Source organism: Coturnix japonica, chromosome 2, assembly GCF_001577835.2.
Source record: "Coturnix japonica isolate 7356 chromosome 2, Coturnix japonica 2.1, whole genome shotgun sequence".
Classification (NCBI taxonomy): domain Eukaryota; kingdom Metazoa; phylum Chordata; class Aves; order Galliformes; family Phasianidae; genus Coturnix; species Coturnix japonica.
This window is the reverse complement of record NC_029517.1, coordinates 57,728,267-57,872,445: the sequence shown is the minus strand read 5'-3', so window position 1 is coordinate 57,872,445 and position 144,179 is coordinate 57,728,267. Positions and strand designations below refer to the sequence as shown.

The 144,179-nt window shown below is 34.3% G+C and overlaps 1 protein-coding gene across 10 annotated transcripts; it reads left to right on the top strand.

Moving 5' to 3' along the window:
* The first annotated feature begins 39,112 nt into the window (after positions 1–39,112).
* Positions 39,113–129,048, top strand: CDH10 (cadherin 10). 10 transcript variants are annotated; one of them, XM_032442478.1, is made up of 15 exons: positions 39,281–39,671; positions 59,181–59,250; positions 65,928–66,022; positions 67,510–67,812; positions 75,587–75,964; positions 95,430–95,724; positions 101,882–102,001; positions 102,561–102,728; positions 108,328–108,515; positions 110,817–111,070; positions 114,221–114,357; positions 116,686–116,807; positions 124,972–125,080; positions 127,031–127,282; positions 127,970–129,048. In XM_032442478.1, exons 5-15 carry the CDS (start codon positions 75,734–75,736, stop codon positions 128,461–128,463), a joined length of 2,370 nt encoding a protein of 789 aa, XP_032298369.1. In that variant the 5' UTR covers positions 39,281–39,671; positions 59,181–59,250; positions 65,928–66,022; positions 67,510–67,812; positions 75,587–75,733; the 3' UTR covers positions 128,464–129,048. The 10 variants fall into 10 exon arrangements, with proteins under 10 accessions (XP_015709944.1, XP_032298368.1, XP_015709947.1 ...); XM_015854458.2 differs by lacking the exons at positions 59,181–59,250; positions 67,510–67,812 and adding an exon at positions 39,113–39,274 and having other exon boundaries at positions 39,449–39,671; XM_015854460.1 differs by lacking the exon at positions 59,181–59,250.
* Positions 129,049–144,179: the final 15,131 nt, after the last annotated feature.

Here is a 144,179-nt window from a genome sequence, read left to right as displayed (position 1 = left end):
TTAAAGATTTTAACTGAATTGTTATAACAAAAAAACTCAAAGAAATCATTAGATGTCTGCTTCTGGTTCCCAGCTACTCAGCATAGTAATGTTAGCTCCTTTCTGCAATATTTAATTTTTATTGTTTTTTAAATATGAAACAGTTTTCACGGTTTGAAAGAGCTGAAAGAGCTGATACTAAAAAACCTTCCAAACCCTAGATCAAGTTGTTTAAACCTCAGAGAAAATCTGCATCAAACAAGATGAATCAACTTTATAGTTACAATTTTCTTTGTTACTATGGTAATTGGCTCCCTGTTAAAACTAAGGATTTCTAGAGCTGTCATGTTAAAGTCTCTATCACTATTCAAAGATAGTGTAAAACCTGAGGAACTTTACTCAAGGTGGTTTACGCCATGACGTAAAATAACACTGGTCATAAAACAAAGCTGGAAAAAGTGGCTGACATACCAGAAGACTCTGCAATCAATCAACTAGACCTGGACAGGCTGAAGAGATCAGTACATGTTGGGGTTTGACATGCTGGAAAGGAGCTCTGCAGAAAAGGACCCAGGGATCCTGCTGAACAACAGGCTGACCATGTGTCAACAGCTGGTCTTTGTGGCTCAGAAGGCCAACATATCATGGGGTGCACTAAAAATGGTGTGACCAGCAGGGAAAGGGAGGTGATCCTCATCCTCTATTCTGTCCTGGTGAGGCCACATCTGGAGTACTATATCCAGTTCTTGTCTTCCTACTTCAAGGCAGGGAACTACCAGAGAGAGTATAGAGGAGAACTGCAAAGATGATTAGTGGCCTGGAGTGTTTCTCTTATGAGGAAAGGTTGAGAGATCTGGATCTTATCAATCCTTATACATATCTAAAAGATTTTCTAAAGGGTTTGAATCAAATGTATGGGGACAGACATTTTTGATAGTGCCCAGTAACAGGACAAAGAACAATGGGCACAAAGTGGAACACAGAAAGTTCCACTGGGACACTGGGATAAACTTCTTTACTTTGAGGCTTACTCCGGAACAGGAGCAGTGTTAGAACAGGGTGCCCAGAGATGCTGTTGGAGTCTCATATCTCACCTGGATGCTTTCTTGTGCAACACACTGTAGGGAATATGCTTTTGCAGGGAAGTTGTGTCCTCCAGATATCTTTTCCAATCTCCACAATTCTGTAGTGTTAGATTTGCACATACAGTGAAACTGACTGGCTTAATAGGTTTTTATATAGAAAATGCTACCCTCTATTTCAGAACTCTTTCATATACTGATATACTTGTTATGGTTTCTGTTGTGATTATTTAATTATTGCGGTCAGCTGTGATTTGGAGTTAGCTCCTGCTGGGGGTTGGGGTAGTAGTCATAATCTACTCTTGGGACATAGTTCGTACTTTTAATATAATAGTTGCTATTCTTGTAGAACTGGGTTTTTTTGTTTTTTTTTTTTTGTTTTTGTTTTTTTTATTTTGTTTTTGTTTTGTTTTGTTTTTGTTTTTTCTTTTTCTTCTTATTACTAGGTAAAAGCAGTGGGTTGATGCTTGATTTATGGATATCAATTTGTGGGGGGAATTACTGAGATATTCTTTTATTTTAAGCTGCTTACTGAAGTGCTAAATCATTTGATAGTTTTATGTTTGCTACAGAGATAAAGTAAGAAAATAAGATTTCTTGCAAGTTGTCTTGCTTTTTTTGTCCTTACATCTCAGTGTTTGGTGAGCTGAGAGGTTAAAATCAGATCATTGCTATGGATTTGTGCCTTACCTTATTACCATTTGAGTCAACTGAAAATTCCTGTGGGAGTTCCAAGACAGAAGAAAGAAATTATTGGAAGAGATTATTTCCATTATTTTTATAATCTAAATTATTACTCTATAAAAATGTATAAGGGAGTATTAATAAATCCCAGTCTGTACTGTTCCCTGGTGGCTATTCTCTGGATGCTGGATAATAAACAGCAGAGATAGGGTAGCTTTACAAGCTCCTCTGTCACAATCCAGAAAAGACTGATTCCTATCTATTTGGCTTTATTTATTTATTTATTTGTTTATTTATTTATTTATTTATTTATTTATTTTCCTTTTACTAACTTTTAGTAACCTAATTTTGCTGAAATGGCCACTGAAATTTTTTTGTTTGTTTGTTTTTATGTGTTTCTTTGATTTTTGTTTGTTTACTGTGAAAAGTTATTTCTAACAGCTGAAGAAAGGAGGTCTTTGAAGGTGTGATTTTCTTCTTCCAATTCCTTTACATTCCTGGGTGATCTGCGAATATGGATTATTCCTCGCTAATTTTTTTTACTGCAACTTTTACACACTTGTGTGTGTGTGCATGTATGTTTTTATAGCCTTGTTAAGAATATTGCAAACTGACTGAGCTTGTTGAGATGAAGTTTGGGGTTATTAGTTCGAGATATAAGGCAACTAAAATCTAACTTCTCACTGTAGGACTATTTATTGTTTGGTCATTTGTTTAGAACATTATTGTGCAAACCTGAAGTTGCAGTGTTAGTCTGTGCAGCACAGCCCTGTACTCCCATTACCAGAGTGGCCATGTAAGTACAATCCTTTTCTGTCCCTGTGTTGAGTTACATTGGTGAGATGAGAGTTCACCATACAGTTGTGATTGCACAGAATCCAGGGTGGTACTAGGACCAAATAATCACATAAGTAAAATAGCAGTGTCACACAGGAGTGTGTGAAGGAAAAGCTTGCAAAAATTAAGCTATAGTTTTGGCTAACTTTCTAAATAGGTCTTCCTTTAGTTAATTTGTTGTCCCCTCAGTGTCTCTCCTGGCTCATGAAACGTGAGGGCTTGTGGTTGTAATTGTCAGTAAAGATTTCCAATGTTTTAACTTTTTTTAAGTACTATCAATCACTTGGAGGACTACTTTGAGGAATATGTAACAATGCCTAAATCCTTCATTCAAACAGAGCACATAGGAAAACCATAATGAAATGAAGTTACTATCAGGTTTTAAATGAACTTAAAAGGTGCATATGATATCAAGGAAATCACAAAGGTAGTGCATATGATTTTCTCTTGGCTACTTTTGAGATTATATTTAAAAGTTAAGCATTATGATGGCTCAGTATTGGCTCTGAAAGTATGCAAATGCAGATAAATAGAAATGTTGTTAAGAAAAAAAAAGCGGTCCCGTGACATACAGCTCAAGTTCAGCTAAGTTATAGTCTTGTTATAGTAGATTTCTTTCAGTTGAGCTAGCTTTCATTTTTCTGTTACATAACAAATTCCATCTCTGCTACCTTCCAAATAAAGATGTCCCACTTATTTTACAGATATCTAAGGAGAACTGGGCAGTAGCACAAGTGTAAGCTAGCAGTACAGTGCAGCAAAAGAACTTGGTTTGCATCCTCTTCCACCATTATCTCCACATGATGTAGGAAGTATTTTACTATATTTTTAATTCTATCCTAATGTGGATGGGTACTAAATGTGTGATTTAGAGCTTTTCACTACAATAATGCAGTTTTAATCATGTCACGTGGTCTAAATGCCAGTTATGTGTCAGGAGAAAAGAAAAAAATCTACCTGTGTGTTTAGTTGGTTTTTGTAATTGTTTGTTCTGTTATTTTTACACTGAGCTGAAGGGGGTGTATTTTATCTCCTGAAGCATCTGTCATATGTCATTCTCAAAGGCTGTGGATTATTACTGACAATATGCAGCTAACTCAATATTCAGTTTGAAAACAGCAGAGAAAAACCTGTTTACATTTTCTTTTAAAGTTTTGAACTACTTATAAACAAATTTTATGTGGTGTTTTTCATTTTTGCAATCAACAAATTTAGCTGTCATAAAACTCAAATTAGACTTTGGCTATGATGTTTAAACTAGCGTTGGGTTTATCATAACCAGCATTTTTACCGCACTGTTTTACTGTAGAGGTTTTCATTGTTGTTTTTTGGCACATTGGATATTTTCAATATGTTTCTCCAGGGTTTCCATCAAAGAAAACATTCTGATGAATTTTGTCTGGATAAATGTACAATGTAGATCTTTGCATTAGAGTTTGTAATACTTCACCTTCATCTGGAACTTTCAAAACATAGAAAATGCCTCAAAGGGAAATATTATAGAGAAACAATCATGAACACTTCTTAATTTGTTTCTTTATGAATGAGGCTTTCCACATCTGCTTTTCTCCCAGCTGTTCTTTACAAATATTTTGAAGTCCCACAACAGCACAGCTGATCAAACTGTTAAGGGGCAGCAAACAGGAAATGAGAACAAAGCAGAGAGTGATAGGATGTAAATGGGGAATACTGAGATGAAAGGTGACATTAGCAGAAATAAAAAATATAAAAGGGGAGCAAAGACTGCAGAACCTCCTTTTTCCAGTACTAATGTTTTATTGTCACTCAATATTCTTTTCATATCACAGGAATATAAGAAGATGAGAGGAATGCTGAGTGTCTCTTACATGCCTTGCACAATGAGATCTGTCTCACAGGCAGTTTATCTTGATGTCGTGATAAAATAGGAAAACTCCAGTGCAAATGGGATAAGTTGCATTTCTCAGCTTCATGATGTCACAAAGTTTTATACTTCTCCTTTTCTAATATTTTTTGCTCTTTCACGTAGATTCAGAAATTCCTATGCGTATTACAACAGTTATAAATCTCACAAAATGTTTTTCATTTTAACTGATTGCAAGAGAAAAAATGATAAGAGTAGCTGCAGCTGCTTAATGTCCTTCCAACATTGTAAGGGTACATTTTAATTCAGATGAGAGTGTAAATTATTAACACAATGAAACTTGATAGGTATAGAGAAGAAGCCATTTGATTTTGTTCTCCTTTTGATAATGTTAAATGTGTTAGATTTACAATTACATAAAAGAAATGACTATCAATATTGAGACGTCCTTGACATAACTTTAAAATGTCACAGATATCATATCTCCTCGCACAACAGACATTCAGTCTGACTTCATAACAAGCAACAAAATACTGTAATTTTATGACAGATACTTACTCTGACTATGTGCTCCTTTTTGAGTGAAAAATCTCAGAATGGCATTTGGAAATACATACTACATTCAAGCAAATTAGTCACACTTGAATATTACTGTGAAGCAAAGGAAAATAAGTTTCGATATGTAATGAAATTTAAGTTTCATTAAAGTGTATTTTTTTTCCTTTTTTAATATGCTAATTTTCATTCAGTACTTTCTTTTACTTTATTAACTTAGAGAATTTTATCTGGAAAGTGATGAGATGTTATGAGGTGTGGACAAGTAGGAAATAGTTGCATTTCACAGAAGCTCTGTGCAATCTGGTACTGGTACATCTTTATAGTCGTATGTTCATGCATAGGTCTGTTTGGTTTGTATCAAACTATAGTTCAACTTACTTAGAATCTGATAATAAGCAGGAATTATACAATTTTCCATTATGTGGAAAAATTTTCTCCTGAGGAAGAGTTACTGATAATCCTGAGAAATCTGTATATAAAATGGCACGAGAAATCAGAGAAACATATTTGCATTTGTTTCAGGCTGCCACTTTTTAAAGCTATAGATTATACAGGTCACTCTATATGAAGAGAATAAAATTGCCAGACTCATCAAGGAGATAAATCATGATGTTGTAGGAGATCAAACACAATTTGAGATTCTGAGAGAGAGAGAGAGAGAGAGAGAGAGAGAGAGAGAGAGAGAGAGAGAGGAGGAAAAAAAAAAAAAAAAAAAGTGCAAATATGAAAATGGTATAATTAAGTCTTCTTAAATCAGAAAATAACAGTTTATTCCATTTGTAAGTTTTTTTTTTTTAATAATGTTTGAACTGACATAGTTCAAATTTTTTGAATATTTGATTGTGGCTGATGGGCAAAATCTATTAATACACTTACATAATTAAAGGTGTGTCAAGACTTAATGCAAAGGCAAAATATTTTGTGAACTTTTTCCCTGTCAAATTTGCTAATGAAAAATGTTTCTGATGATGCAATCAGATTTCTATTTCTATCTGATGGAAGTAGCTAACTGTATTAATCCAATTTCATTTTTAATGCTTCAAACAACTGCTGCCTTTCCAAAATGTTTATTACTTCAAATATTAATTCACAGAATGAAAATAGTTAACTTTTGTGGTCCAAGTTGGACAGAAAACATGAGTTCTTTCATGCAAGCCTGAACTGAAAATGCTTGGTTAAGTGATACAGGAAGTGTCCATTTGGACAGATGCTCTGCTGATTTAATATATCATCTGCGAAGAACATTTGATAGATATGGTACCAACATTAGTTATGTTTTGCACTGCACTCTCAAAAATGTTGTACTGTCTCTTAATATATAAAATGACTAGATGGAAAGAGCAAAATTAGCTCTACAATTAAGTTTAGACTATCTTTATTAGACATTAGGCAATTGAGTATAAGAAAAATAATAATCCATACTGTTAATAGGTGCTAGGATGGGATTTACACTAGCAAAATAACTTATTTAGTATACTGAAGTCGTATGCAAAACACACATGTAACGCTCTGACCCAGTACATTTCTAGCTGTTTATGGTAATTTCTCTGTAGCTAATAACTAATCCTTTCTTATGAAAGCAAAATCTGACTTCTTCATAAAATGAGAGCTGTCAGGGAAAAAAAACAAAAACAACAAAACCAACAAACACAACCAAATACTGATAAGCTTTGAGAATGCATAAATCTTGTATTTCAAAGATGTGCATTGTATTTCAAAAATTTGTTATTGCATTAGATGATTTTTTTTTATTGTGCTTAATCATGTTAGATACATAGACTATAGAAAACTTATTGAAATTGCTCTTCTGGAAAACAGCGTGATACATTTATGTTCTTTTTGCAAGGATATTGGGAAGATATTTTTAAAATGTATATTATGGGGAAAACAGAAATTGAAAACTAGGTCCTTCTATATCTAAGTTATTTTTGGTAGCTACTGACTTCTAAAGACTGCAAGATCTTTCATCAGACACCTAATAGTCTTGATAGAGAGCAAATACCTCAGTTTGCCTATCCATGCTTAGAACTTCCAGGAAGATCTGTACATCTGCAAAAGTCTAGGATTATCCATGCTATGTATGGGAAACTGTTGATCACAGCCTGAACCTCTGACTGATCACCTGAGGCAAACAATGTGTCAGCTGTGGGAGCACAGGTGAAGGTAATTCAGCTGTGCTACTGGGAGGGATGGAGCTTGGCTCCACCCCTCCCAAATCGCATTTAAGGGCTGACTGACATTGAGACAGGTTCTCTTTCTTTGGAGATCAATCCTTTGTGAAGATTACTGTGAGCCTTCAACATCAGTAAGTGTTTCCCATTTATCATAGGTAGTCTTTCTATCATGATAATCTTTCATACAAAACATCTTGTTTAACCTGTCAACTGTACACAGCACCAATGGCTGGCATGTTGTGCTGGTGTTCTATGGTGGAGAACAACAGAGAAAGGAACCTAGATGTCTGCACACATTGCTAAATTGAAAAACTAAAGTACTATGAGTTTCACAATGTACAAAAAATGTTTCTGCAACCTGTCACTTGGAAGATTATATCAAAAACTGTGTTATCTTAAAGTAACAAACAAGGAAGTCAAATGGGAAAAGTGAGAAGATTAGTTGCTGATGATAAAGTATACCTTGGCTTATAATAAATAAATAAAATTGAAAGATGAGTTTGCTTATTAAAGAGGTTATGCTCTGTTCTCTTTTAACAATGTATCAGTTAATTTCTCTGTCTGTCTGCATCCTTCTCTTATAAAATGATAATTGCATTGAACTCCTTTGACTTTCTAATGTATCTATACAAAAAAAGCTTCTTAAATGCAAGGAATTGTTATGCATAGAGATGATAAGGTATGCATTTCTCTAAGGACAGAATACAAAGTAATATTGCAAGTACTTTTTTTTTTTTTTTTTTCAGATCTTTGTGGTTTATTTTTGTAATTGCTAAACATCCTCCACTTTCTTATGCATACACCCCAAGGGACAAGTAAAGAAACCTTGAATACCTTATAATGTCCCCTATATGTCAAATAAAGACTACAGCTACAATCAAATTCTGGTCTAACCTTTAAAGATATTATCTCCATTGTTTCTCTCTAGAAGTGTACTTTGGCATCTGCCTACGTTATCTCTCTGTGATAAACCATATCTCTCCTGTGTCTTTTCCAGGTTGATGTTCTTATCCATCACTTCATAAGGACGATAATGTGAGAACAGGATGTGAGGTGACAAAATGTACTCAACTTCTGGAAAGAGATTCCTGCCAGCACTGAAGTTGGCTAAGGCATGATGTGAGTCATCGAGCAATAATTTTAGTGTAGATTGGATTAGGAATGATTTCTTGAGTGATAAACTCATCCTGAGTAAATGGCAGTCTGCTATGAGAGGATTTTTCATCGTTTTAAATACAGTAGGATGTTTATGAACTCCTCTGATTTTATAGAAATTTAGTGTATTTCCCAGACAGCAACTCTTAAAATTGTACAGTTCCATAGAAATATCGAGGTTTTTCTTATCTATTGCTGTGTACTGAAATTCATTTGTACTAATTTTCTTACTGATGATGGAATATGAAAACTTGATTATATTTTTATTTGTATTTTTTATTCTTTTCTATTGTCTATGAAAGACTCAGGAGCCCAATATGCGTTCCATGCAAAAAACTCAGGTTGTAGAAATAGCTAACCAGTTGCAATAAATGAAGTTGCAATTTTACTTGGTTAATACTGTCTAGATAACTCTGATATAAACTAGCTATGTGACAATGTTCTTAAATGAATCTCAAAAGATATGATTGGAAGATAATCTTTTTGTTTGTAACATAACAGTAAAAGGTAAGCATAGGAATAAGATCCTGATTTTATTTGACAGAGCCAATAGCTACTTTCATTTATTTATTTATTTATTTATTTATTTTATTGTTTGCTTTACTGCTGGTTATGGGTGTTTAAACAAAATAATCAATATATGCAGGTTAATTATAGATTGCATAAATAAAACATGAAGATCCTAGGTAGAATCTTTGCATTTTCATTCAGACTGATCTTATTTTCTTTTTACAATATACTGACATTTATTCTACAACTCAGATATGGTAAGAAAGAAACATACAGCACTCACCAGAAAAATGTACACATGTTAACTGCTAGGTATGTAAACATCACAAGGGGGAAGAATTTGAGATTATTTTCTTAAAGTTAAAAAGCTTAAAATAAAATAATATTTTGGAACTTTCTTTTAACTTTTTACTTAAATAAAAATATAAATAGTAAACATGTTATGCTGGCATTGATCATGTATAATGACTAAGGGTTTACGTTTTGTTGTTGAGGTTATAAGTAATATTAGCCTGAATTTTTTGTCCCAGTCTTTTTAAAATGATTTAGCTAAACTGATTTCATAATGGTCTTCATGTCTTTATTTTCCTGGGATGCTTTAGTGATTAATTTAAAACTTTGTCACGGTGATGTATACTAAAATAAGAAGTCTGCAATTCAAAAGTGAATTATTTCAATTGACACATGGTATTTCATGATAATCAATATCTGCAATATTTTTATACAATACTACACAGCACAGTTTTGTTGTTGTTGCATATTGCATACAACAGGTGATTCTTCATGCTTTCCTGGTTATTATGTAAATAATAGCTAGGAAAACATACTGGTGTGGCAACAACTATTTTTATTGAAGATCATCTGACTAGAAACTATAAGGCAAAAAGACTTCAGTGTGTCCTCGGAAATGCCAACAACTCAGTCTTCAAAAAGTTGTGTATTTTACATTTCGTCTAAGTCAGACCTGTGAGACAACAAGGCAGATTTTCCTTTATTCTAAGCATCCTTTCTACAGGAAAGACAGGAGAGTTTGTGTCAACATTTTCTGTACATCCTCCAAGTGTTCTTCCAGGCCACAGTAATCAATGGATCTGTGATTGGGTTTGGTTGGTTGGTTGGTTTTTGGGTGGTTTTTTTTTTTTTGTTTGTTTGTGGGTTTTTTTTAGGCAATAACATAATAGGCATGAATTATCCTATGAATTCCCTTGGCTAGATGTGTATTAGACTGAAAAAGTCTCTGGAGGTGGTATGAAGTATTTTGCATTTGTGTATTCTGCTGTTGTTTCTCTCTTCATTCAGGACATACACATATATTTTTTCACCTGTGATGTTTTTCTTTTTTTTCCCAATTGAAAATTCTTAAGGCTTATGATACCACTTTGCATTCATCAACATGCAACACTTCTGCAACCTCAGTTGCAAAATATAACTGCAGTTTGAATTGGTAATGGGGTATTCAATCAACCTAAAACAAATTCTTCCTACACAGAATATATTATAAAAAGCAAATGTATTTTGAAGTCTAATTTCAACTAACTTTTTTCTTCAGATCTGTTTTTGAACTATGCTTACTGCAACAGGGTTTTTGTTTTTGTTTTTTTTTGGTTTTTTTTTTTTTTTTTGTTTTCCCTACTGTCTTATGTAGTTGGTAAAGATAACGGAACTGTCTAGCACTTGTGCAGAATTTATTAATACAGAAGGGAAAAACAAATCAAATTCTGCTTCTTGATTTGAAAGGTCACTTGAGGATAATTGTGTCAATGTTTGAGGTCTATTTGTTTAGTACTAATGATACTCTGTAGATTTGCAATTATTGTAAGACATACTTAGCAGGTTACTGAGCATGACTGTATCTTATATAAAGGAGCGATATGTAGATGCATTATTCACTAGAGAATATTCTATAAAATCCTGCAGTATAACTGTTTCGTCTGAGGCAGGATAATATTTAATTATTCAGATTCCTCTTAAGCACTCAGGAAAAAATGTATTTCTAAATGTTTAGCGTAAAACATATGTAGTGTCATTCCAGCTGAAAAATGATTCGTCACTCTTATGTGTCTTCTAATATTTAAAAGACTTAACTCTTTATATACAGATTTGAAATTCTGTAGTGTCTTAACTATTGTACTGTGAAGTTTATTTTCAAAGTGAGAAACTAAGAAATGATGGTATGCAAATAAGATAATACAGATAGTAATTTCATGTTAAAATATTTTTGTTGTGAATGTGCTATATGTCGCTGTCTCCTTCACTCTCTCCAGCCTCCAAAATTTATACTTTTATGCAGTCTGGGAGCTTATTTCATATTGAAAATATTTGGAAGGGCATAGTAGTGCTTACATTTTCATCCACCAGCTCAGAGCATGTTTCTCTGAGCATGAAAAGGTAGTTTCATCTTCTGAATAAATTGTCCAGCATAGCATAAATAGTTATCACTGTTCTACCATTTCTGCCTTTCTGTCCTTTTTCTTACAAGTGTATGAGAAAAATGCATGAGTGACCACAAAATGGTAGAGTTCTTGATTCTTCATGAAGTCAGGAGGGGACCAGCAAAACTTGTACCTTGGACTTCTAAAGAGCAGATTTTGAACTGTTCAGGACATTAGTAAGGAGAGTCCCTTGGGACTTAGTTATGAAGGGTAAAAGGGTTCAGGAAGGTTAGCTGCTCCTTGTGAAGAAAGTCTTGAAGGCACAGGAGCAGGTTATCTTCCTATGCCACAGGATGAGGGGAAGAAGACAGGTGTGGGTGACCATGGAGCTTTTCCTGAAGCTCATGAAGAGGAAAAAAAACCAATTTACTTCCTGGGGGAAAGGACAAGAAACTTGGGAAGAGTACAAAGAAGCTGTTAGGATATACAGAGTGAAAATTAGAAAGGTTAGAAAGCCCAGCTTGTATTCAATTTGACAATTGGGGTATGAAAGAACAAAATTTCTTTAACAGATATATTAACAATATGAGGACAGCAAAGGATAATCTCCATCATTTACTGGATGCAGTAGGAAACACAACCAATGTGGATAAAGAAAAGGTTGAGATTCTCAATGCCTTCTTTACTTCTGCATTTAAGTCAGTCCAGTTATCATTGGAAACTACCTCCTGACCTGGAGGTCTTGGATGGGGAGCAAAATAAACACCCTCCACAATTTAGCTGGAAACAGTTATAGACCTGCTACTCCACCTGGTCTGCCACAAGTCGATAGAACTGGATGGGATCCACGTAAGGGCACTGCAGGACCAGGCAGAGGTGGTTGCCTAGCTGCTTTCCACCATCTATCAGTGTTCCTGAGAGTGGAGAGGTCCCAGAGGGCTGGAGGCTTGCCAATATGACACTCATCTACAAGAAATATCCAGTGAACTACAGGCCCATTAGTGTGACCTTGGTGCAAGAAAAGGTTATGGTGCAGATCATCTTTTGTGAGATCACATGGCACATGTGGGACAACTGAGATATCAGTCTCAGACAGCATGAATTCTTGAAAGATGGATCTTGCTTGACTAGCCTGTTCTCCTTGAGTGATCTGCCCAGTAGATGAGGGAAAGGTTGCCTCCCATAGTGTTCTCCTGGAGAAGTTGGAAGTCTGTGGGCTGAATAGAAAAAGTGTTTGCTGGTTAAAGAACTGGATGGATGAACAAGCCCAGAGAGTGATGGTGAATGGAGTTAAATCCAGATGGTGACCAGTCAAAAGTAGTGTTCCCCAGCAGTCAGTACTGTCCTGTTCAGTATCTTCAATTATGTGCTCTAGAGTGATGTGCAGGAACCTTATTACCTTATCAACAGAAAATTGTGGGAGAAGAATGTGGAGGAGATGAGCTTCCCCGTTTCTGTTCTGTTGATAGGATGGAAATGGCAAGCACTGACAGAGGGAAAATATTTACCTCCACCCACAAGTGTCCACTACCAGAAAGGCTTGCCCTTCACTGGAGGTAAAAGCTGCAGCCACTAGGTTTTTCAAGGAATACAGTGCAGGCAAAGTAAGTACTGCTGTGCTATTTTGTTGCCCCAGGTAACTGACTATATTTCATGTTAAGGTGTTAAAAGTCTCACTTTTAAAAACAAACAAACAGTAACTCAGTTAAATCTGTGGGTGTGTGGATGTTTCATCACGAATCACCAGAGGATATTTTAGCAAATAGTTTGCTGCTTTCCAGCTAGCACTTATAAGAAATATAATTCATGATGCTGTAGCACTTTCACAGAACCACAGAATGACCCAGGCTGGAAGTGACCTGAAGGATCATAAAGCTTCAGCCCCCCAGCCTGGCAGGTCCACCAAACTTCCATGTTTACTAGAACAGGTTGCCCAGGGTCTCATCCAACGTGGCCTTGAACACCTCCAGGGACAGAGCATCCACAGCATCCCTGGGCAGCCTGTTCCAGTACCTCACCACTCTCCAAGTAAAGAACTTCCCCCTAACATCCAGCCTAAGTCTTCCCTCTTTCAACTCAAAACCATTTCTCATTCATTCATTCAAACCATTCTCTCTAAGAATTTAGAGATTTGGATCATTGCAGAAAGGAATTATTTTCATGAATGACCATCATAGCAGGCTTTCAAAATTTCCAAATATTTCCAAATATTCTCAGCTTGGACGCTACTGCCATATACATAGGATTTATTTTGGAACATAAATAAATAAATAAGATGAAATTACATAATAAAAAAGATTATGGAATGATTTTCTCATTTATGATGATTTATAAATTAGTTGGTTTACTTTTTTTTTTTTTAAGCTTAATTTTATTAATTACTTATTATAGTGGAAAAAGAAATAATCAGGCCTGTTACATACAAAACAACCTTATTTCTGACCAAAATGAAAATGGTAGCTGAAAAAATCAAACAGTCTTTGTTTGCTTGTATAGAATAAATTTACTCCTTTAAATCTCTAACTTCTAGATGCTTGCAATCTTGTTTGTGCAAAGATCAAGGAATTTCCTTTCTTTTCAATTCCTTCTTAAAATGTCCTAAATATCATTGGAAAACTTTATAATAATAGTAGCTGAATCTTAGTATTTCACTGAGAGTTTTGCCAGTATTGAGGCTTACAGTTTCAGAAACTCTTTCCAATACTATAGGTTGCTGTTATTGCTGTTTTCTGTAGAAAGACTTCATACAAATTTTATCACAAAATAATTGATTATTTGATGTAACTTTAATTACATCCTCTCCTATAGTTTACAGACGCTCATGTAGTACCGGCATACTATATTGTGTGACTGCTAAATGAACCGTCTGTTCTACATTTCCTTTTGCCCAGCATGGCTTTATCTTTACATTAGGTCAATTCCAAAGCTCAACTAAAAGATTTATTGACCCTTGCCAGTATAAGGGAAATAACAACTAATTTTTATTTCTTCTTCTTATTATTATAATGGTGAATCTACCTTATAAAGAAGAAAAAATTAAGTGAGTATTTCAGCAAAGGTAATGTTGAAGTAGTAACACTGGCAAAGTTGCAGGAGTGCTTATAGATGATTTTAGAGGAAAAGGTATTGTAATCTGATAGTCAGTGCAAGATACAGATAGAAAATGCTATACAACAGGTAGACAAAAGAGAACTGTCTTGAATATGCATTTCTTGTTCTATGGAAATTCTAGTACATCATAAAAATGTCATAAATTTAATTAGGAAACCTTGTGGAGAAAGAAATTCTGAAATGTTTCACATGGAAATTCTTCACTATAAATTAGGAAAAGCAACTGCTACTGCTGTTTCCAACTGCTTTTAACTGTAGTGTGTTTTTAACTGAAAGTGTGGGAAAAATATTCAGACTACTGAGAATTGAACTTTCTGTGCTGTTAAGAGGAAAACATGGCCTGAAACCAAGAGCAGCCTGATCAGATGGGACAGAGAAGTGACAAGAGGGAATTGAAAGTATCTATGAGGTGAGCCAAGAGGGAGGGTGTTTTTTTTGGTTTTTTGTTGTTTTTGTTTTTTTTTCCCAGAACTGTGGAAACTGTAAGGTAGGATGGAAACTGAAGACAAAAGACTCAAGAAGCTTTTTTTCCTTTTACTTGATGAGATGAGGAAGGACTTGTGATTAAGTGAACTGGGAAGGAAAAAGCAGTGAGAAGGAGAATAATTAATGAATCAAATACTGATTCACAGTGGAGGCAGAAGTTTTTTAGAAAGAGAAGTGAAAAACAGGGTAAAGAAGTGAATCCCTTCATGCTGGCAGTAGAAGACTGAATTACTGAAGATTTAATATCTTTGTGAAGGGGTTGAGGACTCATAAGGTTTTGAAAAATAGAAATTAGAATGTATCTCTCTCAAACTGTCACTAGAATACTTAAGTATAATAATCTGGTACACAAAAGCTCCCTTAATGCTCAGGTAATTTCCTGTATTATTATTTTCAACTGGTTTGATCCTTTAACTTCCTTCAAAAATACCATTCAGTAATGTAGCGAGGCAACAAGATCAGTATTACCAATGTCACTGTACATTTGATTATGTAAAGTCTTGCCTGGCATATCATGACAAAATGCTGGATTCTCATTGCTAGAACTTAATTAATTCCCATTGTTCTAATTTGATTACCTCTGCAAATTGAGTTTGCATTTTAATTGTGAGTAGTGTTTCAGAAGATAAATGCTGTCTGGATTTTCAGAACCTAAGAGATTTGTAGTTTAGTTTCCTGGCTGTTTCATTTTTTATTATATTTCTGTATTTGTTTTCCTTTTGCTTGTAGAATATAATGCATTATGTAATGTCTAATTTCTATTAGGGCTTAAAGGCTGAAAAGATTAGATAGTTTGATAGCTTACTTGTTGAGCTTTTTAAGTTATGGAATCATGAGAAGTTCAGTTTTAATTTGAAGCTTCCTTTCTGTGGTAAAATGGCAGGTGACATTTCTCTACCAGTTTTCTATCTTTTACCTTATTTAGTCTATTAAAGGTTATCAGTTTAGGGGATTGTTTTTTCTTTCTTTCTTTCTTTTGTAACCTACAATTAAATCATAAAAGAATATTCTTTTTTATTTTCGATTATGAAAGATTTATTTTTATTTTTATTTTTATTTATTCATTTATTTATTTTGCTATGAACAAATAAATGTATTGTATTTGACCTTTGAATAGTTCTTCCAAAAATCAATGCAATTTCTCTTATTTTAGAAAGAAGCCTATAAGCCAAATTTTCATATATGGGTGCATGGGAAGAGGGGTAGTGTACGGTTGAGAAAAGTTATTCAATGAACTAATAGCTGTTAGCCTAAGGAACAAAACTTAGGTCTTATTACCTGAATGCTTGGATTTACATGGCCAAAAAATCATGGAGACTAAAGCTTGGCATGCTCCAATATTAGATTATTGTTGTATATATATCATGGATACTGAAATTAACAAAGATTAAAACCAGGACGTGCCATCATGTTCTGTCTGATTTACAACAATTTTCAAATTGAATTCTTACAGTAAAAATGCTGAACTTAAATCAGTTCAAAGAAATTTTACCTTATTTAACACCAGGAACAGTGAGAGTTCCCTATCTGACTTAGACAATAAATCATTGAAAATAGACTTAGTTCAAATTAAAGAAAAAATGATTTCATTTTTCTATAACTCTGTATGTCTCTGTGTGACATGTTGCTAAACCTGTGATCTAAAGGAATAGTTAAGTATCTCTTGTAAATGGAGACATCATCAATGTCGTTAGTAAAATTGCTGAGGAGGAAAAGAAAAAAAAAAAAAATCAAGAGTTGTGCTGAAGTAATCTGGGACAGAAGATCATAAGAAATCTCAAGAATTTCTGAAAAATGAGGTAGGAAGAAGTTGAAGCTCTCTCCTCCACGGCTTCTAAGCTCCTGAATATCTTGAAATATCTCTGACATTGAGGCCATTAAAACACTTATTACTCTCTCATTATGTTCTGTCTTCCACACAAAAAATGGATCTACTGATGTAGAATGTATCTAAGGTATTTCCTAATGATACTTCAGAGGAAGTTTTATTTGCACAAATGAGAATTTTGTGTTGTTTGGAGAAATGTCACTGGTATTTGATGTTCCCTAATCTGGAGCCAGTTAGAGGTCAGAATTTTGCTGTCCATTCACTGATATTTTTCGTATTTCTAATGTTATTTACTGTGTTCAGGTACCAGTTGGGGTCCCTGGGTTTCTCTGGTGCCAGACACAGACATGACCAGTGAACTCCAACAGCACCACCTCAGACTATTGCCAGGTGAGATCCCATCTTCTCTTTGGGTATATAATAGCACCATACTGATACTTTATAACTTCATATTTGTCTTTAGCTTTTAAAGAAACTTAGGCTATTAAATTAGCTTTTAAGAAGCCATTCAAAGTGAATGCAACAACTGAAGAGCTATAGATCTTAGCAATATCTTTGGTAGCTTTTGAATTACCAAACTAAATTGACCTTTTTTTTTAAAAAAAAAAATAAATTAATAAATAAATAAACTGTATTTTTTTTTCTTCTTTCTGTAGACAAAACAATTTTAGAGTAACACAGTAACACAGTACATAAAAACTGCAAAAAAGGGAAACAAGTTTATAAGTTATTTTCGTTTTGTTTTGTTTTGGGTTTTTTTTCTGTAATACTGTTAGCATATCATTTCAGATGTTTATGATCCATAATTTAAGGACTCTGCTTAACTGGCACAATAATATTCCCAGTCATTTCAAAGAAACTGATAAATGATGATCAGGCTTGGAAAAAAAAAACAAAACCACATAAAACTCACAAAACAACAACAACAACAAAAAAACTGTATTTTTTATATTAAAATGTTTTCATTTCTGAAAAGATATCACTCTTTTTTTTTTGGGGGGAGGAGGGGTGCGGGGAATTGGAGGGTGCGGCGACGGGGGAACGGTAGGAATAGGGCGCCAGCACGAGAGTGAGCAGTGGGAAAGGAGAAGCGCCGAGCCCGGCCAACGCGCAGAGGTGAGGCGCACGGACACGGCAAGAAGAAGAGCAAAAGCGCCGGGACGATCTCGGGCCGCCTCATCGTAGCCAACAGGATGGCAGAAAAAAAACCCTCGGATCGGAGCACCCTATAGTCAAACCAAGGGGAGGCAGCCGCCCGGGCGTGTCAAGGACACAACAGACAGGCAGCCGGGAACATCCAAACCAAAGGATGCACAAGCAACCACAGAGAGGCGACTCCAAACAGCAGGGAGGGACCGCTCCAGAACGTGAGTCAGAACGAATGGCTCCTCCTAAGGAAGAAACGCCAGCGGCGCAAAAAACGGCTGTCCGGAACCAAAAACAACGCGTCGGGGTCGGAGTCGGGACCGGTGCTCTAGAGCGCACCGCCAAAGCGACAAGCGAACCAGCAGGCCCGGAGGAGGCGACGGGCTCACATAGGGCGATAGCGATGATGACAAATGCGGCACAGAGCACGGAGTGCCGGCGATATGCGCGGCGCAGGGGTGCGCAAAGCAAGCAGAAAGACGGGATCAATGCGGGCATGACAGTACAGAAAACAAGAGGGCAGAAACGGGGAACTGGACGTCGGATGGTCATCCAGTAAGAAGCTTGCAAGGCCCGAGAACATTGTTGGGGGCCGCAAGTATGGCGGCGAAAGCAAACGAGCCCCAACAGCGGAGGCACAACTCACCGGGTGAAACTCCGGAACAGCCAACCGGAGGGGACGCAAACACAGCGCCCCACAACAAAACACGCACGCAAAGGAAATCTACCACAAAATGTATCTCCCATAGCAAAAACCAAACAAATAAACAAACAAACAAAAGAAAAAAAACAGATCAGGTGTCAGAAAATTTTAGAGGAAAGAATAGACCTTTTCAAAGGGATTTCTTAATGGCTTGTGCTACCTGTACATCCCCGTAGTGGACCAGTAGATCAGTTTCCCACTGCACTTTTTCTTATTTATTTCTAATGAAAGTTAGATAAGAAAGAGCAGGAGAAGGAAATTTTGATCTTAGTGAACTGCTACTATCTAATAGTAGCTGTATAATCTAATTCCCTGCAGGAAGAGGAAACCTCTCCTAGATAGCAAAGTTCCCCCTTTTTGTGAGAAGTGGATAATTCTTGTATACTTTTTTTCCATTTTTTCCATACTTGAAACAGTTTCTGAAAAATAGATTGGCAATAACTGGAGATTTTAAATCATTAAGGAATGCTTAAACTTAAAAACATTAAAAATACTTCTCTTGATTCTGCTCTCTTACTGTCATCTCTCCCTAGGTTATGTCATATACTTCTGGCTTTGAACTTACTACACAATATTCATGTCTCTAGTGTCATTAGTGCTTTTCATTTAAATGGTTTCCATCCAAGTCCTCATGTCAGATAACTTAGAGCTATTCTAAATACTTAATACTTACATTTCCTTTTACCTAATTTATACGATGCTTATTATTAAAGCTAGAGTACCAAATACTGATGCATTTGATTAGCTAATGAAATTTTACAGTTTGAATAAGAAATGGTACCTTCAAATTATCTTTATAAAATGGTTCAGGATAACTACTTCATTTTAGAGATTTGATATACATTTAGGAATATGTATGTGTACATATAAATAATCCCAAAATTTCTTCTCTTTGTTCCTGTTCTATCAGGCAGAAAGTGAAAACAGCAGCCAGCCCTGAACCTTCCTGGAAAAGCAGGTTTGTGAGCAAAGTTTTGAAGTGACTCTTGTAAGGAGCCAGCAGGTGCCATATGCATGGAACTCCTTGTAGCTTGCTTGGTTTGGCAGCAAAGGGGAAAAAGAGGATGAATTGTGCAAAGATACTTGAGATCTGTTTTCCAAAACATTTGTCTCATTCAACAGAATGTAATCTTCTCAATTAAGAAAAGAAAAAGAAAAAAAGAAAAAAAGAAAAAAAAAAAGCCAATATTCCTTTTTTTTTTTTTTTTTTTAATAAAACTGAACGAAAGATTCAAAGTTATATTATCTCCTTTGACAGGATGGGATATTATATATATATATCCCATACATATGTGTATATATATATGTGTGTATATATATGTACACACACATACTGGGATGCTCACCTGAGGTCTATGCACAATTTATGTTGCCAACAATAGTCCCTTAATCTTTGCTTATACATTGGTGATAATGTCACTGTGCAGCATTAGCTTAACATTTGGAACTATGGATTATAGAAGAAATTTTAGTTTGCTGTTTGAATTCACAGTAAATCTATATCCTTTAATAGAAAAATGAATGCCTATTACAAAGGGCTTGACTAATTGCTCAAGGATGTTTAAGGTGTTTATTGATTTTATTCCTTTATTCCTAGTATGTATCTTCCAGATTTTTGCAAGTCTGGTACAAAACAGATTTCTAATAACTTCCTCTTCCTTTTAAGAGATTTTTTAAAATGTTTTTATTATTATTATTATTATGCACTCTTTAGTACGTTAATAACTTTCCTCTAACTTTTATCTTTTCATTAGTTGGTTTTTGTTTTTTGTTTGTTTGTTTGTTTGTTTGTTTTTAATGTCTGTGTAGCACTTCTTTATGTTTGTCTTTATTACTTTGGATTTTTTTTTCTTTCTTGTTTCTTTCTTCTTATCTTGTTTTTTTCCCAAGGTTAAAATAAGTCTTTCACAACTGACTAAGATTTTTTTGGTAACTGGTATTATTCAGATAAAGATTTTGAAAATGGATTTAGTAAAATTAATTAAATTCAAAAATCTGGGCTTTACTTTCAGAAAATCACTGAAATATAGTCAAATAACTTGGAAGAAACAAAAGGTCATGCTGCTGGCAAGGGATTGTCTTAGTAGATGACTTGGATCTTCTGTATTACTTTCTTTACTGTGACTTTGTATTTTCCTCATCAGCTTTACTGTTTAAAGTTTAGGTAATTGTTTGTGAACTCTTTGTGCAAAAGGGAAATCATTTGTTTCTAAACCATTTACACATGCACCAGATGATTTTTTTTTCTTCTTTTTCTTTTTATTATTTTGAACAGGAGTTTCCACTGAGCTGTCTAGATCATGCAGATATAAAATGCAAATTGTCTTATTAGTCCAAGCAGCTCTTTTGGAAAAGAAGAAACAAGCACTGATACTAATGTAATTCATCTTGTAATATGCTTCTGCATTTCTCTATTTTTTAATTTTTATTTGGTGTATTGTATAAAAATGTTCTTGTTACACAACATTATTTAATGTGTCTTCCCAAATACAAAGGATAACAAGACAAATGTTTTTACAATGCTACAACTCGAAAGCTTAAAATTGATGAGAAACTCTCACATATGTGTTGTATTAGGCGTGCACGAGCACTCGGGATGTAACGCGATAGGCCCTCCCCTGCTCAGTTATGCATATGTAGAAGGAGTTATGCATATGTAGAAGGGATTATGCATATGTAGAAGGGGTGTAGACGAAGTAGATAGAGGCTTATTTAAACCGCTAACACGCACAATGAAATGCCATTTAGCTATTGACAATATTGGTGTGAATGTGTAGTTAAATGGGCTCCGGCTGGACCAGGTCAGATTCGCAGAGGCTTAACGCTTGAATCCTGACGTGAAATGAACTACAAGTAACACACATGTAGGGAGGAAGAGGCTGTAGGGAAGGTATAAAGTGAGAAGTTCTTCACTTTCTTCTTGGAAAAGATCCAGTGATTAGTGAAAGAAAGGAGCATGGAGATTTGTGAAAGGAGTCAGAGAGACTGTAATACCACTCTAGAGAAGGTAGAGTTCAGTTAATAGCCAAAGAAATTAAAAAAAACAAAAAACATTCCAGCCTTGGGCCATACGCATTTGTAGTGGTCAGAAGACACTGATGTGGCAGACATTAACTTGCAATTTAGGAGTACAGAGAATTCAAAGTGAAGAGCAGAGAATTTAAATTGTTCTATTTCCTTTCTACTTAATGCCATCTCCAATCAGATCCACTATGGCATCTCTTTGGGATGGCTGGAATAATTCAGAATGTTGCTTTACCATCTACAAAACAAATCAGTAAGGTTAACATTAAGAAAACATTTTTAGGAAGCTATACTATGTATGTTCAGGGTTGATAGCTTGCTCTCTCACAGCAAGAGAAAAAGAAGGTGAAGTATTAGATACTGGAATTCATCACCTATCTGGTAAAGTTCTGGTAGACTTTGTTTTGTAACATATTTTTCATATTTTTTCCTCTCTCTCTCTTTTTTTTTCTCAATGTACAGCAGTTTGATGTGACTATATATTTCTAGTATAAAAAAGAAAGCACGAGAAAAGTTGCTAATAAGAGTGCAAATATTTTTACTTTTGGTTAGAGGGAGAGAGGTTCTGCTTTATTATATATGTGAAAAAATAGTACCAGTTGCTCATATCAATATGACTTCAGATTTATTTATTTTTTCCTTTGAGATCTAGAATATGTTTTTCAAGGGATTTAAATAAACTAGAGTATGCTGATAGTTAGGAGAAGAAAATGAATACTGACAGCAGCCTTTCCAGCTAGAAGACAATTTTAAGAAGTATTGCTGTCGTAATAAAAAACTTACTATTTCCTCAGAGAGAGAGGTGATGAATTTGGTAAGTTATGTCTCACTCAAATAATTTTTCCTTTGGTTAAATTATTGCAAGTTTTGATTGTGAGATAAGTAAAATATCATTTTGATCTTCTATAATAATATAACAAGTTTTAGATATCATGTTCCTCTTATTGCACCTGATAATTAATGTAGCTTTAATATTAAACCCTTACTCTAGTGTGAATGGCAAATTAACATGATACTATACAGATCCAGGCAATCAACAACTAATGGCTGATAGTGTATGCTAGTGTCTAAGCCTCCTTAGCATTCTGAAATTATATAACTTGGTTGACAGATGGGAACCAACTAACTACCTTATCTCAGTTATTGTAATGGTATTAAAGTTTTTCTTAACTAAAGTCTCAATCTACTAAGGTAATCCGAGATAAATATTAAGACTAGTTAATGCTTCTAATGCAAACTTGTGTATCATCAAAGTGAGAGTGAGCCAACTTTTCTTCAGTCATTCAGTCAATTTGAAATTTAACTTCACAGGTAAAATAAACTAATATTTTTATGGGCTAAGAATATGTGATTTATATGAAAACTTGGTTTTGAGGAGCCAATAAAACTGAAGACCTTCTAGATTTTATGCTGGCATAAACAATGCAAATTAAAAAATGAGGTTCTTACATGTAAATGAATTTCATTTTTTAAGGAACAGTTCCTTAAATTGGTTTAAGACTTCGGAGTCTGCAGAAGCCTAATTTACAGTTTTTGTTTCTTCATGTTGGTTCACTATTTAAGCTCAATTACACTGAAGATTTAGCATGCACTCACCCTTTGTAAGACAGATAAAAACCCTCATTTAGGGGAGATGTTACAAATGTCATAACACCAAGAAATATTTGGACAGCATCTCTCATGGCATAATACAAAGTATGTACTCACACTGCCAATAGCAGTTAGTCATCTTCCTCTCTTCTTCTTTGAGGCACAGAATAGCATTTTGTCCTCCATATCCAGTACTGCTTTCTGCATGATGTGTGTCTCTCCAGTTACTGTAGGGGTTTGTTTGTTTATTATAACCTGACATGCAGATCATGCCAATTCCCACCTCCCACATCAAAGTCTGCTGACATTAGAAGAGATGCTTATTGTATGTGTGGAATGCAATATTTTTCCACATGTTATTTCATAGTCTGTTTATGTGCAGATATATAGCTATTTCATGTTATGCATATACATGTTTTTAATGTATCATGAAATAGAACCTTTGTAGAAGTTTGTGCATTTCTGTAATTTCTTCTATAAAGTATCAAAATTATATGCATCGCAAAATGTGATGTATGTGTATGTATCAAAATGACTTTAAAAATTACTTGAAAGGAGATTTCAATATTTCAGTCCTCCTCTGAACAGGAATACACACACACACACACACACACACACACACACACACACATATATATGGCTATCTATGTTTTCTTTGACTAAAATAAGTATATCTTTATTAAGATATTTTATTTTAACTTCTACACTGTTACTCATTTACTCCTGCTCCAAAAAAAGTGACTTTTGGGTTGTAGAAAAGCTGCATTTTCATCTTAAGATGAGAGTGCATCTCAGGATGCATTATAGTGTCTTTGGTTCCAGTTCCTTACTGCATTCTGATTTGGCTGTTTTAAAACTGGAAATTAGTTACTACTGTGTACAAAATGACCCTGCCTAAGGCTTGCTTTTCACACTCCTTCAGTGAACTGCTAAGAAAAGGAGTATTCAAAAATAAAGTAAAATAATAAAAATTTTAAAGGCTTGGATCACCTCCAGAATTGGGCCACAGAGATGAGCAGAGGGATGGAGAACCGCTCCTACAAAAAAAGGCTGAGGAAGCTGGGCTTGTTCATTTTGGGGAAAAGAAGGTTCCAAGGAGACCTCATGGCAAAATTCCAGTACTTAAAAGGAGCTCATATACAGGAGAGAGACTGATATATTCAAGATTTAACTGTGACAGGACAAGGAGAAATGGTTTTAAACTAAAAGAGAGGAGATTTATGTTAGATGTTTGTAGGATATTTTTTATTCAATGCAGAGGCACTGAAACAGGCTGCCCTGAGAAACTGTGAATGTTCCATCACTGGAGGTGTTCAGGGCCAGATTTGTAGGGACACTGGGAAACCTAATTTACTGTCTGGCAGGAAGATTGGAACTAGACAATCTTAAGAGTCCTCTCCGACCTGACACTTTGTGATTATGAAAAAAAAAAAAAGTATTTTCCTGGTCACATTTGCATATATACCCTTCAGAGGGAAAAAATAAAAATAACAAAAAAAAACACACTGTACTTTTGAACAAGAAAAGAAGAGTTAACAGAATCTATGTCTCTTTTCTGTAGATAGCGCTGTTGTAGTAAGTACTCTGCTGCATTATTTGACATTTGTCACCTTGTTCTGAAACGGAAGAAGAAGCTTTGGGGCATATGTAACCCAGTGCTAACCTACCATATGTGCCTGCGGGTACCCTATTTTGTTGACAAGTAGTTCTGGGCACTGAGGATAGTAATCAGAGAATTATTCTTACAGGAAATGTCACAATTATACTACTTCAGCCCAAAAAAATTTTTAAGTGTTTTTTTTTTTTTTTTTTTAATTATGTGGGATGTCTCAAGATTCTTTCACTCATACACAACCAATGAATGAGGGAATGAATTATGTGAGCACACCTGCTTACATTAGAAATGGTCTTTTTTTTAAACTTCTTGTAGAAATTCCCTGAATTTGGTTAACAAGTGAATGTTTGAACCTTTCATATTTTAACTAATACACCTAATGTAATACACTTTCCTTCTTTACCTTTCCTTGTTCTTACCTCTTTTTCAGAAGTAAGCAAAAACAGAAGAATTTCTGAAGCTGAAATTGCTTAGTGGTTCAGAAGAAATGTGGTGATCCATAGAATAAAACTGTTCATGGAGTGGACAATGATACAGTGAAACAGTGAGATAGTCTTATTCTTTTTTTAGTTGTCTACATAGACAAAGAATGTTAAAGGCTGACTGCTAGATTGAAAGTAACTTTAAATGCAAATTTCAGAGTTTTCAAATAAGGCCTAGATCAGTACTGTTTGAAATCATATATATATATATATATATATATATATATTTAGGTCATTTACTTCTATAATTAAGTTTAATATTTAATGTCCTTTTCATCATACTGTATTAAAGGTTTCTTTTAAAAATCATCCAAGGAAAATAAAGGTTTTTATATTAAAAAATATACCAACTTAGAGATACATAGTAAGCTAAATGATAAAATAAATTAGATCATGATATGGCTCTTCACTCACATGTATATTCTCATCATATTGGTAAGAAAGTCGCTGGGTACATAACCTAAACATAATATCTCTGTCATATAACAGATATTAGCCTACAAGGGTAACTCCGTAGCACTACCTGTCATATTTTAATAAAGCACAGTGTTCTTGCATTTCTTGGTTTTTATTTGCTCAGAATCTGAGGGGACACATTTAACTTACCCCTAGAAAGTCAAAGATACTTGTTCTAAAAGGGCAAAATGCTCTAATCTAAGAGCATTTATTTTCAGTATCCTGTCTGTTTTAAGGAGATTAATTTCTGTCCCTTATATCTGCAAAGACTGAAAGTGAGAGAGATTTAAAACAAAAAAAAAATGCTTCTGCAATAATGTGTGCTGTTATGAAATAACATAATAGTACTTTGTCTGTATGATGTGAAGATTAGACTAACAAGGCTTATTGCCTTATCTGGAAAACCTGACTGTCTCTTAGTATGACCCAGAAATAATGTTATTTTGAGAAAAGCAGTGTGTCTCTAATAAAGATAAGAGTTGTTTTGGATTTCTTTTTACCTTACTGATATCAGTAACAGGTTTGTCTAATCCTAATTTTGGAGTGACTTCTGCTCTATAGGCTAGAATGTTTTGGAGGTGTATATTGGCCAGTGTTTCCTGCCTATATGTTTCTTTAGTCAGTGAAAAGTTCACTGCTGCTCTCTGCAGGCACTGTTTCCGTTGCTATCTGAATCTGGAGTGAAGAATTTTTCTAGAGATACTATTTGATTCCTTGGAAAATATTCTGGTGTTTCAATGGGAGATTGTGGCTTTCAGATTTGTCACATATACTGCAAACCCTAAAACTATTCCTCCTGCTCTGAATGAAATAAAAGTCTCAAAACAGGCTTATAAAATATTATGCTCTTTAATACACTTGGTAGAAAGCATATAGTTCTGGTAAATCCTTATATTACTATTACTGTGAATATCCATTTGTCTTGTAATAACATGTTATGAACATCAGCAAAACGTTTCTTGCAGTTCTTGGGAAAATCAATGAGTGAAATCAAAGTGGTGACATTTACTGAAATTATTTCATATTCTTTAACAGCAGTTGAAGCATTATTTCTCATTATGTTTCTGTGAACTGTTTTCTTTCTTTAATTCCCATAAATTTAGAAAATATTTTGTGGAAGGTAAGCAGGAATTTGTAGATCTGTGTAGCTGTTAACAAAATTGTATTTGGTTAAAAGTTATGCTTTAACCAGTCAGGAGGAATAAATGAAATATAATTAATTTTTCTGGTCAAATTTAACTAGTATTGCTGAAGTTGCAGTGGGGGGGAGGGGAAGGGGTAGCACGTTTGAGAAGGTGAATGATTAATTATGCAGAAGAAATGCAAGGAAACTGTACGCTTTGCATGAACAATTTGCAAATTGAAGGTGAAATTTATTCATTCTGTAATTAATTTCTCCACTGTAGTGATGAAGTGATAAGTGATTGGCCAACATTCACAAAAGGAGTTGATGATAAAGATGCAACAGAGGTGATTATCCCTAGAATATGCTCTGTGCAGTTCTGTAGTTCTGTTAGACTAGACAAACTTAACAATTTACAAGCTATTTTGTAACACCTATAGTAGGATTTTTCTGTTATTATCAGCTTCTTCCTACTCACATATTCTTTTCTGTGGCAAAGACATTAATGGTAAGAGTTATGTATAATGTACCATCTTCTAGCCTTCATGGTTTAGTAGGGCTTTTTTTTTGTTGTTTGTTTCTTTTGCTTTGTTTTGTTTTTCTGACTTGCATAAGTTTATCAACTTTAGAAAATATCAAGACAGTTCTTTTCTCACAGTGAAAACTAGGATGCTGTCACTGTAGTCTGTCTGAGTGCCCTGCACTTTCTACTCAAGTGTCCTGTGACCTACATCTTGAAAATATTTTCCACCATTTTTAGTTTACTTAAAAGCAAAAATCTAATCAATTGGCATAGTGCTTTAGAAATGTTCTGCAATGAATAATATTCTGTTCTTCAGGGTTCTGTTCTTTTGTATCTTAATTACTAATTCAGAGTATGGCGTTTGTGGCAAAATTAATATTAAAAACTATTTTCTAGCTCCTAAAAAAACTGTGTTAATAGTCTCCCGTAGGCCTTCATTATACTTTATAACTTCATGTTATGTTGCACAGTAGTGTAATTAAAAAATGTCAGAACTTGGAACTCTCGAATCCTTGCTTTCTTGGGGATGAGAATGGAGCACAATAAATGACCTAATGAGAGAGTATACCCAAGACTCTTGGCTGCTGTCCAGTTTACAGATAAGCTGTAAAAGGCTGTTGGCTGTTTTGGGTCTTCCTTATTTAGGTTATTTTTATTTATTTATTTATTTTATGTTGCTGTCCTGAGGCTAAAATTTTATGGTCTTTTAGAAAGCAGTATGCAAAATTCATTTCATGCTAAGTTGTGACATTTTTAAAAGAAAGGAGAAAGCTTTAAATGACTGAAGTGTGAATGGTTATTTGCTGGTTTATATTAGTATTCTTGCTTTATCATGATGAAATTATGAAGGGTCAGAGCTAGAAGGTAAAAAAACTGCCTATAACTTTAAGGTCACTTCATGACTCCTGTACAAATACCTCATTAAAGAGGAAAATATTTCTAGAAGGGTACTTGTATTTTATTCAGAGTATTCCAGCTCATGCATCAGTGTATTTTTCAAAAGCTAAGTAATAGAATTCTAGTGAAAAATTATATATATAAAGCCCAGAAAATCCTGAATTTTGACATCTACTTTTCAAATTAACAATTCCTAAGCTTCAAGTAATCATGAAATGATAACAATTAACATCTGTTGTTTTCAAAATATGTAACAAAACACAAAATTAACACTTTCAACTTTACTTTAGGCCTGAAAATGTGCAATTTAATTAAAAAAAAAAACAAAAAAACATGGTGTTGTACATAAATAAACATTACTTAACACATAATTGTCTTAAAATATTTTTGAAATATTAAGCTGTGTTTAACTTATTCTATCTGCAATATTTTTCCCTTCTATCATTCCAACTAAGCCATGAAAACCAGCAAGGAAGAAACAGACTTTGTTCTGTTTTGTTTTTTTTGTTGTTGTTGTTTGTTTGTTTTGTTTTTTTCCCCCACTCTATTTAAGTACAACCAAACATATACAATTTTTAAAAAAAAAAAAAAAAAGGAAGAAAGAAAGAAAAAAAATCTACTTGTCAGGCTTCATAGGCAGTGTTCTGTGCCAACATTTGTTCAACCATTTTTATTTTGGCATCAGATGCTATGTTGTCACCTAAGCAAAATCTCCTTTCCTTTTCTGTTGAGTCTGCCAACAAGGTTGCTACTCTAATTAGTACCAAAATTGATTTTTATATGTGTATATTTATGGTACGACTACTTATCCTTTGGGCATCTGTCCAATGCAAAAAACATAATTTTATGTAAACCACTTATTGGACATTAGGTGATAATGATTTCTCATAGTAAATAAAAAGTAAATTTTAGTGTAACTTATTTGCTTAGTCCTGATATCTCTTTTATTTTTTCTTTTTTTTTCTTTTTTCTTTTCTCTCTCTCTCTTTTTTTTTTTCTTCTTCTTCTGATGTCCTCTTCTACGATTAGACTTGTCCATAGCTATTGCATGATATTGAATTGTGATTTAGTGTTCCATTGTTTTTAAGTTGTCTTTTGATAATTAGCATGTTTCCTTTTTCAGAAAGCCTAATGATGAAAGTACTGTGTGCAGTGCAGATGCAGATCTTTCATCTGGACTTAGTATAAGACAGATACAGTTGAAAATGAGATATTCTTTCAGTGACACTCCAGTAGGATTCTTATCTCAATTACAAGAAAGATCAGATTTCAAGGTCTGAAAAGAGGCAACTGTGTCAATCTAAATCTGGATGTGAACATTTGTTAACTTCAGATAATTTGCCCCAAGTTAGACTTGAGCACACATCAGCACTCTGAAGTCTTTTCTTCTGGGTGACAACAGACATTCTTCTTTCTGCAGTCAGGAGTTGCGTGTCTCTGACATCCCTCTCAAACACTATGAGTGAGAACTCTAACCTGTGGTGTTATTTCATACCCAAATTGCTCTAAGTCTCCTGACTGCTCTGGCACTGGGCTTGCATTCATAATAGAGGAGCTAGTGATTAGAATAAGTTTCTCAGGGTGGGGGTAGAGAAAACATGTAAAACAGATTAAATTCAAGGTTAGAAATCTAAGAGTTCCGTTCTCCAGATATTGATGATGATGGTTTTACAAACTCTAATGAGTGTTCTGCCTTTGATATTTTCTCCCTCTTTCTCAGAGAAAAATATTTCTATTCCTGTGGCAAAGCTGTTTGTTTACCCTGGGGAAGTTTAAGACATGCTACTATGAAAAGCAAAGGGTGTCGTATGCAACAGCAGCCACATTGTTATAGCAGAAATGCAGAGTTTCAGTGAATTATCTGGCAATTTATTTTTTCTTAAGTGTGATCCTTCTATTTTATCGTGTCCTGTTATTGAGCTTTTCTCAGAGTAAATCATACAAATGAGAGATTTGGTTTTGTGATTGTGGACTTACGATAAACTTCAGTGTTAACCTGAGGCACACATTTTTTTACTCTAGTGCCTTGTTTCCTCCAAAAAAATAATAAAACTGCCTTTGAAAAAATCCAGTATAAATTCTGCTCTCTTTTAACATACTTCTCTATGTAACATCTTTTGTTTTAGAATGTTATTTTGCATCCCTCCCTTTTTTGTTTTTCTTATTTCAAATTCCAAATTTATTAGTAAAACTGAATATTAGACTTCTTTTCACAGTACTTGTGCTCTTTCCAAGACTTTAAGATATTTATTTATAATTTCTAATGCTTTAGGTATTCCTTTTTGTTCCTCAAATCTTGAGTCAGAACCATAAATAGGTAGTATCTAGTGTAAACATAACCCAGATATGATTATTCATCAGATTAATGTAAGTGCAGAAGGTGAAGAGAAGGACAGTCTTGGTAATCTGATGGGGCTGGAAGTCTTTTCCTTCTACTGTTATGGCCTAACCTAAATGGCAGAGGGCAGAGCATTCAATATCTCCTGGTGCTTCAGTTTCTCTAAAGCCAGTGGGGACAGTAATGGCCTTGTGAGGAGAAATTCATCATTACCTGTGAAAAGGTCAGATCTTCTGACAGTCCAAGCAGAAAGGAAAAAATAATTGTAGCTTTTTAGACTAGGAGGAAGTGGTTGTATTGTCAAAGAGCACTAGCCTAGGCAATAGAAAAGTCTGATCTTATTCACGTTTCTATCATAAACTAATTTTACAATATTTCTTTTTCACCAACTGTATGTCTTCATTCCGTGCAGACTATCTGATTATGTTTGAGGTTTCATATATTGGAGTACTACCTTCCCGAGGTCCTTGTCAAAATGCAAGCAACTTGAAAACTTCTAATACTAAAGTTAGGAAATGCTGAACATATTGTCTATCTGGGAAAGGTGTTATATTAAGACATAATAGGCTGAAGAAGGAACATTTGGTGAGATGTAAACTGGAGGACTGCTCTGAGAATTCTGATTAGGGATGGCTACAAGATCAGATCAAGTAATAATATACAGTATGGTGGAATGTTAGAGTTTAATGGAGACAACTGTGTAGAACTTGGCTTTGTCTTTTGGGAAAGACAAAAAACCCACAACTTATGAGTTTATTTATCCTCGCATGTTTGGTTTTGACATACTTACACCTATAAGATATCTCTTGTTTCTGACACTTTCTGCCCCCAGATGAATGCTTTAAGCACAGAGATTAAAAAAAAAAATCTCACAATAATTATGCATTCCATTGAAAACAACTCTTAGAGAGAATTCTGACTGCTTCTGCATTCTGAACATCACATTTCTAAACTAGAGTTTGCTTTTGCTCTAAAGGAATAAAAAGTGCTGTTTCAAAATGCTGCAATTTTTCTACCTCCTTAATCCTTTTGCTTGGAGAATTCTGCTATTGATAATAAGATAAAATACACATACCTACTACTGTCACATTGTTCTAAACTGAATAATCTTCAAGATTTTTATTTCTGTCTTAGAAATATAACCTGAACTGTTTGTATCTTGAGCCTACATTGCTTTTGTACCCATTATCCTGGGATTTGTTTTTACTGTTACTTTTGTTAGGACAATTGGAATTCATAGTATCATAGTCTCATAGTCTCATGCGGGTTGGAAGGGACCTTAGAGATCATCGAGTCCAACCCCCTGGGATTCGAGCCTCCTGTGTAGCAGAGCGGCACTTCTACCACTTGTGCCACAGGGGGGATTCGAACCCAGGGCCTCCGGTGTTGCAACGCGGCATTTCTACCACTGCGCCACTGGAGCACACATAATTGTTGCATGTGTGTTGTTAGAAAACTTTCCTCTCTCTAACAATTAAGTTTATCCCTGTGCAATTATAGATATCAACATGAAAATGCTTAGGCTTGCAGCATAAGAACTGATACCTGAATCTGTTGCTAATGAGAAAAAAAAATATTTATCAACTGTGGTCATTCCATAGCTTGGTGTTTTCAGTCAGAACAGGAATTCTCACCTAGTTCCTACTCTGAGCTCTACTGAGGACACGTTTTTCAAAATAAAGGTTGAGTACAAGCACAAGGCTAGAATGCTGATTATATTGTATAGGTGAGGACGCAGGAAGAATGAAAAAGACCTGCTGGTTGCAACTGGATTTAGAAACTGCAATTCGTTTACAATCTGTTAGGGAAGAACTGGGGACAGAGGAGTGGAAATAATTGTTTTGTTTCGTTCTGGCTGCTTTTGGTATGTGCCTTCTCACTGTCACACTCTGTTCATTGAACGAAACCATTCTTGCAAGTGTACCACTTTGTGTACTGAAAGTTTGACTCATATCAGGGATAAAAAAAGAAAGAACAAGCCCTTTCTTGATCTCACAACTCTTCTGCTATCATAACTTCAAGGTGTACTTCTTAATAACCACAAGAATAGTGTTTTTCATAATCTGTTAAGGCTTGAAAGAGATATAATGTGCATCCTTCCAATTGGATGTGAATACTTCATTGAATAAGGGTTTAAAAAGTTTTCAATTCTAATATGATGAAGATGTTATAAACATGTTGAAATGTAGCATTTCATGCTTCTGTTCTTTTGGTTGGTTGATTTGTTTTGATTTTTTATCTGAGCAGGGCTGCGTTTTGTTGCTTGGTTTTAGTTTTCATGAAGTCTACAATTTTAATTCAAAGTATTATTTAGATTGAATGCTTTATTTGATTTTGTTCTCAGCAAAAATGTGACTTCTTTTGAAGTCTGAGCAGTTGGTCAAAAACTGTTTAACTGTTCTTCTTAAAATGTCAAAATCACATTTGCCAAATGCAAGATTGATTCATTTAATTTTGTTTTTCCAAATATATTTTCAAGAAGGATGTTTTGTGCATTTGTTCCTTTTCTTGTATTTGCATATGCATGTCCACTGTACATTATTTAAGTGAAATGGGGTTGCACTAAACCTCTTGATTTACCTTTGACGAGAGATACATAAATAGCCATTGTAGTTTTATAGTAAAATTACAATCATGCAGATAAAGCAAATATCTGAATAAACCCTATGTATAAAAATGTTATTTACCGGTCAACACAGAGGCACATATTGTTGTTAGAAAGGAATAAATCAAATAGCTCTTGTGGTCGTTTGTATCTTTTCCAGTTTTTTTTTGCCACTGGATAGAAACTAAGAATAGGGAAGAACAAGGGAGAAGAAATGTATTTCATGTTACTGTATAAGGGGACATCATTCATAGAAGAATTATATCTACATAGTGTCATATCTAGAAGTAAACTTTATCAGTGTTAAATCCAGTACTAACAGAAAAATAAACTGACTGACACGAAAAGGGGAAATTCAAATAATTCTAGTGAAGAATTCTAGTGAAATTCTAGTGAAGGTTTTTTTATCCAGAAATAATAAATTTTGTGTAAATCAGGTGACATCTATTCTATTATTAAAATAAAAATAAAAATTAAAAAAAAATAGTCTGCTTAGTTGTATTAATGAAGTATTATTTACAGAAAAAGATTCTTCCTGCTCATGCTGCTAAAATGCTGGGTATTTGAAGAATACCACCATAATCCATTACGATTTACCTCTATGGGTGTTTCAAATTTGTTTTCATGATTACTGGAGGAATCACAGACATGTTTGTATATAATGTGGCTGTTTTACTGAAATTCTTAGTAGTTTAAGCTTGTGTGTATACTCTTTAATAGTTATGGTTTTTTATACCACGCTTATGGATGTTTTCTAGGTAACTATAAATGTTCTTGTTTTACCTAAATAATATTTACTTCAGAACATTTGAACACTCTGATACAGGACTAGATAACTTATTTGATAATACAAAACAGTTTTTTAAGAGACTTGAAAGTATTTAATCTGGAATAACTAGTGAATGAAGAAACAGATAGTTCATTCCTTCTATGGAAGGGCCACAATGGTCCTTCAATTAGTAAGCTTGTGGCTTACACTAACTGCAATAAATATGTGTTCGAGTCAAAATGAGATTCTCGAAACTCAAAAAATGTTATTGTATTTAGAACTCAAAAAATGTTATTGTTGGTTTATTTATTTATTTATTTATTTATTTATTTATTTTCTGTTGTGATAGATCAAAAGAGATTTATAATAGAAGTCTAGGCACTTCCTGGCACAAACAGTGCCAAGGGCTGCCTGGAGAATTAGAGGAAGTAGTGCTATTGTCAGAGCAGGAGCACCAGCTGATATGAACATTACCAAGTGGAACAGATTGCTGATGTTGCTTTTGAGAGTGATGTTTGGGACTGGCACTGCTGTGCTTGTGATTTTATTTTATTTCTTTGCTTAGTGCTCATACTCTGAAATAGTTTGCTTTTGCTTCCTTCACGAACAGCCTTTTGTTCCCAGCACTATCTATGTTTTCCTCCACAGTATTCTGTCTGCTTGACTTGGGACCCTCAGTTACTTTATCGCTACTGTCTTGCTCCTCTCCTCTGTTTATCTGTATTGATTCTATTTTTCTTTGCCACATGTTTTTTTATGTTATGTTGTCCATCTTTACATGTCTTCTGTTCAGAAACAATCTGTGCTGGATCTGTTGCTGTATTTATGTCTGCATGGCACTTACATGGTACATTCCCGGTCAATAAATATTAGAATGTTCAAATATGGATGCACACACAGTCATTGTAAAAAACAATAAGATTTCACATTCAAGCTTGCAGATATTAGGAAATGCTAAACTCATTTGCTTCTCCCGCATCATAATATTTTGTTGCACAGTTGTGTCCATGCCACATAATTAACAATACTTTCCTAATTAAAACCAATGCTGCTTTAAAATTATTGAATGTCAAGTTTCTAGCCTTGTTTGAAGCATATGTTTATATCTTGCTTTTGTATAACGTTCTGAAGCATTTCTGAAAGGCTATGATGCTGACCCTTTTTTACAAAATAGAATTTAAGGCATGAAGAGAGTCCACAATCAAAAGTACAAGTTGATAGTTCACCAGGTACAAGACACAGATCTGACTTTCATAGTGTTATGCTCTAACGTGTGTTATGAATGTGAATCAGACTCATCTATTTATTGAGAAACTTAGAAACAGGAAAGTACCTATGACAGAAATTGGTCTTAAGAAAGTGACAGGATTGGATATGATCTAGTTTAAAGGGAAATATTTTCACTTGAGAACTTCTATTTTTCCAAGCACGCAGCTTCATTTGCAACACACTTTCTGGCTTCTGCAACCTAAAAGATATATATATATGTATATATATATATATATATATTTTTTTTTTCCTAGGCAACTGTTGCCTTTCCATAGCTTATAGAGAGGCTATCCTACCTTGTGCAACAACAAGGGGTGCTTTAGGGACTGTATGAAGGAAGACAGAGAGGAATTAGAACAAACGTGTCTTTTCATGTATACACTATAATTATCTATTTTGGCTACACACAGATAAACAATTCCAGCATTTATTAATTTCAAAGTACTTGGTTTTTACTGATTTATTTCTATGTGCAATTTTACAGAAATTAATAATCAATCAAAAGTGGAATGAAAACAAGGAAAAATCAGATCATCATGTTCCACCCACCTCACTGCTAGGTTGGTGTCTTTAAAAAATGCACTCTGATCTCTCTTTCTTGAAGAGAAACTCTTTTACTCTTCATGGAATTTTCCTGATATACTACTTAGGAAAATGTGGTCTAATTCAAATTTTTTTTTTCTTTTTTTTTTTTTTTCTTTTTTTCCCTTTCTATTTTCTTTCTTACACCTCATCATCTTCCTGCAATTTCAACTTTTGACTTCAGGGATATCAGCCAAATTTGTAATCAGCATTGAAGAGCAGGGAAAGAATTTCCACTGCTGACTGAGTAGGTTTCATGGTAGGCTCATAATTTTCAGTGGATGAAGCTGCCCACTTTGAAGATGGAGTTGACATAAGGAAATTTCTCAGTCCTTGGTACAGTCTCAATCATTCTGTCTGACTTTTTATTTCCTTTTTTTTTTAAGTTTATTTTCTTTTTTTCCTTCCCTCCTGCCCTTCCCCCCCCCCCCCCCCCCCCCCGCCCGAACCCCCCTCCCCTCCCCTTTCCCCCGCCCTTGCCCATTTATTTTATTCAGTCTGTGTGAATTTATGTCTTTACCCTTGGTCTTCTACTGCTTCTTCCTTGTTGGTTCTTTATCAGAATATATCCTTTTTTCACTTGCTGACCAACAAGAACATATCCTCCAGCCTCCACTCCTTCTGCTCCTACCACTCTTCCTTTATCTTAATGCTACTTGACCTAATCTGTCCCCACTGGTATGCTTCTCTGACTCAAAGGCCAGTCGTACCCTGTGGAGTTTCACATTCTGCCTTCAAAGAATGAAGGCTGTTTTACTTCTGTGAGAAAATTTGAGCAGTATAATTTTTCCTCATTCTCCAAAATCTCAGTATCATTTAGGCTGAGATGTTTTTAGATTATTTCTGCCTGAGGTAGATAGTCAACACAGAAAATTTAATCCTAAATAATTTGTTTGGTAAATTTATAAGCATCCATAAAGAGACCCTTTTAATGGGAAGTATTAGGCAGTGTTATAAATAGACTGTGATGTCACCTTATTTTAAACTTACTGTTGTGCAGGATTAAGGATACGGATGAATAACTGTTTTGCCTTCAATATTCATGTTATCAGCATTTAAAAAAAGAAAACAACAACAACAAAAAACTCTGACTTTTAAATAGTTGGTCATACCAAGAGAAAAAGGATTTAGTGACTGCATGGCTTTTGAGAGCAGAACAGTAAATCCCAAGTTTAGCCCAATTTAAGGATGCATGTGTGACTTGTGGAAACTATGCCTGAATAAATTCATATATCTCTTGGTGCATTTTAATGTTACAAAATGTTAACAGAAATGTACCAGCATACTCTGCAAGATGGAGACTAAATGCACCCTGTGTGACTCTGGAGGTCTTGTTCCTGAATAATTCTATTAGATGTTTTTGTTCATTTTTCTTCAGAATTTGGTGCAGTGTTCAGTGTGTATGTGTACACACAAGAATGAAGTAAATTCTTGTACATATACACTAACTGTCCTTTATTTCTCACTTCAAATTTGCAACTTAAGTAATAGAAAAAAAAATATCAAAAGGAACTAAAGCTTTTAGCTTAATTTTCAGCACTCAATATTTTGTTCATTTTCCAAAAAGCAGTCCAGCTTTAAAAAAATTACTTCCTAGCTGTGTACATTAATCTCCACATCTTTATGTCTCCTTTCACTATAATTTATCTGTAGTGCCAAATTGAAAGTGCAACTGCTATTCTAAGAGTCTTCAGCTTTACACTGCATGGACCAAGCCTGACCAAATCACAGGCGGCAGAAACGCAGCTCTTAGACACAAAAAATATGGTTCCTTGGACTTTAGCTTCAGATAAAGGTGAAATGTTTTGCCCAAAAATATGAATTTTTATGTTCGTACTTTTTCTCATATAAATGGGTCAACTTGGAAGACAGTGCAGATGTCTCAATATTGTCAGTTCCACATGGATCATTTGGATCTGTGAATGTCTTTTTTTCATAGTGTAATGTCAAATGCTGGCAGAGATAAGAGAGCTCAACTTAGATTCTACACTAACCTCCTTTCCTGTGATAGAACTGTATGAATTACTTTGGAAAGCAGGCTCAGATGGACATGTGGTAATACTAACTTTCTTCTTGACAGAGTAATAGGAAAGGGAGAAAGGGAGCAATAGAAATTTCTTTACCTTTGCATCATGTGTATTTCTGCGCCCAGGTATAGACAAAGCAAATGAATATCTTTGCATATATTTGAAAGAATAAAAATCTATTGTGGCAGATATATTTGCCAAAACCAAATTATTTTATTAGCTGTGGTAAGAAGAGTCGGTTTTCCTTTTTCTTTGCTTCTGTCTGTGGTGGTGATGTGCTATGTGGAACTGTTGTGTGCTACTTATATACTCATTTGCTTTCCATGAAACAGCTGTGTTCAGGTGCTGGACCATTTCTGATACCAGTTGCTTATATTAGGAAATGCTCAGAAAGAGAAAGATCTTTTTTGTTGCTGTTGTTGTAGTCATTGGGTTCAGTGGTTTTTTTGTTTGGTTGGTTTTTTGTTTTGTTTTTTTTGGTTTTTTTGGGTTTTTTGTTGTTTTTTTTTTTTTTTTTTTTTTTTGCATGGTGTGTTTGTTTGTTTTTTGGACATCTAAAACAAGCAAACAAGCAGCCTAATAGGAACCTGCAATCCTCACTCACAAATACATTTTTAAGCTGCTGCTTAAGAGATTTTTACTTTTTTTCTGATTTTTAGATGACTTTTTCACAACCAGAGAAAATCCTTTATGACACTTTATGGATAGAGCAATACTGACATCCATTGGTTTAATCTTACGTGACTATTTCTTAAATCTAACTAATGTACATGGAACTCTCTACAATATCACAAATAAAAGGATTGGACTTGACGATATGATCCAAGTAGGATTGTGCTGAGTCCAGTTTGCTATACTAGAAATGTGTCACCAGCTCAGATCAGCTTAGTGAAAAGGAGCACAAAATAAGAGTCCAAATACGGAGACTGAAACAAAATAAATGTAGGCATCACATATATCAACTGGGGAAAGAATAAGAATGGAGGATTCATAGAGATGTTGATATTTTTCTCAGATGACCTCTTGAAATGGGAAAATATTTAATATCATATGAACCTGTCTTGTTTTATAGTAATCATAAAACTGGTGGAGCAGAAGAAAGAAATGTTTCTAATCTAATAGATACCATAGAAGAAACTGCCTTTGTGGCAATATCTAAGCCCTCTGATGGTGTGATTTATTTTGGCACCACGCTAATTTCTATAAATAAATATATATATTATAAACATTAAAGAAAGATCACCTGAGGTATTGACAAGAGGCTGTATTTAATCAAGAAAAGCATACCACAAAAAGTGATGGTGCTCTCCGCATTGCCGCGATCAGCTAAGTAGATGAGGCTGCTGATTACCTTAGACTTCAAAAACAGAGAACCATTCTGTCAGCGAAGGGAGGGCGACAGGCTTTAACAAAAAAGCTCTCCGCTCTCTGTACCCTCCCACTGCATTCAGTTGCAAATCGCTGTGTGCTCGGCACAGCCTGCGCTCCCAGTCCCCAGCCTTCCCGGTAAGTGCTGCGGCTCCGGCAGCAGCGCCTGGCTCTCCGCTGCCTTCCTCCGGGAAGAGCGACCCGCGGTGCTTGTGTGCCCGTGTGTGTGTGTGGTGTGTGTCAGTGCGTGCGTGGGGGTGAGTGAGTGTTGTGTCCTTTTTTTTTTTTTTCTTTTTTTCTTTTTTTAATCAGAAGCTCTGAATGAAAGCCAGTCAGAGGGAGAGCTCCCCCTCTGCTTTGGTTCTCTGCTGTCCAGAGTTAAGTGATGCTGGGAGAAAAAGCCTGAGTTAGATCCAAGTGGGATCAGTCTTAGCAAATAAGAGCAGAAAAGAAACAAGAAAAGGACTCTAATACCTCATTCTTCAGTTTTCCTTGGGGTGGACACTACTTCACTCTCTCAGAAGCAGAATAAAAGGTAGGAGTCTTTATTATTTGCGTTTCCTTAAGCTCCTTGTAGTTGTTGTTATTATCACTGTCATTAGAGCATGAGCAGCATGGTATCTAATGCAGTACATCAAATTGTTCTACAGTATGCAACTTTTTACATTTCATAAATATGCCTCAGGAGTAATGAGACGAGGGATAGGAAATAGATGCTGTGCATTCTTTACTTAAAGTAAACCAATATCATATGTATTCAAGATTGGTCTGCTAAGCTTTTCATAAATTTCTCTTTCTCTACCAGTAAACAGGCTGTCTTCCAAGCAGCAGTTTCAATCTGTATTCAGTTCTTGCAAATTCAATGGGGACAGCAACAATACTATTTGAATTGAAAAAGGCACAGCGTTTCACAGTGTAACTGTTATGGGCATAGCATGAAGAACGTATGTGCCCATACTTTCTCTGTGTCAGAGCAAGTCTGTTACAGCTTTCACTGTTATTGATTTTGTCCTGAATTGAATTTCAGAATAATTGTATGCACTTAGAGGAAATGTTTTTTAACAAAGGAAATCCCTGCGGAGAGGGAAAGAGGGTGGATACAGGCAATATTTCAAATATAGGTAGAGAGATACTTATACACAAATGGGAAAAAATATTGTTAAATTTGTAATTTCAGTATGGGGGAAAAAGAAAAAAAAGGAGGGAGAAAAAATTTAGTCTGCACCTATGTGAGCATTTATTGTCACTGCTGCAATAAAATCCATATTTGATGTGGTCTTAAATTAATGCAGCACAGTACAAGACTAAATCCATGTTCCCAACTACTAACTATTGGTGGCATTGTTAGCTGCATGAGAAATTTGCCATAGACTAATACAGCACATGATACTAGTTGCAGCCATAAAAAATCTAATAGTCCTTTAGCTTAAGAGAAGGCATCTGCACGTGTAATCAGTGACAAATAGCAACCAGCATTTTAAAACTGACCTATCATCTCTGTTGCTTCCACACAAATGGAGCTGTTTCCTATAATCTTCATCTTTCATTTCAGTAAAAGCCTCTGTATTAACCCAACTGTACACCCTTTGCTTTTAAGGTATTTTTTATATATATTATACAACTTGTTGTGTGTTTGCACAAATGAGTGTGTGAGGTTGTGCATGGTGTGAGGAAGTGGGTTTGTGAAGAATTATATCATCTTTTTTCTTTTTTCTTTTTACTTTCTCTGTGGTAGTAATGTCTGCTTTTACATAGCAATGTTACTGGAGGGGGAAAGGAGATATGAGAGACTGTACTGTACTGAATATCTAAATCCTTTTTAAGTATGCCATGTACCAGGAACATAATGAGTGTGGTAAAAGCATTTATTGAGATTTTCCTGTTACTTAAACTTTTATATTAATTGGTTACTTTGTGAATGGAATGCCTGTCTGTTTTGTTTTCAAGGAGGCAAAGGAAGAAACAATGAACTTAGGGAACTGGGTAAGGCAAATAGAGAAGCTATTTTTCCCAGAGTTGAAAAACAGTTTTTTAGAGTCAGTATATGGGCTTGCATCAGGACACGAGTACTTAGATTAGAAATTGATAATCTAGTTTGTGCCTGAAGGCACTCTTCTCAAATTTTTATATACTTTGTTGAACAATAATGTGGAAGAAAAGGTCATGTCTGTAGCTGTTTCTGCTAATTCTAGTTTAGTGTTATGTCTGTGTTTACCTTGTGTGCAGCTAAGATGATTTGATATTCTTCAGTAGGAACTTTGTAATGTCTGAGGAGTGTTAATTATAATACAGATATTTAAACAACAAAGCAGCTGAGAATTTTTTGTTTCTTTAGGCGGCTCTGGACAAGACCTTGATTGCTCACATCACCAAGAGTTTGTGTTTATAATTTTGTAACAATTATAAACATTTGCAACAGTTTGCTATAAAATAGAAAAATCTAGGATGATATGTAGGAAGTTGTAGACTGTAATGGTCTTGCTGGTTAGAGCATTACACTCATTAGAGCAAATGAGATCTATTAAAACTTCCTATTTGCATGTTCTCAGTATACAAAAAATCTGCAAAGAAACTGATGAAATAGTGAAATATGCTCAGAATAAACACTGTGGCTACTGTTCTGTGCTCAGATGTAGTTGAAAAATACATAAAAATATTGCTACATGTCAAAGCAAATAAGCTCATCATTAATTGAATGTAAATAGACATTCATAATATACACACTTATACATGCACACCAGTATACAAATTCAGTTAAGTTATATAATTTCTACTTTTTTTTTCTTGTTAGCTCATTGTAAAAGACAGAAAAGATTAATCTGAGAACAATCACCACCACTGTTTCTGAGACAATCATTTCCTACTCTCAGCATGATTTCCCAAGGAAGCAAGTGACTGAGACAGAGCCTTTCTCATCTAAGCAGTTCTCTGAGATAACGTAGTTCCTATGCCTGTTAACCATGTTCACAGCCAGCTTGCAGATGAAAATTCACTACCCTCAAAGCAGAGTAATTTTATATCTTATCACACCACTAGGTTGCAGCACTTATGCAAAGGGTCAAATTTAAACAAATATTTTTGAAGTGTAGCAATGGGGTAAAGATTCTGATTATTACCACAGTATTTTTAATGAGTTCATTATTACAAATCTAATTTGTAAACACATATTATTAGAACACTGCAGTATATTCTTGCTTGTACCTGAAAAATCTGCACGTAATTATTCGGCATTCTTAATAGATAGAAATGGAAAAGAAAGACTGAGTAATTGGACAAGCTAATAGGCCAAATATGACAGTCTAAGAAACATCCTGTGAATTCTTTGTGAGCCATGTAAATACATATTCTTCATTGCTGTTATTATTATTATTATTATTATTATTATTATTATTATTATTATTATTATTATTATTATGGGATATTTAATGATATACTAGTTGGTATTTATAATGAGAGAAATATTGAAATTCAGAAGTGAAACTTCTTTTTCTGTTAACAATTGAAGTATTCTAAAGTAAAAAATTATGAAGTGACTGCACATAAGCACACCGTAGAACACCTTAAATTGCTCTGGAAGTTATACAGCTCTCAGCAAACACTCATTCAAGGTATGGTTCACTGAAAACTTAGTTGGCCACACTTTATGATACACACTGCACATCCTGCACTTTCAAATCTAATGTGGACACTTGATTTTTTACAAAGAGTGCTTTCTGCTAATGTCCAACTTCTGGAGAAAAATCAATTCAAGATACAATCAAGTAATAATGGCATTCTGAACTCTGTCTTGGACTAAATGTTCTCCAAAACTCTCCCAGTCCCAAAGAAACTCCTCTGTTGACTTTTGTTTGATTTGCCCTCCCTAGATTTACACCTCTTCAGTTCTGAGTCCCTAGCATGGTGGCTTGCCTAACATGTTTTCATCTGTGAGTTAGAACCTCTACTACAGAGTAATGGCAAACTTCATCTCTGGAGGGCAGAGTGTGTTACACTCATCAGGATGTATTACAGCACACAGAAAATATCAGCCAGATCCAAGCACCCTTGTTTTATTTTTTCTTCTTCTTAATTCTGTTTTTATCTGGTGGCAAGCCAAAACACCACCCAACCAAAGAGCTATTGAGCTTATACATTCTGTTTCCTGCCTTATTGGTCGAGATTTTAGTGGAGGATTTGCCAAAAATCTGCCACCTGAGGCTTTTAATGCATTTCTTTGTACATGCAGTCTTCCTGATTGTTAAACATCAGAAATGGTTACATCAAGTATGTGTGTGTGTGTACTGAAAAAGCAAAACAGAGAATATCTTTGTTTAGTACAGGGATTTCATTCTAAGAAACAGAATACTGTAAAATTGATCTCAAATTATATCAGCCCTTTTTAACTTCACTTTCACTGTTAACTCATGCTTTAATTTCTTGCCTCTGCTAAATTATTTGAAATAAAAGTTAATCACTTTGTTGATAAAGAAGGCTTTGCAACAGAGCATGTGAAGCTCTACCAATATCTCAGAGTTGTTCTCCAGCTTTCACTGTCACAGGGCATCGGATCTGGGATATAAACTCAAGTTGGAAGTGTGCAGTACTACATCTGTACCCAGAGGCTCCATTAAGAATGTGCAGAGACTTAGGAAGTTAAGTGGACACAATGAAAAGAACATGGCAGGTGCTCTTTCTAATGCTGTTCCAGTATACACATGTTTTCAACAAAATGCTTTTCTATTTTGAACTTTATTATGGCAACTTTGTAACACTAACTCAAAATGAACTTTGAGTCATGTTTCAAACATATGTAAAGCAGATAGCATGTGTATGTGTGCTTACACTAAGATAATCATTCGAAAAATTGAAAATAGAAATTTCCAGAATTCTGTTGCTCAGAACCTAAAATTATGCACTTTTGTTTTTCAAGAGAAGAAAAAATCTGAAATATTTTCTCATGTAGAGTTAGATGTAATTTGATATATATTTCTATACATATGTGTCATCTGCCACATTACAGATTGGTTGTGTTGTATTATTTTATTTTAGTGCTTCACATTAAAGCATAAAGAACATGACATACCATCTCTTAGCCTGATCAGATCATGATCCTTAAAAATGAATGCAATCCTCATGAAATCTGCAGTGTTACAATACCAGATTTTATGACTTAAAGAATAGATACCAAAGTAATTTACTGCACTTTGAGCAAAGCTCAAAATGCAACAAGACTAGTATTCATCCCCTTCCACCTATATTAACATACAATATAAATGTATATAACTCAGCTGCTATTTTGTGCTTGTCAACCACAATATAGTAGTTCATATGATATTTATATCTGTTTTGTGAGTAAAAATGTTATTAGTTGTTGCACTATCCTAACATTAGGCACAAATAGATGTATGACTTTGTTGAGGAAAACTTCAGTATTGTGCATTGTGTCATTGGTTTGTATAGGTAAAAATAGCATAGAGGTAATTTTTACTTCTTCTGGAACAGAGATAGTTTTGTACCTAGATTTTCTTGAATATGATTTATATTGTAAAAATAAATCAGAGTAACCAGACCAAAACTTAGGTGTTTTTTTTAACGAAAATGAGAAAAAAAATAGAAATGAAAATTATTTCTATTTATATGTTGACAACAGTCAAGTCAGTAAGAGAAAGATTTTCTTCTTTCTAAGGTTTCTAAGTAAATTCATTTTCCAAATCTATACATTCCTTTTTCTTACAAATATTCATGTGTTCTTCTCCCAGTGCCTTTTTTTGTGGTGAGAGAATAAATATATGTAATGTACAAAACCTGAAACTCATTCAGCTCTAGTAACATTGCTGTACATAGTTTGCATCCTTGCCTTTGACCTCAGTCTTGGATTCTCTAGGACCAAGAGTTCTGTAACCCTGCTAAGATCTGTACTAGTACTGCTAATAAAGATGAAGTCTCCTGAACAGAGATTTGGACTCTGTTTTAAAAGCAGCTGTGAGCAAGGCGGGGAGGGAGAGTACTTTACCCATCACTGCCTTGAGATTTTCCTGGATCTATCTACCTGGTTTAATGGGCACAATATTTTTTCTTGTTATGCTTATCTTCCTAATGATTTTCTTTAAAATAATGTCTATCACTTGGCCTTAAAATACTGTTTGATGTGGTCATGATAGATATATTAGCTTAAATTTTGAATTGGGACTGTAGTCTATTACATATGTCTACAAGTTCCTGTTTTCAAGGTGAGAAACTCCCATCTTTCTTTACTCCATTTACTCCATATATATATATATATTTTCCTCCTTGAGCAGAGATAAGAGGGATCTACAATACTTTTGGTCTTGTTTGAAATCTGTACATAGAAATTTGAAATTTAAATAATGTCTTCTTTCAATCCTCAAGTTATTTTCTGTCTTTTTGTATATATGCATGTATACATGGACTTATAATCATGTTTTTGTTTTTTATTTATTACTAGAGAAATATTTGAGCTGGAAAATAGCAGATAAAGTGTGATTCTAGAAACATTTTATTTGCGTCCCTCTCTGTGTAATAGTACATAATTCCTTGAAGAACTACAGATCCATTTATAAATGTGTCATCAGCAAATCGGTTAAAAGTTGACTTAGAACTCATGAATTTCAATACAATACAAAAATCCTAAGTAATCCACCCACTGAAGATGTACGTGTACTAATGAACTGAATAAGATTTAGATCTTAATGTATTCTATTTTTTACATTGAGGGTACTCAAAAGATAACCTGAGTTTTCAGTAGGAAACTGACAATACTCAAGAAAATAGAATGAAAAATACAGGCAAACTAACAAAAGCCAAGAGAATGTCTTAAAGCAAGCAAACAAACAAACAAAAAAAACACTAATATATAAAAATACACATAATCTACTATAGGTCATATCAGTATATATCGTTACATGTCAATACAGTTGTACACTGCTTTTTCTTTTACATTACAAACTTGATCCTGCAAAGTATGCTGTATAGAGCTACTATCTTATTCTCACAAGTTTCACGTAAAAAACGAAACATCTAGTACCCATCTTTTAGACATCTAATAATAAGTCACGGTTAAATATATAGCTTTAACCAAGATTAAACAATGTTATATTAACATCATAGAAACTATGGAATCACCTCCACAGGATATAGGGAGTTTCAGCAGAGGTTAGCAGCATTCAGCCTCTTTAGTTTTTCATCAAAATAGTCCATTATGAAATGGTAAATAGTAGTGTAGACCTATAGTCCTGTGTGAGTTACCCAGTAATTCTGAAGCTGTATGAAACATTTTGTTCTCTTTTAAGTAAGAAATGTATTTACTATAAGAAAGATAGTTCAAGATCTGCTTAAGCATACAATATAACCAAGTAAGTTTTCCAAATATGTTACTGCTACTCCCTTCCCCAGAGCATGTTTTAAATAGTATTTCTATCTCCTTCCTTTTCCCCTTGTGAAATTTACCACAGTCTTTTGGAAGAAGTATATGATGTCCATAAAAAAAGGACAGAAGTGTGATCTTTTTCCTGTGTTGAATGAAGGTTTTCTGTAGTTAGAATGCTGAGATGTGCTCTTTCCCTTGAGTAGGAGTTTGGTGCTTGTGGTCAAGATACCACAGAAGCTGACACCTTGATTAAAACAGGTGAATTGAGCCCCAGGCTTATCAAGTTCTCTTGGTTCTCTCCATGACTTAATACTAAGACACATTTTATTGACAGTTTGTGCTTAAGAACATGCAAGCTTATGTGCTATCTGTTACTAAATCCATTTATTTATTTATTTATTTATTTATTTATTTCCTGGTAGTTACATCTGTGGATGGCAGATGTGCAGATAGATGGATTTTCCTCTGCAATATTACCCTTTTAAATGATACACTTCCTTTTTTAATTTTTTTTTTTATTTTTAATTTTTATTTTTTCTTGTTTGCAATTCAATTTTCAGTCTTCAGTGAGGTACTACTGTGATTTCACTAATTTGAGAAAAACATTCTTAGAGTGTAATTGTGTTTACTTTTAAATTTACTTACAATATTTAGACACTTCAATGGAATAGCAGTTATTCTGATGATGGAAAATCTTATCTTTTCTCTAAAATTTAGGCTTTTGTGTGATATATTTGTACAAGATATAAGATGAAGACAAAACTCATATCCCTCTTTTTCCTCTTAACAACTTCAGCAAGGCATCTGAACCCACACTAAAACATCTGCTATTTGTTAATACTCTCTACATGGGGTTTGGTTTCCCCTAGCTTTCTGTTTGAGCTTAGAATAAGAATTAGAAAAGAATGATGAACTAAGACATAGCTATTATAGCAATAATATCATTATAGCTTTGACGAGCATAAATCTTCAAGTTAATTCAGGAGTCTATAATGTGAATGAGAAAGGTCACTGGGCTTGAACTGTTCTAAATTGGATACCTACAACTTTGTGACAAAGAAGAAGTCAGTTATTTAAGTTCTGAAATGAAAAGATGTCTAAAAAGTAACAGGATAATTTCAATTTGTTACATTCAGAGGTTTAAATTGTATTTCCTATATATATATATAATTTCTGTTTTAGAACAGAAATTGCACACAACCATGAACAAATGAGGTTTTTTATGTTTTCAGTTTTAACGAGGCAAATTTAGTGGGTGTTAAACACAAATGGTAAAGCTCAAAGTAGTTCAGCCTACCTCATTACAAGATCAAAATTAAAAAAATAATAAAGAAAAAAAGGGGGTTGACACAGCAACCACTTCTGGGTAAATTGGGTGCTATGTATGATCAGGAGTGTAAATGCTCACCTTTTACTTCTACGATGGCTGCAGCCATCAAGATCTAAGCAGCAGGTACTTGCACTTGTACATAAAGTCTGAGATGTTTTGTCACTTGAATGTCTGTAAAAGACAGATCTAATGGGATAATGGCAGGCTAGGTGGATCAGTCCCACAGCTACTATTTAGATAGTTACAGTTCAGCCTCTTGAAAAGCACAGACTTGCCTTAAAGAAGTACATGACAATGATAACTTAGTTATGTGACTCATTCTTTGTTACTCTGCCTTTTGGAGACCATTTATAGCTCTAGCATGCTAAAATCTTATTTTATTTATTTATTTATTTATTTTTCTCCATTGAGAAAGAACACCCATGCAAAATTGTGCTATTCTGCACCATAAGTTAATGTCTGGACTAGTTCAGAAGCCTTTTTGTTATTGTTATGGTAGCTTAAAACTTGATAACAGGACAATAATATAAGAAATAAATGTAGTGTCATAATAGAGTGATGACTGCAAGAGAGAAAATATATATTTGCTAGGATTATGTTCTGTTTAAGAAAACAGAATGAAATAGAAGTCATTACAATGGATCTAACGTACTCCAGAGTAGTCCATCATTGCTTTAAATCATATGAGCTAAAGTGAAATGATACGTGAAAACAAAGTTTGATATTAGCTTAATGTGTTTCTGTACAACTAAAAATACTAGCAACAAAACTCAAGATAATACTGACATGAAAATAATTCCTTTGTAGTTTTGTTATTTTTCAGGGTCTTTTCTCATTAAAGGAAACAATTACAGTGGCATGCAGAAATTTGCTGGTGAATTAGCAGTTCTGTGATTTGAGATGCTTGGTTTCCTCCTGGGTGAAGAAGTTATTTAACAGTTTTTGTTTGTTTTCTATACAAAAGTAAAATGAACTGCATAAAATAATTGCCAATGAATTAACTATGGTTTAAAATATTTCCTTCTACAGAAACCTTTGCTTTTTGTTTGTTTATATAGGGCTGCTTCCAATCACATAATACTACTCTTTGTGAAGCATGAAGATTTTTCTTGTGTCCGTTTAGTTTCTATTCATTTATTTAAATGTGACCTCATTTCCCTGTCTGGAAAAGGAACAATATCATTCTAAATATTCATTCTTTGTGTTTTGCAAAAGGTAGAAAACTTAAGCTCTAGTAAAATAATCCTTTTCTCAATATTCAGTAACCCTGTGATGTCTATATATTTCAGCAGTTTGCCAGTGTAAACGGAGTGATGTTCATAACTTACTACTGTAGCCCAAATGTTGTCTATTTCTGCACAACTCCTTAAAAGTTTATTCCTTTTTTTTTTTTTTTTCTTTCCATGGGGAACCTGAAAAATGCTGATATTTTTAATCTTTTGGTGCCATCTTGTGGCAAGATGATAGTTATAAGAAAACTAAACTGAAATTCCTAAGCCTGCCAGTAAAATAAAAATTAAAAAAAAAGATTTATTTTATTTTTTTTTTTTTTCAAAGCAAATGCATCAAATCAACTCATGCGATGGAAGGGATTCTTTTTTATTTTATTATTTATTTTCTGATCTTTTCAGCTGCATTAATACAAATATTGATTTTAGAAGTCTCACGAAAAATGACTATAATTACCATATAGAAATAGATTTTTAGTCCTTAATGCATTAGAATTCTGTAGAATACTTAAGTGCTTAACTAGTTCAAGGCAATTTCCAATAGATTTATGTTGTATTAGTTCATTAGGTCTCTGTAGAATAGTTAGCTAGCTCAAGGCAATATTCACTTTAGCATCCAGTAATGTTGAGAAAAAGCCAGGGTCTCTGCTGGCATTCTTGATTTTATTTTCCACTCTGGTCTTTGGAAAATTCATAGCAGCCTGTATGTAGCAAAAGCAGTAAGAGCACAGAAATGTTGGGTTTTTTGTTGTTGTTGTTGTTGTTGTTGTTTCCTTGTGCTTTTACCAGGGCTCTGCAAGATCAGCGCTTTAGAGTTTGAACCAAATGAATATAGTACAATACCTGCTTTTCTGAGGGTAATGCTTGTAGATGTCTGCAATCAGTACAAATCACATTCTAACTCAATCTTGTAAGGAATTTTCAGTATGATAGTCCCTATTTGCTTACTTATTTGCCCCTGAGTTCCAGTCATGCTGAAAGTTTGTAGGTGCAAAAACCTTTCTCAGTGACTGGAAAGAAAATCAAGATGTCAATGCAGCTTTAACTTAAACCAGGGATTCTCATTCTTTCAAAAGAAAGGACGATTTTTAAATCTTTGTTTTCTTATGTTTTGTTCTCCTGACAGATGATTACTACAACGTGGTCCAAATTATGTTCACAAATATCTTGTGAACTTTGAAGACCAATTGAAGATTATAACTCTGTGAGTTATTATAAGAGCACTTTTTCCACTTGGGAGGACTGAAAGCATATAAAAATTAAGTTTTCATATTGCAGGGATAGAAAGCTGATCTTGAAATTTTGAATTTCAGTCCTTTGCTAATACAATAAATAAACAAATAAATACATAAATTGCAAGTATGTTTTTTTTTTCTTATTCTTCTGCCTTTTGTAAAAGCATTTAGATATCCTAATAGTTCTCAGTTAACGATATCTTATAAAAATGAGAATATTTTTCATGTTCTGAAAACTTTGAAATTGAAGAAGTATTTCAATTGGATATTGTTATTTTGGAAGATGCAACACTTTTTGTACACATGGGTGATACTGCGGATGCTTCATGAACATACACAGAAAATAAAGATGCTAATACAATATACCTTTTCCAGCTGTTGTTTGCTATATATTAAAATACTATTCATTACACTGTGTTTGTTTTTTAATAGGCAGTCACTAGATGATTTACGGTTGTACGCCACACCAGCATGTGAGTGTGTTAAATCAATGGCTGAAATGACTTTTTGGATGGTTAGAGTTCCTGCATTTTTTTTTTTTTTTAATAGGTTTACCTAGGTTAGCTAGAGATAAAACTCTTGTCTGTCAGCTACAAGGCAGAGGAGAATCACAACATTAATTCAATAAGATACAGGATTTCAAAAGTTTTGTGTATATGTGAGGCTACGTTCATTCAGATTTCTTCTTCTCACTCCAGTGAAATTGTTCTGACTTGCTTGTTTCACTGTCTCTTTTTGTATCTTTTGGTTCTTAGTAGGATGTGCTTCACATACAAGAATAAAGTGGTAGAAGAATTAATGAAAGGACTGTAACTTTTTGTTCCAGTGCATTCACTTGGAATGAATTCCCTTAGGGGAAAAAAAAAAAAAAAAAAAAAAAAAAAAAAAAAAAAGGAAAGATAAGAAAAGAAAAGAAAAAAAGAAAAAAGAAAACTAAGTTGAAGGCATAGATTTATATATATATATATATTGTTATTAATGAAAAATTTATAACATTATGACATATACAGTTTAGGAATAATAATTATATTGAAATCCAAAATATTATCTGTACATTTTTGTTGTTGTTGTTCTTTGTAAGAATGAGATCTTAAAAATGTTTCTAGGAAGTTTTGTACCAAAAATTTCATGTTCTAAATATCTTAATCTGTGTGAATCATTTTCATTAGTGTATGTGTGGTGCTGTAATTTTTTTCTGCAGTTGTATTTAAGGTAAATGAAATTTAGCTGTATTATGTTATACAGAATATTAAAGAATAGAAATGTAGAATTATATATATACTTCCAATTTTCACTTCCTAAAATGTTTATCTAAAAAATGAAGCTGCTGAGGTAGTATAGAATGATGATACATTTGACCTGAGTTTAAGAGAATTTACAGGTAGATTTGAAAGAGGGATGAAAAACAAATGTAAGGGGAAAAAAAGGCTACGGATGCTTAGCAAGGTGTCTTGTAAAGATAAAACGATAGAAACTATCGATGTCTCCACTAAAGTTAGAGAGCAAAAAGGAAACTGTCAAAGTGATTGTTTTTGCTTGGGGTTTTATAGAGGTGAAAACAGAACAAAGCTTGCTAATGATTTTGTGACGGTAGTCAGAAGCTCCACATAATCTGCCTAGTAAAATATCAGAATCTGTTTTTGGAATAAGTGAAATTACTACAGTTTGTGCATCACAATTGCCAAATCCCTTGCATGTCCCCTCTGCAAGTTGCACCTGTTGAATTGCAGATTTTTATCTTTCAGTCCCAGGGTGCTTCATTTAGTTAGAATTTTAGGCAGGTAAGTAAATACATTATTTATGCTGAAAACTGTTAGATCCTGCATATAAAGGGAGACTGAAAAGTGACTGCCATGGAACTTGTCTAGATGATCAAAAAGAAAAAATGTTTTTTAAAATTGTTTCTGAGGTTAGTCTGTCAGGTAAGATTGATTGCTGATCTGTGGAACTTGTATATTTAGTGTGTTCTTCTTCTGACTGTCAAAGTTATTTATGCCTAGTGTGACTACCAGCTAGTCCAAGCAATGTGCTCTGGCGCTGAAGGAAGAAAATTCATTCTGCTGTACAACTGCAGTAATATATAACTGACATGTTTCAGGGCCTAACTGCCTAGAGAAATTCTAAGCAAGATAAAAAGGTCACAAAAGCACAGGATCACAACTGTGAATGCTGTTCTTACATACAAGACAGAGGTGTGCCATCTTTTCACACACCTTCAGTAACAGCCTGAGTAAGTTTGTGCTATGACTTTGCCTTTCAGAGATTATAGTAGTCAGGGCAGAGTAGGAAGCACTATTTTAATTAAACTTGAGTAGTGATACTGATTTTTTTGTTTATGTATTTTTGTCATTAGTTTAAATGATTTTTCCTTTGCTAAAGTGAATGTATCTGCTTTGTCACAAAGGTGAACAGAGAAGCTGAACACCTCTACTGCGAGGAGAATCTGTGAGAGCTAGGACTGTTCAGTCTCGAGGAGGCCTAGGGAGATCTCATCAATGCCTGTAAACACTTGAAGGGAGGGTGTGAAGATGGCAGAATCAGTTTTTTGTCAGTGCTAAGGAAAGAGGCACAAACTTGAACAAAGAAGATTACCTCTGAACATCTTAAAGCATTTCTGTAATGTGAGAGTGACAAAACAGTGCAGAAGTTAGCCAGGGAGACTGCAGGGGTTTCCTCCTTGAAGATATTTAGCAGTAACCTGGACATGGTACTAGTCAGTTTGCTATGAGAATCCCTGCTTGAGCAGGAGCTGGACCGGAGGGACCCATAGGTCCCTTCCAGCCTCAGCCATTCTGTGATTCTATGATATGTATAGTGTCTAGAAATGAAATACTTACTTTCTTTGCTATCTTTACAGTGTAGTTACAATTTAAGCTTTGTTTGAGGTATGAACATACAGCACTAAGATAAAAAACTGTGTGTTAACTGGACTAATGTTATGAAGTTAATGTACTTCATAAATAAAATTTTGTTTTCCTGAAACGAATTTACATCTATGTCCTTTGATGTAGGGCAAACTATGAAACACATATAGATATCTGTTACTTGAGTACTGTGAGAATAATTCAGGAAAGGAAAGATGACATAAATTGCATTTCTTTAAAATGGGAGCAAAAACCTGGCTAGAAAACTTTATGTCACTTCTTGATTTAACAGTAATTCACAAATAGCTTCACAATATCCTGTGCAGGAAAGAAAATTTTCAGAGAAATTACACCCTGGTGTATCTAGAGCTCTAGCTCTCCAATAGCATTCAATCAAGTTCTCTTCAGGTTAAAGAAAAAAGAAAACAAATCTCAGTAGATATTCAAGTAGTCTTAGACCAAGCTACAGCTATTTTCCTGGTGCTCAAATAGTTTGTGACAGCTGATTAACATGGGAAAGGTACGGTAACAAAGGCCAGTTCTGGTGCTTTCTGTTGGTCAGTTCACATTCTTGTCTCTTTGCAGCTTTTACACTTGGAAAAGACTACACCAGAGTCTTTCTTGCTCCTCATTAAAACAGAAAACGTGGGGATAAATAGGTGTTAATTTACACGGCCTCTTTCTGTGGGTTTTTTGTTTGTTGGTTGGTTGGTTTTTGTTTGTTTCTTGTTGTTTGTACTTTCTCTGAAAGGCATTTTGTTTAACAGCAACAGTCAGGTGCTCTTGGTGATTAGACTGCGTTTGAAACGTTAAGCACTTGTTCACATGTAAAAGCCACGTGTGTGAGGAGCAAGAAGATGCAGGGCTCAGCAGCACTGCAGAAGCTTCTTGTTGTCAGCAAATTTCTGACACTTTTTCCCTAATTAGTGGGACAAAAGAGCTTGACGGTAGGTCTATAGGGAGGACTAAAAGCTACCTCCTGCAATGCATTATCTTCTTGTAGAATGTATTAAACTGTAGAAGTTTGTGGGCCATGCTGTACTATTACACTAATATGACTTAATGCATGGGAGATCCCAGTGTTCTGCATATGGCTGAAGCCTGTGCTTTATTCCCATTGCAGTTGGCTGGATTTGATCACACATACAAATTCAAGCATACTTAGATTGCTTTTAACACTGTAAAGAGTTGTACGGAATTGTATGATTTGCCCAACTTAGTTCTTGATGAAAGCTTTGCCTTGTTCTCAGACCTTAATTTTCTTGTAGAAAATAAAATTAAAAAAAAAAATAAAATGGTTCTGTATATCTGATATTTACTGCGTGTTATCCATCAACCTTATCTCTTTGTGTCACAGTCTTTGATTAGCTGTGCTGTTATTAGTGGCATTAGTCAAATGGTATATGTTTGAGACATCTAATTTTTTTCAGACATTTTATTAGTTTTCACCTAGATTTTAAGAAAAGGGCAATTTTCATTCCTCGCATAATTCTTAAATTGCAGTGTGTGGGTCGGATTTTCCTTTTTTTTTTAATTTTCATAACCTTTTAATGATCTCCAATAAGTATTTGTCAGGATTTGATTTAATTGACTTAAAGACTAAGGTGAGCTTTCTGCCTCAGTAATGAAGTAATGAAGTGCATAGGACAGTTGGAATGAATGAATTATATATAAAATACGTGTGACCAAAACTTCTCCTGCAAGGGAAGAATAGAATAAGAATCTATGCAGAGCTGATCATTTTTATTAACTGGGAAATGCACTTCTGCTTCAGGGTGCACCAAACAAAAATTTTCACATCCAAAACAATACATTGAATTCTATATTAAATATATTATCAAAATACTATCTCACTAAAAGGGCTATAGTGGTGTAAGTCAAACACTGTCAAATACCTAAAAATTATGAAATCTTCTCTTTAAGACTGATATAAAACTATAAGCGAAATCAAGCTTTCATTTCTCTGCTTTTATTTTTACAAATTTTACCCTGTTTTGCTTCTGTTGTGTTTTGTTTTTTCGTGCTTCTGTTAATGAATTTTCCAAAATTATAATTATATATCAAACTGTTGCTTTGCTGTCTTCCAAACTTGACGATTTGCATTCTTGCTGTGCAGATACTGGTATTTTGATGTTCCTTTTGTATATCATGTTTTCTGTTTAGTACATCTTATGTTATTTGCTTCTCAATTCATTTTTCCCGGCAATTACGGGTGTTTGCTTTTAATCTGTATGCTGTGCTATTATACTTAGGATGTTCTTGCAAATAGGCATTCTGTGTGTGTGTCTCTGCATTCTCTTACTGGATCTTTTGTTATATGTTATGACTTTAAAACACTTCACAAATACGGAATACTACCAAGAGCTCATGCTGCAAAGCTGTAGTTCCTGGATAATTTTCAGTATATGATAGATATTATTTAAGAACATGTAATTAATGATATAAAACTAATCACTTACAGCTATTAATAGGCAGGTAAAGTATTGTTTTTTGTTTTGTATTGTTTTTCTGTATATTTGTCTGCTCTCTCCTTGCTTGCAGAACAGAGAGTGCCTCATGGTTCTTGAAGATCACTCTGCTTAGTCTGAAGTGCCATTAACTACTAGAAGATTTCTGACTTGCACATGGTCAGGAAGTGCACAAATAATATTTACTGAAATGTAAAATAAGTCATAATTCCATAACTGATGAGCTTTTTTGAACTGATTGTCAGCATTTGCTCCAGAAACAGAAAACTGCTATTCTGACTGTATCCAAGTAAAACATAAAATCAAGTTTTTCTTGGCTTTTTAGAGCCATAAAAATAAAAAAATAAAAGATTATGTATTATATAATACAAATGATATGTAATGGGTAATGTGTCAAGTGTCATGGATAATGTGCAAAGTAATATTTATACTATAATAGAAGTGCCTAGATGTAGAGAGTGGAATTTTGTCTCACTTTCATCTTGGGAGTTAATCCTACTAACTGGGCTGCTTTAGATATAATCACTTGGATCCTCTCTTTGTAAAACCACTCTGGTGAGACTTACCTATCCTGCTCAAAATCCTTCCATCTGCTTTGAAAGACTATGCTATGAGAATTGCTTGTGGAATGCAATTCCACAAGCTATTGATAGTGCATATAGGAGAAGAGGGGAAACAGGTAGAAAGAACTTCTAACTGGGAGCTGAAAAATGTATCCCAAGATACAGAACATGTAAAAAATAATAGTAAAATAAATGCAGAAGAATGAGGAAAGAAAGTAATGAGCTCTTTCAAGTCTAATTAGTAAGTAGATACAAATTCATCAAAATGTGTTTTTTATATTTTTATATTTTATCTGTAAATTAAAAATTAATTATTTCTTTCCTCCGTTTCTTCCTCCCCTTGTCACTTTAGGAATGTAGTTTTTTATATGTGATGATAAATGACATATCACATTAGAGCTAAGTGTAATTTGAAATGGCTGAAATATCTAAAGGAATCAAACATCATATTGGAGACAGGTCATCCTTAATAGCAATGTGATTAAAGCTCTCAGTATTTTTCCTCTTTCAGACTGCATCTCTTCTGCATACTTGAAATCATTTCACCTTCCTTTCCTTGAAGACACAGTGGGTATATAAGCATTAACTATTGTGTCTTCAGAGCCTTGGGCTGTTTTTCCCAGTGATGCTGAAAGTTGCTTCTGAAAATCCAGTATTTTGAAGTGATAACTCTGGAAAAGAAGTCATAGAATGAGCTGCTACTAAACAAAATATGAATTTAGTGTTTCAAATTATTCTTAATCCCTAGAGGGCTGTGGAAGCAAACTACAAATAGTATTTATTTTATGTTAAATCTAGGTTAACAGGCCTCTTTTCTCTCTCTCTTTTTTATTTTTTTCCCCTAAATTAGGATCTGTGTAATCAGGATTGTCTCAGAAAATCACATTCTCATACTCTGTTCACAGTTGTTGTGCGGAAGTAAAAAATCAGAAAATAAATGCTACATATAAGGTCTTTTTTTTACTTCTTCCAGTGTAAATAAACTGAAGTTCAGGGTTGATCTTCTGGGTATAACATTTATAAGATTATGGATGGATAGAGGTGGAAAGGGAATTTAATCTCTGAGACAGTCTTAGGAGATGGATTGGACTATGTAAATGTGTGCTAGTTCTGTCTGTAGATGTAATTATCATTAAAGTTACAAAAAATTCATTCACTGGGCTTTTTTTTCCCTCCCAGCTACAAATCATCTAAACCATTACGTCTTGTCATGTTCAGTAGAAATGGATAATAGATTATCCTCTGTCTCTTTGCATAAGCCTTTTATATACTTGAAAGTTGTAACTTTATCTCCCTTCTCACAGGCTTTTCTATCAGAACCTAATGGCACCATCTTGTTCAGTTGTACCACAGTGGTCACGACAGTTTATCTTTCACATTGGGATCTCCACACCTGTATGGAAGTGCAGTGTTCACAGATGGGTTTTCTGTTTAGTCTGAGCTCTTCCTGTTGTTGCCCAAGTGTTGAAGATATATTTCATTCTTCTTATGAACAGTAATCTTCTTTGTATGTCTATTTCCTTTTAAGATCCAGATGATACTGTTAGATCATATTCAGAGATCTAATCTGCATATTCAGTGATCTGTTTGCCTCACTAGCATTAAGAGTTGGCATTTAACAGTTTTTCTCTGTCCACGAGGCGTGATAATTATTCAATTATGGAAAGAATTTAGAGTGGAATTGGAGTGGAAAATAAGTTTTTCAATAAGAGACTCTAATTATTATGAAACTGCGTCAGACAATTCTTGTTCTAATAGCAAATTCATTAGGCACAATGCTTTAAGAAGCTATAATTTGCAGTGGCCAGTATGTGGCCCTTGAGCCATGCATGATTCCCAAACTGAGATGATTTCGTTTTATCAACACAAACATGCTGATGGATGGTTGCTGCACTTTCTGAACACCTTGCCACTGAAAGAGTCCTACAGCCCAGTGTAATTGACTTGGACACCCTGTCCAGTGCCACTCCCTTTCCCCCAAGAGGAGTTCACTTCACTTGCCACCTAGGAGCTGTTTCTGGACCTTGTGGCTCTTGGTTTCAAATACAGTTTGTTTCACAATTAACAGGACTACAAAAGCTGGCCATTTTCATCTGAGTTCCCCAACTCCTTTATCTTGACTTCTTTTTGTTTAATGTTAAGATCATACAGTCTTGTTGCCAACATTAATTAGCTACTTGCTCTAAATTTACCTTTACAGACAATATCGATGAAAAAAGACATTGCACTTTCCAACTTCCTACATTCTATTTGAAAAAGCTCTGCTTCATTATTGATCATGGAGCCAAGATTTATAATCATCCTATATTACTAATATTTTTAGAGAATTATTTCAACTTAGATGTGTCTGACTTCTCATTTTGTGCCTTGTCTATATCTATTTTATCACTTCTTCTGCCTGTTCTTCTTTTATTTAGCAATATCATATATTTTATATTTATGAAAGACTTGCTTCCTTATGTTTTGAATGAAAAGATAGTGGCCTAGCCAAAGTCTGTTCTTTATTAATTATCATGTCCTACTTTTTGACAGGACACTGCTTTTATTAGCAGTGTATTGTCTCTTTCAAGAGCCATCTCCTCTTTTTTTCCTTCTGTACTTTCCTGTTTATAATATTATCATTTGTATTACCATAATGTTCAGGCCTACATGATAGTTTACCAGTTCTCTTTGGTGCTTATCATATGATTTTCAACTTAAAAACAAACAAGCAAACAAAATCTTACAATTTTCTGTGTTTGTTCATTATATCTTTTGTATTACTGCATAAATATCAAGGTTGTTAGATAGATAATGCAGCATTTTCCTCATCCTCCTTGGCTTACATTCACCTATTCCTTTTACTTTGGAGGTTAACCTGGACTGGTTTCCAGAAACTGACTGTTCATACCTATATACACATTTCTGTTAGCATTCCCTTATTTCACCTTATTTTAAAATCCTCTTAACTAAGTTAGTGACTCAGTTTTCCTTCCTTGTTTCCCCTCAGGTCTCATAAGAAAGAACTTCACCTAAGATCTCAATGAAAAATGTTCCCAAAGTGGGGAAGCCAAAACAGTGTGGGTAATATCATCAGTCATAAATATATTTCTAGAACATTATGTTTTTGATGTTTCCTTTCTAATGAGAGGGTTCTTTAAAATGTAATGAATAAAAGCATTTTGGAGACAAAGAGGTCATTACAGATGTTGGTGCTGTGGATGATACTTTACTTACAGTCCTTCATTTTGATGAGGACTGAGAATTATAGACCTGAAGAGAGGGTTTGGGTGGAAGAATGTTTCCATATTAACAGTGGAGCAGACTGTGGAACAGGAGCTGGGAAAAATCTGAGTAACAGAGTAAACAGTAAACAGAGGCTTTCAAGAGGCTGCTGCCCAATTATAGATCATGAGAAGGGCCACACTTTTGGTGTCTGCCAGGAGGACTGAGGGTGGAAATGACAGTGGCAGTGCTGCTGTTGCAGTCCATCTGCTATCTATATGACTATATATATATATGTTGCTCATGATCTGTCAGACACTGTTTGATGTCTTAACTCACAAGTTGACAGTGCAAAACTTTCAATAGTATCAAAGTGACTTTCATCCACTTCCGGCATTTTTATTTTTTTTAACATCCGTCCATGTCTTCTATAGTTGATGTGTTTTTTCTCTTCCCTGTTATGGTATTCTTAAAGAGTTACACTGAGTAATGTGGTGAACCTACAGCAAACGCTAAAATTAATTCATAGGCATAGGAAATATTTACATATGATTTATTTGATCTCCACTCATACAACAACTATTAGAGATGATATACCTATTTTGCTTTTAATACTGCATAAAGAAGAGGGAGGAATTCATTGCTTGACATTTTATCTAAAACTGCTGATGTGTATGTATAAATAAAATAACATTGCTTTTCTGTGCTTCCTACTGCTTTGAGAAAAATCTTCATAGTTTCTTTAAATATGCTAATGTATACTTCAAATATATATCACATTGTGCTCTGAGTGACATCAGTGAATGTCTTCAAAAAGTACACTTCAGTCACTCAAATAGTTGGCTATTTGTTGCTGAAGCAGAGAATGGATCTTTGACATACCTGTAGCAACATAAGTCTTTTATTGCTAGCCTACCTTTCTCAAACAAGTTTTTTGGAAGACCAGGAATAAAATGAAAATGTTAGGGGAAGAGGAGAGAGCAGTCCATATGCCAACAAAATCCATGTTTAAATTGTAGAATACAACAAATAATGCACTGTGAATGGTACTGGATGGAAACTGGTGCCAAAATGACTTAAAGGAGTCATTAAAAAAGCTAATAACATTTGTCATTTTTGCCAGTATTACCATTTAATTTATGTGACTTTTAAGGCTTGTTAGGAATCACTTTTTGTCCAGTTTGGAATCACTGTATTTGTATACCTTTGTGAATGTGTATCAACTAGCACTTTTTGTACTTTTGACTAAAGTTATAAGTTTCTTTAAATTGCTTGTTTTAACGTAAAGCAACCTGCAAATAGGAAACTTTGAAAGTTCAGCATTTGCTTCTCCACGTTGATGCACAGTGTCCATGCATTGTTCTCAATATGTGTGAAAAGTACTTCCCTAAGCAGCATGACAGGGATTCAGCCATCCAGAAGTGAGAAGCTGGACTTAGTCATGTGAATATATCAAGTCTGATGAGACAAAACTAATTAAGTTAAAGTATACCTTGGAAGGAAATAATAGATTTCCTTCCTCAGTTGTGTTTTTGGCCACAGAAAGTCAACATGTCTTATAGTGAAACTTCCAAGAATTTTTATTTTTGTGAAATTTATGTGGGTACATTGCATCAGAATGTGTACTTTTGTATGTGTACCTTTGTATATATATATATTTACCCAGACAACTGAGAGATGACAGCATTAGTAGAAGATGCGAGAGTCGGATTTTCCTGGTAATCCTGCAACCGAGAAATCCTAAGGACTTTCTATAAAAAACAGTTTTGTGCATTTTTATAATGATTCCCTCTCTGTGTTTTGAAGGAATCTGTAGGTAAAATGTGCTAATCCAGTTCTTGTTTGCTAGTGCAAATGTGGAGCAAAGAATTTTTACATAAAATGTCTTTGCTGTGGAATTTTGCAACACATTATAGATTGTTGCACAGAAATATATGTATCATATATGTCTATTTATGTAAAAAATACATATTTGACACATAAATAGATTTAAATATCCATTAGATTATTTGCTGAAATGAACTGATTCTTTCTTTGAGAAAATTCAAGGACTCTGCCTTTAAGTAGGCAAATTCTTTATGTCCTAAGAATACAGCTTTGTCGAAGGCAGTTTTCTCAGTGAACTAGGCAGTATTTATGTAATGATTTATACACTAATGCAGAAAGGACAGGATGGATGTCTGCTTAGTGCTGAGAAACCACTTTGTTTGAGTACACTGTTGACTTTTGAAATGAGATAATTATTTTTCTGCACTCTCCTTGTGGTTACCTATTTGGGATATTCATATGAGAGACTTCAGTTGCTGTTGCAGTCTTTTGCTAATTTTACAAAAGAATATTCTGTAGAGAAATATGTGTACATGTCACTTGAGACACCATCACATGTACAAAAATTGCACTGAAATGTGGTATAATAATACAGAAGAATGTAGAATTAAGACCACTAAACACACTTTAAAACTTTCTGTTTTTTTTGTGGTGTGTAACTTTGTGGTTAGTAAGATCCAAAGATCAATACATCATTAATAATGGTTTATTCGTTTCCAATTAGATAAGAGACCACTGTTCTTACCACCTAAATTTAAAGTAATACTTGTACAGATTCTGATGAGGCAGTACCTAACTGTAAGCAGATACAAAAGTCATAGAGTAGATAGTAATTTACAGATATAAAGAATTGCAATAATTCTATGCCTTATAATTGTCTTGTACAGTAATTTTTCAGTCAAACAATATATATATATAATAAAAAAACAAAAACAAAAACAAACCCTATACAGCGTTTTTTGCATGGAAGTGTAAGGCTTGACTCTTAATTTATAATTCAAATATAAACATTCAGTTTCCAAATACAATAGTCATTTATTCATCTTCGATTCAAGGTACCTAAAATCAAATAAATAAACCAGAGAGATAACTGAGCATTCTTAAAATTATTGCATAAATAATGAAACATTTTCCTCCTACATAAAATTAGAGAATTCATAGCAGATAAGTTATATTGATTTAAACAAACATATTTTAGTGGGCTAAAAGTAATCATACATCAGAATCTGACAGAAAAAAAGCCTTTTGTATATTTAATTATTATATGTATACATATGTTAAAGCTATTCATTGTTTAACAAAAGAAGAAATTAGATAAACCTATGTCACAATAATCTATTTTTGCTTAACCATGGCAATTGTAGTGCAGCATCCTTAAATTGTCTTGAAGTCTTTTTGAGTTGTTAGTTTATTAGCTGAATTTACAGCAATATCCAGTATTCACCTTTTGTTTTCTGGATAATGTGGGTGTAGCTAGAGCCTGAAATAGCAATGCCCTTTTGGATAAGGCATGGACAGAGATAGACATTACATATTAGTTGCCTTTACAGCTTCACATTTCTATTTTGGATTAGAGAGAGTTGTCATGGATCAGATACTCTGGATGTGATACAAAAGCCACCATTTTTTTACTGATGGGATAGTTCATACTTTGTTCATTAATGTCCAATAGCCATGTAAAAGGGACTACAGTGATACAGGAAAAAATAAAACCACAAATGAAGCACAGCTGATCAAGCTGATGAGAGGAGATTCAGCAGAGAAACAGAGTAGGAGTAGTTGTACTTGAAAAGGAATACTGAAAAGAGTTATTAATCAAACATATATACCAAACAGATTTCCATCACATGCCACCCACTGAAAATTTCTAAGATAGAGGAAAGGAGTAGTCATAGTCATAGATAAAAAGCAATTGTCTGTAATTATGTAGGAACTTAAGCATCATTGTAATCACTAGGAACTAAGAATAACATAAATTAAAAAAGTCAAGCCAGGAAGAAAAAAAATAAATAAATAAATAAATAAAAAAGAGGGCAGGAGGAGCTGGAAAACTAAAGCTACAATTTGATATTTTGATAAATTTTAGTATTATACTAGTTTCTTCTATCTGTTTTTGAGTGAAAAGCATAAAAATCCTCTAGCTTATACTAGTTTCAAATAATTAATGGATAGGCACAGTAGTTACTCTATATAACATGCTGATTGCTAATTCACTCTGTTTACTTCAAGCTTTCCAGATTTGAAGTCTGGTTGGACAAAAACGAAAACGGTAAAGACAACAGAATAACTTCTATAGCCAAAGTCATGCCTAAGTCTCACCCTCCAGACACCATTTTATAATGTATCAAATGCTCATAGTAAGAGTAGAAAATTCCTTTTATAATTTGAATTGTTGGTAATAAAGAAATTGGATGTGAAATTTATTAAATTATCAGCAAATGACATTGCATCTTCATTCTTTTGACTACAGAATGGTGCAAAAGAAAGTTTAATTTACTGTGCAGATGGTACTCTGTCATTTACTAAAAAACAATAATGAAAACAAGTACATCTTAAAAACAGTACACAACAAAAATATATTCTGTTAGCTACTATCAAAGAGTTTAATAGTGTGTTGCTTCAGAGCTATCAGTGCTGCAAGTCTCCAGTGACCACTAGAAAGAGGAGAAACCAGGGAAAAAAAGAAAAAAAAAGAGAAAAAAAAAAAGCTCTTTTTTCAGAAGGATTATTACCAATCTATTCAAATGTGCACCTGTTTGGAGTACTTTACTTTTCAAATTCCTAATTAAAGAAAACATAGCCTGAAATTCATGGCCATTGAAATTATCCATGATGGATACATGGGAAATTAGATATTGCAAGCCTCGAATTATGTTTCCAAAATGTGTTAGTACCTTGTAAACCAGTAATGAAAACAACATATTATTCTGGTTCTTTGGGGTTTTGGGTTTTTTTGTGTGTGTGTTTTTCTTATACATTGTTCTAGAGAAACTAATTGATACTACAAGCAGAAAGAAGGAGCAGTGAAATGTTGTCAGAACAAAGATTAGCAACTATAATACAGTATTCTGCCTAGCTTTGATTTTTCTACCTCTGAGGCCTTCTTGAATAGAATGAGTACTGGGTGACCGTCACTCCCTTTTAATTTTATTTATTTATTTATTTATTTTACTGTGTTTCATCAATTATTAAAAAGTCCACACACCATTGAATAATTTCATTGTGAAGACCCTAGGACCTGGTGATCAGCATAGTTTCCTAGAGATGAATGGCCTCAGTTAACATCTCTGCCCTGATTAGCTGCCATCTGTATTTAATTTGTGAATGATTTTGGAGTTAATGAAGTCACGCTATGGAGAAAAAAATAAGCTGAGGAAAAAAAAAAATATAGCCTTTTAAACAAATGCTGCTTTCTTTCATTAATAGTTTTTTACAATCGTAGTTTACAATGTGTAACACATAGTATGCTTAATGCTTTGAGATAAACAGAGGAAATTACCACAAGTTGTTGGTTTTTTTTTTGTTTTATTTTGTTTAACACACTCTTGCTCAAGCCAATTTGAAATTTTGAAATTTTAATTCAAAGCCTCAGATCCAGTAGACTTTTCTTAAGGTCTGTCATTTTTCCTTCTTCAAGGCAGCCTGTGCAGGCCAACAGGAAACATCTCAGATCATTGACAAAGTTGCTTTCCTTTCATATCTCTCTTAAGAACAAACAGAATGCCAGGCTTTGTTTAGTTCAGTCACTGAAATACTGGTTTTCACTTGCACTGGAAGTGCTTTACTTCCCAGGCTAAGTATGCACACATATGAACATGAGATGAGCATTCCTTTTAAAGTTTACCGTAATTCTGAGCTACTCTATTGATTGCTTCCTTAGTCAACTCTGGAATATCTTCATGCTGTACTGCATTATATTGTTGCTTTCTTAATTGCTGCTAAATGATAACTGGTAGATGGGAAGGAGAAAAAGAAATTAAGGGTGCATATTCTCTACATTCCTTCTTTATCTCACTCTCCACTTTGTCCTGTTTGCCAGAAAGATTATTGTTTAGCTGTTGATTCTCCAGTGACAACTGCACTTGCACTTATCACAAATGGATTTCTGAAACATCTCAGATCTCACACCTTCAGAAGATATGTGCTGCTCAAGCTTACCCACAGAGCTTTGCTCAACATTTCATTTGATATATTGGTTTCTTTATTTGGCACAATGATACTGAGATAGTAAATCCTTCCCATGTACAGGTAACCAAAAACTGTTTAAACAATTTCAGTTTTGAGTAGCTTCTTTAGAGAGAATAAAATCTCTCTTGTACAACAATTTAGCAGTTTCTTAAACACTGTGTAATTCATTACCCTATTAATTATCAGTCCATAGTATTCATGCTTCAATAGGTCACCACCTTCATCTTTTCATCTATTATCTGACAAATTTTAATAACAGGCAGTACTGAGAGTTATTTTATACATATTTGAAAGTGAAAGTTTTTTCTAAAACATTGTTAGACTTGCTATAGATAATTGACATTCTGCTTGTTATCCCATTATCTATTTGCTCATCAAATCACACTCAGTTACATCAACGCTCTATTAAGTTATGCAAGTATAATAATCCAAGTGTATTTATAGCACTTTAGAACATAGCTTTATCCTATAGAGGAGTACCTAATAGTTTTTTGGTTTTTTTTTTTTTTTCCTACAGGCACAATCTATTACTGAGCAGCTGAATGAATTCACTTGGCTATACTAATTACAATTCATAAACTTTATGATCTCATCAAACAGATTTGAAACAAGGTACGTAAGTGTAGGGTAAAAAATAGAAGCATTGTCAAAGAGGATAAATGAAAGACTATTCAGTAGAATCATAGAATTGTAGGACTATTTGATTTGGAAGGGACCCTTAGAAGTCATTTAGTCCAGCTTTCCTGCAATGAACAGGGACATCTACAGTTTCATGAGGTCCAGCTTGCCCTTGAATGTCTCCAAGTATGTGACATCCACCACCTCTCTGGGCAACCTGTGCCAGTGCTTTACTACCCTTACTGTAAAAAACTTTTTTGCTATATACAATCTAATTCTCCTCTTTTAGTTTGAAACAGTTCTTTCTTATCTTATTACAATGGATCCTTTTAAAGAATCTGTCCCCTTCTTTCTTCATAGCCCCCCTTTAGATACTGAAATGCTGCTAACAGGTCTCCCCAGAGCCTTCTCTTCTCCAGGCTGAAGAGCCTCAGCACTCTTAGCCTGTCCTCAAAGGGGAGCAGTTCCATCCCTCAGATCATTTTTGTGTCAGTTCTCTGGATACTCCCCCATATTTCACCTGTACTAAGGACTACACATCTGGATGCAGTTCTCCAGGTGAGGTCTCACCAGCACAAAGTAGAGGGTGAGGATCATCTCCCTTGACCTACTGGCCACACCTCTTTTGATGCAGCTCAGGATACAATTGGCTTTTTGGGCTTTGGGGTTGTACGGCTGGCTTATGCATCTACCTACACAGTCCCATGTAGCATTGTCAGTGGATGAGTGGATGAGTCACTGAAGTTTCTAATTGAATGCCCAATTCTGGTGCCTTGTTCTGAGAGTGATGCACCACTTAGGAATAGGTATCTATTTTCAAACTCAGTCAAAACACATTCTTAAGAGATGGAAAAAAAAAAAGGGTCAATTTTTATTATATGAATTAGAGATCCTCAGTTAATGCTGGTGCCAAGACAATTTTGAACAGATGCTGGTTCAACCTGTTGTATTTTGATTTAAAGAAAGGACTATTTGGAGCAAAAAATAGAATGCGATCTTCCAATTAGCTAGCATCATTACATGTAGATTGTACAGCCAGTAACTTCACATTGCATAACACAATACAAAATTATTATATTGCCTCCATGGAACACCTGACGTACAGTGCTTCATCTTGTTGATGTTATGCACATTATTTCAATACAATAGGTGGTACAATGTGAGGTACAGATTATTATAAAATATACTCACAATGTAATTTATAATTTTCTGTTTATACAGAAAAACAAACACAGTAGAAATTTTAATATATAAAAAGAATTGAACACAAATTGAAAGTAGCTTAAGTTTTCAAATTTCAAATGCATTGCAATTGTATCTTCTTGTCATTCAAGAAATATTTTGTAATGCCATCTATCATTTCTGAGATTTGTGAATATTAAGGTGCATTTTTCCATACTAATGCTTCTATTCTAATAAATTTGAGATACACAGATATGACTGAACTAGCTTCCTTACTGTTATTCTTTCTTAAATTTCAGATGTGAGTTTCCATGATAAATGGTTGTTTCCATTTCTTCCTGTCTGCTAAGAGAGAATGTAATCCTCCTGCTATCATCTAATTAGGAGGAATGGGACTATCCATGCTGCAGGCACAGGCAGTAACACAAGTTTGAGGAGCCACTGTGTAGACATCAATGAACACTTTATTAAATTATACAGTTTTCTAAGCAGGCACGATCTCTCAGTGCCCCAATTCTTTATGCTTTAGTGAACTGCCTGCGCTCTCTGAAGCTGTAAGGTTTCAGCCTGAGCTGAAGATATAAACTCCTGATGAGATTATGGTGAGTTTTTAGATACTTGGCACGCTTCTGTGCTTATTCTATTTCTCTAATAAAGCTGATAGTTTGCCGGCAGGTGAAAGCACTGGACAGCAAAGACTAGGAAATTTAAAATTCCACCTGCCCTGAAGGAAAAGCATGCCTTTTTCATAACCATTTAGCATTATTCATTACAATACACCCTGCTCAAGAAAACCCTTCAGGATAGAGAGAAAGAATATTAAGTCCCCGGGTCTAGATATATGGTGGCCTCTGTTTTGGCTCATTGCCACACCCAGACAGAAATTTCTGATCTTTTTATTAAAAGGAAGAAAGGAAGGAAGAAAGAAAGGAAGGAACAAATGAAAGAAAGGAAAGAAAGGAAAGGAAGAAAGGAATGAAAGGAAAGAAAGGAAGGAAGGAAGAAAGAAAGAGAGAAAGAGAAAAAGAGAGAAAGAGAGAGAGAGAGAGAGAGAGAGAAAGAGAGAAAGAATCATAGCCCATGACAGATGGACTGAATAAGAAATTGTGATGTTTATAAATTCTATTTATTATACTCTTCAGTTCTTGATCTTGTATCAATACCACAGTGTTATATTCTCCTCTGCTATACCAGCACTCACTTCTCCTTTTTCCCTATCATACCTGCTAAATATCAGAACAATGATTTTTTATTAAGTAAACAAAAGAAGAAAGAAAGTACAAGTACTAAAACCTAAAACTGCTTTTTATTTGATTTTTTTTGTTGTCGTTTGTTTGATAGGTGAAGTAGAGGTCTGCCTTTATAAAAGTAGAGGCTGCAAAGAATGGAATGTAGATATTTTAAAAGGTAGTACGGCCATTGCTAAACATAATGGGGATAAGCATTTAGGAAGTACATAGGATAAAGTTGGGAAAGAGTAAAAATTCACTTTCAAGCTAGGAGAACATAACAGTTAGTAGCATAAATGTGACTCCAAAATACTATGGGTAGAGTTGCAAAAGACCAGCTCAGACCTTACCTAAGTAGGAGGAAACTATGTGATGAGTACTGTCATTGTATGTGGAACTGTGTGTTACACTGTCTGAAAACAGGATAATCAACGTTGCTTTTTACAGAAAACAGGCACCCTGCAATTGATTTTGAGATGAAATTGAATAAATGGAAAAGAATATGACTGCGCTGATTTGAATAATATGTATTCATATACAGGAGAATAGAGTGGCTGCTGGTGACTGAAGGAAGTCATAATGAGAAATAATGATACAGAAAAATATGGGATGGAGTTCTACAGGACAGAGCTAAAAAAGGACTTTGGTAAACGCTCTGCTCACACTAGCTGTATGTAACCCATTCCTGAAAGCAGCCCACTTAGCTTGCTCTTTTCAAGCTTTAGTCTCACCTTATTTCAGCAGCTGATTATCCTTGGGTTTCTCAGTATTTAACCTAAATCACTGTAATCAGTCTTACCAATTTCTTCATTTTAATTTTATTTTTTTTATTTCCCCCCCACCCCCAACACACACACACAGACTAAACATTTTGTTGCCAGGCTAATTTCTATTCATTTGTATATTGATACTACAACTGGACATTTTAAATGAGTCAAAGTGGAGAGAAAGGATAATTTAATACTTTAAAACAGTTATTCTGTTCAAATATTTTCATTTCTTCTATGGGAGTTTTCTTTCATTATTTAGAAGATGAACGATAAAACAATCCACAGTACTGAAATTGTTCAGGCCTGTATGGGAAATTGGTAATCACAGCCTGAACCTCTAATTAATCAGCTGAGGCAAGCATCAGATCAGCTGTGGGAGCACAGGTGAGAGTAATTTAGCTGTGCTCCTGGAAGGAGTGGAGCTTGACTCCACCTCCTGTAGACCTCATTTAAGGGCTGACCACCACTAAGGTAGTGTCCCTTGGAGATTGCTTGTTGGTGGAGAATGCCTTAGGTGGTCCCAGCAGACTGAAGGCTTCCATACAGGTGACTTTTTCTTGTAAATGACCTTTTGGTTATTTACTACCATATTTTCATTACTATCACTGTACAAGGCCTATTATACTTATATGCCTTAATTATTTTCTACACACCTGTGTGCATTCAGTTTCCTGTGTTATGCAATCTATTTAGACCTTTCCACTTCTTTTTCTTCTTATTATTATATTTTAAAAATAAAAGCCAGCGTTTTTCTTAGAATCTCTTTATATTTAGGAGGAATAGTTTTATTTATTTATTTATTTTGGATAATCATAATGAAATTATAAGTGAGCTCTTTGATTTTCATCTGAATTGTGCAGAGTACCACCAGATAGTTATTAAGAGCTGTGTAAGATCCCTCAGTCTCTATAATCAGATATGATAGCAGCATCTAGAAGTGAGAACAGTATGCAACAAGAAATGAGATGCTTTGGGCACCTGACAGAAATGACAGATTTAATTTTTGCATATACACAAGTCACTTACTATTTTTATCATTGCTGCATAAATTTTTTCTCCACAAAATTAAGATCAAAAGTAAATGTGTTGTTATTAAATTTTGATTTGTCATAATAGCATGCTACTCTTGAGGTCTTGTTCTGGAAACAAAATGGTGATTTCATATATGTGTGTACATATATATATATATATATGCATGGAGGTGACTTGCTGTTACATATCGAATTATCACACAGAAGCCTCAATAATAAGCAGTCAGAATTGTTATGCAAGAATAGTTTGCAAAATCTGCCTTTTCTCAATTATCCTGCTTGCCCTTTCTACATCCGCTTGCATTCTAAGACTGAGAGTTTATCTCTTCCTGAAGGATAGGGAAGAATTGGACATGGTTTAGTGGGAGCTATTGGTAATAGGTGAATAGTTGGACTGGATGATCTTCTAAGCCTTTTCCAACTTCGGTGATTCTATGAATTGCAGAGAGTTGTCAGCATGTAGCAACCATTTACTGACCTAACAGTGGAAGGCAGAATCTTTAGCTTTCTGCTTCAAAATTAACACATGTACAAGGGCTGAAAGTAGTGCCTACTATTTTATTATGTTTGCCCGTAACATCAGTAGAAGTTGAACTTTCTCACCAGTATTCCATTACATTTTGTTGCCATGTGACATATGGCAGCAAGAGGGCAGTCTGACAGAATGGTGTCTGATGTGGAAGTGCATATGAATCAAGGGTGTGTTACTGAATTCCTCCATGTGGTAAAAGTGGCACCCCTTGACATTCATTAACACTTACTGAGCATTTATGAAGGCCAAACAGTGGATTACTGAAGAGAATTATGAAGAGCGCAGTGGGGTGAGTGTGGTGCATTTCAACGGTGGCAACAGTGACAATGGGTCGCTTCTGCTGGTATAAATTTGAGTGCAGCATGCAGTCTCTTGTTCAGCAGTGGTAAAAATGCATATCTAAAGGTGATGACTACATTGATAACTAATGTTCTGTAGATGAGAATGTACTCAGCTAAATAATGTTATTGTGCTTTTTGTGTCCATTGTAGTTTTCATGGAAATAGAGGCATTACTTCCGGAGTGACCCATATATATGTACATATGCTGAAAAATAAGGTTTGAGTCTATGAAATCATTCATGCCTATAATATTGACTAACATAAGTGGGGAAAGTTAAAGTGCTCAGTATTTCCTTTTCATCTGTTTCCTCTCCTTTTTTTTTTTTTTTTCTTTTTTTTTTTTTCTGTCATTCTCCCTGTGAACTATGAAAATAACATAAGAATCTTACATTTCAGTGAAGTAACTTTGAACATGTTGGAAAACAGGATTACTACAGCTAATTGAATTACTTAATTTGAGAAGTTTGTTGTCTTTTTTAGTTTAGCATCAGACTATGAATACTCAAATTCAAAATCCTAAGTGGATCAAGTACTGCAGGATTTCATAAAGACGATGAAGTTCTAAGGGTCAAAGGTACAGCTGACTACTTTGCAAATTCATGTTATAATTTAATAACTGCAAGGTGGTCACTGCACTGTTTAAGTGTTCCACTGGAGGCTACAAAATGTACAGCTTATTGACAATTTACCAATTATCTCCTTAGTTCACAACTAGGCAGTTATATTGTGAACAGCTTTAGAATACTTCATTGGGAAATAACAGACAAAGCAAAGAACATAAATGTATAATAAATTGAGTGATGTGATTAGAATCCATTAAGAAATGGTCATTTGAAATAACTTGTTTGCTGCAGGAACTCATACAAAACCTTTATAAAATATTGTCTTCTCCTAAAGGATAAATTGTAATTGTAAGTTATGTTTACAGAGATAAAAACTTTGTATTTTGAAAAGTCTCTTGCAAGGGTATGTTTTTTCAAGTACTTGCTTCTACAGCACTAGAACTTTCTTCCCCATTTTAATAAAGACATAGCAAAATTTTTTTATAACAAAAGTATGCTCTTCCAGGGCTGACCAAGAAATGGGGCTGCTTCTTCACTTCTAAAGATCTGTAGATTGTGCTGGTATTTCCGTAGTAATGCCTGTACTGAGAATAAAGATCTCAAGAAATAAAGTGGAAAATATGAAATGTTTCTCACTGTGAATATATATAGAACTGTTCCTATTGGTGTCACCTCTGCAGAACAAGAAAAAACAAAAACAGAGTATGTTCCACCTTGTTTCACTGTAAGAAAATTAAAAACTGTTCTCATAAAATTAGTTTAACCGAATTTATTGCAATGTATCTTAAGTTTCAAAACTGCTTTCTTTTTATAAAAAGACAGGGGAAAAAAATGGATAAAAGACAAGGTTTGAGATGCTGACTAAATTGTGGCTCCCATCTGATACAGAAATTGAGAGAACACAAAGGCAATGCAAAAATATCTTCAGGCCAGTTATCTTGAAATGTTTCTGAATGTTTCTGCTAATACATCAATTGAAGGTATTAATGTCCGATTGTATGTGTCTATTAAATCTCATGAGTTTCTAGTGAAATTAAATATGTTTTTTGTACCATTAGGTGCTTTTCATAACCGAGTAAACAAAGTATAATGTTTTTCAAGTTTTGAGAAAATTATAGCTGAATACAGTGTGATTAATATGTGGAAATTAAGGACTGCCTAACCACTTTTAAATTGTTAGCCAAAAGCTAAATGTGAAACAATTAACAGTTTTGCCAGTGACTGATCCATCTTTTTCACAATGGATATTTTAAAATAATAATAATAATTAAAAAACTCAAAACAGAAACTTGTATAAACAGGAGCAAGGTAGATCACAGTTTTTCTTTGTATATATTTAATATAATTTAGAGGCATGTTAAACAAACATATGAACTTATGGTATATATTTGGTATTTTTTTAAAGATTTAAATTTTGGAGTTTTTTTAAAATTTTTTTCTTGGTTTAATTTTTATTGTGGGAGAAATGGACAAGTCATTCTTTGGAAGAAGAAAGACAGATGTGAGGAGAAAGACTGGTTAAGTAATTTGGTTTAAAAATAATTTAATGCTCTTTAAAACTATTACACGACTGAGAAGAAAAAATAAATAAATAAATAAATTAGTTGAAGCCAGAAAAACTTACTGCTGTGTTCTCAGACACTCTTAAGTTACAAATTTCAACAAAATTTATGCATTTTAAAAAGTTGCTGGGAATTTCAAAACAGATCATACATTTATCTTCCTGTACTGACTGCTCTAGTTTTGGCAATATGTGATATAAATCAAGCATGTAATGTACTACAGATCTGGGACTTCTGTCTGTTTTTTGCACTTGCATATTAAAGGCTTCCTGTATTTAATTCTCATTTAGGGTTGTTTTGTTGGGTTTTTTTTGGTTTTTTATTTTGTTCCCCCCCCCCGTGCTTTTTATTAAATGACATTTTGCCTTTTTATTGCCCTCTTAAAAATATGAGAGCTATTGTTTGTCATGTTATTTTTAAAACTATCTGTTATTACTTTAGTGTAGGTGACTGTCAGACATTTAGGGCAGGGTGCTGAACTCCAACAGGAGTCTCAAAGGAGGGAAAAAAAGCCTTACTGGTACATACATCCATTAAGCAGTCATGCTTGCCAAGTCCGTGTACATTAGATACTTCTCTAACTTTAACAAATTTCATCTGAGCTTTCATTCTGCTGACCTAATTTAACAAGAAGGAAATTCAATAACAGCCCCTAATATTGAAGCATTATTTCCCTAGAGGAATTTAACAACACTTCCACATCAAATAATAATGTGTGAATAGAGGATTATATATAGGGATAGCAATAAGAAGAAAAAAGGAAAAAAGAAAACAAAACAAAAAAACAAAAAAAAAACAAAACAACACCTCAAAAAGGAAAGTACTGGATCTCCTTTTCAAAAAAAAAAAAAAAAGACAAAATAGCTTTTCAGTTTTTACAGAAACTAATAAAATCCTGAAAAGTTAATTTCAAGTTAGAAATTGTTGTGGTCTTTGAGAATAAACTTTTATAAGTTTCTAAGAATAAATCATAGTTTCTCACTCATTATACCTTTGTTTCAAAAGAATGTAAATATGAGTTGTGATAAATAATTTTCAAGGTGAAGGACCACAAATACAGTTGTACATGTTAATGGCTTTAAACTGGAAGAGGGAGGATTTAGACTAGATAGTGGAAAGAAATTCTTTGCTGTGAGGGTGGTGAGACAATGGAACAGGTTGTCCAGTGAGTTTGTGAATGCTCTCTCCCTGGAAGCATTCAAGGCTGGACTGGATGGGGCTTTGAGCAACCTGGTCCTTGTCAATAGCAACGGGATTTAAAGTAGATGATCTTAAAGGTCCCTTCCAACCCAAACCATTCTATAATTTTATGATTCTGTGAATATGATGCAATTTGACACATATTATTAGTGACATACTTTAGACTCCTTGTTTTGAATAATGTTCAAAGTCACAAATAAAGTAAATTTTCTCAAAAAACTTCGATAAAAGAAGAGGTAAATGGTAGGATACATAATCTGTTGTTTATTTAGACAAAAATGATTGGTTGATAGTTACTTAGGACAACCTTGGGGGTGAAGTCCTTGACAACAGTGGCTGTGACAAGTTACAGAATCTTCTTGGAGAAGAGGTGAAAGTGCTCTCCGCAGATAACATAACTGAAGATGAAAGATGGTTCTTCAACCAAATATGTTCAGTCATTAGTTGACTACACAAGCCCACGTTATTTTACTTATAAGAAACCATTACCTCTAATAAGCTTTACACTTCACTATTTTGCAAAATTAAAATTATTCAGGATACTTCCAGAACAGGCCTTAATTTCTGAAATGTTTTCTACATTTTAAGGTAATGCTTGCGCCTCTCTACATATTGGAAGATCACCTCAAGAACTTTTTATACTTAAAAGTTTGCTTCTTGTCATGTTGTATTATTTTTGATGCATATGATGTTCTCTTTTGCCACTTAAAACACCCTGGAGAACTGGAGTTTCATGATTTCCTCATTTCTAAAACTATTTTCTGTTAGCTTTTCAGCCCCCTTGATAGCAAGATTAACAAAAAAAGTGGATTTCTTGTAAATCAAATCAGGTGGAAAATATCTGAAATAAAGGCTGGAGTATTTAATGCGTATGTTCCAGTAGTAATAATACTCCAGTCTATATAAAAAAACATTCTTAAAAGTATCTAAATTGTAAGGTTTTAATGGGGAAATTTACATACTTGTTCTTTCTCAGGAAGCAGCATATTTGTGATATTCCCCTCTTGCAAGACAGCTTTTAGATTGCTAATTAAGTAGCTTTCCATGTCACTTTTTTTTTTTTTTTTTTTTATCTGCAGGCTAGTGGGGTTATTGGACACTAGTAAGTACATGTATTCCAACTTACATTGTCTCTTCTCTGCTTTCAGGACCTGGTTACTATGGGCATTTCAGAGATGAGTTGCTGTACAGGGCTTGGCTACATCTGGAACTAGAAACATAAAAAGCAAGTCAAGAAAAATAAAACTGTGGACTGCATTGCTGACCAGCTCAAACAGTACCAGTAGTGGATAATTATGACAATACAGCAAGTTCTATTACTTCTGCTGCTCTGGATGTGGCTGCTACATCCCTGCCACACAGAAATGCTGTTTAGAAGGACTCCCGATCTCAGACCTAAAGGCTTTGCGGGACGTGCATCAGGGAGTGATGGAAAAGCACTTCACCGCCAGAAGCGAGGCTGGATGTGGAACCAGTTTTTCCTTTTAGAGGAATACACAGGATCTGATTATCAGTATGTAGGCAAGGTAGGTTTCCCACTAATATATTTCTGCAATATTGTCAATTTTTCTCGCTGTCTTGGTTTCATCATCAATTCCAACTCAGCTGAAACCAGGACATTCATCTTTCTACAGAGCTCTATATTCTGTGTTTTACACTCATGCATAAGAAGCAGATTTCTAGGTAATATACATATTACCATTGACTGTACTGTCAGATTCAATAAAAGTAATAAAACTATATTCAGAAATATTTCAATGAACCAAATCAAGACATTTTTGACTAATTGATATTTCTCTTCTTTATCAATCTCTTATAATTAATTATAAAATCTTTTTTTCAAGTATTTGAGTTTTTCATCTTTTGTACAAAATAGCACATTCATTTTCTGTACTTATGTTTGAAGAATGCAGCCTATTTAAAGAAAAAATATATGTTTTTTAGCTCTCCTTGTGATAAATTGCACTGTGTAATGTCCATTAAAAAAATACGTGAAAGGAGTGAGGTGGATAAGAAGTGAAGTACAGCAGAAGTCTCATGAAATTGTTGTACAGCTTGTTTTGCCATGTAACTTATCAAAAAATAAGGAAGTTATCATGCCAAATAATATTCCACTAGTTACAAGTAAGTAATGAATTAGTTCAGGATGGCAATTTGCTTGAAAGTGGAAGTTAGTGGTAGAAGTCATGGGTACCAGTTAGCAATATTGTTTGATGATAAAAACAGAAGTTTCTTTGTCTGTAACCTAGATTTTCATATCAACATGATACTTCACTTCTAAAATACTGCAGAGGAATGTTGTTTTGTTGAAAATGTCAGAATCACAGAATAGCCAAGGTTGTAATAGAGCTTTGGGGATCAAATAGTCCAACTCTCCTACTCAAAGCAGATCTTTGCTCAGGGTTGTGTCCGTCAGATTTTAAATATCTGCAAAAGATAGAGACTCTGCAATCCCTCTGAACAACCACTTCAAGTGAAGTGTGTTGCCACTCACAAGATAAAAAATCTTTTCTTACATGTATAGAGAATTTCCTGTATTTCAGTTTGTGTTCATTGCCTCTTTTGACTGCTGGGCACCAATGAAAAGTGTCTGGCTCTTCATTCTCACTTCCTCTCATCAGGTAAGATTTATACATTAAGTAAGGCCCCTGTTTAGCGTTCCCCTTTCCAGGGTAAACAGCCTAAATTCTCTGAGCCACTCCCCACATGAAAGATGCTCCAGGATGTTAATTATCTTAGTGGCTCTTCAGTGGGCTGTCTTTAGTAGCTCCATTTCTCATTTACTAGAAAACTAAACCCAGCACTCCAGATGTGTTTCACTGGTGCTGAATAGAAGGGAAGGATCAGCTCAAACAACCTACTGGCAACACTTTTCTTCATGCAAGCCAGGATGGTGTTTTCTTTTTGAGCTGTAAGGGCACACTGCTGGCTCATGGTCACTTTACTGTACTCAAGGCCCACTGCACCCATATCTGCAAAGGTATTTTTGAATGAGTTGGTCCTCAGTACATACCAGTGCATGGAGTTATTCCTCCCCAGTTCATGACTTGACATTTCTTTTTAATGAATATTGTAAGGGGCATGACAGATACATGACATATATATATTTTCCCAGACTATTAAAAAATCTTCTGAATGGTAGCACATCCATATGATTAATCAATCACTCGTATTTTGTCAACTGTGAACCTGCTGAGGGTGCATTCTGTTGCATCAGTTCAGTTGTATACTCAATATCTTTCTGGATGTTTCTTTTTATCTCAATTTCTCCAAAGCCAAAGTGATTTGGATAGATGGGTTACATAAAATACCACCTTTCTATTTATTACTTTGCAGTATGATGGTGTTTGGAAATTATGGGAGCACAAGTTAGGAATGAATTATTTGTGACCAATGACTAGAAGAGAGTGTTTATCATTAACAGGTTTTAGTAAAGAATAAGTACTACATATTTTAAAGTAAACTACCATATTAAAAAAAAAATAATAAAAAAAATTGAGAACAGCAGTTAGATGACAAATGCATCAGTGAAAGGATCAGCATGAATTGCAAAGTGAGATTACCAGATTAATCTAGATTTGTGAATTTACATCTGCTTGCTTTCTGAGCTCATAAATGCCATATTTTTTTTCTCAAATTTCTCATGCTGTATCAATGTATCTGTCAAGGGAGAATGAAAACTGTTGAATATCACATTACTCTTGAAAGCAGTGTCCAAAATTCAAAATAGAATCTGTGTATTCATTTATTTACTTGTTAAGTCAGCATGAAAAGGCTTATACAGAATAATGTTATGAAAATGAGGTTCACCGAATGAATGGGATGGGTAATCCAGTAACTGTGGAAGAGTCCCTTAACTCATCCTTGCCTGTGGAAGAGTAGCAAGGTCTAAACAAGAAAATCAGCAGAACTGACCGGGTCAAAACATTCACTGGCTGTTTCAGTTCAGTATTCATAATTTTAGAAAATGAAGGTAGTGTGATAGTTTGTTAGTTGGCTGCCCTATGTAGACCAAGACTTTCTCTCACACCCCTTCCTCATCAAAAGGGAAGAAAATAAGATGAAAAGGCCTTGTGTCAAGGTAAGAACAGGAAGACCAATTACCAGTTGCTATTGCAGACCAAACTTGAGGAAGAGTAATTTAATTTAATTTATTGCCCATTATTAACAGACTGGAGCAGTAAAAACTATAATCAAACAAAAAGCATTGTGTATTGCTTCCCACAGCGCTCAGTGGGCTGCAGCTCTGGCCTGGGATTCTTCTGCAAGGCTGGGTATCCATAGTCTGTGCTTATTATTTAACATTTTTCCTTTAAATGCTGATAGTTGTTCTCTTAATGAAACACTACTGTGTACTAACAGTGTTTTGATCCACCATTTTTCACAAATAAATTCATCCACATTGAAGTATATTTTTCTTTTTTACTATTTATTTTGATCTCCCCTTCTATTTCAAACTTGCAGATATTTCCTCCTGTGCTTGATAGGATAGATACTGTCTTTTCAATGGTATTTCTGATGGTAGTTTTAGTGTATACAGGATCAACCAGTATGAATATTTCATTGCTATGAGAGAGTTAAGCTTTTAGATATATACTACAGTGTTCTTTAGTGTCTTGTAAGATTATTTACCACATGTTGAACCATATGAATTGAAATGTGACTGAAAGAGTTCATCATCAAGACAGGTTAAAACATAAGATCCCACTGAAATAAATGTTCCTGTCGCAGTGGAAAAATGAAGACCTTCCAAATCTTTCAAAAAATAATTTTATTTTTGATTCCTGGAGGACTTGTTGCCACAGAGACTGAAAAGTAAGATTTTGAATTGAAAATACCCATATGTAGGCATAATATTTGGTGTGAAGATCTGACTAAGCTGAAAATGCCTCTCCCTTCAGGTGTAGGGAATCAATTCTATGGCACCAAAGTTCTTTAAAGGATAAATTTTCAGCTTGAGACAATTCTTGTGACAGTGATTAATAAAGAAGAATAGAAAGAAAGTAAGATATTCTGCTCAATGAATAAATGAACTGTGATCACGTATATTTGGTATTCTTCTGCCAGAGTAAAATAAGAGAGTTTATCCCTTGTAAGGCTTGATGTGGGAGCTGGGGTGTGACTGGATGCAAAAAGCATGTTGTACCTACAGAACCTTACCTCAAGGAAGGTACTGAATTGTGGTGGAACTGACCCTTGAGGGACATCAATACAGAGAAAGTTTTTTTGCTTCTCAGCAAGATTTAACATGTAGGCTGTGAAGATTATTACAGTACCAAGTTATGATGGGAATATGAGAGCTTGCTTTGGGGAGTACATGTTTGAGTTTGTACACAGAATGACAAGTGAGGTATTAGAGGAGATAGAACTTGGGTCTGAAGGAAAGAAAGTAAGGGCAAGGGAAGATATATACAAGAATAGAAAAATGGAAACACAAAGCCTTAGAAAACTGTAAAGGTAGGGTAACTAATCATTTTTCGTTCAAGCATGAGCTTATCAGAGACTATCTAGTTTGACAGAACTGAAAGGCAGGGTATTCTGTATTTTTATTACTATATGTACTAAGAAAAGAGAAGAAGAACTTTCGAAGAATGACAGTGTCTGTGTGGGTGCTGCTATGGAGAAACTATTGTCTAAACAGTTGTCTACAACTTTTTTTACCATCTAATATGGTTAAAAGAGGGGAAATACCGTGGTCTGTATCTGCGTCAAATCTTCATTGGCAGTGAAGCCTGTGGCAGTTGCCAGTTCTAGCCTCACATCATATACACACACATCATAGAATTGTAGAATGGTTGAAAAGGGCCACAATGGTATCTAGCTTCAATCCCCCTGCTATGTGCAGGGTCACCAGCCAATAATCAGGCTGCCCAGAGTCGCATCCAGCCTGGCCTTGAATGCCTCCATTGTGTAACCACTACCTCCTTGGGCAACTTGTTCCAATTCATCACCACCCTCTGTGTGAAAAACTTCCTCCTAACATCTAACCGAAATCTTTCCTGTCTTAGTTTAAAACCATTTCCCCTTGTGCTATCACTATCTATCCTCGTAAACAGTTGTTCTCCCTCCTGTTTATAAACTTCATTTGAATACAGGAAGAGGAGGTCTCTCCAGTGCTTTCTCTTCTCCAAGCTAAACAAGCCCAGTTCTCTCAACCTTTTTTCATTGGAGAGGTGCTCCAGCCCTCTGATCATAATAGTGGCCCAACTCTGGCTCTGCAGTGTTACATAGCAACCACGGTAGTACCTACAGCACTCCAAAGGTAATGAAATAAGGTAAAATGCATGAAAAAAGAACTACAAGATACTAAATTTCTTATATGCATCTATGTCTTAGGCACATATAGATAATACCTTGAAAGCACTATTCTTGGTATAGGATGTTTTTCATTTAGATGGTTACAGTATTATATGTAGTTTGTGTAATTTCAGAAGTCTGTTTTTATTTCCCCTTGTCCTCTATGGGGCCATAACTATTATTACATTTGACATTGTTAATGATCTTTAATTAAAAGTGAAAGCAAGGAACTGTAATTGTTCATAAAAACCTGAAATGGTATTTTGGGAGGGGGACAGTTGGAGTATGTGCCTGTTTATCATCATTACTTTAAGAATATTTTTTGTTTGTTGATCCCTTAAGGAAAATAAAATTAAAATTTCCATTTCTTCCAGGAAGTACAGAGTAGAGGGAGCTTGAGATATTAAATTCTGCTGAACAGAGTTATTAATTAGTTGAAAATTAAATGAACTTTCTAGTTCTTTCTTACCAAAGTGACTCTTAGCAAGCATTAAAAACTTCCCATGGCAATTATATTTTTTGCCTGCTACTACCAGTATGCCTAACTTCTGAGGCAGCGCACTGAACTGTACTTACTATATGCTGTCCTATGTGAAAGGTTCTTACTGCTTCTGAATTCATAGGAGGTGAGTATTAGTACAAAGCTAAACTTATTCTGTGATGAGTATCTGACAAACAACACTTTCATAACTGCTGAGCAGGAAGGGTGGGTTGCTCCATGAATTCCTGTGTCATTCTGACTGGTTTCATATGCAGTTTCATATGCTTTCTTCATACATAAATATATTTCAGGTCTTCTCACAAGCAAATGTATATATGAGTTGAAAGCAGTATATGCATATTACTTTTTCTGTGCATCACCTGGCAGATAGATCATACAATCATATGGTTTTCCATTCTACAAGGTAAGATGGCAAACGCAAGCCAGGAAAGTACAACAGCTGTTCTTAAAATAATGCCTCCTATTTCCTCCTATGTGGGCCCAAGTCTTCAGAGCAAGTGCTGGTACTATGGCAGTAGGGGTTGAACCTTCCCACTAATACTTGGTTACCATGTGACAGAAGGCAGCAGAGGGGTAGTCTGACAGAATGGCATCTGACACAGAAGTCCCTACGAAGCAAAGAAACATCATTCAATTTCTTGGTGCAGGAAAAAATGGCACCTATTGATATTTTTCAATGCTTGCTGAACATTTATGGAGACCAAATAGCGCATGTGAGCACAGCGAGGCAGTGGGTGCTGTGTTTCAACAATGGCAACGGTGACAGTGGGTCACCTCTAATAAGTGCAGATTTGTACGAGTGTGGCATGCAGGCTCTAGTTTAGCACTGGTGAAAATGCGTAGCTAATGGTAACTGTGTTGAAAAACACTGTTTTGTATCTGAGAATTTGCTCTGTGAAAGAATGTTATTGTGATTTCCATCTGTTTTTCTTTCCATGAAAATAAATAGGAGGCGTTAACTTAAGATCAACCTATATGTGAATGTTAGAGGGGGAAGGACAGGTGAAAGGAGTGGAGGAGAAGAGAGAAAAGTAAGAAAAGAGTAGTTTAGTTGAAGCAACCTTCAAAGATCATCTTGTCAAACTACAACAATAATAATAGATAATCAGAACTTGACAACTCGAACTGTGATACAAAGTGTCAGAGAGATTTCTTCTGTGATTGTACATGGTTTTGATCATCACACTGTAAGGTACGTGTAAGACAGACTTCCTTTCCCAAGTGCAGAAGTTGTCTGCCAAGTCCAGAAGAGATAGTAGTTATAGTATGAATAATCTATTGAGCAAAGGATTGATTCTGGTGTTAGTTTGATGATATGTGATAATTAGGTAGAGAGGTCAGTATGGTCCTAATCACTGAAGTACGTTTCCTGCTACTGCCTTTCTCAGTCTCTGAGAAAACTGTTTTAACATTTGATTTATTTTTTCCTAACGTTTCCAATTTCAGTGATCTGCCTTTGCAAACCTAATTTCTAAAAATGACAATTCAGCTCTGTGTAAGCACAAAGTACAATACTGTTGATGAATTTTCAGGAAGAACTACAGCAGGGATAGTTATGCATATCCTTCCAGTGCATATCACCAATAAGATGCATTTTGCTGCCATTATAGATAAGAGACATAGCTCTCGTGGGTTGAGCTATGGTCAGTTGAACCAACCATGAGAGTGTTCAAGAAACGAGTCCAAACTTAGAGGCACTATGAAATAATTTAGTACATTCAAAATAGCATAATGCTTCAAAATAGTATAAGGAATGGGGAAATAATTTGGTCTGAGCTCTACAGTTCCTTTAACTTCAATTTCTCTTTGAATTTCAGAATTGTATCTTGTCAAAGAAAGATATTCCAAAAAGGAATGACTGGAATGATTTTTTTTTTTTAATTATATATATATAAGTATATATATATAATTATATTACTGATTCATAGCTCAGTAAAACTAGAGTCCACTTCATCAGACTGAGTTCATTCAATCAATGAATTGAACATAGAAAACATCATTGAAAAAAGAGTTTAGAAATGTTTGACCTACACATTGTTTTGAAACAATAACTGTATAAAGAGCCAATAGTTTCTACATCAATTCAAAGGCTAATGCTTTAGGGGATTTTTTTGTCTCTTTTTTCTTTTTTCTTTAAATCAAATGCAGTTGACCTTTTAAATATCTTTAAATAAACAGATAGCAAGGAAGAGCCAAGGGTAATACTGAGGAAAAATCAGTGGCTTGCAACAAAATACCCATGAGGGAAAAAGTTCTAGGAAGTTAAAAGTTGATGTTTACCCTTTTAAAATGCCTTCCTGCTGGAAGCATTGCCTTATATTTGTGTTGTTCTCTTTGAAGATAATTAAAAATAAGCTTAACCAAAAAGGCTGTAATGGCAGGTTTTATCAAACCCTCCAGTGCCTTCTGTTTTATAGTTGTACAGTCAATGTATCTGAAGCCCCTAGTGAACAGAACAACATTTGTTCTTAGAAGTAAACAACCAACATTGTCCAACATGTCATTCATTTTCCTGATACATCCTCAAACTAAATTATTTCTATTTCCTGAAACATTTCATAACTATTTTTAGAGTATGTTAAAGGAGGACTGGGCCACTAAGGGAGAAAAAAAAATATTCCATAGCAATCTCAGTGCTTAATTGCAACTCTGTCTTCTGTTAACTTTTCCTAGCTGTAGAGATGGTTTGTTTTTGTTGTTTTTTGTTTGTTTGTTTGTTTTTTCTTTTGCCTTCACATCAGCTCTAAGTCTTTCACATTTTCTTTCATGCATCAATGACTTCCATACAATTGTGCTATCTGTATTTAGTGTTACTGTTTCATAGGCAGTACAACCTCACACTGAATTAAGTTTTCTTGTGTCACTTTTATTTGGACAAAGAGATGTTATGTGTGCCCCGGTGGCGCAGTGGTTAAGGACGCTGCCTTGCAACACTGGGGCCCGGAGTTCGAATCCCCCCTGTGGCGCAAGTGGTAGAAGTGCCGCTCTGCTACACAGAGGCTCGAATCCCGGGGGGTTGGACTCGATGATCTCTAAGGTCCCTTCCAACCCGCACGAGACTATGATACTATGATGATGTCTCCACTTCTTGTGTTTTATTATTTCAATCCTGGACTTTTTTGGAATGTGATTACCCCTTATATCTATTTCAAAGCACTAGTGGGAAGGCATGAATTCCCCCTCAATGTAAAGCTTGGGATACTTCATTGCTAATATTTTGCTGAAGCACTGTTGTCCTTTCTTGAAAATTCTCAAGCAAGTGACACTTATTAAGACAACAGAACTGGAAATAGAGGTTGGACTTTTTAGCTTGAAATAGAATAAAACTGTAGTTGCAAAATTCAAAACAATTACAAAAATACTTACTTATAGAAAAACATGGAAGATTGCTATTCTGGTTATTTGGTAAAGCGGGGACATGACAGAGTAGAGATGATAATGCAGAATATTGTCTGTCTTCCTCATCCAAAAAAATAGCCAGGGAAAGAAACAAACTCTTTCTTCCCACTTGGTTGAGAAATTGCCTTGTGTTCCTAACTCTTTCTAAAATGTTATAATAGTTTTTGTAATTACTGGTATATGTTACATTGATTAGAGGAATAAGTTATATTAGACATGTGGAGACATGAGGTAATAATTAAGATTTCTTCCTTTTATTGTAAGAACTCCCATCTTTTAAGAACTTTTGCATATCCTTTTACGAGGTATGGCATTTGATGTAAAATACATACAAATTAAAATTTCACATTTTACAGCTCCATCCCAAATAAAACCTTTAGGAAGTAGAAATATTATTTTATAATATAACAAGTATACTACTAACTAGAAAATTATCATGATTATGAATGTTCTTGTTTCATATTTAATGATAAAAAATGATTTCTATATTTCAGGTTTTGACTGTGAGGAAAATGACTACTTAGATTGTGTAAGAAGTGAAGTAAACAGGAAGAATAAAAGAGGGAAATCCTAATAGTTTTTATAATGTAAAGAACAGGAATTTAAATAAATGTCCTGAAACAATCTACTTTCAGGAAAGTGGATGAAAAACAGAAAGGATAGTTTGGCCAAAAATTTAGGTAGCTTTTAATGAAGAGGAAACAATTGTGAAATGCTAAATTTATATGACAAATATATGAACCACAGATGTAACTAAAATTGATAGAAACAAAATGCATATAAATACAGTTATGAGAAGACAGAGTCAGTAAAGGTAAAAGACTTTTCTAAGCTGATTAGCTGACTGATAAGTTTTTTTAAGCTTAACTGATAAGTTTTCTTACTTGTAAAATCTTTCAGAACTGACCACTCTTCTGTTCTTTAAAAATATTTTTTGCTTGTAAAAACTATAATTCAGGAGCACTGCTACATTTTCATACAGTGATGCAGCTGAAAATGCTCCACAAAAGATTTCTCAAAGGATTTAGAAATACCTTAGCTATCAACAGGATGTCAGGTCATTCAAAAAGAACAGTGAGCCTGCTCATAAATAATGCTGATGTTGTCAATAAGATAAGTTAGGATTAGATAAGATATTCTGTATCATTCTTGCCAAAATTATATACAGATCTGGTTTTGGCATCTTTCAGTCTGATGCTGATTTCACATGGCAGTTTTTAATTTAAATTTCAGATAGGAATACCTGTCTAGTCTTAATAGAAACATGATCAAATGACGTTAAATTTACTTACATAACTGTAATGTAGTTGCATGTAGTGTTTTAAATAGTGCATTTACTTAGGTGTATAATTATGATTTTTCTTAAAAGTGTCATTCTCTAGAATAATTTATAACACAGTGAAAAAAATAATTTAAGTCTGATAAGCAAACAAAAATGTTGATTACATTTAAGGATTTATGAATATTCAATGCCTTCTCTCACAAATCTATCTGCAATACCTTGATTATTCTTGTAATGTTACAAATTATCAGTACATCTCTCCTGGACCAGGCATCTCTTAAATAATCAGCTCCACTGACCACTTTGGGATATGAAATGAAGTCTGTAAGGACTGTTCCACTTTTGTGTCTTGTTTGAAATATAGTATTAAATGTAGTATCAGGCCGGATTCATCAGTAACTTCTTGAGGCCAAAATAAAAATTTAAAATATAGGCATGCTCTCACCCCTCTCCACCTTTCCATGGGATAAATTTCACCATAGTGCTATGTTATCATGGGAATAACTTATTTAAATTATTAAAATATTCCTTTATTAATAAAATGCCAATTTAGTTCTTAATTCTGCTATATACACCTCTCATCTAAGCTGGCATTTAACACTTTTGGGGTTGGTAGACACTGTTATTCACTTCTCTATGCTATATTTGTTTTTGCCTCAAGTATACATGTTTGGGAGGCACAAAGACTAGAATATTCACGAGGAGAAAATGCAGACAAATTAAACACAGAAATTCTTCACTGCTCTTGTTGATCTACATTTTATAGTGATTAAAGTTGGAAACAAGAATTGTCTTAAATATGCTTTTATATGGAGAACAGAAGTAGGCAAAAGGAACTAAGTATCACAGTTTTTAATTGTATTGCACATTTGTTTCAAAGAAAAAAATACAAGCAGTGTTGTTTTTTTTTATGTATAGTGCAAATTGTCCATTAAGATATATGCGTGCTAATTATGCTCTGAGATATAAAAGCAAGTAACTAACAGAGAACAATAGGATTAGAGATGATTTCTCCTTAATAACAAATCAAAACAGGTAAAAGACAAGACTTTTAAATGCACAAGTCACAAATAAAATATATATATATATATTTAAAAAAAAGCTCTTCCAAATTCAGTAAATAAAACATACGTGCTAGCACATCTAGCACAGACTTGGTTATCCCTGGGTGGAATACAGAGTTCATTCTAGTTCTTTGTACCACATTTAATAGAGATTATCATTTCAGTCCAGAATTGGCCAAACAAACAATACAAAATGTAAAAAAAAAACAAAACAAAAAAAATATGTCTACAATAGAAATGTATGAGGAAAATCTGATTGGGTGTATTTTCATCCTGAGACAACAGGTTTGTCTAGAGATCACTAATCAAAATAGGCTTGTGCAAAATCAATCTGAGTAGGAGCTGAAGTAGGATTCTTAATTTAGCCCACTTCTTTAATGAATGGTAACCTGAAACAAGAGGCATAGGCTTTACTTGGTATGTTTGATGTTTTCGTTGTTCTTGTTGGTTCTTTTTCTGCAAGAATCCTGTTTTTCCTACCAATGTGCAGTCATCTACCAGAGGTGTTAGGTCAAGATATCAGAAAGTAAGAGCATTGCAGTCCCAGATACAATTCTCTACTTTCTGTCTGCATTTTACATAGGGACTGTGTTTATTATATTAATAATAGAAGAAAACATGCATATTGGCTTATTGAAAAAGCCTTCCATGTATGAAATTCAATTAGTCTCACATTCATAGCAGCTTCTGTATTTTCTGGAGTAGAACCAGAAACAGTCCAATGAAGTAAAAACTTTCTTGTTCTAGCTCTCTGAACATTAGCTTAAGAACCTTGGCTTAAGAAAGGAGTTTGATGATTGCTCTTGCAATACATTGTAAAAAAGGAAACTGCCTTTCTCAGCTGCTTATTAGATGTCAGCAACAAGACCATCTACCTTCTCCAGACTCTGCTTTCTCCATTTAGAATAAGCCATAATAATGTTCAAAAGATGCAAATATAGGGATGAAGTAATATATTTGGTGTATCTCCAGTCTGTGTAATCTTGCAGATGATACCTCATGCTTATGACGTTTGTAGAAGACTGAGAAAAATCACATTCTGATCCTTTGATAAACATTACTTCACCAGGGATGTGTACAAAATATTAAAAAAATTAATTCATATCTTAGCGCCTTAAAACATTAATAGAAACAATAAAAAGTCTTGATTAGCAAGGAACAGTTGTAAGCGTTCTTTATAGAAATAACAATAATGATTTTTATCTCCTTTGGATTATAACACAAATTATTGTAAACTCATATAATGTAAAAATGCACTGCACATCGTTGTATTTCATTTCTGCTTTTTGCTGATTCTCAGGAAGCAAAATAATTTCTTTCCTCATCTTGTACTACTTGCTATGCTTGTATTTTACTTTGCTCTTGCTTTTTTGTTTCTTGTACTCATATATATATATTATATATATATAGTTATTATTTTTACTTTGCCATTTTCCTTTTCACTTCTCTGTTAAATAACATATACAGGACTTGAAAACTGGCAACATGACAGAGTGAGAAAATTAAATGTGTGACATATCTCATTAAAACTTAGTATAAAATCTTGCTTGATTGAAAAGAGTTGCTTTAAATGTTACGTTCAGAATAAATTGAAATAAATTAATCTGTGTGGTGAGTAAAGCTGGTTTAAAGCTAATATAGTTAAATCTGGCAACTAAGAGACTATGCAAAGGACGTAAGATTAAGGGTAAGTCTGAAGGTCTTTATTAATAATTTCAGCTAACATTAAACAACTGCATCGTTTAATAGCTCAGTTCATGGAGCTTAAAATAAATATCCCTGATATGGGACTTCTATGCCAATTATTCTCTGCAGATCAAATTTGCCCACTGTCAGAATATTTTTAGTGAGACTATTATTATTATTCTATGAAGTACCTAGTAATATTATAATTTGTGCTGTAGAAAACTTAGAGCAAAATTATGAATGATTCCAAAGGTGTATTTTGGCATCATATGGCTAATATGATTCCTTAGAAAAGAGTTAATAGGTAGCAATGTGGCCCTGAAATTGGTTCATAATGAAGGGAAATCCAAAACTTGCTTGAATAAAATCTGAAAGTTTGATTGATTCTGGAGCATACTGAGGTCCCACTGCTATTGCAATACAAGGATTAAATGGAAACGTTGGCAAATATTTTGCAGACTAAAGTAAGAAAAACATATTCTAGATTATATAAAATTAAAAAAAAAAAAAAGAAAAAAGACATTTTTCTGAAGCAGAAAAATAACAGTATTTTAGCAAGGTGAAAACAGAGTAGTCTTGTCATTTCACAAAGGCTGCAAAAAAAGTGTAAACTGTATTAGAAAGTTTCCTATACATTATGGTATATTAAAACCATGTAGAAAAATGACCTGAACTGCATTAACAACTACAAAACTCAATATGAAGATTAATCTATTGTTTGTGAATAACAATCATATTCCAGTCTCTAGTTACCTAAATACCAATCACTGAAAATATCTAGAGATTTCTGAATTTAAATACAAACATGCACTAAAGATTTTAGTTTTTATCTGGTGTCATAAATCATTATATATTCCATAAGAATTCTATATGGAAAAATGTTTCTAACTGTCTTGATCTGCCTTTTATTTTCACAGTAGCAGCTCCTGATTTTCAAAATGAAAATAAAGTTATCACATGCTGTTAGGAAAAAAAAGCTCACAAACTTTATATTCAATTTGGAGATTTCAGACTTGGCTAACAATCACAGAGGAAAAAAAAAATAAAAAATCACTCTTGTAATTGGCAAGTTTGATTTGAGTCACTGGAAGACAATTAACATAGAATTCCCACACTATAATTTCCAGGACGATTATTGCATTGTTTATCTCATGTCTTCTGATGGATCATTTACAAATATGAAAAGATATCAAGCTAATTTTGATTTTAGCATCTTTACATTATCCAATTGTATTTATGACTGTTCACACCTTAATGAACAAGGATTTGTATCTAAATTATCTATTTTTATTGAAATTGAGGCTAAAAAACGGTTAATCTTTTTAAATTTATTTTTCACTCAGTCTTGGATTGATACCTCAATTTCTTTTTAAAGTTGTAGTTGAAATGCTAAGTCACAGCCTGAACCTGTGATTGATCACCTGTTCGGAAGGCAGGGCCAACCCACGGAAGCTCAGGTGCAAGCAATGGGCCTGAGTGACCAGAATTGGTAGAGCCAGGATCCACCCCTTCCCAGAACACATTTAAGGGTTGACAGTGGAGGAAAGTGTTTCTTACTGGAGATCTCTGCTTGCTTAAGATCTTCCAATAGTAAGCTGCTCTTTTCCTTCATGTATGCATTTTTAACTGCTGGGTTTAGCCTTGTCCTAACTTGCTGTCACTGAAGACTTTGCCACCTTGTTATTATCATTGTATTTTCCATCATGTTATAGCACAACTAAAGCATTCAAAGAACTCTCTTAATTTCCCCTGCCCCATTTATAATCTATTTAACAGCATTTTATTTTATTATTTTATTTTATTTTATTTTGTTTTGTTTTGTTTTGTTTTATTTTATTTTTTTAATGCTTCTCAATTGAAAAGCCTTTTCTAAATCTTTAAATAGATGACCAAATATGCAGAACTGGGTTGAACTCAGTGCTGGGGCTGCTTCTGTTTGACTTCTTCGTTGATGATCTTGATGAGGGGATTGACTAAGATTGCAGATGACATGAAGTTGGGGAGGGAGTGTTAATCTGCCAGAGGGAAGAAGGGCACTACAGAGGGACCTGGATAGGCTGGATTAATGGGCCAAGCTTAACAGCTTGAGTTTCAATAGGGTCAAGTGTCAGGTCTTGCATTTTAGTCACAACAACCCCTGGCAACCATACAAGCTTGGGGCGGTGTGGCTGGAAAAGCTACCTGATGGAAAGGAACCTTGGTGTGCTTATGGACAGTCAGCTGAATATGAGCCAGCAGTGTGCCCAGGTGGCCAAGAAGGCCAATGGCATCCTGGCTTGTATTAGGAGTGGTGTGGTGAGCAGCACAAGGGAAGTTGTCCTGCCCCTGTACTCGGCATTGGTGAGGCTTTGAGTACTGTGCTCAGTTTTGGTTACCACAGTACAAAAAGGACATGGAGGTACTGGAGGAGGTTCAGAGAAGGGCAACAAGGCTTGTGGAGGGCTTGGAAAATCAGCCCTATGAGGAAAGGCTGAGGGAGCTGGGGTTGTTTAGTCTGGGGAAAAGGAGGCTGAAGGGAGACTCTCTTCTAGTGTCTCAAAGGTGCTTACAGTGAGAGTGGGACAGGTCTCTTCTCACGAGTGACAGAATGAGGGGAAAAGTCTTCAAGTTGCGCCAAGTTAAGCTTAGGTTGGAGGTTAGGAAACACTTCTTTACAAAAAGAAGTTAAGTACTGGAATAGGCTCCCCAGGGAAGTGGTTGAGTCACCGTTCCTGGATGTGTTTAAGAGCTGTTTGGATGTGGTGCTTGGAGATATGATTTAGCAGAGGGTTGTTAGAGTTAGGGTACTATGGTTAGGCAGTAGTTGGACTTCATGATCTTTGAGGTCTTTTCCAACCTGATTCTATGATATAGTATTTGCAGTCACTTCATGACAAAACAAGGCTGTGTAAACTTAAATTAGCAGATAAAATATATGTACCTCTGTCAGCTGAAATAGGAAGTTTTTCTGTGGAGAAACAGTGAGAAATACACTGAAACAACAGTCTTCAGAATGTCAGCAACATACGTGAAAATAAAGCTACAGCTTCACAGCTGATCATTTTGTGCAATAAAATTGCTAAATGAAACAGATGTCTTTCCATTTCTCAGCTTGGCCGATGTGAATCACAGATGTCCATTTTCCAAAATCTATAGGAAACATTTTATACTAAAAGCCATGAAACAAAGGTGTTTTGCTTTGTTCTTCTTAGTGCTATAGTAGACTGGCAATGCTATTCTGTCCTGATTGAAGCCCTACTTGTGATTTTCAGACCCATGTAAAGATTTGATGTTCAAGGCTGCAAAGTATACAGGGCTACCTGTGGCCACCTTGAGTCATCTAAAAATACTTAGATTGATAGAACTGAAGAACCAAAAACAAATAAGGTGAAATGTATTCTTTCCTTGCTTATGTGAAGTATGCATTTTTACTTATTAATTATCTCTGGAAACTTTGCTCATAATGCAGTCTCTGTGGTGTTTTGCATCCTGATCTTCCAAGATCTTCTGAACTGTCATTCTGAACTTGTAGTTGGTCTCCAATATCTGCGAACTATTATGTTCTTGTTTTGTCAAAGTGAGATGCTTAACAAGTTTTAAGAAATGTAAGCTGAACTATCCAGGTTGGTCTTATGAATGTACTGTTCAAAAGGACAACTATTTCTTATATGTGAAAGTCTCAAAGTTCAACCATTTTCCAGAAATAAGTTATTTTCAAAAAGTATACATTTTTGATATAGAAGGGGAGAATAGATTATTTTTTGTGGCACAAAAATAACATTTTTCTCTTCCAAATTGGTTTAGTAAGAATTTTTTATGTACACATAACAACAGGAGAAGTGAGGGGGGGGGGGGAAAAAATCATCACTTTTGATGTTACCTTGAATACTTATCAGATAAGTATGTTAAATTATCTTTATGTCCTTAATTGGATGTTTATTCAAAAGCTTTGTGTATTGTGGAGAGATTTTTTTCTGTCCTCTGATTTAGTTCTCTTCAGTACACTGTTTCTGTACTCCTGGTTCCAGACAACATCCCCAGGCACAAGAAGGCAGTTTTTTAGGGTTGATAAATTACTAAACAAGTCCCTGGAGTGTTTCACTGAATATAACTCTTCCAAACAATTTCCATGGAAAGTCTGTGAGTCACTTTTGACTAATACTGTTCTTTTGGACCATAGGTAGAGAATTTGATAGAAAGGATGTTGCCCAATGCTGCTAGATGACTTCTGGATTTTCAGAGAACAGGCACTGTAGCTTCTTTCTATTATCACAAGTCCATTTAGCTTGAATTTATAAGCATTTATAATACCAGACATAACTTTGTGAAGCATATGGGAAAACTATAATTTATCTATTTTCACTTTATAAAAATTATTTTGCCTCAATATTTCATACTCAAGGAGACACTTTTTATTTCTTGTGCAGATATCTGAGGAATAACGTCCCCTGTAACTGTACTTCATCACTTTGCCATGAATATAGTTTGTCTGCTGGTTATGGGCCACCAGTGACCTCCTAGTAGTAAAACATCTTTTTAAGATAAAGTGGTACCCTAGGAAGCTCTTAAGAAGAAAATAGTTAGTAGCCTTTTGAGTTACTCTAGAAGACTCTACAAAATGGATTGCTAACAGCAAAGAACTGTCTAGTTCGGGATAAGAATGTATCCTAAAAAGGTGAAAAGTCACAACTGAAACTTGCTGTCTGAGAAGAGGATGAAGAATTAAACTTTATAAGAAAAATTAATTTCCCAGAAGGGAAGTAGAATGTCTTGAATTTCTTTGAATTTCGTGAGAAGAATGGAAGGATTGAAAAATAATAATAATAATTTAAAAATATATATTTTGTTGGTAAATCCTACCTTTGTTTCCCTACTCACATGTTTAGTGTTCATGTGGAACGAAATGAAGAAATTAAGAATAAGTTTATTTTCTAAAAATGCATTAGATATATTAACATGTACAGTGTTTAATATTCTTTGAATATTTACTGTGTTTCTAAAAGTTTATTTCAAAACTGAAAGTAGAAGAAACTTTAGATAAAACACCAAAGTAGTTCAACGTCAACTGTAGCTTTCTAAATTTTTTCCATAAATACTTTAATTCAAGATCCTGTATGAGCACTTTCTCTTCCACATATTGTAGGTGTCCATCAGTCAATCAGTGTTTGAAATTTTTTCACAGCAGGGAAGTTTGCTGTTTTACTGGATTTTGTTCCACCACTCCACTATAGCTGGTTTCAGCACAAAGGGCATATTATACCCCTAGCAATGACTTAAAATGGATGCTATGGAAAACAGTAGAAGGGCATCACAGTAAAAGAGAAAAAAATCCAGGGCTTCTTTTCAAGGCAGATGGTTATATTGTGTGATGTTTTTTGAGACCTGAAATATGAACTTGAATTAACAAAAATTATTCAGGTGATTATATATGATCTTGATGTAATTCCAATTGATGTTTATAATGTGCGTTCAGTTAACTACGTTTAGAAAGGAACTGGTTCTGTCAAAAAATCTTGGAACATTCTGATATTTTTAGAGTCTTACTTATAAAAACAGTCACTTGCACTCTAATTTCTTGCACTAAAATATGCATTAAAATAATGTAGATTAGAAAGTTTTATATATATATATATCATATATTTGAAGTAATCATGAGAACTAATGAGTGGTCCTTAGATTTACAATACAAAAATAACTAAATAGTTATCATTTATATTTACAACAACTGCAACTCCTTGAATCTCTTTAAACTGGTCATGTTTATCATTCTGTATGGAAGTACAAGTTTATGAACATAGTTAATCTGCACAGGTAGCAGGTAGCTTCTTATTTATATGCTACAAAATGTGTTTCTTACTGCTGCATGCATAAAATTGAAAGTATTCAAAATATCCTTTAAAATTAATCAAAACTTCTGCTTGATGTAACCCTTCTGCTGAATCTAAAAATAAAATATTCATTTCATAGTGACAATAGATCTGAATGCTGGATTCCTTCAGTTAGATATGAAATCAATGACAGATACAGAAAGGTGATGAGAGAAACTGTGCTAAGTTTATCCAAAGATCAAATTAGTCAACTACAATATTGTACTTAAAAAGGTAATGCAATAGAATAAGTTTTTTTTCAATACAGATGTACTGAAATAAGTTTGTACTGAAGGTCATTAATAGATGAATTATATTACTTAAATATTACATCGTACTGACATAACACCTGTTATCTGAATCCTTAATAAATTTGTGAATTTCCTTGAGGCTATTTACATTTGTTGATGGAATTAAAAGGATAATGACTTCAAATAAATAGCCTGGTTTAGGAGAAATATAAATAATATGATATATGAAAGCTAAAATTAGTCTGACATGAAGTCAGTTGTTCTATTTTCCTTAATTGTCATGTACCCTGCCATGTACTTTATCTGCTTAGTGAATTTACAACTAGCACAGCAGGTTGTGAATTTTTAATAGGATCTCTTCAAGGAAGGAAAAGGTCAGTATTAACATAAAAATCTTCTTTAAGAATTGTGGTGCAAAGGTTTCTTAGCAGAGAACAGGTGTTGCTGCAAAACTGAAATCTGCCATTACAGTCAAATTAAAAGATTCTTGGAGCTAAGTTAAGAAACAAATGCTTCAGTGTAACATCATGCCTTCTAGTCAGAAGTTACTGAAAATGACTGTTTTCTTGGTTGATGGATTCAAAATTTTATTTATTATAGTAATTAAAAATATTTTTCATTACTTCTAAATATAATTATTTTTGTTTGTTTTTTTTCTCTTCAGCTTCATTCTGATCAGGACAAGGGAGACGGATCTCTCAAATACATTTTGTCAGGAGATGGGGCAGGTACTCTTTTTATAATTGATGAAAAAACAGGTGACATTCATGCTACCCGGAGAATTGACAGGGAAGAGAAAGCCTTTTACACCCTGCGTGCCCAAGCTATTAACAGAAGAACTCTGAGACCAGTGGAACCTGAATCTGAGTTTGTCATCAAAATCCATGACATCAATGACAATGAACCAACATTTCCAGAAGAAATTTATACTGCTAGTGTTCCTGAAATGTCAGTAGTGGGTGAGTGCTTTATACTGTAACAGAAATGCCTGCTCTAATTATGTTATTCAACAGATTTTCCTCCATCTTCTGAAAATTCAGTCATATCTGGAATTTTTCTTTATGGACTATTTACTTTTTAGTTCAGTTTGCTCATTCAAATACTTGTATTTCATCCAGAAAGAGATGTTGTGATTTCTACTTAGAATGTTTAAAGCATTAACATAAAGTAGTTTAGAATACAAACAGGAACAGAAAGTAAATAATGGTGAATCACTTTTACCTTTAAGAATTACTAGAATAAGGTTAATAAATTAGCTTGTTGAATGCTCAATGAACTTTTCTTTCATTTTACTGGAAGCGCCCAGTGATACACACTGTGTGGAGATCTGTCTTGACTTTGCTCAGCCACAGAAAGAGTGAAAGACATTTGCTCATGTACTGTTGATGCACTCACTGCCTGTAGGTAGACTGTTTGCTCTTCATTCTCCTCTTTGCATTTAGTTTCAGGTAGAGTGCTTAGCAAGAACTTTACATTAGTAAAACCCTTGTCATTTCTTGATGTATTTCTGCCTAGAGTCTTCCAAGGGTTTTTCCATCATGACTCCACATCTGAGTAACACTGAATTGTGGAAAAATGATCTCTGTTTGCTAAGCATAGTCAAGTGTTAAGGATAAGATTAACATGAAAAGAGAACAATGTTTGAGTTTTATCAAAATTAATGACACAATCCTAACAGAATAGATTTTTTATCCACAACTATGAAGTTCTGGCCTGTATCATGCCAGGTAGACAGAATTAAACACAGTAGTATTTTGGAGTGCAGAGCTACCTTTAGGCTGTATTTTGAGTTTTCAAAATATTTCCTTAAAAATTCACTTATTCATTATACTATAGTAGATAAAAATGTTAATTTCTTAATATCCAGGAAACATCCACAGTAGCTTCAGTTCTATTCTTAAGAAAATATTTCAGTCTTCTTGTGTGTTGTGATTGCAACATTAAGAAGTCATCACTCAGCAATAAGATTTCAGTATTCAAAACTGGAAGGCAGGGAAAGCAAATGTATTTGATTTCTGCATATACTGTCCACATCACCTAGAGTTCCTAAAGGAAATGTATGAGAAAGCTGTAAAGGGTCTCTATCAGGACAAGAAATAATGCCTTTGCACCAGAAAGAGGGTAGATTTGGATTAGATATTTACTAGGGGTGGCGATGTACTAGAACAAGTTGTCTAGGGAAGCTGTGGATCTCAGATATTTGAGGCTGGGCTGGATCGGACTTTGAGCATCCTGATTCTGTGATTGTATGTTGGTCTGCACTGGAATTCCATCTGTCAGAGAACTGAAAAGGCTTCCTTATTTATTGTTCTAAAATAGAAACAAAATATAATACTAATTTTTACTGGTTTTGCTGATTGGATTTCTAGAATCATGACTTTTAAAAAAAAATTAAAAAAAAAAAAAATTCCTTAGGGAAAGCTTATTTAAAGGACATTGCTGAATAGTCTGGAGACACATGTCAAGTGGATCAAAAAATAAAATCTTAGAGCTTCCACTTCCTTTTTCATGTTAACTATTGACTAAGGAAGTTTAAGACTTAGAGATAAAAGAAATGTAGAGATAAACTGCAATCTAGGACTGCCTTGTTCATCTTTCTTCTACTGCTCATTAATCATAGTAAAGGCGGGGATAAATGTGCTAACATCAGGATCTCACATTTAGGTCAATAGACTTGAAGACATCTTGTTTTTCTGTTCTGCCCCTTCTACACTCTCCATATCTTCTTGATCACCAAGACTTCTTTTCAGAACAGTACACCGTTTCTTTTATTTGATGTTGCTTCTCTGTTCATTCATTGTACCTAGATGTAATCTAATCATTATTTATCCTTATTTCATTCTATATTTATGATGTTGAGCAACATTTTATGAATCTTTTACTCAGAAGCACTTTGCATTTCTAGTTGCATCTGTTTTCCACTTGTACATTACAGATATTGATATACACTTCAGTGTAATCTCCCACTGGGTTCGCATGTGATCTGCAGGTTTGGTCTCCCACAGATAGCTTGTCATCCTTAACTGTGTCTGTCTTTTTGTCTTCAGACAGTGTTTTGAGTTACTATTGCTTGGGTTTCTCCCCAGGCTTTTTGTTCACTCCCTCATTAGTGCTGCTCCAACAACTTCCGGAGCTTAATCCTTTTCTTCTACCATTGCATTTATCTCATTACACTTGCTTCTTTTTTTCCTATTAACAGATTTTTTTCTTTACTCTTTTTCCATAGTTCTTTCACCAAATCTTTTGTATTAAATGATTTGCAGTTTTATGATGTTAACAACAGACTCTGAAAAATGAGGTCATATTAGATATTTAAATATTTTACAAACAATTTTAAATAGATCACTTTAGAACTACAAGCATCCTTGCCAGCCTTGTCTCCAGCTTATTATTTTCCAAGTTACAAAAGCAACATGTAAGCAAAGTGCACTGACACAGACTTCTCTGAATATGCAACCCTTTCCAATACTTTGTTACAGGGGAGAACATATCTGGTTATTTCCTCTTTTCTACTAGAAGGAACAGAAGGTTTCTGCTAATTCAACTTGTTACTTGAATGGATAATTTACTACTGAGGGCAGTTGATCTTAAATAGTGCATAACTCACTTGGATATAGGAAATAAGTTACAAATTCAACTGTACAATAGATATCTGTTGTTTATAGTACCCCCTAAATCCCATTTAATTATTTATGGTAATTCTTCTCTAAGACTTCTATATCATAAATACATGGTGAGGCTGAAATCATTAATACTTGTATACTGTCTGGAGATGTTTGTTAAGAAACCATTTAAAAGGGCCAACTGTATTAAGTACTACTGTATTATCAGGCCTTAGAGAAATTCAAACAGTATAATTAAAATTATTTTCACATTTGCCTTCTAACAATTGCAATAACCTGACAAATGTCAGTTTGTTTCTGGGCCTAGCACACCTCTATGTAATTCTAGTTTACTGTGTAATGAAACTTCTAATAATATGAGGAGGAAGTTACATAGTTCACAGTTGTATTCATGCCTTAGTAATACCATAGCTGGTGCCAAATTCTTTGTTATATTATTGCCGTGTCATTTAAGTCCTCCTGTAGAGTTCAGATTAGTCTTTGGATCCTGTACATCCTCATATAAAAGGCAGAGAGAAAGACTCGGACTAACTGACAAGGACTAAGTCACATTGCAAACACCAACATGAGTGATCAAAATCAGTGCCTTGGGATTTCTGGTCCAAATTTAAGACTTGTGCAAACAATAAACTACTAGTATTGAGTTATCAATAGTCTTCAGTGAACTGATGCAGGACAAGAAATTAATAGTTTGACAATTGATACACACAATATAACATTAATGAGGGTGGTTTTCTTAATTTCTTTTGATTCAAATGATCTCTTGAAGTGTTAAACGTGCAATTTGAAGTGAAGATAAAGCTAACCTGCAGTTATCATTATTCCTATTCTAACTGCAATTATCAAACAACACAAAAATCTGAAGTGAATGACTGTCTTGAGTTTAAAGCAGTAGCTCGAAGTTTCTAAAAGACCTTTCACTTCTGACCTCAACTTCTAAAGTGATGATGCTCAGTGGCTTCCTACCGGAGCCTTATTTTCCTAGCCCAATCCTACTGCAATGCTCCCCCTTAATCATTCTTCTTCCATGTCTGAAATTATCAACTAGCATACAAATTTATTTTTACTTCTGCTTTCATTCTTCTATCCCTTGCCTACCAAGAGGCAGTTCTCAGATTTATTTACCTTTGATAAGAAGCTTGCAATTTCACAAGTGTAAGAGAACTTTTTTTCCCCACAGTGAAGGAGTGAGAAGAGGGAAAGTTTTATACTGGGTTAAATTGCAGACTTGTTACTGATATAGCTTTCATTTAGGGTGACTAAGCTTGAAATTATTTGAAAAGTAAAAATATTTATAAATAAAAAATGTATAAAACAGAAGGATGGTGCAAATCTTGAAGGCACTGTATGCTATCAATTACTTAATTTTTTCTCTAATCTTATATAATAAACAACAGTTTATATTTGTCCCATATAAATGATTTCCTATCAATAATTACTACTAATTAGAACATATAAAAGAGAGGCAAAAATTAGAACAATAAATAACTCAGTTGCACATAATAGATCCTAAATACTACCTTTCATGAGTTTGCTACATAGACTTTTCTCATTAATACATTTTTTTCAATCATAATAATGAGTGTTTACAAATATAGAGTATAATAATTTAAAATCTTGAATAATGTTACGTTAGTTTGTGCTTGTATATGAAAAGTTTTTGCCAGTTTGTGGAGGAAAGAGGAGTATATCCAGGAAGCTGTGATGTCACACTGAGGAAGCATTTGTCTGTATTTAGTTTTCTTTTTCTATTATTATTATTTTATTATTTTAACTCTTTGCAGAACTTAATTTAACAAACATTATTTGTTCTTATCTTCCTTTTACACAACACTACTTTGCTATTTCGGAGCAAGTATTATTTAGGAGCTAGCATCAATATTAGCACAGCAGTTTACTGCCACGATGGTTTAAACAGTGTATTTCAATTCAGTCAAATAATCCATATTCAAACACAAGGCTTCTGTATCTTTTTAACAGAAATATAGTTAACAGATTTGAGATACAGTTTAGTGTGGCCTATGTGAGATACTCGTGAATCAGAAATTGGCCAAGTCTTTATGACAGCTCTCCCAACAGTATTGTATTTAACAAATGTTCTCATTTTCAGTTTCTACCCTATTCTGGATGCTTACTAAAACAGAAATTAATACTTTGGAAAGTACTCAAAGCTTCCTTTTTTTTTTCTTTTTCTTTTTTTTCTTCTTTTTCTTTTTTTTTTTTTTTTCCCAATTNTTTTTTTTTTTTTTTTCCCAATTATACTTGTGTAGCTTTTTTAATTTTTAACTTTGTGTTTGAGACTCTGTTCTGTTAAATCAATGATTCATTCTTTTTTATGATCAATAGCAATGTAGCTAGGATTTTGCCGGTTATTGACTTTATTATGAGATGCAAGTACTTCTAGGGCCTTGCTGAAATAAGCATTTCTGTTGTAATACAGTTGAAAATTCATCACAGATTAAACCATTAGGCATGTAATCATATCATTGGTACTGGCAAAAATTGTTCATATGATTGAAAAATTGACTTATCAAAAGCTGATTTGTCATCACCTTATGAATTCTCAAAGGGGTGTTGTAGCTTTTATTTCTATTTGCTTACCTATGCATGTCAAAATAAATATGTAATGTAGCCCTAACTATGAGAGGAAATAATTGGTTTCCTCCATGTTGCTTGAGTTTACAGGTGATTTATTTCACAATACTGGCAGCACTTGTATAACTCAGTTCTATCTCTATAACTAAGTCGTTTCAAAGACCATATGATAATATTTCTTCTGCTAATACCCATGTATCCACTTAAAGGATAGGTGGAACTTTTTCCACCTATCTTTTTCCACCTAAAGGATAGGTGGAAGGATTGTGTGCCCCGGTGGCGCAGTGGTTAAAGATGCCGCCATGCAACACTGGGGCCCGGAGTTCGAATCCCCCCTGTGGCGCAAGTGGTAGAAGTGCCGCTCTGCTACACAGAGGCTCGAATCCCGGGGGCCGGACTCGATGATCTCTAAAGTCCCTTCCAACCCGCACGAAATTATGAAACTGATGACTATTTTTTCCCCACATTTGATGACCTATTCAAAAATATTTTTGTCATGTGTTTCTGTGGCATTTTATATTACACTGACATCAAAAACAAAAGAAAACATAAATTGTTCTGGGAAATGAAAAGCAGATATCCATTGCAATAAAAATGAACATGTGCTCTAATAGGAGTACATAAGTATGAATGCATGATAGCAAGGTAGGGAGAAGAATTCAAACACTGCTAACGTTTACCTTTATTTATTGCATCTTAATTACACTTGTGGGATTATGGAAATTTAGATCTAATTAATATAAAATGGAACAGAAAAGTGTGAGTCTGAAGTTGACTAAGATGATAAATGTATTTCAGCATCAGCTGAAAATTTCTTTGGGGTTTACTTGAATGGAAACTAAAGTTCTGGATCTCTGTTTAGTACTATGTGAAACTAAGTTGACTTTTGATGCTTAAGGTACCTCTGTGGTGCAAGTCACAGCTACGGATGCCGATGACCCTTCATATGGTAACAGTGCCAGAATCATTTACAGCATACTTCAAGGACAGCCATATTTCTCTGTGGAACCAGAAACAGGTCAGGAGACTTGTTCTTTCATTTTGAAAATCACCTTAAGAAAAATTTAAAAGCTAATTGAAATGAAATAATATATTTTGCTATTTTCATTGTAACTCATATTTCTTATTATAAATGTAAAAACTCACAATTATCACTGCTAATACCATAAAGTGTAAATAATGTTACAGTGGTACAATTGAAATAGCTGTAACAGTGTGAGGATCTAAGTGATAAAGGCAACAAGAAGGATACATGTACTAGAAAATGTTGCTTGGCATTTTTTAAAATGGTTCTAGTTAGTATAATAATGTTTTCTTGAATGTATCTCAAACTGTCTTTAGCTTGAAACGTAAACTTGAAAGGGAGCTGCGATGTAGAATGAAGGGGGATTTTTTTTTAACAGATTGTACTGAAGACTATGAAGCTTATGAAAGTAAATTTGTACTTTAAAACATGAAATGAATATTTTGTAAATACATTTCACAGACTACTACAAAAAGCTTTAGATTGCTGCATGTTTATAAAAAAAAAGGGTGTGTGTGTGTGATTAACAATTTTTGTGTGTTCCTTATTTAAGGCATCATCCGGACTGCTTTGCCAAATATGAACAGAGAGAACAGGGAGCAGTACCAAGTGGTTATCCAGGCAAAGGACATGGGAGGCCAGATGGGTGGATTATCAGGGACCACTACTGTGAACATCACTTTGACTGATGTCAATGACAATCCACCTCGATTTCCCCAGAGTAAGCTGCATTTAATTGTTGTCCTGCACTGTAAGAGCTTCAAACTAAAGAGTTAAGCAATCACCATCTGGTTTAATTTAGAGTAAATCTAGATTACAGGGCACACATGAACAACAACAACAAAAAAGGCTTATGTGCTGATTTATTCACTATTATTAAAGCAGAATATTAAATGTTACAGCACTTGTTTATTAGGAAAACATTTACATGATCAGCTATAGTGATGGCAGGCCTAGGATACCTTCCAGTTCTGTGGAAGAGGGTGAGAGGTGAATTCGTAAGAGCATTAGAGCAGTGTTTTTCTTTCCCCTTACCTTAATTCCTAGAGATTCCCCTACCAGAAAATAAAGCATGTAGTTGTTGCAGATATACAGAAATGTTTGAATTGTATTATCTGCTTAAATATTTAATCATGGAGAAACTGGGAAAGGAATTACGTGAAGAAAATCAAGCAGATTTGTACTTCCCTAGTTACAGTGCTCCAGAATCTGATAGATATCTGAAAGTGAAATAAATGGCATTTAAATTATTTTTTTTTATTACTTATGTTGACCAATGCATTTTGTACTGATTTTTAACTTTTGTTAGTATAAGTATCAAGACACTTTAACCTCTGACTAGAATATGAAATCATCCTCCAAGCTCAAAACAACTGAAGTTGGTTCTAATGATTCTGTATGTCCTTTATGGCACAAATGGAGTACATACCTTTGTTCAATTTAGCATTGTAATTAAAGCATATATGTATTTTGCTAAGATGTTTATCAGCGTGGGCTTTAAAATACACTCATAGGAATATCACAAGCAACGGAACATTTACAGTTTGTGCATAGCTGAACAAACCTTATTCTAGACAGAATTTATTGTTAATTTGTCTTTTTATGTCCTCCTGTATCTACACAATGTTTTTAAGTATTAAATATGCAGTTAAGCCTTCCCTGTTCTCTTTTCCCTTCTTCCTTCCTTCTTGTCTTTCTGTTTTGTTTTTCCTTTTTGATTTTTTTGTTTCTTAAATATTGTGTGATATCAGTACGTAGAGCTGTGGAATCAACTTTCTAGACTGTGTTTACATGACTTATGAGGTAGTCCAACACCATATTCATTGGACTTGGATGATGATCTGGTGTAGCATCCCAGGAATATATGCGTTTTTCTATGCTCTGTGTGAATCAGATGAGATGTTTTGTTTAAACTAACTTTAGTTCTTGGTGGGCTTTTGTTTTACTTTGGTTTTCTCTCTGCCAGTAGTCACACTAACTGCAAATATGTTTTACTAGAAATAAAATTTAAAATATTCATAAAGGTTAATGTAATTTCACTGGTTATAACAAAGTTAGAGGTCAATGGTTACTTGTTTTTTTTTGTTGTTGTTGTTGTTTTTTTTTGTTTGTTTTTGTTTTTAATGATCTTTATTTTTAATCTCTAAATAGAAATCACTGAGACTCTGAGAACTGATGACTGTTCAGTTCCATCCTACCACTATCTTTTGATCTTAGGTTCATAAGATGATTGGTAAATCTTGTAAGAATACAATTATTTAAAAATTCCATATGTTTTCACAGGACTCAGTAGCATAGATGATGAATTAATGAGTTTCCATGTGGGAGAAGTTTAAAATTATCTAAGAGTATTTTTGAGAGAAAAAAAAATAAAATTGATTCCTCTTAGCTCTAATGTAGAGGCTGGGGCCTCTTCAGAGTATTTTTCCACTCTTAAAAATCCCCTTAAAACTGTGTCTATATCAGTGACTTTCTAGAAAACTGTTCTGTGATCACATGCTGACATTTAACACAGAATCCTTCCTCTGGACCCTCTACTCTAACAGCTTCACAAACGTCCTGTGCAGAAGGACCTCGGTTTGGACACGGTACTCCAGACAGGGTCATACAAGGACATTTGAGGGGATCAGTCACCTCCCCCTACCTTGCTGGCCAACCTTCTTTTGATGCAGGCCAGAAAACTCTTGGCCTTCTGGGCTGTGAGCATGCACTGCTGGTTCATCCACCAGGACTCACAATCCCCTGTAGGACTGTTCTCAATGAGTTCTTCTCCCAGTCTGCATGCATATCTGGGATTACCATTATTCACGTGTAAATTCATGTCACCTGGCCTTGTTGAACTTCATTAGTTTCACATGGGTTCCATTTTCAATTCTGTCCAGGTCACTTTGGCTGGCATTCCTTCTTTCTATTGTGTCAATTGTGCCATGCAACTTTGGTCTTATCAGCAAACTTGATGAGGAGACACTCTATCTTTGCTATGTTGTTGGTAGAGATGTTAGAAATCACTGTCGCCCAGGGCCCTGACTTGTGATGTGGAACTACTGACAACAATCCTTTCACTACAGTCATGCAAACAATTCTGTATCTACTGAACAATCAACCCTTAAAACCCATCTCTATGCCTAAGGACTTGCATAAAACCAAATAGTCTACATCAGTTGCGTTTCTGTTGTCCAGTGATGCTATTGCACCATCATAGAAGACTATGAGATTGGTTAGGTGTGATCTGCCTGTGGTGAATCTTGCATGTTCTATAATATCTCTTCCAGGAGGATTCAATCTATGATATTCCTAAACACAGAGATGAGGCTTACCAGTCTCTAGTTCCCCAGGTCTTCCTTTGTCCTTTTCAGTTGCTGGGGGTCTTACCTGGCGACCTCAACTTTTCCAAATACAACAGAGAGGGACTTGGCAACTAAATCAGCCCTTACACTTTGGATGCATGCTCAAAAAGTTCATCAAGCTGGGCACACTTACATCCATGACACCCTGCTCTTTCTTCATGCTAGCGTTTCCCACAGCTGAAGGTCTGAGCATAAATTTTGCTCTTCAAGTGCTCTGTCTGGGTCACACATCAGCAGGGAAAGGCCTCTCAGTCTGGGTTTCTGTCTCAGCCTGTCCATTGTGACATGTGGTCATCCTGTTTGCGTACTGCACTCTAGTGTTCCCAGATCAGAAAAAAGTGGCACCCTGTGCCCTTCCTGCTCTGCCTGCATAAACATGTAAGTCAAGATTCTGAACAGAAAGGCGATTAAAGACAATTACTGGATCATTGTTTCAGTTGTTATACTTTCAACTCTTTTCTAGAAGCAGGAATATTGTGCACACTGCCACAAGTATGCAGACAGGCTTTCACCTTGCTTCCACTCTCTTTGGTACATAGAGCAGCTTTTTGCTTACACTATCATGTCTGTGAGAACAACACTCCCTGGAATAAATGCAAACAATATATGCCTCTCACTAGGAGAAGAAGAGCAATGAAACAAAAGGGATTTACAGTAGAACTTTGCACAACTAATTGAGTTTGTGTAGTTACGTTCTGATACGATGGCTAAACCTACACTATCTCCCTCATGTCCTAAATGGCTTCTAGTCATCAGTGACAAAAATAAGAAAAATGTAGTATTTTATACTATGGTGAATAATTTATTTCACATGGTAGATTTCTGGTTATTTTCAGCATCTGTCTCCATTGTGTTATATGTACCTACAACTTATTAAATTATCTATAAAGTTGGGTATAACAGTGGAAGTCAATAAAGTGTCCACAATGCACTGATTGGGAATGTAGTTTTAAGCATACACACACAAGGAAAAATAAATAAATAAATAAATAAATAAATAAATAAATAATAGTTGACATGCAATAGGGCTAATTATGACATATCAAATATTTGTAAAAAGAGCAGTCTTTCACTGTAGTCTCACATGGGTGTCCCGGTAGATGACAGGTTGGCCACGAACCAGCAGTGTGCCCTCATCACTAAAAAGGCCAATGGCGTTCTGGGATACATTAAAATAGCATGCCCAGCAGGTCAAGGGAGGTGATCCTCCCTACTTACACCCTGGATAAGACATCATCTGGAGTATTGTGTCCAGTCCTGGGCTCCCCAGTACAAAAAAAGACAGGAATCTCTTGGAAAGAGTCCAGCAGAGGGCCACAAAGATGGTGAAGGGCCTGGAGCATCTCCCCTATGAAGAAAGGCTTAGTGAACTGGGTCTGTTTAGCATTAAGACGACTGAGAGTAAATACCCAAGGTGTGGGAAGCAAAGTGGTGAGGCCAGAGTCTTTTCAGCAATGTGTAGGGACAGGACAAGGGGAAACAGCTGGGAACTGGAGCAAAGGAAGTTCCACACAAATGTGCACAAGAACTTTACAGAGAGGGTGACAGAGCACTGGAACAGACTGCCCGGGGGGCTGTGGAGTCTCCTTCTCCGGAGATATTCAAGACCCACCTGGATGCCTACCTGTGCAACCTGGCATAAGGAACCAGCTTTGGCAGGGGGTTTGGCTTACTGAGCGCTGGGAGTCCTTTCCAAGCCCTATGATTCTGTGAAATACTAAAAAATAGCCTCTGCTCCCTTTTTTTTTTTTTTTAAAAAAAAAAAACAAAACAAAACAAAAAAACAAAAAATAAACATTAACAGATTACACAGAGATTAAACACTAATGTAGCAGAGTACACAGATTTAGGTTTCAGAGAAAGGTAATGAATACATCAGAGCAAATGCAAGATAAATCACTCAACTGAAACACCAAAAAGCAGCTGCATAGAAATGAATTTCATATAAATAGAATATGGAGTGTTTAGGGTCATAAAGTATTAATTCTGGTGCTGTATACCAGTTTCATATCAAAAGCTAATGAAACAATTGTAAGAAATTCAATTTTAGACTTCTCTATTCAAGATTTACTAAAGTATATATGAATGTGTTTGAAGGCTTTTATAGATTTTTCTTTTTTTCATGTTGGCAAGCTACAAAGGGAAATAAAAAGCAATTCCACAGTATAAGAGAAATTCTTAAACTTTTGAGTAGACAAAGAGTGCTTTTGTTTTTTTTCAGCCAGTCTCCTTGAAATGGGAAACAGTACCTTTGTCACTCTGTAGTTGCCTCTGTTTTCCTGAGGATATGTTGGAATTGTGTTGCCACTGCCACCCGCCATAGTTCTTTCTGATCACACAAAATTACTAATTTCCTTTATCAATTTACTTAATTAGGTATATGCATGCTGTTTCCCAGGTCCACCTACTTGTGGATTTTCATAACTTTTCCCCCTACTTATCTAATGCTTTACCTGACAATCTAGTTTGGAAAGCCAGAATTTCAGTTTGCTTCCTATTCTTGGCTGGAAAAGTCAGGGAAGTTCTGGTCTTTCTATTGCTTCTATGATAATATAGATGTAAAATGCATCAAAGATTCACATTAAATGCTACTAGAGGAGGAGTGGGGAGGAAAATAATTTTTAAGAAGAGTAAGGTCTGAAGGGATCATAGAACAATCAAGGGATCATAGAGCAGTTTTTCCATGTAGTTTCAGCAATTACATAAACAAAAAAAAAGAAAACAATCATTTTCTGGAAAGTAAAAATAGAAGGCCTTTTCAACTCTTTTTTTCTAGGATTTTTTTCCTCTGATTTTAGTTTTCTACAGTTTTCACTCTTATACCTGAAGTTCTCCCCCACATAATTCTTTGCCTCAAATGCATTACAAAGGGAAGTGTCTAGAATAAAAGAAACCAAAATCTGCAGATGATGTTACTTAATGCATGTGTAACGGTTTATGGGACTCCTGAGTGGCTCTTTGTCTCTTTGACAGGTACCATCCATCTCCGCATTCCTGAGTCTTCTCCAGTTGGGACAGCTATTGGCAGCGTCAAAGCTACAGATGCAGATATTGGAAAAAATGCAGAAGTAGAGTACAGAATTGTAGATGGAGATGGGACAGATATGTTTGACATTGTGACACAGAGGGACACACAGGAAGGCATCATTACTGTGCGGAAGGTGCCTATTAAAAAGTTTCACTACATGGCTTTGGTGACAATGTTATGGCACAGCTCTTTCTAAAAAAGTGCTTAGATCATGTGATGGTGATTGTAACTGCTTAACATATGCAAATATTTCCCTACTGTTGAATGAATGGTATTATTTCCCTTCAAGATGAACTAGAAATAATACATCGAAGCAATATCACTGAGACACAGAAATACAGGTTTAAAGCAATATTGCCAGTTAAGTATGCAAAAAAAATTGGCCATTCACAATGCTAGTACTAATTATTTCTGTGGTTTCAAATAGATTTCTCTAGTATTCATGCAAGCTATTCTCTTCAGCAAGAAATATGCAATTAACTAACTACTAAATATTATAGTCTTTCCTTCTTTGGAATTGTCATCCATTCAGCATCAATTTCAGAGACCAACATATGCCAAGAAGCAGCTATATTTGTTGAAACTATCACAAGCTATAATGTTTTATTACTGTTTTCAGCAAGTTAGCTGGTACACACAAGTAGTGCATAATGCTGGTGTACTTGTTTCAGAGCTAGCTTTAGTTCTGTCTTTTGTCTCTAAGCACTTTCATGGGTGTAAGATCTCAGAAATAGAAATGCCATTCTCAACCTCAACCATGGCCCTCAACTGTTTTTCCTTCTGAAGTGCTCCAGTCCTTTTTTTTTTTTGGGATTTCAAGCATTTCTAAAGAATCTGTGCAGTATTTCTAACAGAAACTAACACTGTAAGCATTGCATAACAAACAAAACACTACTATACAACAATATCAAGAGATGAGGAGAGGGATAATGACAAATAAGTTAAAGATATGTTCCGCAAAGATGATAGTGAATTCCTTTCTGTAACCTCTGATATTTTGTGCTCTTTCACAGAAAATTATCTGGGAAGGTTTGAAAATACCAAGCTAGGGACCAGATATTTTATCTTTTCATATAAGTTTATGATGTCTTGGGCCTTTCTTGCTTGAGGTCTTCTACGCAGACTTCTATTATATTTTAATCAATAAAGTCTTGAAAAACATAGCCTTACAACTTTTTCAAGTGTGTGAAATTCATGTTATAAGATATCAGCTCCAAAAAAGTCACAAATTGTAATGAATAAATTATTCTCATTTTGAGATTAGCAACCTGACACATCCTGAAATGTCCAGGATGTTTTCTTGTCCATCAGTTACTATATCTTAATGTGAGAGAAAGATAAAATTATTGCTTAACTTAACTGTTGCTGTGTCACAATTTTATATATTTAGACTATCATGGCTTCTTGGACTCTAGGTTGAAGGCAGCATCCCTTAACAGCAGTGTGCTGCACTTTTTAGACAATACCAGTAGTCGCATATTTAGCTTAGGTAACAACACTATCATGCATTTCTTAGGTATATTCTTATATATTCTTTCTTCTGCTCTCAATGGACCGCATCATTCTGCTCTAGGCTGTCTTTCTAGTATCTCACATGAACAGTAATTTGTCTTTAAAGGCAGAAAAGAGGAATTAAACAAGTCTTCTACCTCCCATTTTTGATGAAGGAAAATTAGTTGGTATCTTCATGACATTTATAGGGAAATAAGGAAGTATCATTAATTAGCTAATACTTCCCATCTATGAGAGTTGGAAACATTTGAAGGAACAGATGGATTTTTTTTTTTCTTCTTGTATCCACAACTGTTCCTAACCTTAGACCTTTTGCTTCCATTTTAAAAAGAAACTGCTGACAAAAATTTTAAATCTATTTCGAAAAAAAAAAAAGAAAAAAAAAAAAGTTTGAAATTCAGTGACAAGGAACAAAACAATGAATAAACAACAAAAATCTACAATGATTTTGAAGGCCAGGTATTGGTTTGACAATTAAAATACAGAATTTTGAGGTGTGTATAGTAATTCCTGAATAATAATAGTATTATGCACCTTGTTCTGCAATGTCAGAATTTTAAATCAGTATTTTAGGACTTTTAAATTCAGGAATTTTAGAAATTTTAAATTCAGACATTGTATTATTTCACATTGCTATGCTTGTGAAAGAACTGTAAAATTCACCAAATGACTAGTAAATCTGCACTGAAAAATATTTCTGCAATTTGTGCTATGTTAATTCAAGTATTATGTAGTTCAGAAATTTTAAGGGGAGCTTCTGTAAAAATCTTACAAACTGATAATTTCTTAGTAGGGAAAGTGGTTTTTACTTGGGAAATTCAAATTGTTAGGGTTATCCTAGCTTAGAACAAGATCTGCTGTGTGTTTGGGTCAACATTTGTTCATATGTAATTTACTAGTTTATCATCATCTTCATTTTCAGCCATTAGACTATGAGACAAGAAGGCTTTATACCTTGAAAGTAGAAGCTGAGAATACCCATGTGGATCCACGCTTCTATTACCTTGGGCCTTTCAAGGATACAACTATTGTGAAAATCTCTGTAGAGGATGTAGATGAGCCTCCTATCTTCAGCAGATCTTCTTACCTTTTTGAGGTTCATGAAGATATTGAGTTGGGGACAATAATAGGAACGGTAATGGCACGAGATCCTGATTCAGCTTCAAGTCCTATAAGGTAACCTCTGATTCTCTGTGAAGAAAGAAATTTGGTAAAGAAAATATTGAGAGACATAGTAGACCTACTACTACATCTTTTTCTCATATGTACTAGTGTGCCAACTAGACAGAATTGAAAATGATGCTATCTGTAAGTCTCAGATAGTTCAGGGAAGAGCCATTCACTTTCACACAAGACCAAGAATAAGTGCTTCTTAATACTTCCTATCTCAGAAAACATAAAATTACACACTGATTTTAAGTAGGCTCTTTAGGACTGCGTGCTTCAGAATATATATATTTTAAAAAAAAAAACAAAAAACTGCAAAACTAGTGTATGGGTGAGGGATTTAATGTCTTTTGACATTTAGACCTGGAAAATATGCAGTGGTTCCTGCTATACAGTGCAATTGCTACATATAATAGAATTATCCTAGTGTTTTTACAAACTCCCTATGGAATTAGACAAGATTAATCTTCAAGATATATCTTCTGTGGATACTTCTTGATGCTACTTGCTAGATCACATCTAGCTGTATATAGTTAACTGTATTTTGTTTTATTTAGTTTATTGTTGCTACAATACGTAAGTCTTAAACAGATAAGACAAATCTGTCTGAGATGAATATGTCTTGCCTGAAATACCTAACAAAGAATAAAAACTATATTTAAAAAAAGAATAAAAATAAAAAATAAAAAAAAACTAAACAAAACACCGTCATTATTTACTAACTTTGAAGTAAATTGTCACATGCAGTTGAATGAGGCCCATGTGGAAAAACTGCATTAAGAATTGAAGTTGAATCTAATTTTCTCCTACAGTGATTTATGTGTATAGAAAAGATAGCAGATGAAAGCACCAATCCTCTAAAATTGTAGAACATATAAATAACTTTGAGTGGATAAAGATGCAATGCTAATTTCATGACACAACTGACAGTTTTAGCAGTTAGGTTTCATAATTGTGAGCGGAAAAAGAACAAACTTGGCACTTTTATTCATTTTGTTGCTGACACAACTCAATGAACTTAAGGACTATATTTTCTTCATCAGTATTACTTACAAACAGTAGCAACTTAAAAAGTGTTTTGTATAATTTCTCTGTTTATGTTCTGTTGATGTCTGTGGCATCCCCCTAAAGAAAATAACTTATAAGAGGCAGGTTGGCAAAATCAAAATACTGAAGGGGATTATTTAGATTTAGTTTACTACAAATAAATAAATAAATACTGTGATAATGTTCTTCATGGCACATGTTTTTGGGTTTGTTTTTTTAAACTCCACACAGTTCAATATGGGAATGTTAAAACAATTCACACTGCATAGGTCAAATTCTTCTCTTCAATATTTGCTTTGTCTCTCAGCTTCAAAGAATAATTAGGTACCTAGAATAAGCTTTTATAAGTTATTACTTATTCCAACACCAATATTAAATAGAAAGTAGCATGTGTTCAACCCTAACTTGAAGAACTGACATTTAAACTAAAATATTTTGAACTTGTCATATTATTTTGACATTAAGCCAATTTGTATATTTAAACGCTAGTGTTAAATAGAAAAGAATCACAGCTTCAGGTTGTAAAATTAATTCAGGCTTTAACTTTCTTTTTAACTACTGCTTTTCAAATAATAGTTTCTGTTAATTCAAATTCTAATCAATTCAAGTTCCCATAAATTTAGTGTTTCTAAATACTAGTGTTTAGCAGCAGCTTCTTTCAGTTTTTTTGTTTGTTTCTATTCAATTAATGGAAATTTGTTTTGTTTTGTTTTTTAATGAATAATTTCAGTAGAATTTGCTGGTCATCTGAAGTGGGTAAAGGTATATACTTATCTAACATGACATCACATCATATCAAACATGAAACAGCATAAAAATTTATAACCAGACAATATGGCATAGAATTTGAAAAACAGTAAAGTTATTACCTATATAAAAAACAGATTGCTGTCAAAACAGGTTTTTTTTCTCTTTAAAGTTCCCACCATGGATGAAGAAAACCAGCTTTTTAGTCATATAAACAGAATAGTATTAATTATAATTTCTTTAAAATAAAAAAAAAAAAAAGATATTTTAAAATTTTAACTTATAGACAACTGGGTGAGAAAAAATATTTATATATATTTGAGGAAGTTTTTCCTGTAATTTCAGAAGATTTTTGGCTGTTCTAGTTTTCTTTTATTTTGTTCTCACAGGCATTTCTATGTTGTGGTATTTCCCCACTTCACTCAATCCAGTTAAATATTACATGTAAAAATTGGCATAATTAATGAAATGTTTAGGTCAGTCATAACAGGTGATAAAAACATAAGTTACTATTTTTAATATACTGCACAATAAATTGACCCAATACTGCCAGAATTAGACAAATAATCTTTACCTCACAAAATCTTACATTTTACTTCACATCAAAGGCTTAATCTTAACTTTGATGGCTGTGTTGAATATTAGAAAGAAAAATGAAGTGAAGAACATATTTACGGATCATAGTTTGACATATCTGCCATTTTGTGGTAGAAGAAATTTTTCCTGTAGATGCATAGCAGCTATGACAGCACATAAGATGCTTTAACAATCATAAAAGTGAAATTTCTGCATATAATCTAATTTTTATAGGTTTTCTTTCATTATTATTATTCCATCTCTATTAATTTAACATGCCCTAAAGCACAGAAATGGAGTTTATAAGAGTACTTTTGAAAAGATCAGGAATTAGCTGTCAGTCTCAGTCTGGAGAAACTCAACATCAAAGAGAATTTTCCTTTCAAGATTAAAACAATTCTTTAATTCTTATAATGAAATTTTGACTTAAGTTTTGGTGAGCCTTATATATGTCTATGAAGGTTCTGATGATAAAATATTACACTGTTATATCATACTGAATGACTTATGAAATCTATCAATTTTTATTCCTCATTCTAGAGAGCTAATCATGAGAATTTTTAGAAATTGGCATATACAGTTTTAGATATAATACTTACATTAACTACCAATGGTCAGGAGGAGAAAAGAAAGGAACCAGTTCTTTTACAGAAATGAAATATTTATTTTATGAAAAGCAAGCTTTTTAATATGACATACAGAACCCAAAAGCTGTATTGAATTTTGAAACAAATGCTTTCTTCCATGTTCTTAATCAATTAACAAAGGTTTTTTTTTCTTTGAATATAGGTTTTCACTGGATCGTCATACAGATCTTGACAGGATTTTCAATATTCATTCTGGAAATGGATCCATCTATACTTCTAAGCCACTGGATCGTGAGATATCACAATGGCACAATCTCAGTGTTATAGCAGCTGAGATCAGTAAGCTAATTTGGTATCTTTTCATTCCATTTCCTAAGCCCACAAGGTTAAATTTCCTTCCTCCCACTCCAATCTATGTGATATTCTGGGGAATTAAGTTGGGTATAGCTAACAACAACTATATGTAGGTTTTTTCCACCCTCACCTTTTTCTAACAATGACCATTAATATCCAAGATACTTCCGAAATGTTACACAATTAAATAAAATGCTGGGCTAACAGTTTCCTTTCTTTCCTCTGAAGAAAATGGCAGGATTTTGATGTTACAGTAGCAGAGCTCAGGATTGTAATCTATGCTTTTGTCTATATTGTTTTCTTCCTTTCCTTGGGGGGGGTTGGGGGGGGGAAATATATATATATATATATAAAACCTACATCGGCAGTTCTTGAAATCAATCATCTTAAAAGTTAGCTAGGTTGAACTTGATCAGTAAATTATAGCATATCTTGGACTATTGAAATTATAGACTTGTAGATATTTTTATGTTGCAAGAAAATTTCTATGTGACAAAAGACTGATCTTCAAAATAGAGTGGGTCTTATGCTTTCAAAGCCACTGAATTTTTAGTGTTAACTCTAAATCACTAAATTCTACAAAAAGCAGAAATTGCTGATCTGCAGCATGGCTGGCAGGAACTACAATGCAAAGACCACAGTTGCATAATCAACAATTATACAGAGTGGTGTGGTTAGGCTGGTATCAACAGATCGTGTAGCTAGAAAGATTATCACATTGAAAAGGAATAATCGACAGTAAATGAAAACACTCATCTGTGTCCAAGGCACACAGAAAAGCTCCAAAGAGAGCAATCTCCAGTAAGAAATTCTTCCTCAGTAGCAGTAAGCCCTTAAATAGGGTCGAGGAGAGGTGGAGTTAGGCTTCACCCCTTCTGTTCACACAGCTGAATTGCCCTCGCATATGCTCCCATGGCTGACTCAGTGCTTGCTTCAGGTTATCCATCAGAGGTTCCAGCTGTGATTCAGCAGTTTCCATACATCAGTTTATCAGGAACACGCGTTTCTAAGCTTGCTCTATTTAGCAGTCCTACCCACTCCTGTAAGAGTAATATTTAAAAGTACTTATATATCAAAGAAACTTATAATTTTATCCCTCTGTCATAACATTAAACTTATTTCCTTGTCAGGACAGTTTGAGAGAATTTACATTCTAGGCCTACAAAGAGTAGCTAAACTTCTCCCAAGAAATACACCACTTTTGGAGGAAGTATGGAAGGAAGACATTAGCTTAAAAATGCTAACTCTCAAGCATGACACTGAGAACCACTGTAAGAATAGAAAATATTTGGGAAGGCAGTACAAAAATGCAAAAGCATGTGAGAACAGTGTCCAAAACCTGCCATTTTAAATTTTTCAGCATGTTAAAGGACCAACATCAAACTCTCCAGCAAAAATTGTTATGTTACATGCGAATTTGACATCAGCTCTTCCTAAACATTTAGTGTTTTATTTGTTGCAGTTTAAAAGGGAAATAAAATCAAAGGAAGCAAAAAAAAAAAAAACAAAAACAAAAAACAAAAAACTAAAGTAATTTTAAATCATCTCTTTTCTTATATATCTGTCCCATTAGAGTAGCAAAATCATGGTTTTAAAGTTATTGGATATCCAGCACAATTCTAAGAAATAGCTGCATTTTTAATCTAAGGCAGATTTCAGATAATAATAATTTCAGATTCTTTGTATGCCAGCTTGATACGCAAGGGAGCACACTCTAAATGACACTGAGGTTAGAGCATTTGGAGAGATAGATTAAAACCAACAACAGTAACTGCTTCTAAGGTCTGAAAAATTACACTTGTATTTTTTAAGATAATTTAAACATAAAAACTCTAATTGGTTCTGATTTTTATTGGTATACTTAACTTTTTTGAGTTTTCTCTCTGCTTATTAAGGCATAAGAGAGCTTTAATAATATGGCTCTTTTATGTTAAACTGATTGCAAATCATTTTATAATTCAAAACCTTGTATCAGAAAGAAACGCTTGAGTCCACAAAATAAATTTATCATTATACTAATGGGCATACTTTCTATATGCTATATTTACATTGAACATCAGAACTGGCAGCCATTATTTTAAAGTAAGTTTTAATTGCTCACTAGATTCAAATATATATATATATTTATATATATATATATGCTTAAAATCAAAGTTAACTTCTTACTTTTTCACCAGTTTCAAAAATGATCACAAATATCTGTTGCTCATTAAATTTGGAAGATAAAATATACTTATATATTATAAGAATACTTTCAGTAGTAAGATAAATTCTTTTTTCTTTTTTTCTTTTTTCTTCTTTTTCTTTTGTCAGACAATCCTAAAGATACTACCCGTGTTCCTGTCTATGTAAGAATTTTGGATGTTAATGACAATGCCCCACAGTTTGCTGTGTTCTATGATACTTTTGTTTGTGAAAATGCAAGAGCCGGACAGGTATGCCTTTGATAAAACACTTTCTACTGTCTAATTTGGCCGTGGTACTTAATTATTGATTATCTTAGCCTATTATTTGGGAGAAATTACATCCAAAACATCTTTCAAATGTTGAAAATGAATATAGCAAGTAGCTTACTGTGTGAAGCTTGGAGCAAAATACTAACTTATTTCAACAACAGCATATGAATTAGCACTTCCCTCAACCTAACACTATAGCATTTTGCTTGTTTAGATCACATGTAGTTGGAATAATACAAGTATAGCTGTAATTACAGGGTAAATGAATAGCCAGAGGGTACCTAAGAAAAGACTCACCAATACTGAGGCCTTCAGTTGAGATGGATAGTTGCCAATGCTGAGACTTACCACAAAAACTCCAAAAAGGAGCAATCTCCAGAAAGAGACGCAACCTTAGCAGTAGTCAGCCCTTAAATGGGATCCAAGAGAAGTGGAGTCAAGCTCCACCCCTTCCGGGAGCACAGTTAAATTATCTTCTCCTATGCACCCACAGTGGGCTCATTGCTTGCTTCAGATGGTTAATCAGGGGTTCAGGCTGTGATCAACAGTTTCCCTTACAGATCAGCTCAGGAAATATGAATGTAATTAGCTTTGCTGTTATCTTCACAGAGAAAGCAAAATGTTATACATATCTACTAAAAAAAGTTTTATTGATCTTTTCAATAACTCATAAGTGGCAAACCTCACATATATTTCCATGCTAGTGGTGATTACACACTTACACACCTGTCACACTTTCTGTTTCTTTTCCAAATGTAATATTTGTCTCTCATTATTTCAGCAAAAGTTTTTGAAATTAAAGCAAAAAATACATACTTTTTTTTTTTTGAAGTGCCAATATATATTTTTGATTTGCTTATTCCAGACTACAGAAGGCATACTGGAATTTAATCAGAATGACTGCAGTGCTTAATATCTAGTTCCTAATAGGCAGCTGCTTATTAGAACTGCTAAGTACTGTTTGCCTATTACAGCACAGCATGTCCTAGAGATCAGTCAGGCAGCAATAAATGCTCTAAAATGGTCACAGTAGAACCTCAATGCAAGCATTTCAGATGGTAGAAGTGTTAGCTTTTTTTAACTCTTAACCTACAAGTATCGAATTCAGTTTGTTTCACAAGTTTTACACTCAGGCTGCTATTCTTTTTTCTAAAGCAAAGTAATCAGAACTTACAACGAAGAACTTACATTTCCTGTTTATAACATATTAAATACTTTAAAAATACTGATCAATATTTGCTACTAGTAGAATTTTAAGATAATTAGAACTGTATGAGTGAAAATCTCTGGCAAAACATCTAGGATTTCTGATAGTTGTATCATCTCCCATGGTAGTTCTATTGTTGCCTATGTGTGCTAATATAAGATTTTAATTAATTCAAATTTAAGATATAGATTTAGAATTATAAATGTAGAATACTGAATTTTTCTCCCAGTTTCACCAGCACCTCTGGGTGAAAAAGACTGGAAATGCACTAATCCACAAATTAATCACAAATCTGTACACATTCAGAAATGGTTGTCAATTAAAAAAGAAAAGAAGAAAGCACTCTAAGGACTAATGCCTAATAAATAAGAAGCTAAATGTGTGTACAAAACTATACATATTTATTCAATTTATAGAGGTCTTTCTTGTTAGAACAAAGTGCCAATATTAGATATACTACAATATGATAACCAATATTAAATTTATTATACAATTGCAGTAATTAAATAATTGTGTGCCCCGGTGGTGCAGTGGTAGGAATGCCGCCTTGCAACACTGGGGCCTGGGGTTCGAATCCCCCCTGTGGTGCAAGTGGTAGAAGTGCCGCTCTGCTACACAGGAGGCTTGAATCCCGGGGGTTGGACTCGATGATCTGTAAGGTCCCTTCCAACTCGCACGAGACTATTACTATTACTATTACTATTTTAAACAGACTGATTTTTAAATGAGACTTTAAATAAAATCAATTCACAGGAAGATAAAAAAAACAATACAATTAAGGATAACATAAATTATCTATTTGAATGTAATTATATTCTTGCTTACAGGTAGATCAGTAATGAATCATTATTTTGGAATTCAATCTACCCTGAGGGACTGAGTCCAATTAATCCATACTAAGTATAGCTTGGATTCTCCCACATCAGCTATTTTTCTCTTCTGTTCAATTTTCTCCTTTTTTTTTTTTTTTTTCTCCCTTTTTTTTCCTTTTTGACTGTTCACCATCCTCTGTTACTCTGGTCACTTCTATATATATATAAACATATGCATCTGTGGGATTCTAAATTTATGTGAAATGCAATATTACTGAGTAACAAACTTACAGCCAATGGTATAGGCCTCATAGTAATAGATCTGGATAGCAGGATAGCTGCAGGAATACAGCACTGCTCCTCTGGGTTGGCCCTGCCTTCCCACCAGGCACTCAATCACTGTTTCAGGCTGTAATTTAGCATTTCTGCATTCAGCATTTACAGTGTTGTCAGAATTTTCTTCTGGAACCATTTCATTCAATAATTGTCAGAGTTCTACTCTGACTTTCTACAGTAAAAATAAAACTTTTATAATGGAACTTTTTTTTTTGGGGGGGGGGGGGATAATAACACATTTTATGATTATTTATCTATTTATTTTTGCATGGAGTTTAAAAATAAATGCTTTGTTTATTTAAGTAAATGAAAGTTTATTTCAGTAAATAAACTGTTCATTTGCTTTGTTTAAGCTAAACCAAAATCATACTTCCTTTCCCCAATTCCCAACCCACTGGAGTTAAATAGATCAAAGAAGCACCAAATGTACTATTTGCATTTTGATACTCTGCTTGAAGCAATGAATAATTACCAGGCTTGCCATATTATGTCATGCAAGACCCCCTTTGGATTAGTAATGACATTGCGTCTAGCTGTAAAGGCTATGAGGAACAATTTCATTACAAATTCAGGGGAGAAATAATACTAATAAATACTAATACTAATACTAATACTAATACTAATACTAATACTAATACTAATACTAATACAAATACAAATACTAATACTAATAATATTATCCCAGATTTCTATTGTTTGAAATTCCATTGGTAGTATTTAAACATCCTGAGGCAAATTATAGGTTGGCTTTCATTTTCTTTCTGGAATTCTGTTATGTTAAATCAATCTCTCATGAAAAAGCATGGGTGTAGTAGTACTTGATCATATTTTATTTTTTTCTTCAGTGTCCCATATGTTTCAGCAGGATTTGTAATTAGATATGAGTGCCTGGATAGATGTTTATTTCTTTATTTATCTTTTTTTTTTTTTTTTAAATAATACAAAGTGATACAGACAGATTTAAGAGAATGAGAATTGAAAGCTTTAACATCTCAGTATTGTTCAGTTTCTCTCTGAATTAATAAGAATGTACATTACCAGTAGCAGATATGCTGTAAGACAAAATATCTATATTTAAAATGTAACACTGAACAGTAGGTAACCTGTAAGCCTGAGTTTACTGTCTGCTATTACAATTCTACTCAAATGTTGATTTATATTTAGACACTGAGAAAGGAAAAGGCTACTTGAAGACTAATATACATCTCAATTAGAAATAAACAGGTCTACCCAATGAGAAATTTTGTCTTGTTCTTCAAGTGGATTTGCTTATATTTAACAGACTCTAAGTAGTTACCCTGCTATCAATAAGTGCCCAGAGGTTTCTGAGTCCTTGAAGCTTCATGAATGAGTGTCTTAAGTAAAATACAAATAGTATTCCAGGTGGCTGCCTAGCAACGGTGCAAGAGGGAAAGCTAGTGCCACACAGCTCTCATGGTTAATTACAGTCATAATTACTTCCATCAGTTCTGTGCCCATAAACAATTGGATAATAATCAGATGAAAATTGTTGATTCATTGGATTCACCTGCAGAACACAGTGATAGTGTGTTCTTAAAGGGGTTAGATTTGTGAAAATGATTAAAAATTTGTGTGAGCAATGACACATTTTCATAAGATGCAGTGCCCCAAGGTGGCTGAAACTGAAATACTGGAGCAGCAATCACAATAAATACATGCTGAAAAGCTGTAAAAGAACAGTTAGTGGAAGAATCACTTACTGTCACATAGTAGTTGCTTGGACTAGGTAAGAAAATAAGATATGACTCCAACCCAAGTCTTCATTAGACAAGACTTGGAAAATAGGAGGAACTAATGGCTAGTATGAAAAAACTGTAGACAGTGGCTGTTCTTCAGTGGGATTATCTGCGTCTCTTCTTAATTTTGACAAGAACCTTTGAAATAACAGACACTGAAGGAAAAAAGTACAAAAGGGCTATTTTGACAACAAAGAACAGTAATGTATATGAGGCATACTTCAACCTACTCTCAAATAGAAGTTGTGACAACTCTTTTTGCTCAAGTCAACAGAAATCAAGTCAAATAGCCTTTTTGGACATGGAATCTCATCTGACATCCAAGTCTCTGATGGTGCTGTAATTGACTGCAAGAGATATGGAGCAGGCAAGCAAAAAAAAGTATTTCACAACCTATATTACTGCCTGTGGTCTACATCTGTATTTTGAGTTTTTCATGGCAATGTATTAGGAGCCTGCTGTCCTCCTTACTCATTGGTAGGTTGTAGACATGTATTGTCTACTCCCCATCTGGAGTACTGTGTCCCCATCTGGAGTACTGTGTCCAGGTGTGGAGCCCTCAGTACAAAAAAGACATGGAGATTTTGGAAAGGGTCCTGAGGAGGGCCACAAATATGATCAGGGGGCTGGAGCACCTCCCCTATGAGGACAGGCTGAGAGAGTTGGGTTTGTTCAGCCTGGAGAAGAGAAGGTTGCGGGGTGACCTCATTGCAGCCTTTCAATACCTGAAGGGAACTTACTCCCAGGAGGGGAGTAAACTCTTCGAAAAGGCTGATAATAGCAGGACTAGGGGAAATGGTTTTAAGTTAAAAGAAGGAAGATTTAGTTCGGATGTTAGGGGGAAGTTCTTTACTAGGAGAGTGGTTAGGTCCTGGAACAGGCTGCCCAGAGAGGTTGTGGATGCCCCTTCCTTGGAGGTGTTCAAGACCAGGTTGGACAGGGCCCTGGGCAACCTGATCTAGTAAAGGTGTATGTTTGGTGGCCCTGCTAGGCAGGGGGGTTGGAACTACATGATCCTTGAGGTCCCTTCCAACCCAGGTCATTCTGTGATTCTGTGATTCTGTGATTGTCTGAATACACTTCAGAACACAATCCTTGAAAGACCACATAAGAATTTTCAGTGCTTCAAAAGGCTGACAGAAAGATTCTGCTTCCTTCAAAGACCACATGTACTGATGTAAATTAACTTCATCCACACTGTTGAAAAGCACGTGTTCCTTATGATGACATACAGGTGGAATTCAGGTGCAGTACAGGTAATGCAAGAACCTTCCAGGCTGACGTGTGAGATAATGAGTGCTTCATTCATATGTGCCTTTTTTCGAAAAGGAGCTATAAATGGACTTCCTGTGTAAAATTTCAGTAATATATTCACTTGCAATAATTTGTGTAAATATACAATATATATATATATCAGGTTTTAATTAAGAACAAAATCTAAACAAATAATGCTTATCTTTGTGACGGTGTTTTTTTTTGTTTGTTTATTTGTGTTTTTTTGCAATTGAATGTAGAGATGTGGTAGATAACAATGTACCTATACACTTTATCTCATTAAGATTTGTTCCAAAATGTTTGCCTTTTAAAGATACACACCAGCATGTAGTGGGAAAATGCATAATATTTAGTTAGTCAAGTATTTGTCAGTATTTTTTAATAAGGCAAATATTTTCAAACATGTAGGATGTTTTCAAGCTAAAGGAAAAAAAAAAAAAAAGAACAAAAAAACTAATAAAAACCTACAATCCTAACTTAAGCAAATTATCTGAATGTCAAACAGGATGAGTATTTGAATACGGAAGTTCCCAGAGAACTTCAATTACTACAAGGAATGATAGACAGATTGGAGATATTCTCCCGCTGTTTGTTGTTCTGTTAAGAGTTTTGCACATTGGTTGGCATTACTGTAGTAGATTAAAAATCTCTGAAAAATTTAATACATACTCATTCTAAATTATGGGTGTGGGCAATCAGAAAAGGTTTATCTAAATTTCATCAGTTTAACACCTACAGCGGACCACTTTCATGGTCTTCACTTGTGAAGCAAAATTGACTTGTTTTTTCTCAACTTAAAAAATACATCTAAGTTTGTGAAAATCTCTAAAGATGTTTTTGCTAGTTACTTACAAAGTAACTAAATAATTAAAAGCTTCATTCTTTAGGATGAAATATTATGCAAAGCTTCTTTTATCTATTTAGCTTACCCAGCAAGCTATTGTAAGTTTGCGTGATAAAATAAATTTAGAGAAAGAGAAAACCCTGGATGAGAAAGCATGCAAGGTGATGCATTAAAAGAAATCCAGCCCATGCCTCTTGAAGAAATTTGTTACTGTATTCGGGATGTACAAGAGAGAAGGTGGGAGTTAATCATGCGTTTGTAAAGGCAAGCAGGAGAACAGTGCAATTGTTGATGTTAAAAATGATCAGTCCTGACAAAACCTGCAGTATGAAGAGAAATGGCTGCATTTGGAAGAATGGAAAGCGGAAAAACAGAGTTTAACAAGTGTGCCACAGGGAAGAAGTAATGTCAAAAATTAGAAGTTATTGCATGCTTAGAAAAACACTGCAATTTAAAATGATGGATTAGATGTGAAGAATAAAAAAAAAAAATCTAGGTTAAAGATTTCTTGTAGTTTAACCCAGAAGGTAGCTAAGCACCATATAGGCATCCATTCACTATTTACCTTCCCAGTAGGATGAGGGAGAAAATTTTAAAAAATAAATAAATGAAAAAGTAGAATGTGTGGGTTGAGATCAAAACTATTTACTAGGACAGACAAAGGAAGAGGAAAAAAGGATAACAGTGAAGATAATTATATATATAATATTATATATAAAAATTATAATTGTTTTCCACCTGCTAACTGGTGTCCAGCCAGTCCACAAGAAGCTGAAAAAATGGAACATCCTTGGCAGGTGCTTGGCATCTGTGCAGCACTGCTCAACAACAGCACAAAATATTAGTATATTATCAACACTGGTTTTCCCCTAAAGCCAAAAGGTAGGATCACACCAGACATTATGAAGGAAAAATCAGCTCAGTTCAAGCTGAAACCTGTACAAGAGTAAATTATTTTTGGCAAGTTTAACTGAACATATACACCCCCAAAAAATGTTAATCATAAGTATTTTTTTATCGCTGTGGGACAAAACAAACAAAAAGAAAACCAAACACTGAAACACAATCAATGAAGATGTCAAAAAAATGTATTTTATTTGGAAAGTGACATCTTGTCAGCCTTACATCTAGAAATTTTAGTGGATAAAAAAGCCACAAGTTCATTTACATGACAGATAAGCAAATGTTAATGAAACCCTTGCTGTTACTTCCAAACAGAAGTATTATACAAATCTTTTTGCAGGGATTGCAGAAAGCATTCCATCCAAGAACCAAACAGATCTGATACATCTGTGGCACTGGATTCCATCTGAGGGGGTGAATCCTTACAGTATCTTATGAAGTGTCTTACAAGTAAATACAATCTGGCATTTAGTAGAAAGATAATCTACCTTGCATTTTTTTTTAATTATAAAAATCTTTATAAAATAATTTATTAAGAAATAGGAAAATCTTGCTTTAGAAATGAATGTTCTTATTTTGAAATTTAATTTGAAACTTAAACTTTCCTATCACAAGCATTAATTTCATAAAATAACATTTTCATCCCAAAAGCAAAATCTCCCCTGAATTCTTCTCTTAGGGGTTGTTTTGATTATAGTTTCGTCCCTTAAGAACTTACAAAAATACATAAACATATCTTGAAAAAAGACAAAAAAAGGAGAATTAAGTTAGTTTGACACTTGCTATTTTGCATGTGTGCATGTATCACCATAGAAAATATATATGGATGCTCTTGCTAGAAAGCTTACAAATTTGTAATCTGTCCTACAGTTAAATCAGTATGCACATAGTTTAAATATGCAGTTTCTCATCTCTTCTTAAGATAATTAGACCTAAAAACCTAGATGCATTTTGTTTTATTTTGTTGTTGTCGTTTGCTTTTTTTTTTTTTTTTTTTTTTCTCCTGCAGCTCATCCAGACCATAAGTGCAGTAGACAAAGATGACCCTCTTGGGGGACAAAAATTTTTCTTCAGTTTAGCAGCTGTTAACCCTAATTTCACTGTTCAGGACAATGAAGGTAAAATTCATCCCTGATCCATGGAAGTTAGATCTTTATTACATGGTATACATTCCTGCAATATTTTGAATTTACTTCTATTGTCTGTCAACAAGTAGAGATGCCCTTAAAGCTGCTGTTAATAACAAGATTAATTTTATTTGAATGTTTGTGGTTTCGGACTTCTATATTTTCATCTATGTAGGGAAGGCAAAACTCAGTTTGGGGAAAAAGAGAAAAAAGAGAAAAGAAAAAAGAAAAAAGAAAAAAGAAACGGATAACATAAATTATAAAGAAAATCAGTGAATGTTGGCTTGGAGCGAATAGTCAAAAAAGGGGAGGGGTGAACAGAAGGAAGCTTCAGAAATGACTTCACCTTCCAAGTTCAGATGTTTCACGTTAGCCTTCTGTCACATTTCTGTCACCTGATTTTCTGTCTTGCTTCTTTCTGATGATGAATGAAAATTATGGCTGGTAACACACAGCCACTTTGGCTTTGCTTTGATCCTTGATCAGTCCATCTTTTATCAGGAGATGTGTACAACACACCCATTTTGGCCTTCACTATCATTTCAATAGGGAGGGATCTAGACTACAGAAGAAATAAACGAGGGGAGATATCATAATACCTTCAAATATGTTAAAGTTTTTTGACTTGGCAGTGGGACTAATCCTCTATCAATGATGAAAATCACAGGAAGTAACAGGCTGCAAACACCATGTGGAAGATTAAGTTGAAATAAATTATATCAGTAGGGAAAGTGAATAATTGTTCACTTTCACCTAAACATTCAATTGTAGTTGAATGTTTAGGTACTGTATAGATTTCTTGGTAGCAGAGAAAGGTATTTCAAAATACATCACATACACTGTTTTTGATGTTGAGTGAAAACAAATAACATAGATACCCAAAATAAATCAGAGGATGCAGTAAAAGAGAACTTTGTATTTCAGTTCATGCAGCCCATTAAAAAAGAGTCATTTAATTTTTTAAACAAAAATTATGTCCTAGTGACCATGTAGAGGTATTGACCTTGGTATTTCTCTTCTAGATGAAATTATTTTCTTTCTTTTGCATTAATTATTTAATTCAGGCTGAATTTGTCTCACACGAGATTCAACATTTACCTCAAGAAATTCACTTGTGTGATGACAGTGAAATTTTCGTTCCAATTGATTAAATCTATCTTCCCTCCCTTTTGGACTTAGAAGTTAGCAACTGTAGTATTGGGTCATAGTTTTATGAGTAAAATGTAGCTTTGACATTAGAAGGAACAGTATTGCCCTGTAACTCATTTCTTCCCAATACCACCTTCATTCCTTTTCTGGCCACTTGGTGATTAGATTTGATGCTGAAGTATACTGCATACACATTATTTTTCTGGGCCACAAGTATAAATTAGTCAATTCACTTCTCAAGACTGTCTTTTTTTCCAACAAAAATTTTACTCCATGAGCAAAGGTACATAATTCATTGTTCTACAGTCTGATGAAAGTCATTTGGTGTGGAAAATCTTATCCTGTATTTACTGATAGCATTCCCCTGGGTACTGTCACAGAAGATCCATAGGAGGAATCTTTCAGAACAGAGTGCTTGTTGAACAGCGTGAAGTGGAAGGTTATTTTTTCTCGGTTGGCCACTTTATTTCAGGGCTTTAGCCATGGAATGGAACTGTGTCGTGCACTGCGTGCATTAATCCATAAAACATTTTAAGCTTTCAGAAATCCTCTTTTCAAATCACACTCAGAGGTGTTGCAGAGGCACAGAGAAGCTAGCCAGCTGTATGTAAAAAATTATAAATAGCTTTCTGATTAAATGGGATTGTCGCTAGAAAAGTCAGATGTCACTATAAAATGAGAACTAGCCCGCTTTGAAATACAGTGACCTAAACTATTATACTTTGCATGTACTATATGTGATACACTATTTATTTCCCTATGCAAAATAGTATTATATTTTAATCTATCTAGATAACACTGCCAGAATTTTAACAAGAAGAAACGGCTTTAGTCGACACGAAATAAGTACATACCTCTTACCGGTGGTGATATCAGACAATGACTACCCAATCCAGAGCAGTACTGGAACACTTACCATCCGAGTTTGTGCCTGTGATAGTCGAGGGAACATGCAGTCCTGCAATGCGGAGGCCCTGCTCCTCCCTGCTGGCCTCAGCACAGGGGCACTGATTGCCATTCTCCTCTGCATCATCATCCTGCTGGGTAAGAAAAATGTATCTTTCCCCCAAAAACAAATACTTCAGGCCTGACACGCTTTAGAAACCTATGCAGGTTGGTAGAATAAATGATCACGGGCTTCGCTTCTTTTGCAAGAGACACTCGACAGCAAATTGATAGAAACAGAGTCCAAAAATGCCTGATAATTGGACATAGTAAAAATGAAATCAAGTTTCAGACTGCTAAATGCACTTTTATTATTTTATTGTCTTAAAAATCAGGCAGAAGGAATAACATAATCAAAAATCACTTCCGTGTCTTTTGTTTTAACTTTTTTGAGATAATCTCCTTTTTAAATAAATGTTCAAATACATCATAAATTCAAACAGAATTTGCCATTAAATAATATTTTTACATTAAATCTGTTTATCGAAATGTTTCTGTGTGAAAAAAAAAAAAAATTGTAAATTTTTTAAAGTTTGCATTTTGTGTTTCTTAAAATATCACATAATGATCTGCAGTTCAGATTGAAAACAGTATGAATGTGCTCCATACATAAAAATGGGAAAAGATTTTGCAGTTTCTACCTGGCTACAGTGATATAGACAGTGATGTTTATCCACTTAGGTAGAAAAGAACTGGTGAAATGTAGCAGTAATAAAGTTGTTGTATCTGATGGAATTCCTACTAAAAATTGTTCAATCCTTACCCATTCTTTCCTCTTCCTTAAAGTTATAGTGGTGCTATTTGCTGCTCTGAAGAGGCAACGAAAGAAAGAGCCTTTGATCCTGTCTAAAGAGGATATCAGAGACAACATTGTGAGTTATAATGATGAAGGTGGTGGAGAGGAAGATACCCAAGCCTTTGATATTGGCACACTGAGGAATCCTGCAGCTATCGAAGATAAGAAGCTTCGACGAGACATTATCCCTGAAACGTTATTTGTACCACGGAGGACTCCTTCAGCACCGGATAACACAGATGTCAGAGATTTCATTAACCAAAGGTTAAAGGAGAATGATACAGACCCAGCAGCCCCCCCGTATGACTCGTTAGCAACCTATGCCTATGAAGGAAATGATTCAATAGCTGAATCCTTGAGCTCCTTAGAGTCGGGTACTACTGAAGGAGACCAAAACTATGATTACCTCCGAGAATGGGGCCCTCGGTTTAATAAGCTTGCTGAAATGTATGGTGGAGGAGAAAGTGACAAAGACACTTCTTAAACTACAGTAGTCTACTTTTTTGGTTCCTTTGAGCGGAAGTAATTTTACAGACACCTTCTGCACTCAACAGTATTTAACATTCAGGAAAATTTTCCTGCCACTCAGCACAATGATTTCCTTTAGAATTTGTTTTCAATTTGTCCATTTATGTCATTCATTCTTTCTAGTAGGATGCCACTTGGAACACATACAGTATTTTATTTAATCACCTTCCAAGAGCCAAAGCTATGGAAATTCAGTGTTGTCCATTTTAGTAATTAAAAATACCTTACCTTCAGAAATTTGAACAGGGTGATAATCCCTTAAGTAACCTCATGTACAAGCCGCTTCTGTTAGGTACATGTCCTTCCCTTACAAGTGCAGCTTTTAAGAAGGCAAAGAAGAAAAACCCCAGTATGTTCTGTTCTGTACATTTAAAACTGAAACAAAATGTACACGTGGTGTTAATAAGTGTAATATGCAGCTGGTTTAAAAAAAAAAAAAAAAAAAGTTTGTGCAGCTTCATTTCATCAAATTCTATCTGCCAACGTTTTATATTTATATTTTTGTATTTATTTTTAAGAAATAAACCAGTTTTTACAACTATGTTGATGCTTGCTTACCTTTTCTGGCCATCAGTTCCTGTCTTGAAGAAAGCACAGCCAAGCATCAATGATTCTGGGCTGCTGTCAGCTGCATGCTTGTAGTGCAGCCAGAAGTGCATAAGATCATGGTGAGAGGATCAAGTCATAGACCTATTTCCTTGCTCAAAATGTTACTTTCAACAGTTGTCATGTTTAAGAAAAGCTTTATTTTTGAACTAAGTTAATGATATCATATGTGGAAAGATGAAGTTCTATTTTGTCTTAAATTACACAATTCTAAAAACATGTTGATAAAATTACACATCAGAGGAAATAATTCATTTTGAAAATTTGGATTATTGGGATTATTGGTTCTAATCCTTCATTCTGGATCATAATTAGATCAATAGAGGTGACCTGAAATTGCATTGAAGAACATGTAAAAAGATGATAAAGCAACCATTGTTATACATCAACTCTCTCCCCTAAGACAAATCACTTGATGACAAAACACTGCATTCTACTGTAGCTATCTGAGGGTAATCTCCTTTAAAGCTACCAGGCTGAAGAATGACAAAGTGTCAGTAAAACCAGCACAAACTCCCACTGAATCTATTCAGTTTTCTAATGGCTTGGAAAACTCTAGTAAAAAGAAAACCAAGCAATTAGCCAACCATACCAGAAAACACACTCTAGCTATTGTAAAAATTAGGCATTCCAAGATGTTTTAAGATATCTTTTCTTCCCCCAGATTACACAAATCTATTCACCGAACAAGTAGTTAGGGATCTATAAACATTTCTGAAATTAGATAATTTCAGAGGAAAAGCAGGATGTTGTAGGGTCTACATTTACCTTTTTATTGTGAAAGAAACACATCTGAAGGGCAATCTCTCCTTTTCTATCTCCCTTAACTTCTTACTGGCATAAAATCAACAAATATTGAAAATACATTAGTCCTTTGTAAAGCGCATTGCTGCATTCTTATTATACCAGATATTTCTTCTTCTAAATTGAGAGATTAAATGCAGTGAAGTTGAAAGCTGAATACAGTGCCATTATACAAGCCACTTTTGTGCAATGAAGAATGAATTTTTATTGACTTGGTATCATTAAATTATTTGATCCATTAAGAAATTTTGAAGATTATGGATTTCTCTTCATTTCAATAAAAAAAAAAATACCTTCATTTTTATATCCTTTAAAAGAAAAATAATTCTTACAATATTAAGAAGTAGCTTAGATATTTAGATATTTTAAAGTTCTTTTGGAAGCGTGAAAGGCCATAGAAAGAGATGATTTTTATTATGACTATTTAGTGAAATTGGTCCAATTTTTTCTCCCTTCCTAGCCCTCATTTGTTCTTTAACATCATGTACTATTAAAAATAAATAAATAAATAAATAATAAAAATTCATTGATTCAATACATTCATAGCCAAAAAACTCCTCCAATACTATTTTCTCTCTGCAACAGTATTAAATTCAGATCAATGCCACCCGACATAATTAACTGAGTATATACGAGTACGAGATAAAATAGGCTATAATACAGCTGTTTGTTGTCTCTTGCTAAAAACAGATTTTGGATAAATAAGAAGGTTCTGTTATTTTGGTTTGCGTTATACAATAATTCTTTCTGAATGTTGGGTTTTTGTCTATGGCTGTCTTTGAGCAGGTAATTTTATAATCGTTTAGCAGAATTTGAGTAGTACTTAAAGTTTAATCCCGTATTCCCTATTAAATAAAATAGTAGTGTAGCTTGTAGAAGCATATACAAAATATAAGTACATGACTAAAATATATAAATGTAAAGAGTATAAATGAAAATACGATGGTGGCGCCAAAGGCAATGCCTCCTATTTTATTATTTTGGCCCATAGTGTCGAATGTGGATGTTGGTGGTATAGCAGTAGATGTGAAACCTTTCCTCCAATATTCTGTAATATTTTACTGCCATGTGACAGATGGCAGCAGAGGGACAGTCTGATAAAATGGCATCTGACATGGAAGTGTGCATGAAGCAAATGTGCATAACTGAATTTCTCCATGCAGAAAACATGGCATCCATTGACATTCATGGATGTTTACTGAATGCTTATGGAGACCAAAAAGTGGATGTGAGCATTTTAGCAATTGTGTCAGTGTTGTGAAAGAGAAGCAGCATTCCAGATGGCCATGCACAGCTGAAACACTGCAAAATGAAGAGCAACTCAATCAGCTCACATATACAAATTGGCTAATATTGGTGACTATGTTAAAAATTAGTGTTTTGTAGCTGCAAATTTCCTCTATCAAATAGTGTCACTATGCATTTTGTTGTACTTTCCATCAAAATAAATAGGTGACCTATGAGTCTTTCACCACCTGCTAAATCCTTAGAATTATCTTTCTCAGCACATTTTTGTAAAAGGAAAAAAATCAATTTCAGCACTACATGCAGATATTTATTGTGTTATTGTACAAATACTAGCGCCTCGTGAAAGTAGCCTTAGGAACGTGCAGTCATCCTTGAAGATATAACATAAGTAAAATAATCAGGAAGTTGTAATGCAATGTCAGAATTAAATTATTGTTGGAAGTGGATCATCAGCTCAGTACGGCCTTTTGCACTCAGGCAAAGAATAGTCCACAAAATATCTTCCAGATTTCTACATGCTACAAATGAGTCATAGCAGCTTAGTTAAATTTAAGGTGCTAGCTAGAGTAAGAGATCAAAACCATGTATGCTTTGAAATGGAAAGGGAGAAGAAAGGAAAAGGATTCAAAGACACCGTCCCAGTGACTTTCTTATGCACTTAAATGATGAAAAATTAGAAACTCCCAAATTACTCAAAGAATTAGAGGAAATTTAAAACAGAATATCTCTCTACCAAGCAGCACCTTCTAAGCCTAGCCACAGGGAAGTATCTGAAAAACAATAAAACGTAACTACAATATTATAAGCAGTAATCTAGTATCCTTTTGTCCAAATTAGTTTTGCATACATTCATTTGATGAAAATACTTCAAAGCCAGACAGAACAAAACAAACCAAACAAACAAACAACAACAACAAAAAAATAGAAATAATGCATTTCAGAAGGAGCCTGCGAATTACTCACATGATAGATGTTTAAAAATTCAGAAACATTGAGATTATAATGGCCACTGGTTCCTAAGTAAGCAGATGGTTCTTAGAGTCTATTCAAACAAATATTAAATTATTAATTAAAATAGAATTATTAGAAAGAAGAGGTGTACAAGATCTTATATTAACAAACTAATATGAGAAAAATAATAGCAAAAATCATATTTTGTAGGGCCTTCAGGGAAAGTGTTGATGTCAAGAACTGTCAAAAATAAAACGAATACTGAGTAAACCACCCCAAACAAACAACACTTAAACCAACAGAATCCTCATGCTCTACATAATCGGGTAACTGTATTCATCGGTTGCCAACCCTGGAAGTTCAGATATTTTTAGTTGTTCACCATCATGAGGTGTAACATCTCCAACACTGGTACCTACATATCATGCAAAAATATTCACAGTGCTGGGGAGGGAGGAGGGGAAGTTTTGTTATGGATCAAATTATTTATCAATAATATCACTATCTCTCAGCTGTCTACTCCTCATTCCTCCCAATCACTACCCAGAATGACACCATTGCCCAGAAATCAAATTTTCCAACAATAATTTTTGAATGTATGTTTATGCTGCCTATTACACAAAGACACAAGAAAAATAATCATGTGTTACATTGTTATCTATCAAGCAACTTCTAAGTCATTTTAACTTGAGTAACTACATAAATATCTGTTAAGGGCTACATAGTTACTAACTGTGCTAAACAAAATTAGTGGAGACTGTCAAATCAATCATTGCTCCACGTACTTTTCAGACTAGTTTGCATTTATTGTAACAGTTGACAAATTATTTATGTGCTCTTCTGTATTTCTCCAACATTTGGGAAGAAAAGTAACTAAATATTTTCTCTTGCCCCATTATTCACTTCTATGAAGAAAAATCAATGAACATTTTTAGAAAGCTTGTTAGCAACATACATGTAATAACAGCACATCAACAAAAGAGTTTAGGCTTCCTTCCTTTTCCCCAAATCAGTAAGTTACAGATGTGATTACAAAAGTTACTAAGAGCTTTCCACAACTTCATTACTTTATCATAACCCATTCACAGCAAGATGAGCTAAAACAATTTCACATATTCATAAAAATGTTATCTATTGTGTTCAATATAATGCAAACAGTAAACATAAGGAGATAAAAGAAAAGAAGATATATGTATATGACTTTTTTCCCCCTCAGAAATGCCATGGGCTTTTCTATAATGTCTACAGCTTTATAGAGGAATAGTCATTCTCTCATCCAGTATATTTGAACTGGCGGAAAAATCACTTTCCACTTAATTGAAGATGTAAAAAAATAACATCAGAATCTTTATTTGCAGTAAAGCAGATAAGATCTTTCTTTTTTTCCCCCCTTATTATTATTATGTTTTCTCTTCTTTACAGTTAACCTTGGTTGCATACTAAAGGAATATTATAGAATCTTAGAATCATTAAAGTTGTAAAAGGAAAATAAGATAATCTACCCCTCATCCCATCAAGGCAGGAAATCACAATGAAAGCTTTTAAAGTAATGCTTTAGTAGTTCACTGTCACAGGTGTAACACTGGTATTTACATGGCATGTAAACTTAAGGAGAAGCACAAATTTCTCTTTAACAAACACAAATAAACTTTTTTTTTTTTTGGCTTCTTTTTTTTTTTCCCCTCTCCTCCAAGGTCAGTTAAGCACATCTTGCCTTTTAACACAAGTTGATCAGGAATACGAATTTCCTAAGAAATTTTAAAGACTTTGTTTTCTTTGTTTGGATCAAAGTCTATCCAACACATTGAAGAATATAATAGTAAATTTATCTGCCATAAACAGCAGATTATTTAGCAGTAGAAAGGGATGAAACTTGCTGATGAAACTTTATTATTGGAAGGAAACTTGTCTATCTTTTCCAAATTATCCATGTTTGGAAGTTTTGTTTTGCTTACTACACTTTATTGATGCATTCAAAGCAGAATAGAAAACAACAACAACAACAGCCTGCTTTATTTTGAATGTCAATATTGTCTGTATGGCAACTATGCATGTGTGTCTTTGCATAGACATACATATACATGTACACAAAATATCAGCATGACATGGAAAACATATTTCATTCATATAAACAAGAACCAATTTTGGAAATGTCACAGTAACCTTTGTAAACGATACTTCCAGCAGAGAAACTTTAGAGCTTCTATGCATAATTATGCCAAAAATGCATAAACCTTTCCATGTCATCATCTCAAAACTGTGACCTGAGAAGTCTTGGTATAAATGAGGCTGAGAGTAAAGGAAGTGGAAAGAAAAAGATTTTTTAAGAAAGCATGAAGGTTGTCTTCTGGCTTTTAGTTACAGGATCTGAAAAAAAAAATAATATAGATATATATATATAAAAAAAAAAGTTGCAAAAAAGAACTCCATTGTTGTTAAGAGCTGAATCTCTCTGGCCTTCTTCCATAGCAGGCCACCACAGTGACAAGACAGAGAGAGAGAGAAAGAAAGAAACCTACTCCCTTACTGCAAATTTCCCAATACACGCAAGTTATTTTCATAACTCCTATATTGTCACTTACATTAGTTCGTGCTGCTCTGTTTTCCTCAATTATGCTTTGGATAGGCTTGCTTTGGGAATGATTCAAGGCTCCTACATAATGACTTTTTTTGGCAGAGATTTACCTACTTTTATATGGAAATTGGCAGTTTGGATTACACCATGTTTCTAACAAAAACTACATTCTTACAAGGCAAGTAGTATTATACCTCTACTACAGAGTCTAAAATAAAAATAAAATAAGTACTGGCAATCATTACTCATTATAGTTCAGAGAATTTACTGAGTTTCCACATTTGTGAAACAAGAGGTCAATTCATGATGTGTAAAACCATCGATCCTCAAGACTGACAATCTAGAGGTATGTATCTCAACATTGTCTCGTTTTAAGTGTTATTTTAACTTCACAACTGTAAATTGGAGACTTAAAATAAAAGACTACCAACAACAACAACAACAAACACAATCAAACAAAAAATCCACAGAATTAGGCCATGGGGATTTTTCTGACTAAACTTGTTGTGAGACACTCTCCTTTTATAGTGATGGGCACCATAGGAATGACTGGAAAAAACAATACTTGATAGCCTGTTGTAAGCAGAATAGAGCCAAATGATGTTTATTGGTCAAGGATAATAGTTACCTATGAAGTGCAATCTGGCTATTCTTGACATTCAGTAATGCAGAAACCTGGAAAAAAACAAAAACAAAATCAAAATTAATTTCAAATTTTATTAAGTCTAGATTGCTTCACTGTTCCCTGTCTAGCAGAAATTTCTCTACTTATCCTAAAAAGACAGAAGCTTCTACCAAACTGTCTAAGGAAATTTCCAAATGCTTATCTGATTTTTTTAAAAAAAAAAAAAAAAAAAAGCTTTTATTTATGTAAACAAATATTTACAAAGAATTTGATACCATTAGCTCTAAACATTCCTAAATTACTGACTAGGAAAGATTAACTGAAAACACATCTGTTCTTATTTTCTCTCTTGTACAGAGGTTTGTAGTAGCACACAGGCTGGGGATTAGGGCTGGCAACTGACCCCAGCAGTTCCTCCCTGACAGCCCTTTCTCAACACAATGTGCCCTCTCTTCTCACAGAAGAAACCCCTGCAGCTTCTCTTACAAGCACCTGGGAATATTCATCTGGTTTTCAACTCTCACTTCAAATGTAGACGTGTTTTCATTCTCTTTTTAGTTTTATTTCAATTCTGGATAGATAATTGGCTTTTCCAAGTGCATCTGACATGTCCTATCATAAAGAGTCATCTTCCTGGATTTTCTTCCAGCTGGGCACAGAAATTTAAGCCCTGTCATTGTCCCAGTCATTTAGTGCTTCCTTTGTTTTAAGAGTACTGGTGGAGAAGTCCCGGTGGAAAAAGAGAGTGAGGAAGGCTATCACAAAAGGCAGTCTGAATACAAGTTTCATATCCAGCGTTATGTAGCAAGATGTTGAACTGGAGAATGTCTTTTTGATTTTTAGTGTTAATTAAGTTATTCTCATTGAGCTAAGTAGGGCAAAACACTGAATTCTAGGGATATGCACCTCAGAATTCACTATAGTCTCTTCTGGAGGCCTATCACTTACTCTCAAATGGGATTTGATCATCATTATGTGACAGAATTGAAATACACTCTGGGGTTAGTTAGTAAAACTCTGACTGTGTGATTGTGATTTGATTCACAGGCATATCTTGAGTAATACTATAAAACTTCCCTGTATTTATCTTAACTATCAAAATAATATCAAATTCTAAAGTGAAACTACTTGGATAGAAGTAGTTTAACCTTCTACATTTGGTTTAGGACATAACATTATTCTTGCAGATAAAAGACACCCTTGTAAACTCGAAAGAGTGTATTTTAGTTAAGAGGCCAAGCAAGACTCAGATTATCTGCTTTCAAGGTTAGAGTCTGTAGAACTCCAACACTATAAAGCTGATCATTCACTACTATAAGAGGCTAGTGCTTTCATCATCAAGCAAAGCTTGTGTTACAAAACAGTAAGTATGCCTTAATACAGTTAACTAGAATGGCAGTAAGCTTTGTTGAAAACACCATGAACAGATTTGAGAGTACCTTTTCAAACGTATAATTAGAAAAGAAAGTCTTTCTCAAAGTTTGTTAAGAAGAAAAAATAATAATCTACAAAGCTAACAAGACTTTACACAGTTTTTATAGCAAAGCTTCATCTCTGTAGTTATTTATCACTAAAAATTTCTATGATTACATCCATTAATTTAATTAATATAACTAAAAGCAATATTAATCAACATTTGTAAGTACATACTGCCTGTGTAAACTTACTGAAAATAACTCCTCTCAGTCAGTGTCAGCTATTTATAAAATTCAAAGCCATTTAATGCACAAATAATATTACATAACCTATTAAGGGGAAAGCAATTCATTTTTAAAAGGAAAAGGTCAGGCAGGAGAGGGAAACACTCCAGTTTTTGCCTAGCACCTAAACAGTATAAAAGGAATGAACACCAATTCATAAAACAGTTGGATAAATTCAATCTTATTTATAAAATTACAGAAGCTGAACAATAAGTTCCACTGATTGTTGAGCTGTGTAAGCATAAGACAATATATTAAAATAATATAACAACTGAATATTACTGAATTGCTTTTGAAAATGGCAGGTACTTTTTCTATCATCGGTAAGGTTTTTTTTCTCCCGTCAGCAATGGATACACATCAAACAGTTGAGAGGTTCAGTTCAGTTTTGACAAAGCATAGAAGTCAAATGATGACATTCATAACTTACTTCAAAGTTTTTAGGCTCTAGAACCTCTTGGTACCGTGAAATTCCACTGTTGATGTTAAATAAAGTAGAACCCTAGGCCCAGCAATGGAATTTTATTTACTGTAAGGTAATGTTTATGTAATTTCAACAGCATCCAATATGAATTAAGCAAAATCAACTTCTTCATGGTATCTGAGTTTTCCATCACTTTCACAGTTAGAATGAGTTTTGTCATACACCATTCAGAACACAGAGAAAACAGGCAAAGATAAAACACATAAATAAATAAGAACTTCTGTGGAGATGTTTTTGATGGAGAAGGGCCATGATCTGCTGCAGCTGCAGTTGATCAACCCAGTATACCAAGAGGCTACTTGAACCAACCCTGACAGGAGTTAATGACAAAGTCTGGCAACAACCAATCCAAACTGGACATGATGCTGAGAGGAGCCAATCAGGGCTCAGCTGTGTTTGTTCAGCACTAAAGGAAAGTTCTCCTTTCTGTAAAGGCAGGGGTTTTTCTTTCCTTTTGTTCCACATAATAATGCTGAAAGACAGATATAACTATGTTAGTGGCAGTCCATTATTTTGTCCACCTAGCTGTAGATGCTTTGGGAGCTTTCTCCCTGTCCATTCCCCCTGATTGTCGTTGCTGGCAGTGACAAACTTCCTATTACAATTTACTGTATTTGAGAAACAAGTATGTACAAGGTAAAAATCGACTTGTTTATTCATTCTAAAACTCTCCCGTTCCCTCACCATTCCCTCATTTGTTCCTCAGTGAGAAAAAACTGTTACAGAGCTTTAATAAAGAGCAGGAAAGAGATAAGAAAATCAAAAAAGACAGTGGAACTTCAGTGTCTGTACTGATTCATTAAAACAACCAGAAAAAATGCAGCTTGTTTTCACTTATTAGTCTCCAAAAAACTATTTAAGATTGACAACTACCTGTATCTCTTTCTGGAATTTCTATGACTGAAGATCTCCAATAGCTCTGACTGACACTGTTATTTTTCAGCAAAGACATTACAATTAACATTTCATAATGCCTTTGAATATCAGACATATACATGTTCATAAAACATTGCATTAAATGATTTCAATATATCTGATTATAGATTGGTGTTAACATCCAGAAAGATGGTAAAAATTGTATAAGCGTGGTCTGTTTTGTGATCTTCTTTGTTAAGTGCTTTTCCTAAAAGGTATACATTTTGAAACTAACACCAAGGCCACGAAAGGAGATTCAAGCATATCTGTCTGCAATACATTCTATACACCAAAAAAGTTTTGACTTTAAGCCCTGTATTTCTTATGCCTATGGAAGACATCATCTCTTTCCTGAATATGCAAAGATCGGCATATATCAGTCAGATTTTCTTGAATATGCACAAATAAAAAGTTGAGACACTAAATTTAAAAGCTACCAATGATGATCTATTGCTTTCTTGTTAATTCTTGAAGAAAAAACAATTGTTTATTTTTACAACATGCAAAAAGTGGAAGGAGGTTAAATGTTAAGTAGTATGACATTGCCAAGAACTTGTCTCAAACTAAAATCTTGACTCTTAACTGCACACAATAAGAAAAGAAATTCTAAAAAGTATCCAGGAATCCAATAAGGGACTAGCATATGTCATGACATTTACAGTGTACTGGAATATCAATTTTTTCTTATTAAAGTACAGCTAGTTCAAATTTCAGCATATCATTAGAAGTATTAATTTTATAAAGACAAAGTTGCTCACTAAAAATTTTGTATAGCTTTTTTTGCCTGCACAAGCCATACAGTCATATGACTAAGAGAGCTAAGAGAGGTGTATGAAATAGCACAGGAACTTTGAACTAGAGCATTTCACTTTTCTTTTCTAGACAAAATAATTTTAAAAATATAAAATTAACCATCTTGAACAGTGGGTGATCTTGTTGTCCTTCCCTCAGACTATGAACACTTTTTTCATTGTTTTCTTCCTCACTTCTTTTGAGAAGGAGGAGTGAAATAGTGTCATGGTGGAGTTCAGCTGCTCATCAGGGTGAAACCAGCAACCTAATCACAACTTCTTACTTAAGTACTGTTTTCAGGTGGGATAAAAGAGCAAAGAAAATGTTTATTAGTTTGGCTTATTCAGAGACAATTATTATACTTTTTTCTTAGCTTAGTAAGTTCTTGCTTTGGAATAGCAGATTAAGACATAATGACTTATAGACTTCTAGACTTTTTTTTTATAGTTGATGGGGCAACTATTAAACCAAGCAAGGAAGTAAAATCACAGTATAGTCTATATTTGGAAATCAAGACACTTTTTAAATGGTCTCCAAATCCTCATCCTCTGATTTGTGGCTCTGTTCTCCCACCTCCCAAACAATATTATTATTATTAATATTAATTAATGAATGAATTAATTTATGATTGGACTATGGTATTTTCAGTCTATCAAACTGCTTTGAACTTAATATTTTGGTCACAGTCACATAATGAGAGCATTAATTCCTTCCACATGAATTATTAGATTGCTGGAACCATAGTTTTTTCATCTGTATTATTATTAGCCTTTTACATAAAGAATACACAAGTACTAGATGTTCCATATATCATTACAAATGTAATTTGTAAAGTATTAGAAATACTTTAGAATTAGAAAAAGGACAAAATTAAAGTCTCTCTCTTGCAACACCATAACACCAGAGCCCATAACAGTTTGCAGACCATAGAGAACACTGCCAGTCATGGCTGCACTGTCCTACCACAGACACTGTACAGAAAGACAAGATGAACTGAAACAGTTTCCTAGCAATGATGCCATCATAGCAGCTGTGAAACAATGAGTCACCTCTGCTGGTGCAGATTTTTATGAGCATGTCAGGCAGGCTCTTGTTCATCACTAGGGAAAAAAAAAACAAAATAAAAATGCATAGCTAATAGTGTTGACTATGTTGCAAATAATATCTTGTAGCAGAGAATTTGCTCTATCAAACAGTGTTATCATGCTTTTTGTCTCTACTGATGTTTCCATGAAAATAAATAGGAAACATACTTTTGTAGTGACCTGTAGACTTCACAGCATACAGACTGCACAATGCAAACTTGGAATTCTTGTCAGCATCTCTTCTGGATGAAATTTAAAAAAATGAAATGAAATGTTTTAGCTCATTTTCAGCTGGCAATGGCATCCTATTCAGGACTTAGACATCCCTGGACAGTAAAACCTTATGTCTGATGCTTAAACTCATGGCTCTTCTAGCATCTTTCCCCAGAAAACCACTTGGAAGACTCATTTATGATTAAAAGATGTGATTTGTTATTTTAAATATTATGATATGAAAATACAGTGATGTTGAAAGCTTTCCTGAAACAATTTCCTTCAAACGTGACTCATTATTCATTAAGGCATTCATAGTCTAGAAAAATTGACAGATAATTTTCTAAGGGAACTGGAGCAATGGTTGCAGAAGGCATATTTTTCAGGCTGAAACAAAATGTAGTTTTGTACAGAGGATCATCTAGGATGAAGTGTTTTCTAAATCATGGCAATTGAACACCTGATTTAGCCAATTCACCTTCTGGCATCATAACATCTGAAGTAGTGAAGCATTTTCCCCCATGCAAATTTTGAAGAAAGAACAATTTTGTTAATTTTGATTTTAACAGAACAAAGTGAAATATTGGCATGCTCTCACACTCTTTAGGGGTAAATATCAGAGATTTTTTCTTTAAATATCTTCTTCTTTTTGTTTTGTTTTGATTAAAAAGAGCAGGCAGAAGTTTCCTTTGAAAAGCACAAATACTTACTTCTGTTAAACCTTTTGAAATGTGATTCACAGCTTATTTCTGTGGATGTTACACCCTGTGAACTTCTTACTTTTCATGCTAATTTGTTATCTCAGACATTTTTTTCAGAGTTTGCTCTGCTTCTCTTTTTAACTGGCAGTCTGTGAGAGTTTGCATTATAAAGTGAATGGCATCATTTTATGAGGGAGACCTTATCTATTAAAGTCAAGTCAAGACCTGAATTCAGACTTCCTTGAACACCCACTGATATGCAACCTGTTCTGCAAAGCTTGACTATCTGTACTGTTTTGCTTTTATTCTGATCATTTACTAGATTTGGCTAAGAACTGAACAGATGTTATTAAATGCAGGAGGCATCTACTAACGTACAATGCTGGCCTAGAGGAAAAATGGCACATGTAGCTTAATACAAACTGTTACTTCTGAACTTATTTTTTGCCAAATCACAATACTCTTGTGGTAGGCTTCAATTTACTTGTGATTAAACATAATGCCACCCAAACAGATGGACAAGGAATGTAGGTGACCAGAGGTCATACATGCACATCTGTCACTGAGTGGGGTTTGAGGGTTTTGTTTCCCATTCTTAGGGGCCTTTGGAGCAACATTTCCAGTCATTAATTTGAAAATTGGCTTATTGCTATTTATGCATAAAATGTATCTTCTAAGACAGTAAATTATAGAAAGCTTTTTATTATTTGTTTGTTTGTTTAATTACAAGCAAAACACATTTGAAAAAACTTCCACTTCAATTAAATAAAACTTAAGTTTAGTTTAAGACTGAAAAATCCCCATCTTTCTTGACTCTTTTTGTTTTTTGCTAGGTAAAGCATTACTAATTAGTCTTGATACACACACAATGTGTGAGTATGAAACTTATTGATTTCAGCAATTAAAAAGAATTTAGGATAAACTCCATTCTAGTAGTTTCTTCCTCACACTCCTATATGTTATCATTTTCCTACAGCGTATGAGAAGGATCAAACATTAAAATATATATTTTCTCAAACTTACAAAGAAGAAGTAAATTTTAACAACTACTATAATAACATAATAAATTAGGACCAAAATACAGAAAAGAAATAAACCATTTCAATAGTACTAACAATAAGCAGGCACTTGCATAGAAAAACATTAACTTCACATGAATAGTAGAAGCATGTTTCATTGAAACGAAGCAAAAATCTTAAGTGATGTTGCATGTTAAATAGATTTTATTAAATTCTGTTGCAAGGCTGTACACTAGTTGGTATTTACAGGAACACATCCTAACTACATTTCAGAATTATGTGACTAAAACTCAGCACTCCAAAATACATATGGCTATTTCAGTGCAGTGCTGAGGTCAAACTAAACCACCTTGCTTTTCGTACTAACTACAGACATCAGCCATCAAGATCATATACAGTGTTGTCTCCCTGTGTCTGATTCCAGTGGCAGTAAGTATGATATCTGCAAAATTCCTGAAAGACAGTTCAATATGGAAATGGCCACAAACTAGCTTGAGTTCTTCTGTACCAGAAGATGCATACAATTATTCTTTGACTTCATTAAGGGAAGTCCAAGTTGTCTTTAAACTATTCAAGTTGCAGCTGTGAGTCTCATCTCTCTAACCTTTTATTCACATCTTGCTGTTTTCAAAGTGTAAGCAACATATCAGCAGAGACAGACAGAATTGTACTTATCTCTTTAAGGCCAGAAATAATGAATGTCATTAAAGCATTTAGCATACATTGTAATAAGTACAGCACTAATTTGCAGAGTTCTCCAGTACATTCTAGGATCAGGCCTCAAAATTGCCTTTCTACATTTTCAGTTGACAGTGACATTCAATTTAAGGCTTCTAGAGATAGTTCTGGTCAGCCATGTTCTAAGAGCTTTCTCAGCTTGTTTTACATTGTTTCTGCTGTTAACTATCTCTGCTTTCTTGTTTACTTTTTGAAATTGCCTTGGTCTTAATCTGACCACATATATAAGAAGCTTCTTCAAAATCAGCTTGGTGCCAACATAAGAACTTTAAAAGTGGCCCTGGGAAATAAGAAATAAAGCATTAATAGCTCTTTTAAACTTCAAGATAATAGATCTTTTAAAATTCAAGATCAAGGCCATGCAGATTAATATCATTAACCATTGATTAAACATAAGCTAACAAATATAATTATTTTTTGCACTAAACTCAAATTAGCAAATGACTTTTGATGAAGACAATAGCTTTCATGCCTATCTGTTTGAAAGGAGAGATCTGAATCCACATCCACTGGGTCCAGGGTGATTGTACTCCTTAAGCTGAATATGTGGATCCATATCCAATATGAAAAATATTCTTTAAAACACTTGACAACCATCCTTTGCTACCTAAGATTCCCCAAGATCTGGAAATCTACTTAAATATATTAATATACTCATTTTGAATATGATAATTTTCTGTTTCTCCTTCATTGCAGCTTCATTCAGCAAAACACTTTTAGTCAGATAAAAAAGAAAAACTCAACCAGGGAAAACCATACAATAGCCTTTAAAAAAACAAAAAAAAAAAATAAAAAGAGGAGAGAAGAAGCAAGGAAAGGAAAAAGAAAGAAAAAGAAAAAGAAGAAAAAAGAAGAGAAAAAAGAAAGAAAGAAGCAAAAGAAGAAAGAAAGAAAGAGAAAGAAGAAAGAAAGAAAGAAAAGAAAGAAAGAAAAGAAAGAAGAGGAAGAAAGAAGAAAGAAAGAAGAAGAAAGAGAAAGAAAGAAGAAAGAAAAGAAAGAAAGAAAGAAAAAAAAAAAAAAGGAAGAAAAAGAAAGAAAGAAAGAAGAAGAAAAAGACAAAAAAGAAAATAAGGACGTGGGCGACTGATGTATATGTTACATTATGATGCAATATCAATGCACAGCTGGAGATGTACATGCTTTTGATGCTAAATGAATCTAAATGAACTTGTGGATATATTAAACTCTCAGGAGAATTACAGTGATAATGAACATA

What these genes read in the sequence shown, in the direction of transcription:
- CDH10 (XM_015854461.2), top strand. Translation starts at nt 75,734, where the DNA reads ATGACAATACAGCAAGTTCTATTACTTCTGCTGCTCTGGATGTGGCTG. An exon ending in TCCTGAAATGTCAGTAGTGG is followed by an intron (nt 95,725 to 101,881) that starts GTGAGTGCTTTA and finishes TTGATGCTTAAG; the next exon opens with GTACCTCTGTGGTGCAAGTC. An exon ending in TGTTATAGCAGCTGAGATCA is followed by an intron (nt 114,358 to 116,685) that starts GTAAGCTAATTT and finishes TTCTTTTGTCAG; the next exon opens with ACAATCCTAAAGATACTACC.